The sequence below is a fragment of the Triturus cristatus genome, chromosome 1_1 (genome assembly GCF_964204655.1).
Source record: "Triturus cristatus chromosome 1_1, aTriCri1.1, whole genome shotgun sequence".
NCBI classification, from domain to species: Eukaryota; Metazoa; Chordata; class Amphibia; order Caudata; family Salamandridae; genus Triturus; species Triturus cristatus.
The window spans coordinates 99,751,565-99,873,460 of record NC_140579.1 but is presented as its reverse complement, the minus strand read 5'-3'; the positions used below and the strand labels follow the sequence as shown (position 1 = coordinate 99,873,460).

Sequence of the window (121,896 nt, the reverse complement as noted above, 5' to 3'; positions counted from 1 at the left end):
TCCTCTTCCCGCCCCCGCTGCCTGCTACTATATAACTCCTCACGGCCCCCGCTTCGCGGGTGCCTTTCGCCGAGGGAGTCCTGTGAACTCTTTTTGGAAGCCTGCCTTATTTTATTGAATCCTTTTTTACTGAGAGTGACTCCAGAACCCTTGTGAAAGCTGCTGGCGGCTGGACGCTGAGGACGGGACTGCGAGGACCAGCAGCCCCGTAACCTGAATCAGCTGCATCCTCTTCCCGCCCCCGCTGCCTGCTACTATATAACTCCTCACGGCCCCCGCTTCGCGGGTGCCTTTCGCCGAGGGAGTCCTGTGAACTCTTTTTGGAAGCCTGCCTTATTTTATTGAATCCTTTTTTACTGAGAGTGACTCCAGAACCCTTGTGAAAGCTGCTGGCGGCTGGACGCTGAGGACGGGACTGCGAGGACCAGCAGCCCCGTAACCTGAATCAGCTGCATCCTCTTCCCGCCCCAGACATTTAACTGACTGTTACATCTGCTGCGCGGTCGCGCGCCGGGAGAAGCCCGGGACAAGGGCGGGACCGTTTGTGGCCGTTAGTGGCCGGGTCGGGCCATCCCCATTGGTTGGCTCATCTTGTTGCCTATTGTTTCCCTTGCTCTGCGTGTCCCTAACAGTGGAAATTTGAGTAGGAGAAACCAATCAGGCATAACACACGCAAAAAATCACACTGAGAATGTAAATAAACCATTACCTAGCCTGACCGCTATTGATCGTATGCTACAGAAAACAATAGGGGTGGTTGCTAATGCAATCAAAAATACCGAACGCCGGGGGAGGAGCCTAGCGCTTGATCAAGATGGTCGCGTGAGCTTAGAGCTCCCGAGACCCTCGCGCCCTCCGTCGACTATCCTGTCTCTGATCCTGATTTTATGCACGGCATCGTGTTGCTGAGAAGGCAGGGAGACGATTGATGCCACCCGTGGCCAGATCGCCCACCGGGAACCGGACTTACACCTGGCGGAAGATTGCGGCCTGTCTCCCGGGGAGGCCAGGGGCCAGAGTTGGCAGGAAGCCCGGCTCCTAGTTGATCAACAGCGGCCAGGCGAGGCGTGAATGGTCGGGCGGAGGTCTCTGCCCTTTCACTTTCGGTTTCGTTCCCTTTGTCTGCCCGGACACTGGAGAGCTCTGGGTGGCTTTATTGCCCCGAGGCCGCTCGGCGGGCTATCCTGGCTGCATAAGGCAGTACCGCACACTCCTTCCTCCTCTCTTTGAGAGGGATCGGTCTTAACTGTACTGGACTGCCCGGAGCCCACTATGTCGGGCAAGGCGGAAGGGGACCGGCTGAAGACCAAGTCGACCAGGCGGGGAACGTATACCCAGGCCAACATCATGGACCGCTATGCACTCCAGAAAGCGTCACCGGGTGGATCGAGCCAGGCGCCGGAGGCCCAGAAGGAGGACTTGCCCGTGGCGCCGGAGCTCTCCCTTCAGGATGTTATGAGTGCGCTTGACGGGATGCAGACTTCGATGGGGAGACAGTTCGAGGCCCTGGCACAAAAGGTGGACGCCATCCTGGTTGATGTCAACCTGATCCGCTCGGATCTGGGCAAGACCAACGAGCGTGTTAAGAGCCTGGACCTCAAGACCACGGGCCTCACCGACGATGTCGCGGAGCTTCAGACAGAGGTCCGTAAGCTCAGGACCGAGAGCGACCTCGTCGCCCGCCGGCTGGAGGACTTTGAGAGCCGGGCCAGGCGCAACAACGTGCGCGTCATCGGGGTCCCGGAGTCGTCGGATGAGGCATCGGTGGACCTACTCGTGGAGGATCTGGTCCTTAACCACCTAAAGCCGAGGGGCCTCGGAAAGTTTTTTGCCGTTGAGAGGGCCCATAGGGTGCCGGGTGGGCGACCCAAGGCGGGTGCCCCGCCAAGGCCGATTGTCGCCCGGCTCTTCCACTTCCGAGATCGGGATGCCATCCTGCAGGCATCGAGGGTGGCGGGCCCTGTTCCCTTCCAGAATGCATCGGTTAACTTTTACCCGGACTTCACCCAGCAGGTGCAGCGACAGAGACAGAGTTTCCTGGGGGTGAAGCGGAGGCTTCGGGAACGGGACCTGAAGTACGCCATGCTTTTCCCTGCCAAACTACGTGTGGTGCACGATGACCGGACATTTTTCTTTGACTCTCCTGTTATGGCGGATGAATGGCTGGACGCCTTGCCCCGCCGTGGGACGGGCGCCGACACGGTCGAGCATGGAGATGGTGGCCGGGATGGCCAGGGCTGACAACCTCATGTTGCACTGACTTACGTTGGCCATATTTGGGAACTTGAATTGAGTGCAGTAATTGTGGAGGGTTGCGGGAGGACGAGGGGGAGCTCTTTTCCTCCCCTGGGGTACTTTTTGTAGACTTTGGTTTGTGGGGCGACAGGCACACTGCGAGTTGGGGGGGCTTTGTAAGCTGCTGCAGGGGTGCAGGGTGGGGGGAGTTAACGGGGTTTGGAGTTTGTTGATGTTGGGGGGATTGTTTTTGCAAGGCATGATGTCTATTCTCAGGACTGTTCCATGGTGGCTCTTCGGGTGCGGGGGGGGCCTCTTTCCGTTTGAGGATGGGGGGTAGAGGCTTAAAAGTGATTAGCTGGAATGTTAATGGGTTGGGGGATCGTATCAAGAGGGGAATAGTTCTGCAATTTCTCAAACGCTCGATGCCAGATGTTGTCCTACTGCAAGAGACGCACCTCATAGGCAATATGTGTTATGCCTTGAATAGGAAGGGGTATAAATTTGTTGCACACTCGGGATTCACTTCTGGGTCCAGGGGTGCGGGTGTCCTTGTCAGGGCCTCGTTGCCTTTTGAGGTGGACTCCACCATTGCTGACGATAGGGGGAGGTTTGTGGCGGTAGCGGGGCGGTGGGAAGGAAGAATTTTGGTTTTGGTTTCGGTCTATGTCCCGCCTGCCCTGCAGGCCTCCACATTTGCTGATCTGGGCAGGGCTTTGCTGACTCTCCCGGGGGGTACCCTGGTAGTGGGAGGGGACTTCAACGCTGTAGGCTCCGGGCTGTTAGATAGATACCCACCCAGGGACACAGGGGGGGCTCAGAAATGGCTTCCGGACTTCCTGGATACGTTTGGTCTGGTAGATTGCTGGAGGCTCCGGCACCCCACACAGAGCCAATACACATTTCACTCCGGAGCGCATGGTAGCCTTTCCAGGATTGACTATCTGCTCACTCTAGCCGCTCACGCCCCGTTGGTGTCCGAGGCGAGGCACATGGCACGCGGTATCTCTGACCACTCACCAGTGTGGATCCGGTTGGATCTAGGTCGGGAGGGAGGAGGGAGGGTGGCCCCCATTAACCCATGGTACTTCCGAGACCCCAAAATGCGCAGTGCCCTGGTTAAAAAGGTAGATAGTTACTTCAAAGAAAATTTGGGTACTGTGGACTCGGCGGTGTCGCTGTGGGAAGCTTTTAAGACCGTGCTACGGGGGGAAGCCCTCTCCCTGGTGGTGGCTGCCAAGAGTCGGAAGGACGGAGAGGTACGGCAGGTAGAAGAGGAGATCGCGGCCCTTGAAGGGGCTCTGGAGGAGGGGGTTACAGACTCATCGCTGCATGAGCTTAGCTTGAAACAGACTGAATATAGGGACCTGGTGACGGACGCCGCTAAAACCCTCAGTAGGGAACAGCAGGGCCGCCTGTATGACGTCGGTGATAAGGCAGGGAAACTCCTAGCGTGGCTGGACCGGAAGGAACGGGTTAATAGAGTGGTGCCGGAGTTGAGAGGTGTGAATGGGGAGGTGATTGTGGAACCGGAGGGGATTGTGCAGTGTTTTGCAGAGTACTTTCGAGGGGTTTATTCCTCTGTGTCGGACAGGCCGCCCGAGGACTCGGTTGCCCTCCTCCGTGATATCGAGCTGCCCTGCCTCTCTGACATAGATAGGGACGATTTGGATGGCGATATAACGGTCGACGAGGTGGCGGGGGCTATCCGTGCGTTGCACTCGGGAAAGGCCTCCGGGCCGAACGGACTGCCGATAGATCTATATAAGCTGTTCCCGGATAGAGTTGCCCCCCACCTGCGCACCATGTTTCTGGAGGCGCGGGAGGATGGGTCCCTTCCGTTGGACCAGCGGCTGGCGTCGATCGTGGTTATACATAAGGAGGGTAAGCCCCGGGATAGGTGCGCCTCCTACCGGCCCATCTCCCTCCTCAACGCTGAGCCGAAAATTCTGGCCAAACTCCTGGCTAACCGCCTGATTAGAGTGCTCGGCGATCTGGTCCATCCTGATCAATCCGGCTTTATCCCGCACCGCAACACGGCACTAAACCTCAGACGCCTCCATGGCGTTATCGCCAGGGCGGACACGTTGCAGGAACCGGCGGTTGTGGCGTCCCTTGACGCCACGATGGCCTTTGACACGGTGGAGTGGGCGTACTTATGGGCCGTGCTGGCAAAGTTTGGTTTTGGACCCGGCTTTGTGAGTTGGGTCAGGTTGCTGTACGAGGGGCCGCTTGCGAACGTGGTGGTGAATGGCCGGGCATCTAATTCGTTTCAGCTCGGAAGGGGAACTCGGCAGGGCTGCCCCCTGTCGCCGTTGTTGTTTGCCCTCGCCCTTGAACCATTGGCGGCATGGATACGTTGGCACCCTGAAATACGGGGCCTCAGATGGTCGCCCGATCACGAGGATCGTATCTCGCTCTACGCAGACGACATCCTTTTATACCTTGCCTCACCTAAAAAGTCGCTTATTGTGGTCTGCGATGTGCTTGCATCATTCGGAAGGAATTCGGGGCTCGTCATTAACTGGGGCAAGTCATACCTGTATGTTCTTAGTGGCGAGGTCCCCCCGATCCCTAGCGCGTGCGCGATACAGGTCGCCCAGCAGGGTTTTGTGTACTTGGGGATCTTCATATCCATGGACCCTACAGTGCGCTATGAGAGGAATCTGCTCCCCCCCCTGGCACGCTTGAGGCGCGATGTGGAGGGTTGGCGGCGGCTGCCGCTCTCCCTCGTTGGGCGTGCGGCCCTGTTCAAAATGATGTCGCTCCCCCGCTTCCTCTACGCCCTCCAGAACACCTTGGACTGGGTGCCGGCCAAATATTTTCGGGAGGTCGAAGGCCTCCAAAGGACGTTGCTGTGGGATGGGCGGCCGCGAATAGCCATTGCAAAACTGACGCTCCCATGGTACGATGGGGGCATTGCGCTCCCAGACATCCGACGGTACTACTGGGCCACGCAGCTGAGCGCGATCAACCATGGGTTTTATGGCCCTGCCCTCAGCCCTGGATACGCCATGGACAGGTGGTTGCTACGTGGTGGCAACTACCACAGGGCGTTATATTCGCGGTCCCTGGACTCGTCCCTCACGGGGCCCACGGGCGTGGCGGTGCGGGTGTGGAAGATGGCGACTGCTTCGTTGGGCTGGAAGGACAGGCTCACCCTCGCTACCCCTTTGTTTGAGTCGGAGAGACTGGGGAAGCTCAGGCACACGAAGGGATTCGACAAGTGGGACCTGATAGGTATATCCAAAGTTGGGGACGTGCTACATAAGGGGAGGGTGAAGTCCTTTGAGGAGTTGCAGAGTGAGTACGAGTTGGGGTCCTCCGAATATTTTAGGTACATTCAGCTGCGCCACGCTCTCAGATCAGTCCTCGCGGAGGGCGAGAAGGTGCCAGAGTCCTCTCCCCTTGAGGACCGGGTCCTTGATGGCCACATGCCCGAGAGTACGATCTCTCTTATATATAAGAAATTGATCAATGTCCGAGCGGATCTGCTCTCGGGGCTGAGAGAACAGTGGACTGGGGATGGTCTCGAGTTGGATAATGAGGATTGGCAGTCGGCGGTCTCTTCCCCTAAAGAGGTTGCGATCCCGTCGCGCCTGCGGCTGGTGCAGCTTAAGATCCTGCATCGGGTCTATGTGACGGGGCCGCGGCTGGTCCACATGGGTTTTTCGGAGGACGGTCTGTGCAGGAGGGGATGTGGTTTGCTGGGTACCTTCCTCCATATTATTTGGGAGTGTGGGGTCATTGCGGAATTCTGGAAGAGAGTTCATGCAGTTATGGGGGAGGTGACGGGCATTTTGGTGCAGCCGGAGGCGCGGTGTTGCCTCCTGAACGTCTGGGGACCCACAGACCTTGATGAGGCGCAGACCCAATGGGTGACCCTGGGTAACATGATTGCCAAACGAGACATTGCGCGCTTATGGGGCTCCCCGGGACCTCCTACACTGACCGCGTGGAAAGAGAACATGGACTGGAGCATGTTCAGGGAGAAGACGGTCTACTGCTCCAGAGGTCGCCCCCGGAAATGGCACGCTATCTGGGGGCGGTGGAATCACTACAGGGGGGATATATGTCTTGCCCCTGATCTGGACCTGCCAGAGGAACAGCTTTCCCCCTGACCCTCTTTCCAGCATAGATCGATCTTAGACACCGTTCTGTGCTTCTGCTGTCCCCCTTCTTCCTCCACACATTGTCTTGGAATTCGTAGACGATTGGGGTTCCACCTCCGCTGGGGGGCTTCACCATGGGTTTCTTCATTGTTTCTTGCCTTGCTGGGGTTTGTTGTTAATGTTTTTGTGTTTATTTAAAATTGGACCTTTAGCACTAATCCTTGTATTGTACTGTGGACGCATCACTGTGCCTGATTTTCCATGCTGCCGAACCCCCGGGCTGTCGGCTGAATAGCTGTGTCCTGATCCTTGAAATAAAGGTTTTCAAAAAAAAAAAAAAAAAAAAAAAAAATACCGAACGCCGCCTCTCCTTACCCGCTGGTAGTCATCTTCCCCCACAAGTGACCAATACATCGTTTTTAACTATTAATTCCCAAGATTCGTTCCTGGCTCCGTCTTTCGTAGCTCTACCGGGGCCCCATCTTATCCCTATCACTCAGTCAGCTATATCTATCACGGCTATTGACTCTCCTACCACAAACCCAGACTTACCTAGATTATCTCAGTCCCCTACTATTTTTTCTAATGACCTGCCTCCAGATTTTCCTCCCCACTCAGGGGTTGCTCCCCTAACTCCAACCTCTGATTTACCCATAAACCCTTTTTTGATGTCATCCCCGCCGTTAAGCCCATCACCTCACACTCCGAGGGTAATAACAAGAGGGCAAAAAACCAGGTCTATTTTAAAACATTCTACTAGGGATGGGCTCAACATAAAAAACGCAAAGCTTGCTAAAACATCGAAATGCACCTCTGGCGAAAATAAATACAAAAAGGTCACTACGAAATCCATCGCTACCAGAGGGAAAAAAGCAGTCAAAAATGTATCCACGAGTGTAGCTAAATCGTCTCAGGATAATAACTTGTATGTTAATTCACCTGATCAAATATCTATTCCACCTCCTTCTCTCCCTTCAAACGAGAATCTTTTGGAAAGAATCGAACATCTTATGAAGTCCTTAATGTCTCCACTCTTAGAAAGGGTAAAGTGTTTAGGGGAAAAAATGGACAATATGGAAAAAATAATGAACACTTTTAGTACTAGCCTTGGCCAAGCGGAAGTTAACTTGCATCCTAGAGTCAAACAAAATACTGACCCACATTTAGGGAAAAAAAGATTAACACCAACTCGCCCTAGTACTCCGGTATTGTCCATTCTGCCTACTAACATTCCATCTGCTCCCTTGGGGATGCCCGAATCCAGGGCAACAGGGGAAGCTGCCCCACACAGGGACGCCGAGCCCGCAAGCCGCGTAACAAATACTATTAACATTCCAGGTCTCCCTATGGAACGTTCCACGCAACCAACCCCGATGCAGTCTTTTCCACATATTGATTTACCCCCACAATCAACTCCATATACTGCAGTTTTAGTCGGGGTACCAGAATTAATACAGGGCAAAACAGAAACATTCCCCGAGTTAAGAAACAAAGTTGCCCATTGGCTGAATACGAATAGACCGTTACCCCCCACTATCTCTGGAGAAATCTTGTTCGCAAGAAGGCTAAGTTGGGTGGGCCGTAGGCCAAAGGATATGTCAGGAGACTGCATTGTAATACATTTTAGGGATAGGCGAGTGATTCACCATATCAGTCATTTTTTTCCATTTAGTGCCAACACCAAGATTCAAGTTAGGGATTTGACTTTCTTCTATCCCCAATCTTTTTCCAACTTGTTAGACACACAATCCCGCGACTTATCAGCTGTGGCTAGAAATGAGGTTCCCAGACTACGTTATAATATTCCGACCTTCAACTATTACGATCAGCTTTCTGAATTGGAGAGAGTGGATTGACTTAATCTGGACGGTTTGTCAGCTATGCCCATGTGTAATCCATTTCCCTCCAGTGTAGAGCTGGATCGTATGTCCGTGGGTTCTGAAACGTCTGGCCCCCTCTCGCTACCCACAGTTCAGTGTCTCAACCATGTGGATTCGCTGAGAACGATCCCTGATGGTGCTGTTTATAAAGATGATTCACTGCTTAATATTCTATTTTGGAATGTGGCTGGTCACCGTTCAAAGGTTCTGAATGACACTTGGCTTGCTTTTATTTATGATTTTGATATCCTGTGCTTTCAGGAAACCTGGGCTTCCACTGAAATACATCTCGAGGGTTTTAAAACATACTTTTCCCCAGCTTTACCCTCTCCCTCTGGTAGGGCCAAGGGGGGTCTGACTATTTTTGTTTCTAATACCCTCCGTTTTACATCAATAGTTCCTATAACGTTAAATGTAAATTTCCAAATTCTCCTCCTTCATTGGAATACCTGCAAAGCTTTAGTTATAGTGAATTTTTATAATAATCTTTCTGCTTCTGATTTGGCTAATGTAACTAAGGAATTACACGGCCACTTTCAAGATTTACTCTTAAAAACTAATAAGGAGTTGGTCTCAATTTGGGGTGGGGATTTTAACCAAAATCTATGTAATCATAGCGATAATATAGTGTGCGGCATAGTGGATGAGAATGGTGATCCGTTACCTCACTTTTCACACACTTCAACTGGACATCTCTTGAATGAGATCTTGAACGGATTAGATCTTACACTAGCTAATAATATGTTGAATCCTCCCATACCGGTGCTACCAACTTTTAACGGAAGAGGCAGGCCATCTACCATTGATTTTATATTTCTCTCTATGGCTGCAGGTAAAGATTTATTCACCTGTAAAACACACGATATTGCCATTAGTGATCACTACCCTATCAGTCTCGTTCTAAAAACTCCCAAGATTCGAGAGAGGCTTAATATTGAGGCAACTTTAGCCCAAAACAATTTAATTTTAGATAGACTGAATGGATATTCACTAAGATGGGAAAAGGTTGATCCCATGGTTATTACAATATCATTGGTTAAAAAAAATGGGCCCAGTGATCAATAAATGTCTCGATCCAGGCACTTCTAACGAGGGAATCATGGATAACTTTGCAACATTATTGATTGCAATAAAGGATTCTTTATCTGTAAATCTAAAAAATGGAAAACCTAAGGGATGATTTGACTCTTCCTGTACCAAAGCGCACAAGAATTTAAAAACTGTCCTTCAAAATAAGGTAAGGAACAGCAAGGAAATTGCAGCCTCCAGAATCAAATATAAACAAGCTCTAAGGCGTAGGAAAAATGACCTAAAAAAAGAGCTTTGGGATCAATTACATAAAACATCTATCCTTGGGGACACCGCTGCCTTCTGGAAGGTTGTGAAGTCCCCTTTTTTAACTGATTCTGCGCCAAAGCCAACTGTCGAGGTTGCAATAGACGAACAAACTTGGCTTGGATATTTTGAGCGGATATTCAGCCTCCCCTTAACTGCTGACCCTTTAACATTTTCTAGATCATACACCCCAAATCTCCCTCTCCCAATTAACATTCGATATGAGGAGGTGGAACAAGCCTTAAAAGCTAGTAAAAATGGTAAAGCTCCAGGCCCCGATGGGGTTCCAATTGATTTTTTAAAATTCATGATGGACTTATGGCTTCCAATTTTAACGAGGGTTCTACAAGCTTCTTGTGCATTGGGCCCTATCGATTCTTGGACTAAATCAATTCTTGTCCCCATCTTTAAAAAAGGGGACCGCCACTTGCCATCTTGTTACCGACCGATCTCTTTGTTAGATTCACTTGGGAAAGTGGCCGGTCGAGTTATCCTAGAGCGTCTGCAGCAATGGGCACTGGATAACAAAGTTCTTTCGGATCTTCAGTATGGTTTCCGTGAGGGCCTGGGAACTACAGAGCAAGCCCTTAACCTCTCCTTGATGATAGACAAATATGTTAGTGCCAAAGGAGGGGCCCTCTACTTGGCATACGTGGATCTCTCCGCAGCATTTGACTGTGTCAATCACACTAAACTGTGGATCATCCTTGAGAATATGGGAATAGAGGAGCCCCTAATACTTTTTCTGCGCGGACTGTACTCAGATGCTACAGCCCGCGTGAGATATGGCTTGGGGGGTGAGGTGACAAAACCGTTCAGAGTGGAGCGCGGCGTTAGACAGGGATGCCTCCTGGCCCCATTTTTGTTTAATTTATATACAAATGGCTTGGAGAAAGCCATGTTACTTGGGGCAAAGGACCTCCCCACTATAAACCATCGCTCTATACCGGCTCTACTCTACGCGGATGACGCTGTAGTTCTGGCGCGAACTCCGCTTGAACTGCAGCGTTCCCTCACGAAAAACCACTCATTTATGGAGAACTTGGACCTGAGGATTAATATTAAAAAAACATTTGTAATGTCTCTCGGGTCATTGAAAAAGAACAAAATGACTATTTCTGTAGACCATCAAAAAATAGAGCGCATTAATATGTACCCATATTTGGGTATTGTTTTCAACCAAACATGCTCCTGGAAAAGTGCCATCGAGTCTAGAAAACTCACCTTTGCTAGAACAACAGCCGCTTTGGTTAATTTTGCCAGCAAATTAGGAAGACGACCTACTGTTGAACTCCTGGAAATTTACAAGGCAAAATGCATCGGTAGTGTAATTTATGGGGCCGGTGTGTGGGGCTACGCTAAGATTGAAGAGGTCCAAAGGGTAGAAAACAGACTCCTACGATTCCTCTTGGCAGTCCCGCGGACTACTTCAATCTATGCATGTCATTTAGAAGTAGGATTGCCTTTTGTAGCAGATTTAATAAGGATTCAACCCTTGCTATTATGGCACCGCATTTGGACCTCCAAAGATACTACCTTTACCCAAGGGTTTATAAAAGACTGTATTGCCTTGGACAGAGCACATAAGGTCAGATGGATTTCTTATGTAAAGAGATTCTTAGACGACTTGGGCATGACACAGTACTATCTTTCCCCTTTGAAAATCGCTGAAATCCCAAGGAAACAATTTAAAAAGCTGTGCCTCGCTCAGCTAGAATCTCTGAGGTTAACTAGCAAAGCCCACAAACCCACAGTTCAACATTCCTTATTGACCCCAAACGACTCTTTCAATTCAGCCTTACTTGACATTTAACATTACTGATTATGAGAGATCTCTTTTAACAAGGCTTAGACTGAATGTTTTTCATCATTCGGTTACCTTTCCTATATCTAAATCTTGGGAAAGACATCTTCAATCCTGTCCTTGCGATATGAGTTCCTCTCAATCTACACTGCATACAGTATTGTTCTGTAAATTTTACCACGACTTGAGAAAACAGTGGCGGCTACAGTGCATGTGATCACTTTCACTTTCGCAGCCGCTTTGATGTTGCGGATCCAAGATGGCGGAGTGAGGATCTGAGCCGAAGCAGCACACCAAGAGGCTCGCCCGCCCTCTCTTCCTCTCCTAAACGAAACGACAAAAATGCCAGCGATCCTTTATCGAGTGTGCTTCTACTTGCTCTAGCCTACATCGAAGTTGGAGAAAACAGAAAAACGGGAAAATAAAACCGAAAACTAAACCGCTTACGAATTTGACGAAACTGACAAAATCTCCGGTCATAGCCGTACAGCTACAGGGGCGAGGAACCGAGGCGACTCTTCATGCTGGAACTCCCGGGGACCACTCGACTCGTGCATCGGATCCTGAAAGGGCTGCTACGGAGCTCGGGGATCAACTGGCTCAGTCTGTATCTTCGGACTGCCTTCCGTCCTCTCTCTCTAACCCTCCAGCCGATCAAGATGCCCGCGAAACAATCCCGCGCAACCCGGCACACGAAACACTCGACCGGAGTCCTTCCAGCTGGAGCTAGTGCCGGAGCCGCCCGGGAAACAGGAGGAACAACCTCAGGGCTCTCCCAGACCGCTGTGATTCACTCCGACATCGAGGAGCTGGCTACTAGCGGCTGTTCCACCACGGAGCTCGCAACGACGGAAGGGGCGCTCAAACAGGTACTGAGACCACCGATTTTGCTGGTAGACACGCGCTCTAAGGGGGGCAATAAACTGCATGCCACAAATCTCGCTAAGTCCTCGGATAGAAGCGACGCGGATGTCATGGGCAAAACCAACCAGATATCCCCTTCAATCCCAGAACACACCGTTCAGGGCGCTCTCACTGACTCTGAAGGGGTATCTTCACGCAGCAAACAAATCAGTAGTACCCAGGGGGCCGCGCAATCTAAACACCGATTACCCTCCTTTAGTGACATCTCTCCAGGTCATAACGCGATATCTATCAGCTCCCTGACTAAGTCTTCTGATATACCCACTCCGCTTGCACTTGCTCCTGTGTCTGATGCTGGGGCTACATCAGAACTTGCGACAGCTATGCGCGGCCCGGGCTTAGCCCTGTCTACGGGCTTACTATCTGTTACTGTACCTACCACCACTCCGCTTGGGGGACCACAATCCACCATCGCAAACTTATGCCTTAATAAAAATCCTAGCCTTAACGAAACCATGGTTCCTCCAGACATAATGGCTCAAAGGGAAAACATCGAAACCAATGAACAAGCCCCCCTCGAAGACTCTGTTGTTGAGGTCAGCACAGAGGACGAGGACGAGGACACGTCAGAAGATGATTTAGTGGGAAAACCAACAGATGGGCCCCATGACCCCAAGATAAAACTTCGAGGAGGGAAAGCCCACAAACTTAAAAACAAAGCTCGAGCCAAGAGAGGTCGTAGAACAGTCCTATTGACACGCCCCCTCTTAAATAACACTCTGGATCAAAAAAAGGCTTTCGTGGACAAAAGCCCCCTAAGAAAATGGATTGTAGCAAAGGGCTTAGTCAAGAATCTGTCACAGAGGCTGTCTGGTGCTAGCCTAATGGAAACCTTTGAGTCCTCAGATCTGGCTATCTCACCAGCTATGCCTCCCTCCTCGGACACTCCTTGCTCTGTTGAGACCAATGCTTTACCTGTTTCACCTAAACTGCCATTACCAGCAGGGCCGGCAAGGCAAGTACCCACTACGACCTCCTATGAGTGTTCTCCTAATACTGCTACCTCTGCCCTTTCTCTATCTCATCAAAAAGAACACTCAGGCGCCTCTCCCAAAAGCACGCCTGTTCCAGAGCTAACCTCCACTGATCCTGCCTCAATAGACACTATACTACAGATTCTGAGAGACCAACGCGCCGAAGCTAAAGAACATTATATTCATCTGAGGGAGGATAACAGCAAAATGCATACCTCATTACAAGATCTTGCCTCCAAACTGGGTGGGATTACCCAAGACATCGTGGGATTACAACAACGTGTGGTTGAGATCGAGGCGGTAAATCTCAACACAACTGCAATAACAGAAAGACACGACACTCAACTGCTGACATTACAATCTAAAGTTGAGGATTTGGAGAACCGACAGAGACGATCCAACCTGAGACTTTTTGGGATTCCGGAGGGGTCTGAGGGGGCCGATCCGAGGTCTTATTTAGTGGGGCTGTTTCAAAGGGCCTTTCCAGACTTAGCAGACTGGGACTGGGACTCGCAAATCCAGCGTGCCCATCGTCTTCCCCTAGCTATGAGAAACAGAAAGAGAGAGAATCAGCTCCCACGGCCTCTTATAATTTTTTTTGGCAACTTTCTTTTACGCCAAGCTGTTTGGCAGAGAGCTCGTCCTAACGCCCCAGTAACTGTAGGGGAGATTTCTTTTTTTGTTCGATCAGACCTGTGCAAGGAAACGATGGACAGGCGCTGGTCGCTACGCAAATTGATAGACCCCATTAAATCTGGGGGGGGCCAGGCTTTCCTGCAGGAGCCGGCCCGTCTCAAGGTCATCAAAAATGGTCGCACTCAATTTTTCAGCGACGCCAAAGAAGTGGAAGCATACATTTCTAGTTTCGGCACGATCTAGATCCTACATTGTCTCAGCAAAAATCTTTTTTCTCTTGTCTTTTCCTCTGTAGGACCGGTTTTTTTTCTTTTTTTTTGAAGAGATTCGCTAGGCTCTACGGCGTGTATTGGGGGAGAGGGATTGTGGGGTGGGGGGGGGGCACTCTTGGTTGCCCTGCTTTGTGCGCTGCCCCTTCAGCGGCAGCTGTCACTCAAGGGCGGTTCTTCCCCCTCGGGGGAGAGAATCAGGGTGGGGTGGGCGGTGGGGGGGTTTTGGTGGGTTAAAACTAATAAAAATATGCTTCAGGCTGTTGCGGAAAAATGTTTCGAGGATAAATCAGTGTCGTCCTTTCGGTCATTATATATGACCTCTTATATCAGCAATAACGCATATCTAGCGTCATCCGTTTTCAGACTGGAAAAATCAATCATTTACCTATGTATGAAATAAAGATAATGGCTTGGAATGTAGCAGGGCTCAACAGTAAGAACAAGAGAATGCTAATCTCAGAAGAACTTAAGCTACACAACCCTCATCTTGTCTTACTTTCAGAAACACACATTGCCGGCAAAGATAAAAAGCTACTTAAACAACTGGGCTACCAAATTTTGGTCTGTTCCACCTTTGGGCTCTCTACAAGAGGTGTGGCTATCCTCACAGATAAAAGATTCAAATCTGAAACGCTACAGTCTTTTCACAGCCAAGATGGAAGACTGGCGATGGTCCAACTCCGTTTTGATAATCAAACGTTTGTTCTTTGTGTAGTATATGGCTCTAACACGGATGACCCAAGCACTTTTGATTTACTGAATTTAAAACTCCTGGGCTGGGACGGAGAACCCATTATTATGGGGGATTTTAACTGTATAATGAATTACAAAATAGACACAACTTATTCAGGAGGCTTCCACAGGATGCACAAAACTAGATCATCCATACTCGATATCTGCCGCATCCACAACATCAAGGATGCTTGGCGATATTTCAATCCGGATTTACCAGGATACACTCATTACTCGGCACCACACAGATCTTGCTCTAGGCTGGATATGGCATTAATTAGTGACAATCTGCTACAACAAAGTACGATGATCCTATGCCCTCGAATCTCTTCAGACCACAACGCAATAATCCTAGCAATCACAATATTACACATTAGGGCTCCTCCTAGACCTTTCTCTTTTCCCAGGAACTTACTCTCAGACGCACAATATCTGTCACAGCTTAAATTACATCTGATCGAATTTCTCCGTATCAACATCGAGACTACTTCTTGTTTCATAGTCTGGGATGCATGCAAGGCGTCTATTAGGGGCTTCACACAAGCTCATATAATCAGGAAAAACACTGAACACAGGGAGCACAAGGCACAGACTATCTCTGAAATCGTATCCCAAGAAGCAATCTTGGCTTCTGCACTCCGACTAGATCTGCCTGGGATTACAGAGATTAACCTCAAACTATGCTCACTCAAGAACGAGGCTAAAAAGAAATTTATTCAAAAAAGCAGCGCTAACATGCATAAGTACAAGATCTCACAATATGAAAGCGGAGACAAGATTGGCAAAATTCTCGCTTATAAGGTTGCTGAGGATAGAGCCCACACACGGATCACAAGTATCCGGGGCAACAACGGCAAAATCTTCAATCAACAGAGAGAAATTTTAGAACAATTTGCTGATTACTATAGCACACTATATACCCCAGAAAGCACTCCCAAAGTGGATGCAATCCAGGATTATGTTGATAAATTCCTAACTAACCCAGAGTCTAACACTATGCAAGAATCGATGTCAGACATTATCACAGAAGCTGAATTACATCAGGCAATAGAACTGTTACCAGCAGGGAAGGCAGCAGGGGAGGATACAATCCCTTTGGAGATCTATAAAATCTGCATAGCTGAACTGGGGCCTCTGCTACTGGAGGTTATACAATCAGTTGGGCGCATTGGAAAGGCACCAAAATCATGGAATAGGGCAAAAATAATATTTTTCCCAAAGAAGAATAAACCAAAAGAGGAGAGAGGGTCATACCGACCCATATCTCTGATCAACACCGACGCTAAAATATTCGCTAAAATATTAGCTATAAGACTGTCTCCCTTCCTGCCCTTAATTGTTAACCCCCAACAACATGGGTTCATAATAGGGAGGGACACAACAGCACATGTAAATATGGCTATTACGGCTTTTGACGTAGCAGAGACAGAATCCACCCCACTCGGCATGATCCTATTAGATGCCGAGAAGGCTTTTGACCGAGTGGGCTGGGACTACCTCTGGTGTGTCTTATCTAAGTTGGGCTTCGGGGGGCAATTCCTACGAGCTATACAGGCTCTGTATGACAACCCAACAGCCTATACATCTTATGGGGGTCTGTCATCCAAAGAGTTTTTAATCTTACGAGGCACTCGCCAGGGCTGTCCTCTCTCGCCTCTTCTATTTGCCCTTTCATTGGAACCATTCCTGTACGCTCTCCAGCTACAAACCCAAATCGTTCCTTTCAGGTCTGGCAGCCAAATACTAAAGATAACTGCATATGCCGATGACATCGCGGTATACTCACAGGACATTGTGGCAGCTCTCCAAGGCATAGTTACTGAGGCCGAAAAATTTGGGATTGTTTCCGGCTATAGGCTTAACTTACAGAAGACCCAAATTATATCTAACTACACTCCCGCCGTCCCGGTTCCGGAGATCTGCAAAAATGCTACCTACTTAGGTGTCAAGCTATCGGCTAAAATCCAAGATATTAACAACATTAATTACAATGAACTAGTTAAATCTACCATCTCACTTTTAAAAAAATGGCACAGACTACCACTGAATATCATCGGCAGAATTAACTTAATCAAGATGAAGGTGTTGCCCAAATTCATGTATCTATTTCGCTCAATTCCGTTGGCCCTAAACAACCTGTTTTTTAAACAACTAGACGGAGCATTCAGCAGCTTTATATGGGGCTATAAAAAAGCGAGGAGGTCACTAAATTCTTTGAAAAATCATATAAACACGGGAGGGCTTAATTTCCCTGATTTTAAACTATATTTTTGGTCTGCTTTTGTTTTCCGCCTTCGCTCGCTACTAAACCAAGGCGGAACAACTTTTTTTCACTCTTTTATGTTAAAGCAAGACGCTAACCTATTCTTATTACGAGTGAACGACCCCAACTACTTCAAAAGAGTAAAATTCAAGACCGCAAGAGATACTGCAAAGATATGGGCTAATATTCTCATATTTTGTAAAACTACTTTCTACCACTCAAAACTATCGTTGTGGGGGAACCCGGGTCTTCCGGAAATTTTCAATGAGCATAACACTCAAAGCTGGTCTAGACTGGGCATTAGGTTCTTAGGGGACCTATATGGCACGCAAGGCTTTTTGGATTTTAATACACTTAAATTGCTTTATGGCCTCTCTGAATTTATGAGATATAAGCATAGACAGATACACGACTACCTGGTGAACAAAAAACGAATTTCCAAAACCACAGACTCCGATATCTGGACCCACTTCCACTCCTCAACAATCAAATCAGCAATAAGTGATACTTATAGCTTCTTAATCAACTTCAAACAAAATGATTGCTCTAAATTAGCCGCCAAATGGAGCAGGGTCTTAGACACAAATGTCACTCCGAAAGACATAGAACGTTCCCTATCTAATATTAACAGCAGTGTTCACTCCTCCAGCTTGAGGCTACAGCAATTTAGAACGACTTGCATGCTATATTACACACCAGAAGTCATCTCCAGGTGGTACCCCAACAACGCCACGAATGATCATACTAAATGCCCCAAATGCTCGGCCCACGCAGTTGATTTGGCGCACATGCTGTTCTCCTGTCCCACTCTTAAGGATTACTGGTCAGATATCCGTAAAGTTCTTGCAACTAGATCAATCCAGCTCCCCTCACTCTCTGCCTCCTTCGTCTTATTAGATATCAATCCCACCCCTCTCTCTCAGGATGCTCTGGCTTCAATTCTCATGTCTTGTGCTAAACTAACTCTTGCCAGAGCTTGGATTTGCCCCGATCCACCATCGGTGTGGGACTGGTGGTCACTAGTAATTGAGATCTATTCAATGGAGGCTTCACTAGCTAATCTCAGGGGGACCCGTTCCTTGATGAAATTTGAAAAGATATGGGGTGAATTTATGGAATAATGTTGCTTTTCCTTTTACCAAAATTTTTTCTTTTTCTCTGAGTTTAATTGCGCTTACTTGTCTGGATTTCCTTTTCCTCCCTCTCTGTGAACAAACATATGTATTATTGTACGTCTTTCTCATCAGCCTGTTCAATAAAAAATTTAAAAAAAAAAAAAAAAAAAAAAAAAAAGAGAAAACAGTGGCTAATCCCGATTCTGAAAATTTGGGGTTTACGTAGATGTCGTCCCGCTTTCCTTGTCATGCAACTATTGGACACTGAGCTGTTTGCTAAACAGATAGTTACTTACTTGAAATTGGTAGTGAGACATAGGCAGAATCTGTGACATGTCAATTTTTTTTTTTCTCCTACTAAATTGTATAACAACATTTGTATGTTATTGCATTGGCGAGGCACCTTTTATATATATTCTTTTGTTTTAGTATTTTTGCTTTCTTCATGCTGAAAATTTTGAAGATGTCATTGTCAATTGTTTTTTCATGTACTTTTATGGTTGCCTCTTTGGCTTCCGAATAAAGATTGATTTGATTTTGAGTGGAAGAAGTGTGGAGCACGGAGCAGCGAAAGGAGTTTGAAGCAGAAGCGAGCGAGGTTTATTAAAGGAAGCCGAGACTCCCTCGCACTGACCTTCACCTGCGCCTGGGACTGAGCACAAGCCTGCCGTAAATGAGCTTTTAACTGGCGATTGTCACGGGGCCGCGCTCCCCAGAGCCTTGGATTGGCTTCAATGAGCGTCAACTCCCTGGCCGGCCTCAGAAACCCTAGAGCTCCGGGACCCCCGAGCGTCTCCGTCCATCCATCACTGCCGCTGGTACCCTGCACATCACACCAATGCACTTTAAAGAGAGGCGCATCCGATTTCGTGTGTGTTAGCATAACTGGGCCAATGGAAGCCAACCAAAACTACAACTACCAGGATGCACCTAGTTACGAAAGGAGAGCACGGGACTGGAGCATCAGCCCTACAGGCTGTGTCTCATCCGATCATTGCAGCTGAGGTGGAGACCGTTTTATGTAATTTGCAGCATTGTGAATTGATTGCAAATAGATCACAGGGCCTTTACCTGAGGGCTGTGCTGTGGTGAGGGGCGTCATTCTCAGAGCGACGATCGATTGCTCAGAAGAGCAGCCCTTTCTTTAAGACTCACCCAAAACTAACAGGGCCTGTGTGAGTGCGCTTGTGTCTGTCCATGGAGAATGTTGCCATGCCGGCTTTGGCAGAACGCAGACGTTGTCCGGTATTTGTAAAGCGCCAACAATTACTGGAAGGCGCTCGGGCAGATTAAGCGAGATATCGCCCAGAGTCACACGGTGCTGGGCTGATCTGCCGTCTGCGCCGGGATCGAACCGAGATCCCCCGGTTCCGGGGTCAGTCGCCCTGGCCGCTGCGCCACACCTGGCCAAGGTTGTAGCTTCTTTATGCAGAGACCCCAAGACAACTTCACAAACAGCGGTGAAAGGAGCGCAGGTATGGGAGGACTTTCGAACCTTCAGTGACCCATGTGTGTGGAACTGAAACCAGACCTCGAGCTGCCGAATACAGACCAGGGACCCCCATCGTGCCACTTGTTCCCCATGCACCCCCTCCACCCCTTAGACGCTCACTTCTATCATTACTGAACCCCCTCGTGCAGTAACTCTCCCGGGGGTCCCTGGAGCTCAGCTCGTAGCGCCCTGAAGCCGAGCAGCAGCGCTGGGCAGAGCGGGGTCCAATGTCGAGGGCCTGTGGGTGGGGGTCTCCCCCTCGTATGCCCGGCTGAGAGAAGTCAGGGGGGCCGCTCCCAGGTGAAGCTGTAGCGCCCAGAAGCAGAGCAGCAGCGCTGGGCAGAGCGGGGTCCAATGTCGTGGGACTGTTGGTGGGGGTCTCCCACTCTTGTATGCCCGGCTGAGAGTGAAGCCAGGTGGGCCGCTCCCAGGTGTAGCTGTAGCGCCCAGAAGCGGAGCAGGGTCCCATGTCGGGGGTCCCGGGTCTGTTACACACCGAGCTCCCGCCAGACTCACTCGTCTCTGATTGCAGGATCCGCGGAGGCCCCTCTGTGGCTCTCTTTACCCCTCTATCCCTTCACTGTCCCTCCATCCCTCGCACGTGAAGGGAGCGGTGCCGCGTGGCAGGTCGTGTCCTGTCCTTGCACACTCCACAGAAACATCTAAACACTGGTGTTTAATATTTGAACTGAAAAATGACCCTGCGGCTCCCAAGACTGACTCCAGGCTCACAGACATCCTCTCGTCTCCCCCGCCTCTGCCCCAGCCCTCATTCATGTCTCATTCATTCTGCAATCGGATGCCGCTCTCATCATTGCTGCACATGCAGTCAGTCACACTCCCTCCCTCCTTCACCCAGGCTCAGCTCTGCGCTCAGGAGCTGAAATGCAGCTCCGAGTCAGGTGCAGCGAGGCTTCAAAGGGAGGTTCGCAACCAGGGCGGTGATTGGTGGGAGCAGAGGGAGGTTCCGCCCCTCCTCTATATTATATATGTAGTTTTTGCAGGAGATTAATCTCTATATGAAACTCTGGCTCCCCAGTCACCGCCGAGACTCCGCCCCCTCAGGTGCAGAAGATTAATCTCTATATATGAAACCTTGGCTCCGCCCCTCCTCAGGTGTAGAATATTAATCTCTATATATATGAAACCGCGGCTCCGCCCCCTCCCCTGTCACCGCCCGAGGCTCCGCCCCCCTCCTCAGGTGCAGAAGATTAATCTCTATATATGAAACCTTGGCTCCGCCCCCTCTATCACCACCCGAGGCTCCGCCCCTCCTCAGGTGCAGAAGATTAATCTCTATATATGAAACCGCGGCTCCGCCCCTCCTCAGGTGCAGAATATTAATCTCTATATATGAAACCTTGGCTCCGCCCCCTCTATCACCACCCGAGGCTCCGCCCCTCCTCAGGTGCAGAAGATTAATCTATATATGAAAACCGCGGCTCCGCCTCTTTTTCTGTATTTTTTCAGTAGATGAATCTATATTTCTGCCGTAGATTAATCTTTACATGGAAGCTTGTATAAACCTGGCTGCGGGATGGAGTCGGAGAATCGCCGCGGAACCTGCGCGCACCTGTCAGTCTTCACCGACACCGGGACCGAAGATCACAGCAACGACCCGCCGACTGCGCTCTTAGTCCCCCGGACCCGCCATGGGGCCCCGCTCCGCCCAGCGCTGCCTGCCGCTGCTGCTCTGCTTCTGGGCGCTGCCGGCGGAGCTGCAGCAACACATGGGTGAGTGCCAGGGAGGAAACACCGGGTGACACTAAGGGGGGGCAGGGACCCCAACACTAAAGCGGGGGACCCCCGAGTGAAACTAAAGGGGGGGGCTGGGACCCCCGAGTGAAACGAAAGGGGGGGCACGGACCCCCGGGGGAATGCTAGGGAGGGAACCCTGGGTAATACTAAAGCAGGGGCAGGGACCCCAACACTAAAGCGGGGGATCCCCGGGTGACACTAAAGGGGGGGCGGGGATCCCGGGTGATATTGAAGGGGGGAGGGACCGCCGGGTGAATGTCGGAGCGGGGACCCCCAGTGACATTAAAGGGGGGGGGGGCGGGGACCCCCGGGTGACACTAAAGATTATTATATGGAACATTAGTCTATTAAATCAAGCATAATCTTTTTTTGTATAGTTGGGGTTCCGAGTCACGTATTTAAACGTGAACACATCAAATATGAAGAAAAACACGTTTTGGTGAAATAAAATATTTGTCCACAAACCACACAATTTAAGTAAGGAAGTTGCAATGTTTCCTTGTTTTATGTTCTCAGTTTTTACAAATCAGGCACTCGAGGGCTGTCTATTTGTGTCTCCTTCTTATGTGAGTGAATGCTTTGTTTTTGCCTCTTTGTGCTGTTGTCTGCAGTTTTTATAAACTGCGAACTCGACCTGGAGACACTGAAGCGCTTCACATGAACAGCAGTTACATTTCACCGGCTCACATTCATTGCTTTCAGGCGCTGGAGATTTGCCCAGAATCACAGGATGTTGAGCCAACGCCGAGACTCGAACCGCGCCTGTTCATTTCCAAAGTTGGAAGCTCTGTCCTTTACGCCACCTCCTGGGTAGACTGAGGGCGGCAGGTACATGTTATGGGCTCGAGGTTCCAAAATTTATTTCTTTGGGAAGCAATCTACTGAGATACCATGAACTTTGTCATGACATACTAGGATATCGAGTAATACTATAGAGAGATCCATACATATATGCTTTTGTGCTCGGGTGCAGGGTCACTTTTGTTTTTCATTGCACGTTCTGGGGTTACAGTGAACGCCACTGGAATTATGCAGTTTTATGGCTGTTGTATTTCCTGCAATATTATGAATTTGCTACATTTAGCACAATCTATCACCTGCTGCATAATCTGCAGACTAAAAACCAGTCCTAGCACCTAGGGTTCGACAGATCCCAAACCTGCTGCAGTACATGTGGCAGCGCTTGTGAAGAGCCTTTGGAAAGGTCGCCTGCTCACCTTTCACTTGCTTGTTGCTCTACTTGCGAGTTAAACTTGTATTGATGAGGTGCAATCCCGGCCCAGAAAGTGTAAACAAGTGAGTAAAATAATGAAGTGATACTATCACAAAATGTTGCTGCGTCACACCACGTAATTTGCTTTTTCATGCTGCATAATTCAGTGAACTGTGCTGCATACTTTGTTCCTCTCCTACCGCATCAATTCAGTGTCCCTGGTGAGACTTTCACCACGTCTACTCGCACTGGGACTGATCATAATTCATTTCAATAAAGGGCTACCCCGGGTGATGCGATGTGGGATGATGTATACACGGTGCATTAATGCTAATTAATGAACTTCTCTCACAAATAAACAACCCCAGCCAAGAACCTTAGCTCATCCTTGACTGTAAACTCATTATCACAGCCCAAGTCCACGCCATCCGTGCCTTACGCCTCCACAGACTGAAGGCGCAGAGGAAGATTTCCAAAATGGCTTCCAGTAACAATGCGTGAAATAACCCCTACTCTTGCCACCGGCAACCTAGGCTACAACAACCCCCTCCACACTCGGACAAGTAAGTATCTCCACGGGAGGCTGCAGAGCATCCAGAAAAAGAAGCCAGAGTCACTCCCAACCTCCCAAGACACTCGCGCATCTCACCTCGAGAAGCTACACGAGCCACCCATACCCAAACGAGCACATTTCAAACTCCTCACCCAAACCTTTGAGGCACTCTGGCCCAGCACACCTCGACAATATACTGCGAGCACATTTCAAACTCCGCCCCCAAACCTTTGAGGCACTCTGGCCCAGCACACCTCGACAATATACTCCGAGCACATTTCAAACTCTGCACCCAAACCTTTGAGGCACTCTGGCCCAGCACACCTCGACAATATACCCTGAGCGCATTTCAAACTCTGAGCACATTTCAAACTCTGCACCCAAACCCTTGAGGCACTCTGGCCCAGCACACCTCGACAATATACTCCGAGCACATTTCAAACTCCGCACCCAAACCTTTGAGGCACTCTGGCCCCGCACACCTCGACAATATACTCCGAGCACATTTCAAACTCCGCACCCAAACCTTTGAGGCACTCTGGCCCAGCACACCTCGACAATATACTCCGAGCACATTTCAAACTCCGCACCCAAACCTTTGAGGCACTCTGGCCCAGCACACCTCGACAATATACTCTGAGCGCATTTCAAACTCCGCACCCAAACCTTTGAGGCACTCTGGCCCAGCACACCTCGACAATATACTCTGAGCGCATTTCAAACTCCTCACCCAAACCCATGAGGCACTCTGGCCCAGCACACCTCGACAATATACTCAGAGCACATTTCAAACTCTGAGCACATTTCAAACTCTGCACCCAAACCTTTGAGGCACTCTTGCCCTGCACACCTCGACAATATACTCTGAGCACATTTCAAACTCCGCACCCAAACCTTTGAGGCACTCTGGCCCAGCACACCTCGACAATATACTCCGAGCACATTTCAAACTCTGCACCCAAACCTTTGAGGCACTCTGGCCCAGCACACCTCGACAATATACTCCGAGCACATTTCAAACTCTGCACCCAAACCTTTGAGGCACTCTGACCCAGCACACCTCGACAATATACTCTGAGCGCATTTCAAACTCCGCACCCGAACCTTTGAGGCACTCTGGCCCAGCACACCTCGACAATATACTCCGAGCACATTTCAAACTCCTTACCCAAACCTTTGAGGCACTCTGGCCCAGCACACCTCGACAATATACTCTGAGCGCATTTCAAACTCTGAGCGCATTTCAAACTCCGCACCCAAACCTTTGAGGCACTCTGGCCCAGCACACCTCGACAATATACTCCGAGCACATTTCAAACTCTGCACCCAAACCTTTGAGGCACTCTGACCCAGCACACCTCGACAATATACTCTGAGCACATTTCAAACTCCGCACCCAAACCTTTGAGGCACTCTGGCCCAGCACACCTCGACAATATACTCTGAGCACATTTCAAACTCCTCTTCCAAACCTTTGAGGCACTCTGGCCCAGCACACCTCGACAATATACTGCGAGCACATTTCAAACTCTGCACCCAAACCTTTGAGGCACTCTGGCCCAGCACACCTCGACAATATACTCCGAGCACATTTCAAACTCCTTACCCAAACCTTTGAGGCACTCTGGCCCAGCACACCTCGACAATATACTCCGAGCACATTTCAAACTCCTTACCCAAACCTTTGAGGCACTCTGGCCCAGCACACCTCGACAATATACTCCGAGCACATTTCAAACTCTGCACCCAAACCTTTGAGGCACTCTGGCCCAGCACACCTCGACAATATACTCCGAGCACATTTCAAACTCTGCACCCAAACCTTTGAGGCACTCTGGCCCAGCACACCTCGACAATATACTCCGAGCACATTTCAAACTCTGCACCCAAACCTTTGAGGCACTCTGGCCCAGCACACCTCGACAATATACTGCGAGCGCATTTCAAACTCTGCACCCAAACCTTTGAGGCACTCTGGCCCAGCACACCTCGACAATATACTCTGAGCGCATTTCAAACTCCGCACCCAAACCTTTGAGGCACTCTGGCCCAGCACACCTCGACAATATACTCTGAGCGCATTTCAAACTCCGCACCCAAACCTTTGAGGCACTCTGGCCCAGCACACCTCGACAATATACTCTGAGCGCATTTCAAACTCCGCACCCAAACCTTTGAGGCACTCTGGCCCAGCACACCTCGACAATATACTGCGAGCACATTTCAAACTCCGCCCCCAAACCTTTGAGGCACTCTGGCCCAGCACACCTCGACAATATACTCTGAGCACATTTCAAACTCCGCACCCAAACCTTTGAGGCACTCTGACCCAGCACACCTCGACAATATACTCTGAGCACATTTCAAACTCCGCCCCCAAACCTTTGAGGCACTCTGGCCCAGCACACCTCGACAATATACTCTGAGCACATTTCAAACTCCGCCCCCAAACCTTTGAGGCACTCTGGCCCAGCACACCTCGACAATATACTGCGAGCACATTTCAAACTCCGCACCCAAACCTTTGAGGCACTCTGGCCCAGCACACCTCGACAATATACTCCGAGCACATTTCAAACTCTGCACCCAAACCTTTGAGGCACCCTGGCCCAGCACACCTCGACAATATACTCTGAGCACATTTCAAACTCCTCACCCAAACCCATGAGGCACTCTGGCCCAGCACACCTCGACAATATACTCCGAGCACACTTCAAACTCCGCCCCCAAACCTTTGAGGCACTCTGGCCCAGCACACCTCGACAATATACCCTGAGCACACTTCAAACTCTGCACCCAAACCTTTGAGGCCCTCTGGCCCAGCACACCTCGACAGTATACTCCGAGCACATTTCAAACTCCGCACCCGAACCTTTGAGGCACTCTGGCCCAGCACACCTCGACAATATACCCTGAGCACATTTCAAACTCGGAGCACATTTCAAACTCTGCCCCCAAACCTTTGAGGCCCTCTGGCCCAGCACACCTCGACAATATACTGCGAGCACATTTCAAACTCCGCCCCCAAATCTTTGAGGCCCTCTGGCCCAGCACACCTCGACAATATACTCTGAGCACATTTCAAACTCCGCACCCAAACCTTTGAGGCACTCTGACCCAGCACACCTCGACAATATACTCTGAGCACATTTCAAACTCCGCCCCCAAACCTTTGAGGCACTCTGGCCCAGCACACCTCGACAATATACTCTGAGCACATTTCAAACTCCGCCCCCAAACCTTTGAGGCACTCTGGCCCAGCACACCTCGACAATATACTGCGAGCACATTTCAAACTCCGCACCCAAACCTTTGAGGCACTCTGGCCCAGCACACCTCGACAATATACTCCGAGCACATTTCAAACTCTGCACCCAAACCTTTGAGGCACTCTGGCCCAGCACACCTCGACAATATACTCTGAGCACATTTCAAACTCCGCACCCAAACCTTTGAGGCACTCTGGCCCAGCACACCTCGACAATATACTCTGAGCACATTTCAAACTCCGCCCCCAAACCCATGAGGCACTCTGGCCCAGCACACCTCGACAGTATACTCCGAGCACATTTCAAACTCCGCACCCGAACCTTTGAGGCACTCTGGCCCAGCACACCTCGACAATATACTCTGAGCACATTTCAAACTCTGCACCCAAACCTTTGAGGCACTCTGGCCCAGCACACCTCGACAATATACTGCGAGCACATTTCAAACTCCGCACCCAAACCTTTGAGGCACTCTGGCCCAGCACACCTCGACAATATACTGCGAGCACATTTCAAACTCTGCACCCGAACCTTTGAGGCACTCTGGCCCAGCACACCTCGACAATATACTCTGAGCACATTTCAAACTCTGCACCCAAACCTTTGAGGCACTCTGGCCCAGCACACCTCGACAATATACTGCGAGCACATTTCAAACTCCGCACCCAAACCTTTGAGGCACTCTGGCCCAGCACACCTCGACAATATACTCCGAGCACATTTCAAACTCTGCACCCAAACCTTTGAGGCACTCTGGCCCAGCACACCTCGACAATATACCCTGAGCACACTTCAAACTCTGCACCCAAACCTTTGAGGCCCTCTGGCCCAGCACACCTCGACAGTATACTCCGAGCACATTTCAAACTCCGCACCCGAACCTTTGAGGCACTCTGGCCCAGCACACCTCGACAATATACCCTGAGCACATTTCAAACTCGGAGCACATTTCAAACTCTGCCCCCAAACCTTTGAGGCCCTCTGGCCCAGCACACCTCGACAATATACTGCGAGCACATTTCAAACTCCGCCCCCAAACCTTTGAGGCCCTCTGGCCCAGCACACCTCGACAGTATACTCCGAGCACATTTCAAACTCTGAGCGCATTTCAAACTCCGCCCCCAAACCTTTGAGGCCCTCTGGCCCAGCACACCTCGACAGTATACTCCGAGCGCATTTCAAACTCCGCACCCAAACCTTTGAGGCACCCTGGCCCAGCACTTCTCGACAATATACTCCGAGCACATTTCAAACTCTGCACCCAAACCTTTGAGGCAGTCTGACCCAGCACACCTCGACAATATACTCTGAGCACATTTCAAACTCTGCACCCAAACCTTTGAGGCACTCTGGCCCAGCACACCTCGACAATATACTCTGAGCGCATTTCAAACTCTGCACCCGAACCTTTGAGGCACTCTGGCCCAGCACACCTCGACAATATACTCTGAGCACATTTCAAACTCTGAGCACATTTCAAACTCTGCACCCAAACCCTTGAGGCTCTCTGGCCCAGCACACCTCGACAATATACTACTGATCACTACACAGTATGCTGCCACCACCGCCCTCGTGCTGCTTAAAACCTACAAAGGCTGTAGCCTTCTACCACTATAAGGATAGCTGGGTGCCCCTCCTGGTCCAACACAGACAGCATACCGTGAGACAGACCTGTGTCATGGCGCCCCCGCATGATATGTGTTCACCTATGAGAAAAAAATCAGCATTAGGGTCCAGTGCTTTAAATGGACCGGTACTGAGTACCGGCACTTCTCAGTTTTCTCCCCCTGAGTACCGGAACTTGTTTTTGGGCAAGGAATGTACCGGTATTCCCAGAAGCAGCAGGGCTCATGCCCTGAAGTACGGGTATGTGCAATGCAAAAACTACTGAAAATAACCCTTTCAGATGGGTCGTGTTTATGTGCCGCTCTGGCAGGCAACGGGTAGTGTATTCCTGTGCTGAGGTGCTCCTGCAGTTTTAGGTTCTAATTGGCATCGCAACGAGAATGAGAATGAGGATGTGGCCAGAGCTGCCGACAGTGGAACTAGAGAACCAGGTTCGAATGCCGACGTCGGCTCATCATCCTGTGATTCAGGACAACTCCCTTAACCAGTGGTGCTTAAAAAAAAAAAAGGAAGCTTTAATGCAAATGTACTGATTGTGGAGGTTCAGGTCTACCATGAGGATCTAGTCGTTGAAGGCCATGGCATGCGTGCTGAAAAAATTGGCGATGGTGTCACAGAATTGAGGCCAGGGTCCAGGGGTTCTGTAGACGAGGGTTCCTCTGAGAATGGGGTTGTGGTATGTGTGGATATTCAAGTGCATGAGTTTGGCGGTGCTGAGGGTGTTGTCATTGATGTGTGAGCCCCGGAGGGTGTTGTGGTTGACCATGACGATGGCAAGTCCACCTCCTACTCCGTTGTTGCGGTCCCTGCCAGTGATCTTGTAGCCGTCCAGAATGGCTAGGGCAACGTCTGGCATGGAGGAGGCCTTCAAACATGTCTCCCCCAGGAAGGCAACATCCGTGGAAGATGTATGGATTGTGTCCACGAGTTGGATGGGGTGTGTGGAGAAGTGTGGCTCAGGGGTTAGAGGCGGCAGACCCGGAAGCTGAGATCGGTCCTGGACCAGGGTTCAATTCCCTGCCTCGGCGGGTCTTGGGCTAAAAATTCCACGGACTCGATAATTCTCGCCCCGGTGCCTCCTCGACTCATGAGTTCACACTCTGCGACTCTGGGCAATAGCTTGCTTAATCTCCACAACGGCCCCTCGCGGCGGGATGCCTGACTTTCACCTTGTGGATACCCTGCTATCTCACAGGGGAATACCAGGACGGGTTCCCTAAGCAAGCGCCGGGAAACCCACTGCGGGTAGCTGTGCGCTATATAAGCTCAACTACATTTACATTTGCGTACTGTGTATAGCATATTGTGTATTTGATTGTGTTAGACCGGACATCCTTGGCGTGGGTTTTTCCCCCATCTTTTGCCTCTGCTACCTGGATTTTTGATGCTGTGCTGGATTTCGTTTTGCTGGTTTAGATGCTTTGGACACTCTGCCACTGCTAACCAGTGTGTAAGTGCTCCCTGTGTAAAATATCATATTGATTGGATATACCTGATTGGCATATCTGTATCACCAGGAAGTCCCTAGTAAAGTGCACTGTGTGTGCCAGGGCTGGTGATGACAGATGCTACTAGTGGGTCTGCAGCGCTGATTGCGCCACCCACCGGTGTAGCCCTAAAATGGTGTCTCAGGCCTGCCGCCGCAGGCCTGCCTGCAGTCCCCGGACTGCCATGTCCTCCTGGCCAGTGTCCACACTGACCGGCCTAACCCTTCCCTTTTCGTACACGTCAGTCATCCCTATGGAAGGCCCAAGGTACCCCCCTGGGCAGGGTGCAGTGTATGAAGAAGGTAGAGCATGTACTAGTGCAGGTAACATGTTCTGGTAGTGAACACCGGCCATTTTGTGTGTTCACTACTGCAAGGTTATCTTGTTCCATAGGCTAACATGGGGGAGGCGGGTGCCAATGGCTATCCGCCTATCTTCTCATAGGAACAAGATAAGACATGAGTGTTTGATATCCCTGAGCTCAGCATTTAATAACACATCTTTTAGGAGAGGTTGTTTTTAAATCCTGAGTTGGAGAATAGTACTTTTTAGAGAGTAGCTGTTCTTGTCTGACCCTTCTGTGTGCCTGGGCGTGCTTGTGGATTGACTGTCTGGTTTGAGAGTGACAGGGGCTGGGGATCCCCCGGGAGGTTGGCTGAGTCAGCCCTCTGCTGAATGGCGACATTTGCAAGGAGAGTGGAGGGAGGAGATAGCACCTGGGATTGAATAGGGCTGTGCCTGCCTGCCACTCTGCTGGCTCCACCTCCTGCTGGGCGGCTGACGACTCTGCCCCTCGCTCTGAAAAGAACGTAGAGGCCAGGAAAACAAAGTGCTCCAGCAACACCCAGAACTGGATCAGACCGGGCTCAGGACCCACTTGCACAAAGACTTCAAAGACTTTTAGGGGTATAAGTATACGACCCCTGACAACAGATTTTTAGATTCGACCATCGAGAGGAACCTCTGCTGGAAGACGGACCGCTGAAGAACTAAAGGAAGATTGCCGTGCTGTGTGCTCTAAAGGCTGACCTGTTCTGCTGTACAACTGAAGCTGAGGAGGAGAAGGGGTCTTGCTGTGTGCTGACCCTATCCACTTGACCAAACAAGACTTTGCTGTGTGCTGTGTCTTCAACTGAATCTCCAAGGGCCTGAGAAGAGCTGGCCTCCTGTTTCGCAACCCAGGGATAGAAAGGTTGCCAAGAACTCAAGACTCTGCTGTGTCCCACCTGCGCTGCTGTGTGCCGCAGGGACCGTGGATTGTTCTACCAAGCTTCTCAACATCTGCCTGTGAGGTGGGCTGGCTGCTCTGTCTTGCTGGAGAGTATCGCACTGCCCCGGGCCTGACACCGGTTGCCGCATCAAGAAGATCGACGTGCTCATCGGCACGTGCCTTGCCGCGACCCGGAGGCCTGAAGCAGATCGAGAGTCGTATTTCCCTGCTCTACGAAGGCGCTCTGTGAGTGGCTGACTCCGGTGACGTCGACATCGTCACTGGGGGCTCGTCGAGGGAGTTGTGGAATCCTTGCACCGAACAGCCCGAGGAGCGCTTGTACAACGAGTGCAGCGACACCGCCGGAGCAACGTAGCTGCCTAAAGATCGAGAGCCTACAAACTGATTCATTCTCAGTGAGTATCGAATCACTCAAGAGACTAGAGACTATCATCTTACGATCCCGACCAACCAAGAAAGCGAATATTGTGTAAACCTGTGATGCTTGATTTCAACTGCGGAAACTAGATAAAGATATATTATTTTTGATATAACTCACCTGTGTGGTCTAAGTTTGTGGTGTGCGGAGGGGGGATCATTGTGGTGTCTACGTGCAAATACCTTACACATTGCCTTGGGGATAAGCCTGTCTGCTCGAGCCAAGCTACCTAGAGGGTGAGCAGGGGTTATCTACCGTGTGTGTCCTTGTACCCTGACTAGAAGCAAGGGTCCCTATTTGGTCTAAGGTGAATACCTCTGCCAACTAGAGACCCCCAGATCGAACATTGGTGGTCAGCGGTGCGGATTAGAACCAGTATTTGCACTTGACCTGCAGTGATTCTTCGTACATCACTAATCTAGTAAGCAGTTGCATCGCTCAAAGTTTTTTGCGAAGACTATTCTTGGAGGATCGACGAAGCATCATGTCTCTGAATGGAGTAGGTGAGGAGTCGGAATTGCAATTCGAAGTGGAAAAGTTGCTCACGTACAAGAAGGATCAACTAAAGCAATTCTGCAAGCAGCTTGGATGCCCAGTGAAGGGCGGCACCAACAAGACGGAGCTACAGAAAGCTCTAAGGGCCTGGTGGGAGGCCAAGAATGGCGCAACCGAGGAAAGTACTGAAGGGGATGGCACACCGGAGCACGGATTTGGATCCGATGATCTGCCAGTGAATAGGCCAGCGTCTAGGGCTGGCAGCGGCCATTCCAGTAGGAGCCTCTCTCCAGAGGAGCTGGAGGAAAACCAGAGGGTTAGGGCCCATGAGATTGAACTTTTTAAGCTCGAGCGGAAGAAAGGAAACGGCGCCTTGACAGTGAGAAAGAGGCGGAGGAGAGGAGGAATGCTCTCGCTTTGGAAGAGAAGAAACTACAGTTGGCTCATGAGTTGAGCATGAGGGAGCTGGACATTAAAGCCAAACAAGTGGCGTCCAGTCCGAATGGTGGCAGCGCACAACCAGTACAGGCAGGTAAAGTATACATACCGAAAGATTTGGTGCAGAATTATCAGAGGGGTGAGGATATCTATGCATGGTTTAGATCCTATGAGCTTGCCTTGAAGATGAATGAAGTGCCTGAGAAGAGTTGGGGAGCAGGTTTGTGGAAGCATTTTGAGGCCTCTGGGAGGGATGTCTTAGCACCCTTAGAAGCAGCAGGGACCTTAACCTACCCCACTATGAAGGAGGCCTTATGCCTCAGTTATGGGCTTACACCAGAACAGTACCGCCAGAAGTTTAGGAACTTCAAGAAACTTGATTCGAGCACGTGGGTGGAGTGTGTGAGTATGTACACGCGTGCACTGGAAGGTTGGATAAAGGGCAGCAAAGTTACTGATTATGTGGGGTTGTGTCACTTGATTAGTTGGGAGCACTTGAGTAGTCTATGTGTTCCAGAGCTGCGCCAGCATCTTTTAGACAGCAAGTTAACTGATCCCAGTGAGCTTGCTAAAGAGGCAGACCGCTGGACTAGCACCAGGGTCAACAAAGGGGTGGTAAGTATGCCAGCCAAGGGTGGACAGGGTCCCCAGCAGAAAGGTGGGGAGGACAAGGGTAACAGTAAGGAGTTCTCTAAAGGGCCCCAAAACAGTTCCCAGGAGAAGGAGTCCCAAGCCCCCAAGCCGAAGAGGTCTTGGCCCCCTAAGGGCAACAAACCACCGCCTACTTGCTATGCTTGTAGGGAAGTGGGGCACATCGCCCCTAAATGTCCCAAGAAACCCCCAGCACCAGCTGCTGCTCCAGTCCCAGGGTTAGCTAGTGTAGCTTTGGGAGGGGATTTGATTTCCAGTGGGGAAGAAGGATTAGCTATGATGACCCTTGTCTCTGTAGGAGACCAAGAGATGGTCCAGGATACCTTGATACCCGCTAACACTAAGAAATACGGGCAAAAGGTGACCATCAATGGGAGGGAGATAGAGGCTCTGAGAGACACCGGGGCTAGTGTGACATCTGTCAGGTGTCAGTGGGTGTCTGAAGAGCAAGTCATTCCCAATGTGCTCCGCCCAGTAGTGGCAGCTGACACTTCAGTTCGCCTCTGCAAGATGGCGCGTGTTCCCTTTACATGGGGGGGGGAGTCTCTGGTACCTTGGAAGTCTGTGTCAGTGATGCCTTGCCGGTAGATTGTCTGTTGGGTAACGACCTGGAGAGTTCTCCATGGAAGGACGTAGAGCACAGAACTCACTTGGAGATGTTAGGACTGCCAGCGTGGATCTGTGTATCCACACGTGCCATGGCAGCCAGTAAGGGTGGATTAGTAGAACCGGAGCCTGGAACAATGGCCCAGGAACCTGCCAGGAGAGGAAGGGGCAGAGGGCGCGGGAAACCGGCCCCCACTGTTCCCACGGTCCAGGAGGAAGCAGAACCTGAGGGGGATGCCCTGGAACCTACAGGGGAGCAGGTGGCCGAACTGGGGGAGTTGCCTGAGCTGACCCATTGGCAGCAAGAGGGTGGCCCCTCCAGGGAGGAATTCTGCCAGGCTCAGAAGGAGTGCCCTTCTCTCGTCGGTGTGCGGCAGCAGGCTGCAGACCAGGCAGCAGGCCTAGGGTCCAAGGAACATTTGATTTACTGGGAGGATGACTTACTGTATAGTGAACCTAAGTTCGCTGAGCCCGGGGCAGCCCGTGTGCTGGGGGTACCCGAGCGCTTCAGGAACTTCTTACTGGGTCTGGCTCACGACGTGCCTCTCGCAGGACATCTGGGGCAAGACAAGACCTATCACAGGCTTGTCACCCACTTCTACTGGCCCCAGATGAAGAAGCACGTTGGTACCTTTTGTAAGTCTTGCCAAACCTGTCAAGCCAGTGGTAAGAGCGGAGGGAAGTGCGTGGCGCCCCTCCAGCCGTTTCCTGTAGTGAGCACCCCTTTTGAGCGGGTGGGCATTGATATCGTAGGGCCCCTGGATCCCAAGACCGCCTTAGGCAACAGGTTTATCCTGGTCTTGGTGGATCACGCCACTCGGTACCCGGAAGCAGTCCCTCTCAGGACAATCACAGCACCCGTGGTGGGCCGTGCATTGATGGGGATCTTTTCCCGTGTGGGGTTCCCCCGAGAGGTGGTCTCCGACCAGGGTACCAACTTCATCTCTAGGTATATGAAGTCTCTGTGGGAGGAGTGTGGAGTAACTTATAAGTTCACCACTCCTTACCACCCTCAAGGAAATGGGTTGGTTGAAAGGTTCAACCGCACCCTGAAAGGTATGATTATGGGCCTAGCGGAGCCCATGAGACGGAAGTGGGACGTCTTGTTACCATGCCTGTTGTTTGCCTACAGGGAGGTGCCTCAGAAGTCCTTAGGGTTCAGCCCCTTTGAACTGCTGTATGGCCACCCTGTTAGAGGACCTCTCACACTGGTGAAGAAGGGGTGGGAGAAATCCAGTGGGAAAACCCCCCAGGATGTGTTCAGCTATGTGCTGGCCATCCGCAACCAAACGCAGTGCTTCAGGAAGCTCGCTCAGGAGAACCTAGAAGCCAGCCAGGAGGAGATGAAAAGATGGTACGACCAGAATACCACTCTGGTAGAATTTCATCCGGGGCAGAAAGTGTGGGTAATGGCGCCGGTGGAGCCTTGTGCGCTCCGTGACAAGTGGACCGGGCCATATGAGGTGGTAGAGCGCAAGAGTGAGGTGACCTACCTGATCAACATGAAGACTCCTAGGCAGCCCCTTAGAGTCTTGCATGTGAACCGCCTCAAACCCCACTTCGAGAGGTCTGAAGTGACGATGCTCATGGCTACAGACGACGGTGGGGAGGAGGATAGTGATCCTCTCCCTGACCTCCTGGCAACCAAGGAGCAAGACGGGTCAGTGGATGGTGTGGTCCTCTCGCCCACCCTGACCCCAGAGCAGCAGAGAGACTGTCGCCAGGTGTTGGGTCAGTTTGCCTCCCTGTTCTCCCTGACCCCAGGTTTCACCAATTGGTGCATCCATGATGTGGACACTGGAGATAGCCTGCCTGTGAAACAGAAGTTTTACAGAGTAGCTGACCAGGTCAGGGCCAGCATCAAGGAAGAAGTTTCCAAGATGTTGGCGTTGGGGGTAATTGAGCCCTCTAGCAGCCCCTGGGCTAGCCCAGTGGTCCTCGTTCCCAAGAAATCTGCTACACCCGGTGGCCCGTCAGAACTTCGGTTTTGCGTGGACTACCGCGGGCTCAATGCGGTTACCAAGACTGACGCGCACCCCATCCCCAGAGCTGATGAGCTCGTGGATCGGTTGGGAGCTGCCAGGTACCTCAGCACCTTCGATTTGACTTCGGGGTACTGGCAGATTGCCACTGAAGGGGCAAAGGAGAGGTCGGCATTTTCCACGCCAGAGGGGCACTTCCAGTTTCGCGTCATGCCCTTTGGACTGAAAAATGCCCCTGCCACCTTCCAGAGACTGGTCAACCGGGTACTGACCGGGCTGGAGCAATTCAGCGCCGCGTACCTGGATGACATTGCTGTGTTCAGCTCCACTTGGGAGGAACACTTGCAACACCTCTGTGAAGTGTTGAGGGCGCTGCAGAAGGCAGGCCTCACTATCAAGGCCAGTAAGTGCCAGATAGGGCAGGGATCAGTGGTGTATTTGGGACACCAGGTGGGGAGCGGCCAGGTGGCGCCCCTACAGGCGAAGATCGATACCATTCTGGCTTGGGAACCCCCCAAGACGCAGACAGAGGTGAGAGCCTTTCTAGGACTCACCGGGTATTACAGACGGTTCATCAAGGGATACGGCACCATTGTTGCCCCCTTGACAGAACTAACCTCTAGAAATCAGCCCAGGAAAGTGAATTGGACCGAGGCCTGTCAAACTGCTTTTGATGCCCTGAAAACTGCAATGTGCACAGCACCGGTGCTTAAGGCGCCTGACTTTTCGAGTGAGTTCGTAGTGCAAACAGACGCTTCAGAGCAAGGTGTGGGAGCAGTACTCTCACAAATGGACGACGAGGGCAGGGACCAACCCGTAGCTTTCATTAGTAGGAGGCTACTTCCCAGGGAACCGAGGTGGAGCGCTATTGAAAGGGAAGCATTTGCTGTGGTCTGGGCCCTGAAGAAGCTGAGGCCCTACCTGTTTGGGACTCACTTCCGTGTTCAGACCGACCACAGGCCCCTCAGATGGTTAATGCAGATGAGGGGTGAGAATCCAAAACTGTTGAGGTGGTCCATCTCCCTACAGGGAATGGACTTTACGGTGGAACACCGTCCCGGTACAGAGCACGCCAATGCTGATGGTCTGTCCAGGTTTTTCCGCCTTAGCGATGAGAACTCCCAAGAGGGTGGGTAGTTCTCCCCACTTTCAGCTGGAGGGGACACGTGTTAGACCCGACATCCTTGGCGTGGGTTTTTCCCCTATCTTTTGCCTCTGCTACATGGATTTTTGATGCTGTGTTGGATTTCGTTTTGCTGGTTTAGATGCTTTGGACACTCTGCCACTGCTAATCAGTGCCAGAGTGTAAGTGCTCCCTGTGTAAAATATCATATTGATTGGATATACCTGTTGGCATATCTGTATCACCATGAAGTCCCTAGTAAAGTGCACTGTGTGTGCCAGGGCTGGTGATGACAGATGCTACTAGTGGGTCTGCAGCGCTGATTGCGCCACCCACCGGTGTAGCCCTAAAATGGTGTCTCAGGCCTGCCACCGCAGGCCTGCCTGCAGTCCCCGGACTGCCATGTCCTCCTGGCCAGTGTCCACACTGACCGGGCCTAACCCTTCCCTTTTTATACACGTCAGTCATCCCTATGGAAGGCCCAAGGTACCCCCCTGGGCAGGGTGCAGTGTATGTAGAAGGTAGAGCATGTACTAGTGCAGGTAACATGTTCTGGTAGTGAACACCGGCCATTTTGTGTGTTCACTACTGCAAGGTTATCTTGTTCCATAGGCTAACATGGGGGAGGCGGGTGCCAATGGCTATCCGCCTATCTTCTCATACGAACAAGATAAGACATGAGTGTTTGATATCCCTGAGCTCAGCATTTAATAACATCTTTTAGGAGAGATTGTTTTTAAATCCTGAGTTGGAGAACTCTACTTTTTAGAGAGTAGCTGTTCTCTTGTCTGACCCTTCTGTGTGCCTGGGCGCGCTTGTGGATTGACATTTCAATTTGCAATACAATGGAGTTTAGAAGTGGTTGGTTCCCTTAGCGAGTGGTGGGATCTCTTCAGGACAGGAGATTCTCCACATCCTACGAGTCCCGGCCTGAGACGGTATCTGACGGGCCATTTTTCTACTCATTGTGTCTCACCGCAATTCTGGTAAGCCTCAGCCCGACTCACTACTACTTGCAACTTGCGCTCACGCACTCCCCTACCTCCTTTTTACTCTCCGGTTCTCCTGCAGGCTCAATTTTCCCGCCTCCACGTAATTCTGAACATTCTACGATTTCCGGACTTCAACACTAACATTCGTAATTGTTGTATTAGACGCTTTTGCGCATCACACACCACCCATTGTGGATCATCCTCTTCCCGCACCGGGCACTGTAAGTCTCTTCCACTTTGATAATTTAATTCTCTGCACCACCCTTGTGGCAGTCCTCTCTCCTCGTATATTACTAATTGCTCCAATTTTAATCCACTCTCCCTTCGCCTTCTTTTATTCTTTCTAACCTCCCTTCCTAACTTTGCATATTGTTATTCTTCTCCCCCTCCCCACTAGGCTACCTCCGAGGCAAATAATTGTCATTCTCCTGTCCTGAAGAGATCCCACCACTCGCTAAGGGATCGAAACGTCGTCGACAACCATTTCTAAACTCCATTGTATTGCAAATTGAAATGTCGGAGTATGAAATGTCTTACTGACTTTTTGTTAACAACTACCTTCGAGCACCAAAAAGTCACCTTTTAAATCACTTGCCTGGGTACCGGAAATCGGCTGATTTCCTATTACCCTGCCACCAACTCACTCACTGTTTTACTTTTTTCTCACTATTTACTGTAATTTACTAGTTCTCTGCATTGTCTTCAAACCTAAAACCCAATTTTTCATTGTACTAATTGTGGCACCTTAATTTACTCTAATTGAATGGGACCACTGTTCCTTTATAATAATGTTTACACCCTTGGTCCCTTCTGACTCCTAGGGTCTCCTTGTTCCTTATAATAGTACATATATGGTTAACATGGAAACCAGTATCAGTGAAATATGTAGGGAGAATGTGATCTATTTCATTGTTTTATAATAATAATACAAATATGATGTGCTTTGTTTGATTGTTAAAGAAGGGAATCTTCAAGACGCATGCCGACAATATTCTGAACACATTTGAACTTCTGAAGCAGTTTCTGGAGAAAGAAAAGGAAAAACTTATTAGCAAACTGGAAGAGAAAGACAAGGAAAAGATGATGAAGATTCGAGAGAAACTGAGTGAACTGGAGAAGCAGCAATCCACTCACCAGGACCTGATCGAAGAGATACAGGGAAAGTGTCAGCAGCAGGATGTGGAGCTCCTGAAGGTGAGAGTTAAATGTCTAAGGAACTAAAAGAGTAGAGTTCCCTTGAGGAAGTAAGTGTGAGCAGTGGGATCTAAAGCTACTACAGGAGAGAGATAACTATCTGTAGAACACTGAGAGCAGAAGTGTCAGCTGCAACATGAGGAACTAGTAGAACAGTTTTTTAGGTCGAGCTAGACAGTGCAGGCACTGTCTCTTCGAGACCTGCTGTAATCAGTATGTGTACATCCAGTTCCTCCCATTTTTGCAAGTGCTTTACATTTGTCTATGTCAGTGTCCTTTAAAAATCCTTGCTTGCTAGTGGTCAGTCTTGCCTCCTTTCTCTCTTCTGTTCCTCCCACAGAGCAGGGGCCTAGCACTGTCTCATTCCGCTATGGTTCTTAATCTGTTCAATGTGGGACTCTTTCTTTCTTGGTTTCCTGCTCTGTTACTGTTTGTATGTGTTCAGCTTCAGCGCCCTAGCTGCTTACATTGAACTATTCTTCCTCCCATCGCCTCCATGCCACCGTTGTTACTGCTGCCTCTCCTGCCAGGCTTCCCACTCTGTTGCTTGTTCAAGTGGCACTCAAGATGTACTTCTCCATGTCATTCCTGCTTCGTATATACAGTAGAGGTTGAAACCAGCGCCCGTTACCATCCCCTTCCCTACTTGCATATTCAATTTGCACAAATGCACTGCGAAATGTAAGTTTTACAAATACAATCAGATACTCCAACTCTTTACACTCAACGACCTGTTTGTGCCCAAGTATCTGCTTATTTATACAAACATTTAGAATAAACATGCATCATGTTTTCATTTTTTCTACTGCACAAATTCACTGAATGTTCCCAGATAAGACCCATATGCAGTTCAGGAGAGCGATAGCAAACTTTGCAGCCATGCCTCTCCTTTCACAAGACAGCTATGAACTATTCAGCCCCTTTCGGCACCCCTCCCTCCTGCTGGTAATGTGTCTCTCCACCCACAAGAAACAAATTAGCCAATCAATGTGTCTACACATTTCTCCCAACAGAAACCTACCACCCTAAAGCAAGTCACAAATATAGCGGTATTCCCTTCCTCGCACATACCTATGCAGACTGCACTTTAAAGACATGGTTGTAGCCGGTCTGACACAAATCGCTTTTGAAACGCTGCGTATAAGAAAGAATATAGATAAAGTACATTTTGTTAATGTAAAACATACTTGTTTAACGTAACTGCAGGTTACATTATGCAAGGTTTTATTTTTGTTAAGGAACGGACTGATTCAGCTATTTGCCCGCTATGCTGGGAAGCGTAAATACACATAAACTAAGCCACACACGAGGCTCTTGTCTTTTCTTGGTCCTGCTTCTCAGATTCTTTCGGACACATCCCTTTACGGCCTCGTACCGGTAGGTTGCTATTCATTTTGTCATACAGGGAGTGTCTCGGGATACCCCGCTGTCATATGTGCTTTCTGGAGGAGTGGGATAGCCCTGCTGATTTTACATCCCCTAAAGATCCCCTTCTTATCTTGCAAGTTAAGCTGAGAGTGGGACTGCAGGCCCATGTGAAGTGTTTTATAAAAACAAGCAAACCGATCTCTTTCCACTTGGGAAAGGGCTTGGGTGGCCTGAGCTTTCTCTTAGGAGAGCCAGGCCCACCTGCCCCACACCCCTTAGAACCGGGGCTGCTTGTGTATCCTGAGAGCTCTATTCATTTAGTGGGGTTACCTGAACAAAAGGTGCCCTGGGCACGGTTTACAGCTAGGTTCTTTTACACAAGGACATTGCATAAACATGTGCAAAGCACTTTGAAGTAAAATCGTCCAAGCGGTCACTTAGATTACTTTGATTAAAAAAGGCTCCTTCTACATGAAGACACTATTCAGAAGTACTTACTTCACAATTGCATAGAAAACTGCCGTCACGAGCCACCATCTCCGTGTACAAAAGCTCCGAAGACGAAGAAGAAACTCCTCACATCAAAGGTACTTTATTTGTTCAATAGTCATTCCAAATCTAACTGTGTCTCGGCACTTAACGTCATATTGGTAGCAAGTCATGCCTGGAAAACAAGAGATCCATGAACACGACTCTCAGGAAAGTCCTAGAGATCTGTGAGTATAACAAGTCCTCCCCCTGCCATTCTGCTGCTCCCTCAGCAGACTAGAGTCTGTAGATCGAGCCTGGCCACCTTCGCTAGTCAAGGGCTGCTCCAGCTGCATCGACTACTCCCTGTTTTCCAACCAGGGCACACGTCCTAAACAAGCATTTGCAATGGAATAGGTCTCGCATTTACGTGAGTTGGAGCTATGGGCATTGTAAATGACAATGCCTTTTATTTATGCGTTGGGACTTGGGAAGCTGTTTTCCTGCCTGTTGGGGACAGTCCGTGGCACCACCAGGGTCTAGTGTGGCTCTGCGAGGATGGTCGTTGCAGCTCTGCAGGAAGGTGAGAGTGAGGATGTTACACCCTGGGACGAAATTAAGGTGGGAATTTCGTCCCAGGGTGTAACATCCTCACTCTCACCTTCCTGCAGAGCTGCAACGACCATCCTCGCAGAGCCACACTAGACCCTGGTGGGACTTCAAGTCCCAGGGTGCCCTGCGACCTAATTCAGCTGCCACAGGTGAGGAGCTCTACAAGCGCTCAAAAGCGCTGCTATCTTTCCCGCGGCGCAGGATTTAGGAAGCTGTTTTCCTGCCTGTTGGGGACAGTCCGTGGCACCAGCAACACCCTGGTGGGAATTTCGTCCCAGGGTGTAACATCCTGACTCACCTCCTTGCAGTGCCGCAATAGACCCTGGTGGGACTTCAAGTCCCAGGGTGCCCTGCGACCTAAGACTTCCTTTGTTGCATTGAGGCCTTCCAGCTTGCCCACCACTAAATATCCTGCAGTCGCTGTTAATTGGTCATCCTGCAGTGGACTCTAAAGATCTGTGCTCAAGGAGGAACATACGCTTCAGGAGTATACGTGTTTTGAATGTGGCTTCTCACCAATAAGCCACACTCAATCCCTGCACTCCCACCTGGGAGGCAAATACTTTTGAGCAGGTCTTACCACTCCTGGCACAGCAAGACTTCAACACAAAACAAACAGCACCTTTTGAAAAGGGGTTTTATTTAACAAAATGCAAAGACTTTATCACTTTTAGAATAAGGCTTGGGGTTTATTACATAATACTCTCTAAACAAAGGCTATCTCAGATACCAAATGCATAAGATTCAAATATATGTAGCAAACTTATAATCTAAAGGCACAAACTATAATACTGATTAATAAACAAGCAATAACTGATATAAGATACACTGGAGGTCATACAAGAGATCAGAAAGATATATATATATATATATATATATATATATATATATATATATATATATATACTTACACACACAGTAGAGGATCACTCTGATGTGCACCTCCCACACCACAAAGAAAACACCTCAAACGATCACAGACACTGGCTCACATCACAATGGCAATTACAACAAAACTCAATACATCACCTGGTGCATACACTGCCCACTTCTGTCTGGGGGAATTACAGCCGGGGATCAGAGCTCAGCAAGCCAGGGTTCAATCCGAGATAGACACGTCTGCCCTCGCCTGGAATCCAAACTCCCAGTTTCTCAGCCTGCAACCCTCAGCTTTAAACACACTAGAAGATTCGTGAAAGACCTCCTCCCACCGCCAGAGGAATTTTACCAGAACTGGCCAAGTTCCAAGCAAGCATCCTCATGGCAGTAAGGAGCTCTCAAGTCTCTTCCTCCATTCGCACTTATTGCAGCCTCTGTCTTGACGAAGCTCTCACAAGGCCTTCCACAGTACACTAAACAAAAAAAATCACTCAGGAAAACACCAAGACCTTGAATGTGAATAACCCAAACAACTTGCAAGCACTGCTGTGCATGCAGCAGCAAGGTAGAGTCAGACATGAGGCCCTGTCAAAGGCAATAGTCAGCACCTATAATTCTCATCCACACAACTTACAAGCACCACTGTGCACACAGAAAAGTTTGATGCAAGGTAAAGTCAGAAGGAAGGATGACATGAGGCCATGTCAAAGAAAGACAGCAAGATTACAGGATGGAAGAGAAGCGAGTATATGCAGGACCATCCTACATTAAGGCTAGGGTAAAATAACACCCTAAAGTCAGTTAAAAGGGTGGTGGTCGGAGGGTGCCAGACTACAAGAGTGGCACTTTCACTACAATACGGCTGAGCGGTACCCGATATTTCACCGCAGGACCACTTTGACAAGCACCCCTCAACGGCAAGTAGACTGGGTCCTTCTTGGCGCCCTCCTTACCATCACAAACTCTAATTGTTGTATGCCTATGGTTGCTTGACCCCACCTACTGTGATCCCAAGGGGTGTGACTAATGGTTACCTCTACCTACGAGCCTAACAAATTCTTTTGGGTCCTTTACTTACTATATTGTCTATAGGCGTGTGTGTTTGTTTATTGCCCATTGGACTGTTTGACTTGCATAAAGGGCATGCATATTTGGGATTCCTCCTAAGATGAACAATGTGGAAACGTACTTGTGTTACTAAAAAGTCCGAGGCCCAAATAAACCCTTCCTCCCCGCCCCACCTAAACTCAATTGACAGAATGCTACAAAGGGCTATAGGCGCTATCACAACAGAAATAGAACTCACTGAAAGGCATCTGTCAATAACTCCAGATCTTTCCTTTCCACTAGTAGTTTTGCCTACTCCTAATATTATTCCCGCAGTGCCTGGAAATGCTCCCCCTCCCCCCCCACAACAAGTAAATGTTTAGACAATTGTAACTAGAAAGGGGAAAGTGGGCGCAGGCATTCGCAAGAATGGGAAACGTAAGCAAGCAGGTGGGGGGGCACCTAAGAGCAAGAAAGCGAAAGGGGGGCACGAGACCAGTGCAGAACACACACCCAAGCCAAATCCAATAACAGAATCCACTGTTAATACCGGTAAAGATTTAAAGTATCCATCCTGGGCTCAGACCCTACTGGCAGGCCTGCGTGCCCAATTCAGAGCTATTCTAAAGGAAGAAGTTGCCCCTTTAGTTGATCAAATAAATAACCCGACAACCATGGGGGATCCAAGGCAAATGCAAGTCAGTGCCAATACAATACAATCTGTAGTGAGGGGGCGTAATTCCAGTTGCCCGATAGATCCTACCAGCCAGGCTCCCCTAAACAATCAAGTGACACCTAGAACTCAAGACCCCATTATCCAGTCGATAATTAGCCAAGTGCCCCGGCGTACAAAGGGGGCAAGTACGGACACTGAACCCAACTATGAGGAAACCTCACTGTGAGGCTGGAAATAATGCTATAACACATACCATGCGGAGTACCCATCAAAGCACCAACAGTGTACCAGGGCCTAGCACAAGTAGAGAAGAGTCGGGGAGGGAAGAGTGTCCAGTGGGTAGGTTGGAAGCAGTCACCCAGCCAATCATAAACCTTCCACCAGCCTCATCCCCCCTATGTGATCATTTTGGCAGGGGTACCATTACTTAATAATACCCAGAGGGAGTCACAACTAGACGTGAGGAATAAAAGTTTGTTTTGGCTAGCAAGGCATAGGTAGTTCCCCTATGAAAGGGCTGGGGAAATTCTAATGGTCCAGAGAGTTGCTTGGGTGGGATCCAGCAAAAAAACAATCCAAGGGGACTGTGTGGTCATTAACTTTCAAAATCCCCAGACTGTACGCAGGCTACTAAGTCAGAAATTTAGCCCCATAGAGCCCCACACAGAGGTGAGAGCCCTCCCGCTTGACCATTTCTATTCCCATTGCTATAACTCCGGTAGGGCAGATGTAATCTCAGATTATGCCAGCCAGCCTATTGACCACCAGAACCCTGGCTGCAGGCACCCTCCCACCAGACCTCTATTCTATAATCTGCCTGTAACCAACAGATTTGGGGCACTGGAAGAAGTGGACTGACAACCAGGGATAGTGGGACTGGGCCATGGAAAGGGCATTCTGATGGCCCCGAGAGGACGAGTAGAGCCTGGACATGGGGATCTAAGACAGCCCTCCCACCTAGAGGTAGGGCCAGAAACGCAGGCTCGGGCTGTAGCCACTTTGCAGGGGACCAAGGGCCCTGTGGGCCCACGAGATTTCCGCGGACCCATATCTCTCAATCCTTCTGCCTCTCCCAATATTACTACACTTGGGGCAAACCCACCCACTGTAACCGCCCACCGCCCTGATGCCCTCAGAGAAATCCTATATACAGCAAGTAGCAAGTTGAAGATCCTGCCTTGGAACGTTGCTGGCCTCAAAAGTAAAGCTGCCTTGCCCTGACTGGGGGATTTTGTGGACCAGTATGACATCTGCATGTTCTAAGAAACGTGGGCAAGGGACGACTGCACAAGGGTGGGATTTGCATCTTTTAATATACCAGCTGCTATAAGAGAGAGGGTCAGACCGTCTGGGGGTTTATCCATTTGGGTCGGCTCACATGTGGGCTGTATAGCTAGTCCCTTGTACACTTCGTTCAGTGATATCCAATGTGTAATGCTTAGCTTTCCAACTAAGCTGAAGCTTGCCCTCATGAATGTCTATTCCCGACCTGTAAGTTTGAGTAAGGAATCGGCAACCCTTGATGTACTAAACTCCTTTATTCCTACCGTCCCCCCGCAACATGAGGTTGATCGTTGGGGGTGATTTTAACTGCCAATTTGAGCCCCTCCCTAGCATTCTCGATCCAATCTCCAATGAAGAGGACTCCCAGTGGTCTATTCCTAACCTGTAAATCCAGCGGATCAAGGCCTGGTCCCCCCTGGCACTCCAAATCAACGCCAATCTGCTAACTCACTCCCTGAGAGCGTGCAATGGCCGCACAATCTCTGATATGCCAGGGAAATTAACATTTAATAGAATTGGCCACGCTTCTCTCCATATCCTAGTGGAGACTAGATCATGGCCTAGGGTCCTTGACTTTGCCGTTCTACCGCGGCACGATAGTGACCATAACGCCTTGGCACTGGTTTTGAAGGTGCTGGACTCTGGTATTGCCCCAGCTAGTAGTCCCCCCCCCCCCCTATAGTATAGGTCAACATTTACTAATAACCTAAGAATAAAGTGGGGGGTAATAAAGCAATCACCTGATAAGTTGAGTGCACTCTATGAAGTTGTAGTACCAGTCCTGCAGGAACTTAGCAGCGTTTCTGCTGAAGGGGACAAGTTAGCCCCTATCAATCAAGTCAGAGAACTCCATGTAAGCTTGGCAACCAAATTGGCTGATATATTCTACCCGAAAATGCGCCCCAAAAAAAGAAAATCGGCAACTCATTGATGGTTTAACAATAATTGCTGAAAGGCAAAACGGCCCTGATAGCAGCCATCAAAGCAAAAAACTAGCTATTAACAAAATGTAAGAGGGCTTTATATAAAGAGGCTGTCTGCCAAGCAAAGCAGTCCTGGGCAGCGAACAAATGGGAGGACATAAAAACCGCCCTATTAAATCGGGATATGAAGGAATTCTGGGCCATAGTTAGAACAGGTAGCAGGAAAGGTAACCCAGCCATAGAGCCGAATATACCATCAGAAAAGTGGGCTGACCATTTTCAGGCGCTATACACAATGAAGCTAGATCCTGGCTCCCACAATGGCAGTCACGCTGACACCCAAAGGGTCTCGTGTGTAGACACCGGCCTGGCAGTTGAGGTAATTACTTCCTCACCTAGGGATACTGATGGAGTGGTTGTTGGGATCACCCTTCTCGAGGTCTCAAATGCAATCAAGAAACTTCCCGCAGGCAAAGCACCGGGATTAGACCAGCTACAAGGGGATCTTTTTCGAGAAGAACCAAGAATTTGGGGTCCCTATCTGTGGTTACTATTTAATGCTATAATGAACGGCATGCCGATCCCAGATACCTGGGCCGGGGCAGAAATTGTCCCAGTCTTTAAAAAGGGTTCTCCACTACTCCTTGCCAACTATAGACGGATCCGTTTGATCGATGTCACACAAAATCTGTTTGCACGGGTACTTTTAGACCGTATCCGGGGGTGGTGGATGCAAGATAATTATATTTTAAGCCCCTACCAAGCCGGATTCAGGAAGAACACTTCCACCGTTGACCAAATATACAGACTCCAACTTATATTTTGGAAAACGGTGACAATGGAGGGTGGCAGCCTCTATGTAATCTTCGTGGACCTGAAAACGGCTTTTGAGTTGGTGCCCAGAGACAAACTATGGGGGGTACTAACAGATTTGGGAATTCCTTCCTACCTCCTAAGCATGCTTATTAGTGCTGCATGATGCCAACTATGCCCAAGTAAGATGTGGGAAAGGGGGAGAATTAACCCCACAACTCCCAGTTGACAGAGGAGTGAGGAAGGGCTGTGTGCTCGCACCAACCCTGTTCTGCCTCTTTGTCAACGCACTTATTGCCCGACTTACTGAGGTTAAGGACAACGATGCCCCAAAGTTAGCAAACTCAAAGGTTCCAGCACAGATGTTCGCGGATGACATCCTCTTGATGTCTAAGTCGCCGATGGGAATACAGAGGATACTGGACAGTTTTGTCATCTTTTGTAATAACAGGGGGCTGGAGATAAATACCCAGAAGACCAAGTTTATGGTCTTCAACCCAGCCAAGAAAACACGCCCTAATCCCCATTTAGATGGCACTGTCCTGGAAAGGGTTCCTGTATTTGACTACTTGGGTGTCACCCTTACTGAAAATATGGACTGGGGGCCACAAATTGTCAGAGCTAAACTTAAGCTAGCACAGACTACTGGTGGGATTGCTAAATTACTGAGGGATTCCTCCTATAAACCTACTGGGCCTATCATTGACATTTACAAGGCACAAACTAGGGATGCTACAATGTATGGGGCTGAACTCTGGGGACATTGTTCTTGCAGTTATCAAAGCAAAGTCGAGAACAGCTTTTTAAGACAGATTTTGGGTCTCCCTTCCAGCACCCCGTTAACCCCCCTGCGGCTAGATTTAGGTATAAGGCAGATTGGAGATGAGATTGCCCTAAGACCCCCAATTTTCTGGCGTAGGTTGTGGGTGACCCCGGAACTGGCAGAATATCAGACAGAAACTAAGGAGTTACTGGGTCTTCCAGGGGTAGAACAAATTGCTTGGTTCGCACACAGGGAAGAGTGCAGTAGGATAGGCAAACCAACCCTCTGGAGTAACCCTGAAGAAACATGTTCTGCAGTCTCACGTGCTGAACTGGTGAGAATGTATCGAACATATACATTGGAAGCCATGCATGGGAATCCGGATCTAGGCGCTCTGACAGCTGAATTCCTTACTGTGAAAGAGGAGTATAAATGAGAACCCTTCCTGGATGATATTCTACCTTACCCAGCAAGAAAACTATATCTTCAGTTTAGATTTAGTACCCTTCCTCTGCGGGCCTTCACATGCGAATGGTCTGGAACTGCCCAACGTGGGTGCCCAGCCTGTAACCATCAGGAGGAGTCAGAGCTGCATGTTTTATTTTTCTGTCCAGGCTACAAATCTGCAAGACAGTGTTGGCTTATACAGTTGTGCAGGAACATGGGGTTTGTGCACTGCCAGGAGGCACTTAGAATTCTGAAGTATGATACCTCCAAGCCCATTGTCTTTGCTGTTTCTCGTTTATTAAATTCAATGTGGCGCAGGCTTTGGGCTTTCCTAGAAAGAAAAAAAAAAGATAATAACCACACCAGTTGCTAATGCAAAGCCTGTTTTTACTGCTCATACCAAGGAGAGAGAAAAATGGGTTTTATTTTTTTTATTGTTCCAGACTTTTACCCATGAAGATGACTATTTTTAACTGAGATACTATACGTGTAATTCCTTGTATGTATCCTTTTATTTGCACTGATTCTATCAGACTCGCTGTGCACTGTTTGCTCTCTGCAATCGACCTGTTCTCTATTGGAGCCATGTTGTGCTTTTCTTTTCTCGTTAGTAATGCACTTGCACTTTTCTGAGCTTACCAGCTTTGCCTATAGGCCAGTGCAGCTAAATTTCTTTTGCACGCAAAGATGTTGCACATTGACTTTTAAATGTTCGTTGGATGTGGTTTTAATCTTATATTGTCATGATTTTGATTGTACTGCATACATACTTTTATGGTCTTAACAACCAAAATAAAGGTTTTTGAACTGAAACTGAACTAAATTAAAGGTATTGTCATTTACAATGCCACTAGCTTAAACGTGCGTAAATGCGAGACCTATTGCATTGCAAATGCTTGTTATTTATGGATTTTTCTTGTTATACACCGCTAAACTCAGCTCGAGAGCCATGATAAAGTGCTTTTGGCCGGAGAGAGTGTCACTGGGGCAGGGAGGTTGTTATTCACCAGTTATGGCCAATTATCAGACGTGGAAGATGAGCAGATTTAAGTTCAGTCGCTGGAATGAAAACCAACAACCTGTTTAAAAAGAAGGGCTTTCAGTCTCCTTCTGAAGTCCTACTTCTGCAAGATGGGTAAGAAGAGAGTGTGCCATAGTGATAAAAGGGGGGGGGGGCTGTACTTTTCTGCATTTTGTATTGCACCTGAATGCCATACTTTTATCAAACTAAACTGAATGTGTCACCTTTTACCAAATTTACACGCACATATCCATTCATTAAATATTTAGTTTTAAAACATTACTTTTCATTGATAAGGATGGTTCAGAGACTTTAAAAATGTCTAAATTATGCAGGAATGAACACTGGAACATTTATAAGACCCTGCTGCCACCGGAGCATCACTTTTTGATGCTCCGGTGGCGCAAAATGCAGAGCCATATTTACAAGGCCATACAAAACCACCATGCGTGGCTTTTAATGGCCATGTAAATATGGCCCCCTTTCATGCATTACTCTGCGTGAAAAGGCATTGCATGAGTGTTACAGTTGGTGTTCCCACACAACACTCATGGATTCTGAAGCATTGCCAGATTTACAAGGTTTCTTAAACCTGGAAATACATCAGATTCTAGCACCTCCCCAAGGGAGGCGTTAAAGTGGCACAACAAGGAGAAATACCTTTATTTCTCCTCGTGTTTTGCTGTTTCTGAGTGTGCTGCATTGTGCAGCACACATAAAAGGAGGAAAACACCATCAATTATTTTCCCATTGTTAGCTGATCCCGTAGCTGTGGGGGTTGGGCATCGAGCATTTGTCAGCCTATACATTCCAGCAAAGATTCTCACCCAATAGCACTTTTTTATGCTTAAAAAATCAATGAAATGCCTTTTCATTCCTGGCAACACCTTCCACATCAAGTATGTGAACCCTAATGTTTTGAACCTTACAGCTGCTTCAGAAGGTCCAGGATGTAGGCTCCCTCATGCTGTCCAAATAGAAATCATCTGATCATGATTTTAAGTCCATATTTCCTCCCTGTCCATTAGTCAATGACCAATCTCTATGCTATGTCCTTTGGGCTTTCTAAGCTATTAGAACAAATGTTTGAGTAAATACCGCCACCACAACACAATAAGCTTGGCTCCATTCCTACTTTTATTCCAAGATCCCAAAACTGGATCTCCAATTTCTGAATTGGGTGTGGTCCTTTTTCTGCTAGCCAAGTCATGGATTCTCCTGCTAAACACCCTTAGAAGGGAATCTGAACTTCTTACATTTAAGAAAATGTAAGATATTTTGGTTAAATGGCAAGTGATTGTCCCAGAGCACACAGCAGTCACCTCAGTACTGCTATAGGTCTAAAGAAGCATGAAGCCTGCGGCTCTTCGGGCACTTTAGAATTGCTGTCTAATCTGTTACAATAAAAGATACCACATGCCACCAAAAGAGGTTACTGAGCGCTGCCGGTCTCAATGGTACAAGAACTCAGATACTCCATTACAAGCAGTAATGTCTGCTGATCTGGAGAACAGGCTGTCAAGTGGAAGCTTGGTCCACATCCACCGGAGGATTGTTGTCCATCAGAACCATAGTTGCCTCGGTCACTGCTCATCTGAGCTCGAGGGTCGCGAGGATTTTGGAGCCCCTATGGCAGCACAGATGGACGACGAATGCAAATGTTGTTCTTTGCAGAGGTAGGAGGGTCCTTTGAGACCAGAAAAATACACTAGATTGTTCCACAAAATGGGGAGAAGGTGCCCTCCGTATTTCTCAATGATCAAAATCATTTCACTGACAACTGCTTGACTGTAATCCACTCCACCGCCCGTGTACCAGCTTTGTATGAAGATAGCACTATTTCTTAAAACCTCTATTATCCATTTTTAATGAAGTTACATTATTTTATCAGTATCTGTATTGAGCTCTTCTACCATTAGCATTGTACATAAGCTCTTTCAGAGTCTGTGCTCCTTTTTGGAATTTTCATTGACCAATTGTGTTTAGTTAGTAAATATTGCTTTGCTCAAAGTATTGTTGCTAAATAGGTTGTGATTCTTAGCATATTTAAAGGTCAGGAATTGCTTTTCGGGAGCACTAGATGTATGGAGCTGATATGATCTTCATATTTTCCATGTAGGTATCCCCTTTTGTGTTTTTATAGATTACTTTATTCAAGTGCATGGATTGGAACTGCACAGGCACAAATGCACTGTTCAATGTTTGTTTCGGTATAATCTGATCTCTTAGTATTCTATTTATTTTCACTGGAACATACATAGGTGAAAAAGGAGTGGGTCTCCTATATTGACTGTTTATTTTAATAATACTCGTCACAGTTTAAGTGGCGTATGTAAGCAGTATTATTTCACTATTAGAGGAGAGTGGAATCTTTGCTTGCAGGATAGTATAAGGTTAGGGTCGCGCAGACGAAAGCTGTAAACAACTTTACCAGTGCTTCGTTTGAGCCGGTACCCTATGGTGGCACTGTTTGTATAATTTAAAGATGAGCAGAACAGTAATTGTTATCAATTCAGTATTGTTAGACCGGTCAGCCTTAGGGTGGCCTTCCTCCCACCTTTTTGCTTTGGATCTCCACGTTTTTGCTGTATCTTTTTGTTGGCCTTAGGACTCTGAGCACTTTACCACTGCTAAACAGTGCTAAAGTGCATGTGCTTCTTCCCTAAACATGCTCGTGATTGGTGTATGTGTAATCATTATCATCAAATAACTTTGTTCGGTTCAAATGGACCATAAAAGTATAACATACAAACAAAATTAATAAAATGTACATGTCAAGTTAAAATTCAAGGTTCTAAAAGGAAAGCACCAATTTCATTTACATTTCGTACCGTTTCCTTATTAAAAATGCAATTCTTATAAAATGTAATACTGCAGTACAGATAGCTTCAGTAGACAAGGAGCGTAAGAGGTTAAAACCCTCCTGATGGTTACAGGGGCGAGTTTCTCTTAAAACTGGAACAAGGAATCGTGCCCTTGGCTCCTTGTAAAGTGTACAAAATAGAATAAAGTGCAAGGTGCTTTGTTGTGCTGAATTATTGCAAGGGCAAGGGGTAGGGTTATTGCACCATCCAGCCTGTTTGGGAAAGGCCACTAAAAAGTGCAATGTGCAAAGCCGAAACCTAGTCAAAAGGAATTGGAACTGTACATTCGTGGTAAAAGACAAATAAAATAGTTGATATAAAGGGGACCGCTCGAAATGAGGTTGCAGCCCTGATTGCCGCCGCCGATTGTCCAACTCAACAAAATATGCATCTTTTATAATCAATTTCATGTTTAATTCAATGCTGGCAGGATTATCATAATAATGCCCTAGGCCTATTTTCCTTTCACATAGTGGAGCCATGGAATAGCCTCTGCATTATCAAGAGTCATACAATCTTTGATAATTTTCCTTGTGAGCTTTACGTCTTCCGATAGCCAGACTTTAGTATCAGTAGGGCGATGTTAATTCGATCCGCAATAAAATCCATCTCTACCTCAGAGTGGCAAAACGCTGTGGAGGCACTTTTTGGGATTGTGGAAATGTGGATTTTCCTGATCAGTTATGTCCCCTATCTTGGACCCCAACGGTTCTATATGCATGTTACAAGTACATGTATGTTCCCTCCAGTTCCAGTTTCGAAGACGCAAACACATGTGCGTCCACCGTCAACATGTCCTCTGTCAGATCCGCCATGAAAAGGCTGGATATTCGATTCCTAAGTATGAAAGGCCACCGACTTTATATGGCTCAGTTACTCCATTTTTACAGTTCAGGCGAAGTAGGCCCGATTCTGTCCTCAAAGCTTTTCCCCGCTCTCTGTCTCTGACAAGTGTCAGCTTGAGCCCGCATCTGTATCCATGAACTTTGTCCTATTTCCTGTGCAGCTAACGGTGCCTGCCTCAGCCAGTTTCGCCTGCCTGCCAAGAAGCTGTATTTCACCTTCGAATTATCTACTTTGCTCTTCAGCCGATGCATTCCTGTCTAGTGATTTAGGTAAACATTTCCTTTAGCTCTCGAGCAAAAGGGCCTTGCCTCCCTGTCCTCATGCAAGTAATTCATAGCCCAGTTGCCATGGAAAGTTTTCTGCCTCTCGCATCTCATATAGACACCTAGGCGCTTGTGCACGCACACACACAGTCAGTATTGAATAGATTCTGTCCGAGAGTCCTTCCTTGTGGATAACATAGTTCTTTAAACATAGGATGTTGGATATGATTTGGGATTAGGTTGACTTGACCCCCCAGACTTTTCGTCTCCACATGTAGAGCTAAATGTCAAGTCCCCTTCACCCCCTAGTTACACGTCAATTACACGTCATGCTGCTGCGCGCGCACCTATGCCAAATATTATCTTATAGATCCACCTATGTACGATAACCTTAGCCAATCATGTTTCTTTTTACTCCTTATTACGCCTAGTTTCGATTACGTATTTACTATGTCACTTTTCTTATCAATTGTTACGCCTTCTACATTTGTTTCATTGTAATGTATGTCCTATAAAAGTAATGTTCTGTCAATAAAGAATCGTACTTCACTTCCTGAACCTTATTGGTGACGGAACCTGAAGGCCGCCACTCGAGTCGGCCATTTTATTGAATAAAGCCCATTCAGAAACCTCTTATACCACGGATTCTGCCTCTTATTATTCTGAGCTATTTTGTTTAAAGATCCCGTATGAAATTCAGTCCGGTAAAGAATTTATTTACCACATAATGGCGCCCGAATAGGGACACTTTCTCATCTCACGCGCCGGCGGTGCGTTGCAGGCCCGGTTTCCTGCCACAGCTGGACGGACCATAACGCGTACCAGCAGGATTTCCTGTAGCTCCCTCCGGTCAAGCGGGGGCGACTGAGGCTGCGATCAACCCAGACGAGGCGGTGAGAAGCGCGAAGTATCCCGACCAGAGCCTAGCTGAGAGAGCAAGATCCGAGGTATACAGAGGCCCACCAGGTTTCCGAAGTCCCGATGTCCAGAGGGTCCGATGTCCACGGTCGAGTCCAGTCCATTCTCCGAGGCTTTTCGTTTTGAGCTACTCGGTGAGTACCATCGCCGGGGAGGCGTGTTGACGTGCACATAGGTTGTGCCGGTCAAGACGGATTTGGGTACACAAATCCGGTCTGCACTGTTTAGCAGTGTATATGTACTGTTTAGCAGTATATCAAGTATTCCGAGGTATCTAGTTATTGTCAAGAATTCTGCTTGGTGATTAGTTATGCAGACTGTCATCATTGTTGGTCATTTATAAGGGTCAAAAACGTTTAATGTTTAATGTTTTAGAATGTCCTGCATATCGTGGTATGAATGATTGTTCATTGTTGTGCTTTTTGTATTAAGTATGTTCAAGATTAAGTATCAGATCAGCTGTGTTCAAGATTAAGTACCAAATCAGTTGTCAATATGCCGCTCTTTTCGAAGTTAAGACAGATCACTACTAGAAAAGGGGTGCTTGAAGAAGCTGTTCCTATTCCTCCTAGGGACACTCCAGGGCACTTCATGTATCACAAGCATGGCTTAGACGCCATATTATTCCTTGATTTATGGGTGGACTACACCAGAGAATTACCAGAAAATCAGAGATGGCCCGTAGCTGGGACCTGGGATGCAGAATGTATCATGAAAGTAGAAGAAGAGTTGTGGAAGAGGAAAGCTAGACAGTCACAGAAAGACGCTGTTGAATTATGGCGTAAAGAATCGCACAGGCGCACCGAAAAAGCGCTAAGACAGGAAGAGAGAAGTAAAGCAAGTGCAAATAAGGTTCGAGAGAATCAGTTGATTGAAGAAGGTACACGAGTACAAGCAGAACAAACCGAGAGACAAAGAAATGCCCTTATAAAAGGAATGTATCCCCTTCTGGCCGAAGGATTGCCTAAAGCTACTGCGACCATACCAAAAGACTTGCCACCTCCATTGTTTCCGATAAAGGTACATCCTAAGGGACATCCCAGAACCGCAGAAGATATTTTTCTTTCTTCATATCTAGATGACGCAGTTCCCGAATATGCTAACCCCGCACCACATAGACCGTCTGCTGGGGGGGTTCAACGTCAAGATCAGGTATCTGTCATTGTGCCACAGCAAGCTCCGGCACAAGTCCCGATACAGGCCCTGGCAAGTACATCTGCTTCCGCGTCTGTCCCCGCAACCGACTCTACAGCCGTGTCTACACCTGTAGTGGCTGTAGCACGTTCAACGAATCCTTTCACGTCTGGTACCTCGGAGGGGGCTACTGGAGGTGCTACTAGCCTCCATTTCACGCCACCCCGAGTGAGTAAATTTTCTTTCCAAGAATCAGTACACCCACGTACGCCCAAACTTATAAATAGCCGTATGCTTAAGGATCTTATGATAGATTGTAGATATGATCCAGTGCCCGGTAAAGAGGACGAAATGGTTCTAGCATCATTACGTGTTAGACGAGCTGCAGTGTTTCTAGGAAAGTTACCAGGAATGGCTATGCATCTAGATAGCATATATCATTTTGTCCAAACAGGGAAAGATCCTGAATGCATTAATAGAGCTATGGAATATCAGAAAGTGGAGATACAGGGAGAATTGTTACGTTTTCTTGTAAATTGTGTGATCAGAAATCAAGACCGACCGGGGGTAGATCCGGAAATAATGCAAACTCTTATTAAGTGGAGCCAGAATGTATCAGAGGGAAAACATGATAAACAAGGAAGTATAAAGTCGGTGGCCTTTGGCCGAAAAATTAGAAAAGAAGTAGAACGCATACATGAAGAACGATTGGAAACAGACGAGTTCGAGCAAGATGAAGCGTCCGAATCAGGAGATTCAGTGAGACAGTCAGACACCATAGCCTATGTAGGTAGAGGAAGGTCCTGTACTAATACCAGATGTGTTTCTGATCCGGTACATTCTGTATGTCCAAACAATAGCAGAACCTATCCGACACCTATAATAAATATGAAGTCTCCCGAAAATTTGTTTCAAGCTGCAGATAAAATACTCCGGGAACGAAGGGGTTAACACCTCCTCGATTCTATGGACGAACAAGAATTAGCTAGGTCAGCTGTTCATTGGATGGACAGTCCCGGAAAATATGGTGATGTGAAAGTCGCACACGCGTTTTTAAGCCTCAGTCCAGATGAACAACGTTTAGCTGGGATCTATATGATTCAGCAACTTCTTATATTATATAAGAGCCAACATGCTGATCCTGGTCCCTTACCTGATATATTAACCGAACTACTTGCGAATAGATGGAGAGGTTCTAGTAACAAGTTAATTAAGGAAATACTAATGTCACGCAAACAGTACGTTCTTTTTGTAAGCCCAGATCCTTTCTCGATCCCCAACCAAGAAGGAACACCGTACTACATGGATAGACAAAATCCCTTACGAGAAGTGCACCCAATAAAAGGCGAAGACAATGAGTTTCATCGTGTATTTGTTTACACACCCATAACAAAAATCGAATTGTTAGAAATGAAGAAAGTAGTACCCAGTCATGACAAAGACCCAGCGGGTTTCCACCGAGAAATTAAAGATATGCTATTGATGGGAGAGTACACCTTTCCTGATATTATGATGATATTAAAGGTGCTCTTGCCTGCTGGCATTTATGAAAAGCTGAAAGAAAAAGAGTGGGAAGTGGGAGACCAAAAGATAGACTGGACAGCATTAGAAACAGAAGAAAAGGCCCGAACTGCAGGTTCAGGACTCGGGGATAAAGTTAAACTGTTACCAGGTTTACTAGTACAGGTACTGCCACGTTTATTAACTACGAAAAAGGAAGATTGGGGTGCAATCACAGCCTGTAAACAAAAGCAAGATGAAGACACAAGTGATTATTATGCTCGATTTGAAAAATGTTTTGGTATAAACAGTGGTATAAAACCAAGTAGTGACTCATATCCACATTTATTTGTGACAAAATTGGTGGAAAATGCATTGCCTCCAGTGAAGAATAGAATATTGAAATTCGAGAGTACTTGGCAAAGTAACACTCCGTCACAAATGCTACAAATGTTACAGTATCATCACAATAGAATTAGGGATGAACAAGAACATGAGCATAGACGCATGAAGGATACTAAAATGAAAATGCTAGTTTCCCAGACAGTACCAGCGGATGGTCACAAAAAGGGTGTGACACATTCTGGAGATTCTGCAGTTCCTGTAAAAGGAACCTGCAATTACTGTAAACAACTAGGCCATTATGTACACGATTGTCAAGTCCTGAAACGTAATATAGCCACAGGCATTGCAAAAGAGAGACCACGATTAGTTAGACAGGATCAGAATGAACAAGGAGCTATGCAGCATGGACAGTCCATGCCAGTTCAGCAACAGTCCATGCCAGCTCAGCAACAGTCTATGCCAGCCTCACAGCAGCCCATACAGTTTGTGCCAGCTGCACCACCGTTGCCTACTGCTGCCACACAAATAACTTCACGACAATTGTACCAGACCGCACAGTATGAATACCCTGAGTACCAACGTTACGCATGAACCAGCCTAGAGAGGGAAGTCGACTTACCCCTTATTGAGATTCCAGTAGATCAAGAAGGACCTTATGTACATAGTGAATTATTAGGTCAAGACAGAAAATTTTTACTCGATACAGGGGCAAGTCGAACAACCATAAAACGTAGTGAAGTTCCAGGGGCACCCCTCTCAGGCTCTCAAAATGTTTCCCTTGGTTTTTCAGGAAAGCCTATTGTTAATGAAGTATCACAGCCACTTCCGCTTACGATTGGTCCCTTGACACGAACTACTGATTTATTGCTTACTAAATCATGCCCAGAAAACTTGTTAGGAATAAAGACATTGAAAGCCCTAGGGGCTATTATCTGTTGTTCTCCGGAAGGAGTAAGATTGTTTTTACGTGATTTTAAAGGTCATTATGTATCCAGAGACATGGATCCCCGACTACAGACTCTACCAGCGCATCTATGGGCACAAGGCCCTACTGATGTTGGTTGCATGAACATTACACCATATCGAGTCACACTAAAGGCAGGAGTGGTACTACCACGAATGCGACAATACAAGTTGCCACAAGATGCTGTAGCGGCTTTACTGAAAATCATTGATGAGCTTGTTGCTCAAGGAGTGGTTGTAGAAACCGACTCCAATGTATGTAATTCACCGATCATTCCGATTCTTAAACGAACTGATCCAATGGCTCCGCCAGTATATCGATTGGTTATTGATCTGCGCGAATTAAACAAGTGCATTGTGCCACAATTTCCTGTGGTCCCCGATATTTCATCATTGCTGACAGCTATTGATTCTCAAGCTACATTCTTTACTGTAATTGATCTCAAAAATGCCTTTTTCAGCGTCCCAATAGATCCGGAAAGCCAATATTTGTTCGGATTTAGTTTAAATGGACGAAGCTTTAAATTCACTCGCGCTCCTCAAGGATTTACAGAAAGTCCCAGCATCTATAGCCAAGCACTGAAACGAGAACTTGACAGCATACACATGCCAGTTAACACTGCACTGCTTCAATACGTCGATGATCTGCTGATCACCGCACGAAGCGAACCCGAATGTGAAATAGCATCCCTGGCAGTTTTACATTTTCTAGCTGACAAGGGGCACAAGGTGTCTCCTTCTAAGCTGCAATTCTGTGTCCAGCGAGTTATTTATCTTGGTCACTCGCTGTCCAAGGAGGGAAGGCAGCTTACACCTGACCGCATTCAGTTAATTGCAAATATGCCGATACCCAAGACACAAAAGGAAGTGCGGGCTTTCATAGGCCTCACTTCGTACTGTAGGCAGTGGATTCCTCAATATGCATTTCTAGCGAAACCACTCATTCAGTTGACAACACAGGAGGCAGCCACATCGACTGTCCTCCCTTGGACTCAGGAACACACACTAGCTTTTGAGAGCTTAAAGAAAGCTCTATGTCAAGCACCTGTTTTAGCGACACCATGTTACAGCAAACATTTTACACTCTTTGTTACAGAACGTGCAGGTACTGCCTTGTCAGTACTCACTCAGGAACAAGCAGGATCATGTAAGCCATGTGCTTATTTCTCCAGTACATTAGACCCCGTAGCTCAGGCTTTGCCTGCGTGTCTGAAATCAGTAGCAGCAACAGCTTTAGCAATCAGACAAAGCGATGCCATAGTGTTAGGACATCCATTGACAGTACAAGTACCACATGCAGTAGAGGTTCTTGTAAATCGAACGCAAACACAGCACTTGACCATAGCAAGACTTACTGGTTATGAACTGACATTGTTTCAGCCACATATAGAAATCAGACGTTGTAATACATTGAATCCTGCCACACTTTTACCCGTAATTGGAACAGACCCACTAGCTCATGATTGTGTTGAAGTTATTGAGATAAAGACTAAACCCAGACAAGACTTAACAGACGTTCCATTGTTAGATCCAGACCTGACGTTGTATGTAGATGGTTCGTGTATGAGAACAAGTACAGGAAATTTAGTGGCCGCGTACGCAGTCACCACAGACACTGAAGTTATTGAAACAAACTGTATAGATACTTTGTCAGCCCAAGCAGCAGAGCTTATTGCACTAACACAAGCCTGTATTCAAGCCACAGACAAGAAAGTCAACATATATACTGATTCACGTTATGCATTCGGAGTCGTACATGACTTCGGGGTGCTTTGGCGAGAGAGGGGTTATTTAACTTCTCATGGAACCCATATTCAACACGGGTCCCTCATTCATGCTTTGTTAGACGCAATTCATTTACCGACTGCTATATCAATTATGAAATGTAAAGCACACACGAAGGTTACTGATATCATTTCTCGAGGTAATGATTTAGCTGACAGAACAGCTAAACAGACTGCTCAGACTCATACATCCGACATGACAAAGCCAATAGTTCAGACACCAACACAGTGTATGACGATTAAGGATCCCACACTTGACGTAATTGACATACAGACACATGCCACAGCAGAAGAAATAAAGAAGTGGACTGAACTAGGAGGGATCCAGACAGATCAAGGATGGATGACGAAGGAGAAATCTGTGTGGTTTCTTCCTGATTCCATGGTCCAAGCAGTTATAGCTACAATTCACAGTCCAGCACATTTAGGAGAGAAGGCTATGTTAGACAGCATTCAGCACATTTGGTTCAACAAACATTTACGAGCAGCAGCTAAACAAAAAGTTCGTACCTGTATGATATGTTGTCAGTTTAATCCAGGAAAGAGTGTTCCCGTAGAGCAGGGTGGATTTCAGCCTCCTGACCATCCTTTTGAAGTCCTCCAGATGGATTATATTCAGATGGAACGATGTCGAGGATTCAAATATGTTCTCGTAGTTGTCTGTGCTCTCTCCCGTTGGACAGAGGCGTACCCTGTATCAGATTACACTGCCCCGACTACTGCCAAGCAGCTAGTTCGAGAATTCTTCCCACGGTACGGTTTACCACGTGTTGTATATTCAGATAACGGTCAGCCTTTCTCATCCGAATTAATGAAACATGTTTCACTCTTGCTAGGATATCAGTGGAAATTCCATTGTGTCCGACACCCCGAGGCAGCAGGTCTCGTGGAACGACATAATCAACTTTTGAAAATCAGATTGTCTAAAATATGTCAGGAAAAAGGTGTGGACTGGATAGTAGCCTTACCAGTTGCACTATTCTACATGAGAATGGTAGCACACTCTCGAACAGGGCTATCCCCTTATGAGGTGATCTTTGGCAGACCACCGAATATGTGGGGGACGCCTATACCCCGTAAAATAACTGATGTTGACTGTAATATGCTGACAGATTACCTGGCTTCCTTGATGTCTGCACTACAATCTTGTCGTTCACAGGTAGTCGCAGCTTTTCCTGACAACACTGAGGTGAAACCTCATGACGTAGTTCCCGGTGATTTCGTCCTCGTCAGAAATTTTGATCGGAAGACTCAACTGGAGCCCAGGTGGAAGCTTCCTAAATTGGTCCTGCTGACGACAAGGACAGCTGTGAAGATCGAAGGGAGAAAGGGCTGGGTTCATTCCAGCCATATTAAGAAATTTCATGGACTTCCTCCTGACTTAAACAGTCCTCCCCGTGTGTCTTCCCCCATTGACTCAAAGCTACCTTTGGCCGAGGCCAGTAGCACCGAACTCTATAAACTGAAACTCAGGTCCAGACCCAAACCGTCGGACGATTTGATTGTTTAAGTCCTCTCCAAGGTGAAGCGGTTGAATCTGTCCCGACATGTATCCCTTAGGTCTGAATCATGTACAGTCTAGAACCATAATGAAACGACATGCATACTGTAAATTACTGCGTAGCCACTGTATTGTGACTTTATTAATTTTGTTTTTCTTGAGTTTTATAATAGTTACTGCAAGTATATTGTTGCATATGTATTATCCTGTTTCAAAACGTGCTTTCAATATAACTGATGAACATTCTTTTAGTGACCTACCCCCACATGAGTTGTCGTATAGACTTGCGCTGCGTAACAACACTTTCATTAGTATGTTACATCATTCCCATCAGACTAGTAATGCCACTAATTGTTGGGTGTGTGGCCGACTCCCTTCCTATCAGAACAACAAAGGAGTTCTGCCTTTCTTTCCACACCCGTTCACATATAATGGCACCTGTGGAGCATGGTTTAGTTTATTGAATTCCATAGATTCAGACACAGCAGTTTATCAACACCATTGGATATGGGGGAATCTGAATGTAGTGTTATACAAAGTTTGTCACCCTGATAAGGAGGGTCACCCCAGTAGAACAGGAACTGATCTAGAAAATGAAGTGTATAAATTAGGTAATTTTACACCTAATCTCATGATTCTGAATGTCGAATCCGAAGTTGAGCTAATTTTGCCCACCATGTCAGTATTCCCAGTTAAGGGTGAATTCTGTGTAAGAAAAGTTGGTTCCATACATATGGGCCATAGCAAATGCGTTACTACAGTAGACTATAGTGATCAAGGTAAATCTTCATTTAGAGCTTCTCGCCATTCCTACTTTATATGTGATCAGACGGCATATATGCGTCTACCTCTAGATTGGGATGGTACCTGTTATATTGCATTCCTTCTGCCACCTGTTTTCTTAGCTCCTCCTGATTATTATCGAAATGTTCATTTAGTACACAATAGAGAGCGAAGAGATCTCCCAGTTGTCGATTATACTGAGACAGCATGGGACAAGTATGTAGATTTCAATAAAGGTATTTTTCCATATATAGGTACAATTTCAAATAGTAAGCTGATACGTAGACTAACCAGGACTCTTGAAGCTGTAGTGAATGAGACTATAGCCGCCCTAGGCAATCTGACAGAGGAACAATCAGTGATGAGGATTGTTGTCCTTCAGAATCGTCTTGTCCTTGACGTCATCCTGGCCGATAGGGGCGGAGCTTGTAGGGTCATCGGATCCAGCTGCTGCGTATTCATACCAGAAAATTCGCCATCTGTATATAAAGCTATAACCCGCCTTCATAAGATTGTGAGCCAGATACACGAGAATCCAGGCACTTGGACTTGGTCCGGGTGGCTTTGGAGTGTGATATCAGCCTGGGGATGGAGAGTTCTATCTTTCCTAGGTATTGGCCTTCTTATACTATTCAGTTGCTGCTTATGCCTGCAATGTGGACCAGCGATTTGTGGTTTGTGTGCCACATCGTGTATTCCACATCAAGGTTTTCGTTCAAAATCCCGGAAGAAGAAAGAAGAAGAAATGATGCTCCATGAGCAAATCGATGGATTAATGAAGATTGATGTTTCTTGACGGGCAAGTAGGGGACAAGGAGGGAATGTGGAAATGTGGATTTTCCTGATCAGTTATGTCCCCTATCTTGGACCCCAACGGTTCTATATGCATGTTACAAGTACATGTATGTTCCCTCCAGTTCCAGTTTCGAAGACGCAAACACATGTGCGTCCACCGTCAACATGTCCTCTGTCAGATCCGCCATGAAAAGGCTGGATATTCGATTCCTAAGTATGAAAGGCCACCGACTTTATATGGCTCAGTTACTCCATTTTTACAGTTCAGGCGAAGTAGGCCCGATTCTGTCCTCAAAGCTTTTCCCCGCTCTCTGTCTCTGACAAGTGTCAGCTTGAGCCCGCATCTGTATCCATGAACTTTGTCCTATTTCCTGTGCAGCTAACGGTGCCTGCCTCAGCCAGTTTCGCCTGCCTGCCAAGAAGCTGTATTTCACCTTCGAATTATCTACTTTGCTCTTCAGCCGATGCATTCCTGTCTAGTGATTTAGGTAAACATTTCCTTTAGCTCTCGAGCAAAAGGGCCTTGCCTCCCTGTCCTCATGCAAGTAATTCATAGCCCAGTTGCCATGGAAAGTTTTCTGCCTCTCGCATCTCATATAGACACCTAGGCGCTTGTGCACGCACACACACAGTCAGTATAGAATAGATTCTGTCCGAGAGTCCTTCCTTGTGGATAACATAGTTCTTTAAACATAGGATGTTGGATATGATTTGGGATTAGGTTGACTTGACCCCCCAGACTTTTCGTCTCCACATGTAGAGCTAAATGTCAAGTCCCCTTCACCCCCTAGTTACACGTCAATTACACGTCATGCTGCTGCGCGCGCACCTATGCCAAATATTATCTTATAGATCCACCTATGTACGATAACCTTAGCCAATCATGTTTCTTTTTACTCCTTATTACGCCTAGTTTCGATTACGTATTTACTATGTCACTTTTCTTATCAATTGTTACGCCTTCTACATTCGTTTCATTGTAATGTATGTCCTATAAAAGTAATGTTCTGTCAATAAAGAATCGTACTTCACTTCCTGAACCTTATTGGTGACGGAACCTGAAGGCCGCCACTCGAGTCGGCCATTTTATTGAATAAAGCCCATTCAGAAACCTCTTATACCACGGATTCTGCCTCTTATTATTCTGAGCTATTTTGTTTAAAGATCCCGTATGAAATTCAGTCCGGTAAAGAATTTATTTACCACAGGATCATCAACCATCTTTTTATAAACTTGTTTTCTAGCGTTTGTAATTCTGTGCTTTTGTGATATCCCCATACTCCTGCCTCATAGGTAGCGACAGACAAGCAGTTTGATTTGTATAAAGTAATTAATTCCGCTACCGGCTTGTGGCCCAACTTACATGCGAAGCGGAAAAGACCTTCCACAGCACGGCTAGTGTTCTGCAACCTAGATGTAATAAGATGGTCCCAGTTCAGCTTATTTTTAAAAACAATCCCCAAGTAAGTAAAATTGGAGACCTTGTCAATTATCTTGCCCTTTACAGTAAATTTTCTTGATTTAGTTTGACTTGGGCCACAGACCATAATGTAGGGTTTAGTAAAATTAACTTTTAGGTCCAAAGCTAATATAACATCAGTAAAAACGTTCAGGGACTTCTGTAAACTATTTGCAGTTAGAGACATTAAAACCGGGTCGTCCGCATATGACAGCAAAGGGACCGGTTTGCCTCCAATTCTGGGGACGTCTAATTCCTGATCTATTAGGGCTGATTCTAGACCATTTGTGTACAAGAGGAAGAGAAAGGGGGCCAAAATGCATCCCAGACGAACTCCCTCTGTAGAAACAATGGGCCCGGTCCTCTCTCCCCAGGGCCAAATTGTATGGATACCATAGTGGACGCGTGCAACCTATGCAGGAGAGTGATGAGTGGTTCCTCAAAACCCACTTCCCCTATCATAGACCACAGTTTCCCCCTATTGACCGTGTCAGAAGCACTGGACAAGTCCATGAAGGCAAGGTGGATTGACCCCTTCCTTGCCTTCATATACTTGCCCGTGATCAATGCCAAATTGAGGCACTGTTCATTTGTCCCCATGCCTCTTCTAAAACCATATTGAGTTTGGTACATTAGCCCAGATGAATCTGCCCAGGTCTCAAGGCGCACTAAAATGACCCTCTTCAGCACCTTAATGGTGGCGTCAATTAAAGAAATGGGCCTATAACAGGCCGGGTCTTCCTTGTTTCCCTTTTTGTACACAGGTACCACTATGGAGAGAAAGGGAAATCAGTTGCACTCTCCCACTACCGAACATTTCAATCACACAGGCAACTGATTAAACAATGTTTTGACATTGCGGTCACCAGCGGCAGACGTAGCAGCAGGACTGAGGTGCCTGCTCTTTGATGTGTGACTACAAGACGGCACCATCCCGCACAGACCGCATGGCCCTTGAAGAAACACCCTAGAGGAAAACCCTCTGGAAAAAGAAAACAAGATGGAAAGACAGGGGAGAGCATTAGGCCTCACACGTTTGCATGGAGTGCGTGCAATAAGACAGGGCTCATGGCGCGGGCCAAAACATGTTGGCAGTAAAACAAGGGTACAATTGAACAATTGTTTTTCAATAGAACCCTCAATATTCATGGTTATATATATTTATACCCCAGGTACCTACTCTATAAAACTTTGGGTATACCGCAAGGAACTTTTAACATATCACTTTTCTGGGTCCCTGCATATCCAGTTTTGCTTTATCTAAGCACTCCTATTTCCCGCTAGGGTTAATTCCACCCTGGTAGTATCATCTTACCAGGGTGTGGTTAAGCGCCAATGATAAAGCATGTCACGATAAGTGAGTGAGGCGTCTACTCTAAAATCTTTGGATACTCCATCAGAAGCAAGCCGAGAGTACACTTGACATCCTGTTATGAAGAGGGAACTGGATAAAGTTCCAAGAAACCCTTGTTTAATCAGTTGCCTGTGTGACTGAAACGCGATTGGTGTATACCTGATTGACCTATTTAATTTACATGTAAGTCCCTTGTAAAGTGGTACCCCACATACCCAGGGCCAGTTAGTTAAATACTACTAGTAGGCTTGCAGCACTAATTGTGCCACGCACACAAATAGCCTTTCAAACCTGTTTCAGGCCTGACATTGCAGGACCTGTATGTGCAGTTTACTGCTACTTTGACATGGCATTTAAAATCTAATTGTCAAGCCTTAAACTCCCCTTTTATTACATATAAGTCATCCCTAAGGTAGGCCCTAGGTAGCCCTAAGGGCAGGGTGCTATGTAAGTAAAAGGTAGGCCATGCACCTTTATGTTTTGCATGCCCTGTAAGTGACAAACCGCCTATTTCGTTTTTCACTACTGTGAGGCCTACCCCTCTCATAGGGTTGCATTGGATATTCCTTAATAATCCTTTAAGATGTAATTCATGATCAGAGAATAGTAGCTTTTTGATGTTGCATAAGTTGTAAATGGTATTGATGCATCGTACTTACTGGTGAGGCTGGATTTGTGCATTCCCTCCAGTTAGCCACAACACAGGACATTCAACAGCATCTTCATTCATCTGCATACTGATGGGTCATCTTGGGCAGGAGGAAGGCGAGAAGATAACACTGCCTTCCCTCAAAGGGCTGATTCACCCCCACCTCCCCCCATAGCCATGATGGCAGACAGGACTGGACTGAAAGGAGACGTCTGCACTTCAGAGTTGTTTTGAAGTCACCCCCACATTAAAGGTACTGGGTCTCTGACCATCTAATCAGACACTTTTTGGACATGTAACCAGTCAGCGCTGGCTCTATATCTGCCCATTGTCAGAAGGTATTGATTTGCTGCCAGGAGGGCCTGCCATTCTACTAACTGCTCTACTGTGTTGACCAGCTACTTGTTGAGCTGCAGGCAGGACTGCCACTTTGCGGCCTGCCTTGCTGTGCTGGCCTGCGGCCTGTTACTCTTGCACTGTGTGGAACTAAGAGTGTTATCCAAGGGCATGTTGACTTTCCCCCTGTTCCTAGAAGTCTCGGGGCCATAAAAGACTTCCATTGCATCTTCTGGGCTGCCGTGTCTGCCTTTCCAATGAAGACTACTGTGTTTGCTGCAGTATTTTACACCCGCACGTGACTGTGATGTATGCTGACTGTGAACGATGTATCTCAATGGGGATTGCTGTGCTTGCCACTGTAGTTTACACCTGCACATGTCTACATTTTGTGCCGACTGAGAATGTTGTATCTCAATGAGGATTACCCTGGGTGCTGCTGTATTCAACATCCGCACATGTCTGCGCTGTGTACCGACTGAGCCCGCCGAGCCTGCCCCGCCTGAGGGAGGTCACTGCAGCTGCTGACTTCACCACAGATGGTTCCTGTGGATAAATAGAACTAATATTTGAAATACTTATGCACATTCGCAATGAAAAAGGGAGGACCATCTAATGTCAGAGGGCAAGAAAACCCTCTACATAGTTTGCTCTGTATAACATATTTTATGAAAAAATCAAAACATGGTACCAACACCCAGGAGAGAGGCAGACTCAGAGAAAATACTACCAATGGGGCCAACAACCATACTAACTACAAACAGTAACCATTCTAACACTATCCCTATTTTTAACCTGTCTCAGCATGTGCTGTCATCAGCAGAAATTTAGCTGCTAAGCAAGGGTCTGTCCTTCGTCATTACTGAGCGAACGGACTTTTTCGCACTAAAAACGGAGATCTTTCAATTTTTTTGAAAGATAAGGTTGAAAATATTTTTTAGAGACCAGGAACCACTCACACAAGACTCTTGTACGGGACTAAGACCACCCTCAACTTTCTATCCCACAAATGGTATGATGCCGCCAGAAATGCTGGTCTTTGAGAAATTGATCATACAAGGCATCGACAACATGAAAGCCAGCCAATCCTTTATCCCATACAACATCACATACCCTGAACGCCAAGCGTTACTAGCACTTAAAAATGATGATTCTGTAATATTGAAAACAGCTGACAAGGGAGGAGGCATTGTGGTACAAGATCGAATAAACTATGAGGCAGAAATACACAAGCAGATCAATGAAGAAAAACATTATAAGAAGCTAAGGACCAACCCTCTCACTGAAATTCGAATTGAGATCCTGAAGGTCACAACGGAAGCTAGAGATGAGGGTTATATTTCCAAGAAGGAATTTGAATTCCTTAATGCAGATAACCCTAGGACCCCAGTACTTTACACCACACCCAAAATACACAAAAGTACCACAAACCTACACACGATATCTCATGAGGAAAATGTCAAAGCTGGTATGTTGTCTTCTGATATGGCTGAAGTCTCTGGGTCACGGAGCTTCGCATGACGTGTCTTTGACGAATAAAATTTGTTTACAAAAAAAAAAAGTACCACAAACCCTCCAGGGCGCCCCATATTGTCAGGATGTGGCTCAATTCTGGAACCTATAGGGTCATACATAGACCATTTCATAAAAGACTTTGTCCCCCTTCAAGACACATATGTGAAAGATACTATGTTTATGATTAATTTGGTGGATTGCATGCCCTTCAATCTAGGCACTGACCTATTAGCCACCCTTGATATAAGCTCTCTTTACACCAATATACCGCAGGCTGACAGCATAGAAGTCATAGCCAACCTTCTGGAGACAAGACCAAGACCTACTCAGGTACCCACTAGCTTCATCATCACACTATTACGCATTGCCCTGCAAAGTAACTATTTCATTTCCGGGGGGCACTATTACCAACAGTGCTCTGGTACGAGCATGGGAGCAATTTTTGCTCCAAACTTAGCGAATATCTATATGGACTACGTGGAGCACAAGTTTGTCCTTGACGTCAATAACCAGTACTGCCCTAACATCCAATGTTGGAAGCGGTACATTGACGACATCTTTGTTATTTGGACAGGCACAGACACAGACTTTAACAACTTTGTCAAACATTTAAACACTGTCCAGACACATCTCACATTTACGTCCACCACACATGAAGCCAAGATAGCATTTTTGGATCTCAATATCAGTCATCAAAATGGGGCATTATACACCTCGCTCCACAGAAAAATTACAGAAAGGAATACATTGCTATCCTATCGCCGCCACCATCCACGGGCTCTCAGACGGCCTGCCATTTGGGCAGTTCCTCAGGATACGCCGTAACTGCACACACAAAGCTGACTATATGAGGGAAGCAGAAATACTCAAAGCCAAGCTAATCAAAAGAGGGTACCCTAACAGACTAGTTAGAAGGTCGCTAAAACGTGCCTGGCATTGTCCAAGAGAGTTACTGAAAACTAAAGAGAAACAAGGTTTGGATAAAATAGTTTGCGTCACCACCTTTGGCACTCACACCAACCAAGTTCGTAACCTTATCACAAAAAATTGGAACCTAATCCAAAACATAGACCAAACACTTGAGACACCACTATTTGCATACAAAAGAGGAAAGAACATAAAAGACCATCTTGTGAGATCTGCAACAGACATAAAAGGGACCCTACCTAATACACTTATCAACGCATGGGGTCTGCCCAAAATAAAGGGACATCATAAATGTGGCAATTGTGTCTCATGTGATTTCAAATTCAATACCACCACATTTGAGCATGGCAACCTCAAACACAATCTAGAAACCTTCTCTAATTGCAACACACGGAACGTAATCTACTGTATCTGGTGCCCGTGCAATCTTCCATACATTGGTCAGACACAACAACCAGTAAAAGCTAGGATCAGCCAGCATCGCAGTCGCATTCGCAGATCCGTACCCAATGCTCCCTTAGTATCACACTATAATGAGAAAAACCACACAGCAGATGATGGCAAGTGATTGACATTGCAACCCTACCAGAAAGAGGAGGCGATATCACGAACATACTCCAACGCATCGAATGCCGTCGGATAGACAGAGTCAACTCCATAGAAGAAGGCCTTAACTCTCTTGAGGAATGGAGAGGCTATGTAACAACACTACAGTAACAAATACCCTTAAAATGAATCATTGCCATCAGTGTACACTTTCAGCCGGAGACCCCTTCCGCTTGCAAAGTATATGTGCCACACACTATTATTGAACAATACTGTCAATACATCTATACAGTATGTCTAGCGCAGCCCAAATACAGTTCATTGTGCTCACGTTTTGGGAATATTTTAATTATGTTAAAAACTAGCTTAAATGTCTAACAGACTCTGCCTCAATAGAATGTATACTATATGCTGTATCTAACTTGGTAGAATGTAATAATTGTAGATGCAAATATCAGGCTAGTGCCGTTTTTTTACACATTAATGTTCAATATGATGTTTCAAAAATTGTTAAACCAGTAACAGAACAGCACGCACAAATCACCAGGTAGAGCAACTATCACCAGACCCCATCCCAGACAGTATCTCTTCTGTTTCCAAACCGAGCAACAGATGGATCGGTGACACGGTTTTCCATTGGGAAGCCTGCCGGTTTCCAGATCAGAAAGGCGGGAAAGCCGAGATAAAACAGAGCGTCCCGCAGGCGCTCGGTGTTATTGCACCCGGAGCCTACTTGGGAGGCCTCACTGCAGCTGCTGCTTAAGAAATTGATTTATCCAGACAAGAACTACAAGTAAGTCCTGAGCCCCGTACTCTCAGCTCCTCGCCCCCACCTATTCCATTCAGAACCCATCCCTAAAGCATAACTCTCCCTATGCCTTATTCCACAGTACCCTACAGTGCACAGTCACTGTAATCAGCACCACGCTGCCAAACAGAGCGCTATGGCTGTAGCGAACTTAAAGAAGAGCTTACTGGCTATCTAACATCCTGAAGTGCCGGCCTCACCTCACTTTGAGGTAAATGTAATTTCTTCCACCATGACATGTTATAACCAGCTATCTCTATGTCCTTACTATACTGTAGTAACTGACATGCATTCTCTTGTCTTTTCACTGAAGAACCCGGCCGGGTCCTCACGTGAGTTTTTTTACCTTCACCTTTCACTTCACTGTCACAGAGGCAGCACTATCTTCATCCAGGTAATTCCATATAGATGCCTTCTCATTAGTTTTCCTGCATCTGTGCCGATATATGGGCCTTATGCTTTCCTTATTTTGTTTTAGATGTCCCTACATCGTTAGTCCTGAGGAGACCCCCATTGATAGAAGGGTCGAAACGCCGTCGACAAGTAAAAAAGAACAGACCATTACCCAGCCCGTATCATTGTGTACTGAAGCTGTAAAAAATACTGTACAAGAATGGTCTTTTCTTACAACTGATGGAAACTGTGTACATAATTCACTTTGTATATTCACTTATTGGTTCCATTTCTTCACTTGGGGACACCATGCACAAACAGTACTACTTTTGACTGAAAGAAGTGTACCTATTTATTTATTTATTGATTTTTTCATAAAATGTTATACAGAGCAAACTGTGTAGAGGGTTTTCTTGCCCTCTGACATTAGATGGTCCTCCCTTTTTCATTGCGAATGTGCATAAGTATTTCAAATATTAGTTCTATTTATCCACAGGAACCATTGTTTTCTTATATACAAATATTACCCTGGTTCCGTCGTGAGTAGGGTTCCCCTGTTACTTCTTTAGACTTCACCACAGAGGCGCAGCTCGCAGGCAGCCCAATATGGCTCACGCCCCTCCCTTACATTTCAGAAAGGAGAGGCTGATGGCAGCACAAAAGGTTCTGTGAATTACGGACTGCTGGGCTTACTTTGGAACCCCGGTCTCGAATGGCTGGCCACAAGCTTATCCCTCACTAAGTGTTAAGGCACTACTTGATTATTGTTTCACTGCTTAGATCCTTACTCCCTATCAAGACTGTAACCATCAGAAGAGGAGCACAAGGGCTCTTCCAATGATGTGATTATCTGCTAGTTTTACATATGCATCGCTTCAAAAGTATGCATGTGACTTTGGTGGTTTTGGTCTTAATTGGTTCAGAATATACTAATCTAGTTTTCTGTGGAGTCTTTTTGTGGTGTATTTAGTGTGTTACTGAGTGTGCGTGTGTGTTGCACAAATACCTTGTGCATTGCCTCGCTTGATATGCCTGCCTACTCGGCACCAAGCTGCCAGAGGGTGAGCATTGGATATCCTAATGCTGACTAGAGTGGTGGGTTCTGCATGGCTTGGCTTAGCCAACCAGACACCCCATTTCTAACAAGGATACATTAAAAAATGACTCGTACCTGCTGCCCAAGCAATCTCTATGGCTTTGGAGGCCTGGAGTAGTCTGAATGGTCACACTTGTGGCAGTATGATGGTTGATACTTGTGTTGGTGCTGCCATTGGCAACGCTGACAGTGGCAATGGGTGGAGGTAGCTGCTGGCCTCCTGACTGGAGCTCTGGCACTTATTGTACAAAGTAAGCACTAGCCATTTGCTGTCTGAAGGCTAAAGGAAAGCACATAGAGCCTCCAAAAGGCCTAACCGGCTGCCCTGGAACAGCATTGCTGGTGAGCGCAGAGGAATAACTCACAGCTGTCTTCCTATGAAACAGCACTTCTGCTGTTCCATTCAGCTATGCGGGTGAGAACAAGGCCATGTCAGAAACTCTTATTGGCTCCCTTCCTTCTGGTGGTAATATTAACTTAGTTAGAGAAAGGAAGGGAGGGGTAGAAAAGTTACTGGTATTATGTTGCAATATGTCATACTGCTTTGTTTGCAAATATTGTAACTAACTTTTGTCTTTGTAGTAAACACTAGTCATATTATATGCACACCTTTTATTAAAATCATCAAAGTATATTCCTGTTGTAAATTCTTGAGTGTGTCTATTCATGGTGAAAGGTGGTTTGAAGCCAATAAATAACAGCGACTTCTGTGAGTCACTCGAGACTTATTGTTGCTAAATATATACCTTCCTCATGTGATGTTCAATGGGTTATGTGGGTTACAGTCCACTGGGTTCTCTGTCTCATGTTGGTATGTTGACTACATTTGTGCTTTAGAGGGTTTAAAGAGTCCATAACTTGTGCAAGATTCTGGAGAAGTTCCAGAAAGATTTAGGATTTCAGATCCATGTTCCAAACGATTTAGACATTTTTTGATTTTGCTGGGTTTTACTGAGGTGGTTTATCCATCGCAGTTATACAACCAGGTACGGTATTACGGAAGGTGCCCAGATATAAAAGAGCATGCTAGGGTACGCTTCATCAATATATGGATTCTTGACTCTGATGTCTCATTCCTGAGCAATTAGAAGCACTGGTTATCATTTAGACTCCACGAAATAGCTGAAGGAAGCTGGTTTTTGCTTCCCTTGTAAGCTTAGCAGCGAGATGTCATAATTCAGTATGTAATGTGCTTCATTAGTTATTAATTACCTGGCATAACAAACACCTTCAGTGTTGAACCCCAGACTGCAGAGTGGCTCAATATGGACCAATGTATAATTCAGAAAAATCGCCAACGTCAGATGCACCTTAGTGTCTGATGCTAAAGAAATCCATGAGTAAAATCATGTGTTATAAATATTTATCTATTTACTTTCTCTCTAGGATGTGCAGATCATCTTGAGCAGGTATGTTCTTTTCCCATGGACAACCAAGTCTCAATTTTGTCAATTACATGAATTCTTATTTTCACTTGGATTATGGTACAAGTTTTTTATAACTCATAACATTCCCTAAAAGTAGTATTTTCGTGGTATTGCTACATTACAATAGTGTTAACTTGTGTATGAATTTTAAATGGCAGGTTAAGTAGTCTTGTTTTAAGAAGGTCGCTGAACTAAGCATGATTTGAGCAACAATAATGATTTGCTTACAGTGTGCTTCAAAGATAAGGTGTCTGGTGAATCACGTAGCAGCCTGACATTCACAAACCACAATATCAAACACCTGTGACCAGGTTAGTCATATGTGAAAGCAGTAAGGGTGTCCACTTATCCTGTAAATGATGCATGATGTTACATGTTGTACACTTTTCCACAGGGTGCCAGTGTAACTGAGTGTTGGTAAACTGAGTCCCCACAGTGTGGTTGAAGTGAGGACATGGGCAGCAGCATTTTGTAGCGGCTCAGTTTCTTCTTCAAGTGCCAGGAAGCCCCTGTAGATGCCTCTGGTTAATCCTATCTAGACCAAAATGACAAGAGAGAGAACATGTTGTAAATACTCCAAGTGTAGGAAAAGTAGTCTTAGTGCTTTATGATGATTAACCCAGCCTTTTTCTGAAATGGGGTAAGCAGCAAAGTCCGCCAAGATTGCTTTCTGCCATCACTGATCCCAGTGAAGAAATGCTGGAATGTATCCACTATGGAGACCTTACATTTAAAAGGATTTCACTTCCACAACCACCTGTCCAGGACTGAGGCAGCCTCCAAATTTATACCTGTTGTTGGCAAGTGTCTCAACTTTATTCCATTCCAAATAGCTAATGAGTTCTTGTGCAGATCCCTGCCCCATCTTGACTGCTGGGAGCCTTCTTAGTCTTACATTTTTATAACATGAAGACTGTATGTAGATCCTAATTCCTGAGAGATCCTCCACTCCTCTATCTAAACCCGTAGCACAGATTCGTATTCTACCATCGTTGGAGATCTCTCATGCCTCTCATGAATCGTTGCCTGGAGAAGGACATAGGTTTGGGTTCTAAGAGATCCTTATTAATGGCAATCCCTCTCTGGATAGTAATTTTCACTGTACATCTTTCCTTTGCCGCTCTGGTCTCTTTCAGGATGGGGAACAAGCTCAATGCTGGCAGTATTAGACCTGCGTCTGTATAAGCGATGGGATCCTGGTGGTCAGTCAATATGAAATGAGCATTCCCCAGTGCAACTACTGCATGAGGATCTAATATGGACACACAATGTTGTGACACCTGGCCTGGTTTCTCTTACTAGTGTCTCCTGCTTGATTCTCACCTGTATAAAGTCTTTTATTTCTCAATTATCTACAGGCGATGTTTCCTGTAGTATGTGCCTTGCAGTCATTCATCACTGAATGATTCTCAATCAATCAATCAATCAAGGAATTTGTATCGCGCACTACTCACCCGGAAGGGTCTCAAGGCGCTTGGGGGAGGGGGTCTGCTACTGCTCGAACAGCCAGGTCTTGAGCTGTTTCCTGAAGGCGAGGTGGTCCTGGGTCAGCCGCAGGTGGACGGGCAGGGAGTTCCATGTCTTAGCCGCCAGGTAGGAGAAGGATCTTCCTCCGGCGGTGGCTCTCTGGATGCGAGGGACGACGGCGAGGGCGAGGTTCGCGGATCGTAGCTGTCGGGTGGGCGTGTAGAAGGTCAGGCGGTCGTTGAGGTACCTTGGGCCCAGGTCGTGGAGGGATTTGTGTGCGTGGGTGAGGAGTCTGAACATGATCCTCTTGTTGACAGGGAGCCAGTGCAGGTCTCTCAGGTGGCTCGAGATGGGCTGCGTCGGGGGGCGTCCAGGATGAGACGGGCGGAGGCGTTCTGGACACGCTGAAGTCTTTTCTGAAGCTTGGCTGTTGTGCCGGCGTAGAGGGTGTTTCCGTAGTCTAGTCTGCTGGTGACGAGGGCCTGGGTGACAGTCTTCCTGGTCTCGGTCGGGATCCATCTGAAGATCTTGCGGAGCATGTGGAGGTTGTGGAAGCAAGATGAGGAGACTGCGTTGACTTGTCTGGTCATCGATAGGGAGGAGTCCAGGATGACGCCCAAGTTGCGTGCGTGGTCCGTTGGCTTGGGTGCGGTGCCCAGGGCCGGGGGCCACCAGGAGTCGTCCCATGCGGAGGGCGACGGTCCCAGGATGAGGACTTCTGTCTTGTCCGTGTTCAACTTCAGGCGGCTGATGTTCATCCATTCGGCGACATCTTTCATCCCTTCGTGTAGGTCGGCTTTGGCGGTGTCAGGGTCTCTGGTGAGGGAGAGAATCAGCTGGGTGTCATCGGCATAGGAAATGATGTTGAGGTTGTGTTGGCGTGCGATGGCAGCGAGGGGTTTCATGTAGATGTTGAAGAGAGTGGGGCTGAGCGATGATCCTTGCGGGACGCCGCATATGACTTTGGTGGCCTCAGAGCGGAACGGAGGGAGGCGTACTCTCTGTGTTCTGCCGGAGAGGTACGAGATGATCCATTCCAGAGCAATCCCCTGGATGCCGGTGTCGTTGAGGCGTTGGACTAGGGTGCGGTGGCAGACACTAACACTGTCGAAACAGAGGTAGGGTACTTCCTTTACCATTACACCCCTGGTAAGGTAGCTTATCCACAGCTTCTAAAGTGCTCCATATTTCCACAGGTGGTGAACTTCATCAGACAGGGACATCCCATGAGAACCCCGATGGGCTTTTAGACTGTTTTGCAAGTAGATGGACAGAACTCTCCTGGCTCTTGTCTTCTGATTTGGGAAGAGTAAAAAGAATGAAGGTCTTTGCACTGTGTAGATAGCTGTGCCATCTGCCTGACATTTGGTTAGTATTTTCATCTTGAGAAAAATCCATGTATGTATGACAACTGGATATGTTCAACGTATTATATTGCTTCAGTCTCAGAATACCAGGTTGTGGTGGGCAGGAGTGCACCAGAGATGTATCCAATTTACAGCCTTGTGTTTCCTTACAAGGCTATGGGGAGAATGAATGATTAGTATTGTCTGGATGTCACACCCTAGAATGCACATATAGGTGCATTTAGATCCTGCAGTGTCCTACATCCTAGATAAAAGTATACTTTGAGAGTGAGTCATGTGGAGGTTAGGGTCACTTACAATATTGTTCCTAATCAACAGGTGTGATAAAGTGAAGACTCAGAATCCTCAGCAGGAGCAGACTTCTCACAGCATTGTCCAATATGCCTCATCGCAGGATAAGCGGCTGAAATTAATAGGTAAATAAATGTCTAACATCGAGACAAGTCATATCTAAGTGGGAATTATTTAAATTGCAGGATTGGGTGCATGGCTAGGGCTGATTTGTGCACTGGAAGCCAGTAGAGCTCCCTGGAATGCAGTGCGAGATATGTGGGGCTTGGAAGGTTTAGTGTGATTATGGCTGCAGACTTCTGGATAATTTGGATTTATCTGGTGAGTTGTTTGCTGATCCAGGCATGGCGGGCATTCCTGTAGGCCAGCTTTCTTGTGACTAGGGCGTAAGTGATTGATTTTCAGGAGCTGGCAGCCTGCCATTTGAAGACTTTCATAAGCCTCTTCAGGGTGTGGAAGCAGGAGGCGGTGATCACATTGATTTGGGTGGTCATATTGAGGGCGTTGTCGATGACAATGCTGAGGTTCTTAATGCGGGGGTGGAAGTGGATCCCAATTCAGCTGACCACCTGGTAGACTACCAAGATGATGAGTTATTTCTGAAGATCACAACTTCTGTCTTGGCGGTGTTGGGTTTGAGACAGTTGTTTTTCATCCAGTCTGCAATCTTGATCATGCAGGCGGCAAACTTGATCTGAGTGTTGTTCGACAGGGAGAGTATGTTGAGTGTTGTAAGCCTAGGAGAGAACGTTGATGGCACGGGAACAGATGATGCTTGTGAGTGTGGTCATGTAAGTGTTGAAGAGAGTCGGGCTGAATGAGGAACCTTGTACTATTCTACAGAGAAGGTTGTGGGTATCTGATGAGTAAGGGGGTAGGATACTGTATCGAAAGCTGTGTCTTCTCTGTCCTGGATCGTGCGCAAGCCTCTTTAGTGGCAAGGAGATCTGTTTCTATGCTGTGGTTTGACCTGAAGTCAGTGACTTGAGGAGTTGGTGGTCATTGAGTTGGTTGGTGGGACATTTGTTGCAGATTTTCTCCAGGATTTTGGCTGAGTACGATAACATGGAAATGGGCCTGTAATTAACTAGTGTTGTGGGAGTCATTCTGTATCAGGGTGAGAGTTGTTTGTGATGGGATGTAGTCCTTGAGTGAAGGTGTGGTTGAGGCAAGGGTCCAATAGGGTTCTAAAGCAGATGGACTGCATGGCTGTTTTGTCCATGTTGATGACAGGCCATGTGGCCATCGTGGTGTTCTTCAGCATGATCGGGAGATGTGATGCGATAGGTCGGTTAGAGGTCGAAGTTGTTGTACATGCTGGTTATCTTGCAGCAGAAAAATTGTGAGAGCCTGTTGCATTGGTCCTGTAAGGGGGTTGCTGTTAGAGGTGGCTGCTGGTGAGGTGGAATATTTCACAATAGCGAAGATTGCTGCTGTTGGAGCTGGCGTTGATGCAGTTTTCAAAGCACTACAAATTTGGTCGCCCATATCTACTGGCAGTAGCTTCTCAGGGTAGATTTGAGGGTGATTGAGTCCACATTGCCTTGGCTCAATCTCCACCTGCAGTCAAGTTGTTTGCAGTGGTGCTTTATCATCCTTAATCCTTCTGTGTACCAACTAGCTTGTGGTCTGGATCCTTGTGACTTTGCTGAGCTTGAGGGGAGCTACGGTGTCAGTGCAGGTGGTAATCCATTTGTTGAAGGTAGTGATGGCACTAGGTAGGCTGTTGTGTTCAGTCTGAAGCTCTTGGAGTTTGGTCATCCAGTCTTCCTCTGTAATGCTGTTTCAGTCTCTATGTGCTGGCCTTGTTGTAGTGGCTCTGTGATGGTGTGAGCCAGGAGTGGTGAATTTAATGAGAGCGTGGTGAGTTCAGGTTATAGCCATTAGCTTATCAACAGAAATGTTGTTGAATGTGGTGAATATCGGGGCCAGAAGGTTTCCAGTGGAGTGTGTGGGTCCTTTTACTCACTGGGTGAGTCCAAGGTTTCCTAGATCATCGGGTAAGGCATTAGCATTTGGGTCAGCGAGGGATTCCAGGTAAAAGTTCAGGTCTCCAAGAAGGAGGACGTTGCTATCGTCGGGGATGAGTGATCCGACAAAGTCTGTGATGGTGTTTGCAAAGTTGGTGCGGAGATATGGTGGTCTTAAGATGAGGGTGCCACTCATGGTAAAGTTGTCTGTTATGTGGAGTTTGAAGGACAGGTGTTACATGCTGTTGAAAAGGAGATGGCGCAACAGAAGGGATCCCTGCTGATTATTATGACAATTTTACAGCCTAGGCAGCCCCCATGACCCATCCTCCTCGTGTTGCTGATGGAATTGATGCATTGTGAGTAATCAGTTTTTCCCCACACCGTACTTTAGGAGGCTGAAGATTATATAATTCTGACTATATTAAAATTCGTTTGAAACTGATTTTTATATGAATATGAAGTCTTATGACTTTTGCAAACATCGTTTTTGTTAACTGTTTTGTATCCACACATTTTAAATGGCATCAAATCCTACTTTTTAGTAATGCAATAGTTTATGAAGTGAACTACTTCTAACCAATTCTCAAACCAGAAATTACAGACAAATGTAAAATAGCATGGTTGAAAGTTGTGTGAAGAATCAGGGAGACTCTACGCAATAAGAAATATAATAAAATATAACTATTTAACATATTGATATGAACTCGTACTACAACAATGGTAATGTCTCATTATTTTATGTGTTTTCAGATTACAATTAATGGATGGATACTTATGTCTTAAATCTTTTAAATTCTTTCAAAATTGTCCACTAATTTCCTTTCTAAACGGATGTAGAATATTTCATCATTTGACAGAAAGGATATCAATTTGGTCCTTCCAGTATGTGACAGTGTTAATTCCAGCTACAATCATTATGGGAAATTGCCTACTTATGTTGGCTAACTTTTTTATAATAGTATTGTTAAATTTAAAAAAACAAGTCCCATTTCCATGAAAGAGTTAAGTTAAATTAAGTTCCATTTTACACCACATACATTTTCAAAAAGTATTTAGTTTAAGGTATGCAAAACCCATGGCTTATAATGTTTTGAAATCACCGTCACATTCTGGTTGGAATGTGGTATACCATGAATAAACCTGTTGTAATGCACAAAGCCAAATAGAGGACAACATGTAACTGTTTTGAAATGTTAATTCCTTTTCCTACTTATAGGAAGTGAACTCATCTTACACATCACAATTTCCTATCAAAAAAGCTTCATTATATATTTTTTCAACATTCATAATGCTTGTCAAATTATCTTCTTACCTGAGATGATATGGAGCAGCAGCAGTAGATGATTTTTGCTAATTGTTTGCTAATTCTCAATGGTTTTTGTGATGGGTATAGAAACAATGCTCTATGCATGAATTTCTGTGAGCTTCACATACTGTTATAAAGGTCATTGGTTGAAACCAAGCTCATTTTCTTGAGCAATGTTTTCAAGATGACATCGGTCATGATATGATGACGTTACTTGCTACCTAAGTTAATCCATCAATGACGGTTTAGGGACAAACAAGCAATTTTCTGAGTATGCCAAAAGGAAACCTGATGGGTCAGATTAACAGACTGCCTGTTGTAGAATTTTTGCAGTAGTAAAATATTATGACAAACTCACTGCAAAATGCTATTCATAAACTGCACTTCAATAGTACTACTACAAAATAGTAGTAAATCCAGCACTACACATGGCCAACTACTGGTAGTACAACATCCCCATATAAACAATAATGGTGGTAGGAACATTAAATAAAATCCAATAGGAAATAATGTTAAATTATATTATTTTAAAATAGTTTAAAATATCAATAAATTTAATATTAATAAAAATTTAAAAGTAGCACTTATTTTTTAATTTAAACATTAATATAATGTGTTAAAATATAATTAAATTCTTTGTAATTAATTCTGTGCATCTCTTTTAATAATTATAGCATAATAAAAAATGTATTTTTTCTTTTGGTGGGAATTTATTATTTGTGAATGGGTTACTACCTCCTTTGAGGAGTCTGTGAAATAATAATGTTTTATGACCGCATTTCGGTAGCAAAACATTAATACATACCACTACGATTCAGAATTTGGAAGAGATGCTCTAACAAGTTACCAAATTGCAATTTGGCGTTTGTACAGTTAAAAAGCCTGCTTGCGAATTCGTCTGCTTGTAACTTCAAAAAATACTTTCTACATATGGCCCATGATGGTCAGCTGACTCTAGCAGGCCACCATTCCTGTGACTCTAATCAATGATAGAGGGTCTCAATTTGCGACATACCTTATATATTTTAATGAAGTGGGTCGAATTGCTACCCAGTGTAAATTGGTATTTTGTGAACCAACCTATTAATACATAGGTTGTTTCACAAAATACCAATGCATTTTGGTGAAGTTGATGTGCAAATTGCACCCACTTCTACTGAATCGATCTTAGTCGATTCCTAATAATCGTTATTTAAATCAGTTTACAATTTCTTGATAGGAATCTGAGTACATCAGGCCCTCTCATTCCTCTCTTCATCCTTTGCCTAGTGACGTCCCTCACCAATCCTCCTTTAGTCCAAAGTTTGTTTGAGAATTCCTCTGAGTTCTTAATCCTATGTTTTGGATGGTCATGAATGCGCAACCCACTAAACCTTAAGTCGTTCAATGAAAATATCAATTAGGCCCAGTCTCACTTCCACACTTCTATGGTGCCACCGGATGAGTACTAATTTGTTGAAGCTCCGCAGTGAGAAGATTGAGATTGTGATTTGTGTGAACCTTGATGTGGTGGCCCTCCGTGTTAGCTTCTGCCTGGAGTCATTTATGACTGTTAACTTATTAAGAAGCAGGTCAGTGAGGTCACTTCATATTTCCTTATTCATCTTTTTCTATACAAAACGTCCCCCTTCTTACTTCATAACTGCAGCCAATGCACAGTTCCACTGCTTATTCCCTCACACCTGGACTGTTGTAATTTATTAAATCTTGGTCTCCCGGCTTATCCTAAGCAGCGTCTGTAACTGATTCAAAATACATACAGCAGAAGGTCTCTTTCTTGGCTTTTTTACTCGTTCTTCTATTTCTCACTATCTGAACAATGCATTGGTTGCCTATGGACAAGTGCATCTAATTAACATCAGCACCGTCCCCACTTTACCGATCCTTTTTCCAGTACTTCTAGCCTATGTCAACATCCTAAAATCTTCTTTGATTGCATTGGTTGTCGCTCTTTCTCAGACCTTGCTGTTAAACACTGGAGTTCCTTGCCTGTCAAACTTCATTCTGTGACTGACCAAATGACTTTGCAAAGGCAACTGAAGAATCTCCTCGTCCCCCAACTCTTATCTCTCATTTGTTCTCTTCAGATATCCTTTCAGAATCAAGACAACTCTTATGGGTATGGGAGAGATTGTACATATTATAACATAACATCTTTTAATCAATCAATCAATCAGTCGGTATTTGTAGAGCAGAGCTTCCCACCCGTGAGGTTGTCCAGATGCTGGTTTGCTGGGCCTAGTCAAAGAGACAAGTCTTGAGTCTGTTCCTGATGTCCATTAGTAAGTGTGGTGTTCAGATGTGGAGGTTGTTCCAGGTCTTGTGCTGACAATATTGCATATCAACCTCCAACTTGTTACTGCGTGACTGTCTTTGATAAATCTTCCTGGGTCTCATTTGATCATTGGAGATGTATTTTACTAAGTGCAGACATAGAATCTTTGCATACAGACAGGATCCCCACTTCAGTCTTTGAAATGAAGTATTGCATACTGTAAGCTATATCGAACATTGCAACTAAGATAATAACCATTCAAGAGTACAAGTTGCGTCTGTGTGGGTTGGAGAGAGTAAAGTGAGAAAGATTGACGGGCTGTTAAAGCACTAGGGATACAGGTAAGAATTGACTAAAATTGTTTGGCATCTAAGACAAGTTTTCTTTTTTTATTACAGGAAGCATTCCTGTAGAACAGGGTAAGGTAATTTAATATAATATATTTTTGTTTTTAACTCTTTTCTTATTGTTTTATTGTTTAAATTTCATTTCCTTACTTTCAGAGTGAAGATACATGAAATCCTACGCAAGTGAGTAAACCTGATTCCCATTGATAGAACGGCACACCCTCTTTCTAGGCCTCCTGTAAGTGGTTAAGACTATGAATTTGGGTTATACTGTGCCACTTGTGGGATTATATTCACCGGGGTCACACAGGACGTGCAGTGATATCTTGGTGTCAAACTGAACCACATGCCAAAGCTAAGACACCCTGAGGTTCTACTGAGCAGACCGAGTCTACAGAGCCTTTACAGAGACTAGGACTTTGACAACATTGGGATATCCTGAATCATGGGCGAGGTTAGGGTCATAATGTCACAAGGAGGGACTAAGACAACAGGGGGGTCATGGAAGGTCATGGGATGAGCTATACCAAAGGCCGTACCAAACTACAGGAAAGACTTTGATACCCTGGAGCTGCATTGAACCACAGAGCATGGAATGAGGTTAACAGGTGCTTGAGAACATGGGCTAACACTAAGACATGGGAAGGGCTCTGATAAACCGGAGTCCCAGTGCAGTGGCATTACTCACCTGTCGTTGCAAAGCATGTGTCAAGGAATTGGTTTTGGGTTTCTAGTATATCATCCTTTATTTTAAAAAAAAGAAAATACAATCAACATTTTAGCCTTCCAGTCGATATACATGAAATAATGGGCAGGGATTGTTTAAAATCAGGTAAAATTACAATTTCATAACATGTATTGAACTTTATCAGTGTTGCATATCCATATCTCATTGAACAAGAATAGCTGTGTTTCCATGGTTCTAAAGGTTCTGTGTCAAGCAGTACAATATGTTACTGCTTTCGTGACTGTTACCGCATGCACTTCTGACATCAAGCCGAGGACTCCAGGCATGAAATGTCTTCTGGGACCATGTTATGTATTAGGGCGCACTTTGCCTGTTTTCTCCTGTTGCACCTTAAAATATTTGCTCCGGGCGCAAACAGAGTAAGTGCGCTCTATTACATAGAATACTTTGCCCCTAGGGCAGCCACAAACTCGTGCTGCACTGGGGGCAGCTCATTCATGTGAATCACAGAGCGGCTTTGAAGCAGCCACTCCTTGTTTCACTGTGCAGGCTGCAACCTGCCTGCACTTTGAAGAGGGATTAGAGATCCCTTTGCAGGCGGGTGTAGTCAGTGACTGCTTGATCCTGCAAGGGGATGGCTAGGGGGTCAATAGGACCCCCTTTACCCACTGTAGAGGGCTGGTCTCAGGGGGTACACTGTCAGTGCGCCTCCTAACAGCTTCTTTGCTTCTGTGCCTGTGTCTGTAATATGCCCCCTTGCAAATGAGGGAACACCCCGTGCAGATAGCATGGGTGCTTTAAGTGCAGCAGGGCTATTGGTATTACAGAAGGGCCGCACAAGTGTCTAGGGCCACTTCTGTAATACTAAGGTGCCCCGGGGGCTTGCAAAGTGGGCACAAACACCCAATGTGCCCCTGGGGCACTCTCTGTAATATGCCCCCTGGTCTTTTTTAAGATGAGCTCTTTTACATGGCAATAATTGGCTATCCATCCACAGTCGACATAATGGCAATTGAATGATCAGGGTTTTCTGTCTAGAACAGGTCTCCAAAATCATTTTTGTGAGTGTTAACTTCTACTGCCTTGCTAGATTGTTTACCTGACAATTCCAGCACCTTAAACTTACCTGGAGAGGCAAGCCTTTTAGGTGGTTCTCACTGACTAATGATATGCACTGAAAACTTGATTAAACACCACCATTTCCCATTTGACACCTCAGTGAGTTGAAAAACTGTCCAGTGTTCAATTGTATGCATGGCCACCATCTATTCTGCTGCCTTACTGTATTCAGCTGCCTGTAATTTCTGCTTCTGAACTTCATCCTCAGTCTTGCACTGGAAGTCAAAAACTATTTTCACTTTTGGACTCACAAGCAGATTTCTTAGTAGTTTTTTGCCTGCATATTTAATAGTAACTCCTGCAGGATTTCACATGGTATGATAATCTTATGCATCTCTGAGTCCTGATGTTCATACATTTCATGATATGACCTACCTAAACCCTTGATTACTGATCATACCCCACCTTATTTCAGCATCCCTGTGATTCTGGGAACTAGCCGAATCCCCTCCTCTCCCATCTCCCCTAGACCCCCAACTCAACTTACCACCATACACTCTTGTTCTCCCACCAAAGGCAACACTAAGTCCCTCTCCTGCATGCTTGTAAACTGCCGCTCAGCTGTCTGACATGCGACTGAATTATCGGAAACCATCCTCAGTGAAACTATCGACATTGCCTTCCTTACAGAAATAAGGCTTAATGACCACTCGACGGCCATCCTAGACGAACTCACCCCCCTGGTTACTCTATCCTTAGGAAAGACATACCTGACAGAATAGGGGGTGGTTTAGCTATAATCCACAAAAACGAACTGCAACTCACTCGTGTTAAGAACACAGACCACTTAACCTTCGAATACCTTTGCGTCAAACTCACTGTACTGGGTTCTTCCCCAATTCGTCTACATAACATCTACCATCCTCCAGGTGATCCTCTTCCCTTCGCTGAGGAACTTTCAGATCTTTTTACACAATCCTCACTGTCCAACTCGAAAAATCTCTTTTTAGGAGATTTTAACATCCACTGGAACAATGTTGTTGATCCCAAGGTCAGCCACCTCATTAATCTTCCAGAGATTAATGACCTTATTCAACATTGTCACACTCCCACCCATACCAAAGGGGCCACTCTCGATGCCATCATTTCCAACATTGACTTGGCCTCCCTTTCCACCATTCTCCCCATCGACTGGTCTGACCATCACCTCATTCTGTTCAAGATCGAATCCACTCCCCTGCTCCCCCCCCCATTAAAAATTGTAAACCTATGAAATGGTCCAGACACATTAATCAAATCCCTCCTGGTGTACTTGAGTTTAAACTCCAAGCGCAACTTTTTCTCAACCCTCTCTCCCAAGATGCCAATGAGCTCACCAAGCTTTTCAACAAGACCATCAATGATGTTGTAGGCCTTTTAGCCCCTCCCAAACTAAAAAAGCAAAGAAACATTCCATTCCAATCGTGGTTCAACTCGGATCTCAACAATGAAAGATGCTCACTCAGACTGATGAAAAAACATGGAGACAACACCCCTCCCCATCTAGCCCTCCTCCGAGCCGCTAGATCGACTTATAAGAAACACATTTTCAATGAAAATACTACCTTTCTCAGAACACAACTCTATCATGCCAAAAACAGACCCTGAGAACTGTTTAACATAGTTTGAAATCAAACCTCTTCAGCCAACTTCTTCTCGGCCAAAATAGCCAAAATTGATCAGTTCTTCCATCATACTCGGGTCTCATCCAATCCCCCAGCAGCCGCTGACATTACCTTAGACGCTCCTCCCTTGTTAACTCTACCTCCGGACTCTTCTGCTCACCTTCATGTTACCGCCCCTCCTGAATCTAGCTCCCCTTCTTACAACTGAAAAACAATGCATCCTGGCTTAATTTCCAGCCTGTGTCTGAGCTCGAAGTCTTCAATATCATTGCCAAACTTAAGCCGTCCTCACACACCAAAGACCCTCTCCCCTCTAACCTTGTCCAAGATCTAAATCACATTATTGCCCCTAACTGGACTACTATCATCACCTCCCTTTCCACAGGTTCTGTCCCTGACTCCCTTCAACTCTGTTAAATCACCCCTATTGCTAAAAACCTCACTGCAGACCCTAATGACCCGAACAATCTCCGCCCCAATCTCTAACCACCCACTTCTCTCCAAAGCCCTTGAAAAATGTGCTTTGCTCCAATTGGATAAACACATTAACAATTTCTATTTAATTGACTCCTTGCAATCCGGCTTCAGAAAAGGCTGCAGCACTGAAACCGCCATGCTAAATATAATTGATGACATCCACTGTTCCCTTGACAATGGGTAGTCCTGCCTTCTTCTCCTCAACCTCTCTGCTGCCTTTGATACTGTCAACCACAATTCCCTACTAAGAACGCTCAAGATTCGCTTTGGCCTTAACAGTCTTGTCTTCAAATGGTTCGCCTCGTATCTCCAACACAGAACACAACAAATGAAAAACGAATGCCTCTCAAACCCTACACCTGTCTCCCGAGGTGTCCCTCAAGGCTTTATTCTCTCCCCCTCTCTCTTTAACCTCTTTATGGAACCCTTTACCCTCATTTTGAAAAAAGCTGGAATCAATTATCACCTCTATGCTGATGACACCCAACTTTACTATAAGATTAGGTCCCAGACTTCATCTTAACAATACACTGAGCAGGATCCAATCCTGGTTATACTCCAATCATCTCAAACTTAACCCAAAAAAAACTGAAGTCATCCTCTTCTCTCCAAAAAACAGGCTCCCCATCCAATCCTGGTTCTCTGACCATAATGCCCTCAACTGTTCGCTCTCCATATCCAACTCCGTGAAAACACTTGGTATCACCGTTGACAAAAATCTAACTCTTAGCGACCACATAAAAACCTCAGCTAAAGGTGCTTTCTTCACTCTTGTCATCTGAAGAAAATCAAACCCTTCATTCCACCTGAAGATTTCCAATGGATTGTCCAATCATTAGTACTCTCAAAAATTGACTATGGTAACGCTATCCGCACAGGAACCCCTAAAGTACATCTAGCCCCCTCAGATCTGTGCTCCACCTAGAGGCTAAGATAATCACTGACTACAAACGTATCTCCCCAGCCCTCAAGAATCTTAACTTGCTCCCTATTGAAGGTAGATCCTACTACAAGACCGCATGCATTACTCCGCTGTACCTCGCAAACAAACTCAAAATAGCGAGCTGCTCCAGACCACTGAGAAGCAGTAATCCTCTCCTCCTCGTCCCTCCCTTGTCAAAAAGGAAAACCACACAATCACGCTCCTTCTCCGGAAATGCACCTAACATCTGGAATGCTCTCTCAAAGAATCTGCGATGTGACCCCTCCTACCTCCGCATTAAAAAAAGGCCTCAAACATCACCTTCTCAGCAAGTTTTGGGGTCCATAATCCTAGCCTCTGACCCTCCACCCGGCTTCCCCTGTCTTGATTCTCCTTTACCTTTACCATCCCTCACCTCTCCCCACTCCCTCTTTTATTTCTCACCCTGTTTCACTCTCTCTACACCCCCATTTTCTTCCCTTTTCTTCCCTCTCCTCCATCTACTACCCCCTCCCCTCCAAAAAATCTCTGTTCTACTTTACCTCCTCCTCCTCCTCCCCAATTTGGTTCTTCCCACATTTTCTTATCTAATTATACCTCATCCGAGCTCAGCCAGAATCTTTTTTCTCTTACCCTCACTCTCTAAGTAACTTTACCTGTGCTTCCTGTTACGGTTTAAAATAGCCCTCCGTGAGCGCCTTATCTGAAAGAAACACGTTAGTTAGATTCCTCACCTTAGAATATCCCCAGGCTGGATCCGGAAAGATTTTTGTAGCAATACCCCTTGAGCGTCGCTAGGCGTCTTCTGCGGCTCTGCGTCCGTCGTTGGCGCCGTGCGCCGGAATGACGTCGTCGGAGTACTTGGACGCCGCCCTCGCGTGCTGAGTCAGTTCTTCTTTTTTCCGCGCCAGTAAGCGCCGATCCGGGAAGAGCTTACCACTAGTCATTTTTTGACTAACTTTTTCGACTCTTTTTGCTCATCGACTCGACTCTTGTGACGGTAGCATGCCTGGTTTCAAGGCCTGTGACGCCTGTCATCGCTTGATGTCAGTGACGGATCACCATCGCCGGTGCCTGTACTGTTTGGGGGCCCACCACGACGCGGAGTCGTGCCTGGATTGCCAGGCCTTGACGTCGAAGGCTAGGCGGGAGCGGTCCCGTAAGCTTCTCGAGCTTCGGCACTCGGCTCCGCGCTGCTCCCGGTCCAGGAGGAGGTCCAAGGACCGGTCGCAGAGCCGCAGCCATCGTCCTCGCTCATCTGGGTCTTCGGGTAAGTCCAAGCACTCAAACATTCTAAGAAGTCCAAGAGGCGGCATCGCTCTTCGGACTCCCCTCGCGCGACCCGGCCGAGGGTCCGAGTGGTTCCAGCCCCGCGGTTCCGTCGGAGCCGCAGGAGTCGCGTCCGCCCTCATACCCGCCGGTCCCTGGGACTGACGCAACTCCGGCGGAGGTGTAGTTTGGGTTGGCGTGTGGGCTCTGAGCAAGGGTGTTAAGCTGTTCATTGTTAACTTTGTTCTGGCTGCAGCATGTGATGTGATGAATGTGGTGTGGTGTGGTGATTTTTCTTGAAGATGTTGTAGATGCACCAATGGCCAGTCCAGTTTGGTGGGTGGCTGAAAGTGACCTGGGAGGTAGCCGAGCATCTGGGGTCAAGCGTGCGTCTGGCGGAGTGGGTGGGCGTTTTGACGAGCTGACGGAGTCCGAGGTTGACTACCAGGGTGGCGGAGTTGTTGTGTTTGTGGTTCTTGAGGTGGAGGTTCAGGTCTACCAGGAGGATGTAGTCGTTGGAGGCCATGACATGCGTGCTGAACAAATTGGCCATGGTGTCACAGAATTGAGGCCAGGGTCCAGGGGTTCTGTAGACGAGGGTTCCTCTGAGAATGGGGTTGCGGTATGTGTGGATCTTCAAGTGCATGAGTTTGGCGGTGCTGAGGGTGTGGTCATTGATGTGTGAGCCCCAGAGGGTGTTGTGGTGGACCATGACGATGGCAAGTCCACCTCCTACTCCGTTGTTGCGGTCCCTGCCAGTGATCTTGTAGCCGTCCAGAATGGCTAGGGCAACGTCGGGCATGGAGGAGGCCTGTCTCCCCCAGGAAGGCAACATCCGTGGAAGATGTATGGATTGTGTCCACAAGTTGGATGAGGTGTTTGCGTACTGTGTATAGCATATTGTGTATTTGATTGCGGTTATCCTTGTGCTGGGTCAATGAAAAGGTCAATTAGTAATGTATGGAAACGTCCTGTGGATATGCCTTGCGATCTGCACATCAATATGTCTGTGAGTCATGTAGTTGGCATTCAATCTGTCGCTCATCACATTTCTCATGTGGTTCCATTGTGCTAGAAGACCCACCCACCTTGGATAGGTATACAATATTCCTACAACGGAGTATAGATGACACTATGTACCATATGCATAGAATAAGAGCAAAGCTATGTGTCAAGTATGCATGTCTCCCATAATATAGTGAAAAGGCTTATACAATCCAATCAGTTTCCAGGATGATGTCAATATATGTGTACCACTGCGGGTGTAGTGTCCATGCATAGACTTTTCCTACATGTAACACAACAGATGGCAGCCCATGCGCGGTTCGTCCTCATGGAATTCCACACGGATTATTTCTAGACTATGGTGGCGTTTAGAATTTCGATGTCCAGAGCCATTTGTTTGTGGGACAGGAATCAGCCTCCTATTTGATTATTTGGCTGACAGCCTCATCTCATGTCTAGACGTATCACAGACCCACTTTCACAATTAAAGTTGGTACAGGACTTACAATGGGTGTCCCACAGATGATGGGATGTGTATGGAACAATCAATGAGATGGCCGATAGCCATGATGACCCTGGGCAGCATTGTTGCGTTTGCAATTCATGCATGGACTGCAGGTGAGCATTTCTGAAGTCCAGACACTTCAACAGCTAGGCATGGGTCCTTCTGATGTGATCCTTGGAACTGTACTACTTGATCGTCCCTTTTTCCCCATGGGACAGATAAGGGATGATGTTGATATTGCTGTGACGTGCTTTAGTGCACACGGTAGGTGACACTACGAAAGTATGTCAACACACAAGTGTGGCACATCCTGTCTTCAAATTTTAGATTCACATTCATGACAACATAAGACTTATGTCATGATGCTGTGACGCATCCTTGATCCTATGTCATGATGACTGAGTAGCTGCAAGCTATGGTAGATCTGTTTCTGTGTGTTGGAGATTAGACAATACACACTAAAACTATTGTCTACATTTAAGTGCTCGTTGCATGTATGCTGTGAAAACCAAGCTGACGTTAATTTCACCCTGCTAGTACTACGTGGCATGCTGCATGCCATCCAATTTTAGTATTGTAATCAATTATGAGTCTCCTTGGTGTGTAGATGGCAAGCACATCTCTGTGTTCCAAATGGAAATTGCCACTACAGTGGATTCCTCTGTTGGAGTGTGAAATGAACGGGCTAGTGGTAAATATGCAAGAGAAGAAGTTCTTCTTCCATGACCAACTGTGACACTGTCAGAACCTAGCATCCATTGCAGATTAATGTCCACATGACTTCATGACTGATACAAGGCTAGCCAGATGTCATTTTTGTGAGGAAATGATCAAATGTCATGATGCCTGTTGACTGGTTCTTACATTCATATGGCTCATCATTAATTAGTTACTATGTCAAGTGTGGCAATGATTAACATGCAACCATGACATTCAGTTGACTGCACAGTATGTGCCGAGCTAAATCAGTACTTCTGTATTGGTGTGTGTGGGCAACAAATGTAAAAGATAATTTGCCCAAATGTTGTTTACATTACACATGACGGCATGCATTTCCTATGAATGTATGTCCGGCATGTTCTGGTGAACTGACACATGTCCACCTTTTCATACAGATAACATGAATGCAGGAGAAGAGTGGGCTTTCCGCATAAGGACGGTCCGATACCAACACATTCTCTCTGTGGCCAAGGGCTTCCGCTGGACCTCCCGCCATTATGACAAGGAGCGGGCTGCAAACACATGGGTCACCAACCCCGCCGCAAGGGATGGCATGCAGCCACAGCAGCATCCTCCGACTCCCGTGGCCCCAGCAACAACATCTGCCTCAGTTGGCCCCACACCAGCAGCCTCTGGACCATCAGGCGGACAGGCCATAGATGGCCAGGGAATGGAGACACTGATGTCCAGACTGGATTCAATGGACAATAAAATAGATACTTTGGCAAAGAAATTGGACATGGTCCAGCAGAGACTGGAACATATAATTAGCCTCATATAGGGGCAAATGTAAATATTGTTGACACATTGTGCTTGTACATATTTTAAGTTTTAATAATCCTTTTGTTACTGATTGTAGATTTGTTTTTATATGTAGGCATAGTTAGATTAGATAGGTTTTTTAGATGTAGATTTAGTTGTAAGATTTTTCTTCATAGGGTTTTTTTATAACTTTTTTAGAACTTTTAGGGGTGGGGGTAATGTTATGTGTGTTACTAGTTTATTTAAAAAAAAATAATTAAAAAAAAATATGTTTTTGTATGGTATTATAGTTAATAAATGTGTAGGTTAAGTATGCGTATGTCTATTGTGCATTGATGTGTTAAGGGGGGTGGAGGATGATGTTTACTTGTCTGCGTGATCATAGTTTAGCTTAGGTTAATTAAGTTAGGTAGTGTAAGATTAGTTAGTTTTTGGCTTTCATATTAGTTAAGATATGATAGTGTGTTACTTAATGTAATTTTTAGTCACCCTTTTCTTCTTTTATTAAACCTTTCTTTACATACATTGGACTATATTCTATGATATTCCGCATTTCATATGTTGTATGTGTGAGTTGGTGGGCACATGGACTGTGACCACCGGTTCCTGTTTGAGTGCATCATATTAGCACATTCAGGTAGGTTTGTGCTACATGTCTGACTAGATGTACATGTTCATGCAACACCTGTGCTTTGATTTTGTTGGTAGCCAATAGTGGTCTGACACATAAATACGTTTTGGATTCTAATCATGAGTTTTGTGCCAACCTCTGCATGTGAATCTAGCAATATTCAGTCTCTGCTGGGTACGATGTTGACATATGTATGTAAAATACAGCTTTTCTCTTACACAGATGTACAGAATGTACGCACCACACATCTGATCCCTCCGTGTTGTAATAGCTACACCATGTTCATGTACAAGTGGTCATTGTGTTACAAGTGGCTAGTTCATATGACTGTACAACACAGTGTCTGTATATAGACTTACTTACAATTTATGGATGGTGTATGAAGTAACCATGTTAAAAATTCTGGCCATTTTGTTGGGGCATGACGACAATATTTTTAGACACAACGTCATCAATGGTGATGTCTCTAAATCATCTTTTGCAGACAGGAAGTGAGTTTTTGTGACACTGGCAGAGCTTTTCTCAGCCCCATTTTGACAGAGATTCAACCATCCACTGTGTGGAGACTTTGTTAAGTTTTGTACTGTGTATACGTCTTATGTTGCGCACAGCTTCCCCAGCAAAGGTCCCTCCCAGCACTTGTAGCAAACACAACAGGTGGCCGGTGACAGTAGGAGTCCGGAATTTAAGTGAAGAGGTGAATCTTGATAACCTCACAACAGCCCAGAGAATACTCCATGATGCAAATGTGTGTAGTGAATTAGTTCAAGACTTGAGCTGCTATTGTGAAGGAGTTGCACACGACAGCTCACACCCTCCTTACCCGTGCGACAACCACTAGCTGTTGACCTATTGCTCTGATTTTGCGAGTGGTGGTGTATTGTGACAGCATGTAGGGCAAGATGGCAGGAGGGAATGATTCAAATATGTTATACGCAATTCGGAGAGGCTTGTACTCACTACTCTGACTACCGCAAGCCAATGATGCCAACAACTGGGGCTGTTGTTGGAGCTGGTTCTATGGGGACCAATTAGAGTCCTGGCAGCTGTGTTTGTGACCCTCGCCAGTCTCACAATCTCAGAATTGTTTGTCCCCAGCTACAGAAAGGTGCAGTAATATTTTTTGGGGGAAAATAGATTCCTGGACAATAACCTGAGTGATGTATGGCTTGACAACAATAACCAACAACAGCAGTGTGAACCCCCGTAATATACCAAGACACGTTCCAGCCCCTTTGGTGGTCTAGGCCTGGAGGATGCCAGCAGAGTCTCCACAGACACACAGGTCTGTCAGCACCTGATTATGTGTGAGTGCACATACAAATTTAGAAGGCCACCAGCTTTCACTCCACAGCTTATGATCTTTACTCACCAGCAACACCTCTGACTTGCTGGCATGGAGCTAGAGGCACTTGGCAGTCATCCACCCAGCAACATCTGCTAATTTAATCCCGAAATTGGGAACATCCGGCACACAGTTATTGCAAAGTGTAACTTGCAAGTGCATATCATCGGCATGCGCCACTACTGTGAACTCTCACCACATGGACAGCCCAGGTGATGGTTGGAGATATGGCTCGAGATGTGTTGGGGTCAGAGCTGAGCCCTGTGGCGCACCCTCTTCATTAGTGTGAGGCATGAAGATGATAGGGGGATTCATTACATGGGAGCTCCTCTCCAAAGGTGAACCAGTCCATTGCAATGGCCACTTTGGCTGCCTACTCCAACCTTAGCAGTGAGATCTGTTTGAACACCCTATGGGAAGCTGCACAAAGATCACATGGGACCAGTGCCAAAATACGTACCTCATCCAAACCTGCAGTTTACACTCCATACTTTTTTAGATAAGCTGTATTTGTGAAAGTTGTGTCCCATGTGGGTTACTGTTGGTGTTCACAACTCTAAACAGTGTAAGGAGACGGCATTCAAGCGTTCCAAGGAATCCTATTCCTGCTAATGCATCCGCATGCTACGCCTCACTAGGTGTGGCAGATAGTGCCACATTGATGACCATGCTTTGACTTTATCCACGTTCTAGTGATGTAGAGGTTTTGCTGCAGTGTACAGCATGCATTCATTTCAGATATAAGCCTTCAGGGATAATTTGTGTGTAGAGGTGCACATTCATTCCCAAAAAATTACCCCCCATGACACAGGCATGCTGCTTGGGTGCATACACCGGAACATGGCAGAGGTCTCAGCACCAGCACAGGGGAGAGCACAGGAATGCAGATTTTACTTTGAATGTGTGTGGCATTTCTGTGTTAGGGAGGGGCTTGTGGTGATGCGCTGCAGCACATTGATGAGTGACATTCACTAATTGCTACATGTGACAGCATGTTTTTCACATCTAATTCTTCATACTTACAAACGTTTAGCTTGTACTTACGCACTATTCCACGTGTGTCTGGATTAGCAATCATACATTGTACACACTGGTAATGTTGAGTGGTACAAACCGGACACAAGGGCACATTGTCCTTGACAATCAAGTGTAGAAACATCAGTCATTGACATGTTTGAGAGTGTTGTGAACAAGATATTTTATTTTTAACGTAGGTTTTTTTTTCATACATTGTTATATTCACGATGTATCTTACTTCATATTTTGAACAACTAAAACATGTTGGGTGCCACAGTTTTACTATTTGTCTGGAGACTCTTGTGTGGCGGACATTGTTTTCATAGCAGTGAATGGTTGTACGTCACAGTTGTCGGATGACAACCACCAGTCATTTATTTGGATGTCTTCCTCTGTACATGTGTAGCAAATTCGTCCTCGGAGTCTTCAGAGTGTGGGTTGGTTTCTGGGTTATGTGCAGGGCATGTCGTCCCACTGCTACCACCAGCTGTGGCAGTGGATGTGTGTGGGAACACATGTTCAGGTGACATAAAGTTCACCATTAGAGCATTCAGCATCAGTTGCTGATTTTTAATCACAGTCAGCAACTCACTCTGAAATGCTGTGAGTGTTGACATGTATTGTTCCCGACGTTGGTGCATCTCTCTCATTTGGTTATCAATACTTTGGAGGTGCTGGGCTATATCCCTTGTGGCACTTTGTGTTGGCATTTGCACATACCTCTGACTCATAATGTTCAAAATGTTTGCCAGCGATTGTGCAATCCCCGGTGTTTGGTTTGAGCTGGCTTGCTCAGGGCTGATGTTTACCAACTCTGGATTTAGGCCTTGAAGGATTGCTTGCAGTGTGCCACCCATGCTCAACACAGCAACGTGTACCTCATTGAGGAGCTCCCGCTATAGAGAAACAGCAGTTCTTTGAAATTCACGCTGGGTGTTCTCCAACTCTGTGCTCATGTTTGTGGGTGCAGAATCTGGTGGGGCTGGGGCTGGTGTTTGCGCTTGATCAGCAATCCCACGGTTGTCAGGCTCTGGAGGTGGTGTAGGTGACCGGAGAGTTGCAATAAGCTCCTCAAGTGTGCCATTGTCTATGGAGGGAGGGTTGTCTTTGATGTCGTCCAACAGATTGCTGTCATCCACCTGTTGCGATGTGGAAGCAGCATTATGTGTAAAAGTAAGATGCAAATCTGTTAGTGGTGTTTGCATGTTCAATTGTATAGATGTTTGTGAGAGGCATCACATGTGTCTTTTCCAAGGTGATCTTTGTGGCACACTCTAGCGATCTATGTCCTTGGGCACACAGATACTTTATACTCAGAGCCACTTGAATGGACTAAGCACCACTTATTATTACATTAGTCTTGCTGTTAATCGGTATGCATGGATGCTGACCTGTGTACTTACACCGCAATGGTAAGTTTGCTATTAGTGGTAGCTGACATTTCAGGGAAACACTGCAAGTGTCCATTCGTGTGTGATTCAAGTGTGTTGTCCTCCTTTCAAAAACAAACTAATGAGATGTGTCCCTGCACATTTCTGTAACATTACGGACCATGGGTGCCATCTACGACACACACTAGTTAGCATGAGTTGTGTTTGTGTCAGCCTATCACCCACTAAGGACACACTGTTCCTCCAGCTCTCACAATACAGTGTGACGTGGCAAGATTTGCTGTTGTCCTCACTAAAGACTGCCAGGAATACTGCTACGATATCATTACTAATCACACCATTGGCAAGCAATGTGTGAACTAGTAAAAAGATTATAGCCAAATGAGAAATATATTCAGCGAGAAGTATTCTTGCATCAACTGTGTGTAACTTAGCCTATGAGTCAACCTACAATGTGGGATATTAAGCTAACATTGGTTATAATGCTACATGTATTAGCCTGGGCCCAGTACCTCACAGGGCATCAAATCTCCAAGGAGCCCTGTGAGACGGTGGCCTGATATATGCTGTCCACTAGTTTAACTGTGCACCTTGTACCAGTCCGAAAGACACCTGATGATAGTATGAAGACACCCTTTATTGAAAGCTATCCTAGTGGAAGGTATGGAGAGTAGAGTTAATGGGAATGTTAGAAGGACTGTGAAGCAGGATTTATTTACCAGTGTATGATGTCTGGAATGATCACATGGAAGGAATAACGCACCAGGTATATCTTTCAGATATATGTCTTTAGGTTAACGCACACCCCTCTAGTCTGTTTATGGGCCTAGAGTTGAAACTACTTAAGTTAAAGGATAACAAATATCAGTGATAGCACTAACACACGTTTGGGCCCTAGGGGAGTTCCAAAACATATACCAATAGATTGATATTTCAAACACAACTGCACTAGACACAAGGCCTAGAGCCTGTATAATCTCTGTGACCCCAAGGGACCACCCAACGTAGTGACATATGGGACACATGGGGACTGTATGCAGTGTGAGACCACAACCACAGGTTCACATAATCTGCAATGTGCAATGTCGTGTTTGTAAATTTGAAGATTAGGGGAGCTTCTAATCAAGTCCGGAACAATGCCTTTTTGAGTTCAGATATTCTGGGGCTAGCACACACATGGGCACCAGGGTACTTGAGTTTGGCCACCCAGGGAATCAGGGTGCACAGGTGTCTTTTGGTGTTGGCTTGTTTCATCCATTTCATTGTGAGCCAGCAAAGTACTTCATCTGCCGTGAAGAGGAGATGTGTCTTGCAAGATCCAGACCTGGTTCTATGATGTAAGGAACCAGAAAGAGTAGACAGAGTGTTGGGTCACTTTCCCGTGACCTAGTACAAGATGGAACACTGACCACATATGTGGTGTGCTTCATGTGAGTTGATGTGTGTCTTGACTCTTCATCCGCGATGTCCTTGAGGCGTTGTAGAAGTCCACGAGCGCAATTCGAGCTGTCCCACGAAGTCTGTTGGTTGCTGCATTTTTGGTGGCGAGAAAGGACTCAACAAGCCTTGGCAACGGCAAGTCAATGGAATTTAGAGGAGGGACTGCAGTGCAGACCTGCAAGATCTGAGGGACTCACCCAGCAAGGGTAAGTCAGGGCACATCTGGAGCAACCAGGAAAGCCCAAGTAGAAGAGGATTTGCCTTTGTGGGCACCTGCTAGCCAACAGGCTAGTGTTTGCGAAGGAGCATCAAGCATGCGCACTTTAAGCTGGCACACGGGTCCCTCGTGGAGTGGAGGCCAGCAATTTGTGGTGCAGGTGGTGCTCAAGGCTGGGGCTACTGGGAGCCCAAAGCACATCTTCGAGGAGGATCAGGAAGTTGCTGTTGCTGCAAAAGGTAACTGGGTCCAGGGGGTCACAGTTTCACATCACCCACGGGCCTCAGCTTTGCTGTGGACTCAGGGTAGCCTTGGGGAAGTCTGGTAATCCACCGCTGGTGATGCACAGACTTTGGCATCTGGCAGGAGCTTCAGCAAAGCAGACCGTTCATTAGCTTTTTGGGTGCCTGACAAGCTGGGGAATCACTCCTTGACCCCAAGGGGTATTTCTTCTGTATTCTAGTTGTGATAGAAATTCCAAGGTACAGAGATATATAGAACCTATTTTCATCAAGGGTAATCTCAAGTCCTAGGGACAAGATTCCTATACTTATATTGGTTTTAGGGGATGGACTTACTGTAATGACCCACCTATGTGTGATCTTTGAGTGAGGGGTGGTTACACCCATTTCCTTTGTCCTGTTTCATGCAAGTGCTGGGGCAGGTAAACCCTGCACACTTTCAAAAGTGGCCTATGTACATGGTCAGCAAACGTGCACCCAGACCAGGACTTCAATGCACCAGAGAGTGGTCCCGCTCAGAAACAATACACACCTGCCTGTCTGGGGAGGTGGACACACCTCCCCTCAAAATGAAAGCTATTGTCCAGACATCCCCTGCAGGACTTTTGGTCAGCAGGAGTAGGCCAGACCCGTGTCTGTGTCTGGGAATCCTTTTTTATGATGCCAGGGCTCAGGGAGGTCCTACCAGGTTTAGGCAGTGTGAACATGTATCTCCCTCTCGAATGGTGGAATGCTACCCCCGCCTACAGTACTTGCGGGGAGTAGAATTCCAACACGGTTGACAACACCCACCATGTTTTGAGGCAGACATTCCAAAGTTAGCATTTCCCACAAGGTAATAATGCACTTAAGTGTATATGGTATCGCTGTATGACATAACAGCCGTACTGATGTATTTCCAAAAGCTGCATAGGGGCTCAGCTCCTGCTTGGGCACCCTTTCACATAACACCAAGCACTCTACCTTCAGGATTGTCAAGTACTGCCATAGGCGTATAGGTTTATATGCGTCTGTCAAATTGTAGTTATATATAGGTAGCCTATACCACAGTAAGGTTGCAAGCACACCCTTAGCCAGGCTGCAGTAGCCTACATGTGTGGCCATTTGGGGATGCTTCCCAGGGGTGGTATAATACATGCTTCAGACCTTGGTAGGCCTCTGAGGTACCTATGCCCCAGGTACATAGTATTCCATATAGTGGGGGCGAGAGGAAGCAGCTAGGCATTGGTCCTGATTATCAGGGACACAGCCAGACTAAGGCTTGGGAAACGGTGTAACACCAGCAAAAAGTTGGGGTACCCATGTGAAGCAGATCCTACTCTCCCACACCCCGCCAAATGCCATGCAAATCCAGGAAGCTAGGAAAATGCTTAAGTCTGAGGATACACCACGGAGTACATGCAGTTGGATGGGCACAACCAGTGTGCATCACATCTAATTGGGCAATCCTACTACATAATGGCATACAAACCCATGTAGGCAACAATGGGTTCATGGCTCATGGTGCCATTGCTGGCCTGCTATTAGTGAGTCAACCTGGGATACGGAGGTGCTGTCTATTTGCTGGGCTCTGTTGTTGGTAATCGAGGCATTGGTGATCACCTGTACCTGTTGTTGGAGCCAGCATGGAGGCATGCTGAAGACTTGTGTGTGAAGACACCCTGTACCCCCATGTATTTGTATTTGTGAATGTTACCTGTTCTCAGGGGTAACTACCGATGGTGTGACACATTGCATACCATGCCCCAACAGTGCACTGAGCTACACAAGGTATATTGCCAATGGTGCACCCTAGGCCACAGGATGGGTCAATGTCCGGACGCTGTGGAGGGTATTGACCCTGAGCTGAATCTAACGTATGAAGCATTGGCACTCATTTTACACACATGAGGGATGCCTGTGGCATCCCCGTCATTGTGTCCTTGGCCAGCTGTCTTTGCAGGGAATGCTCGACCCAGGCCTGGGTAAATCCACTTAGCAGAGGATCCTGCTGGCTGATTCACCGACATTATCAATGTGCATCAGGTATCACCACTGTGTGGATGTCCAAGTGAGTGCAGGGTGTGATGTGTAGTGTAGGATGGCCATGATATGGTAGTGCGCAGGGGTAATGCCTGTGGGTGCAGGACACCCAATGGGGGAATATCCTTTATGGATCTTGAGATTTTGGTCCATGAATTTGAGAGGTGCTAAACAGTGAAGCTAATACCATGATGGTCAAATATCTATGTACTGTTGCTACATTTCCTTTCTGTGTGTGAGGGAGATTGGGTCTGCTCGAATCAGTGTTAGGCCCATGACTCAGTAGTATGCCTAATGAGGTGCACGATGTGTGGTCATTTGTCCTCTCAGTCTGGCACAAACATTCATGTGCACTTCCATGTTCACAATGCAGACAGCATTACAGCGTGCATTAAGTACATGGCAACCCATCAGAACGCACTGTTCCTGCGCGCATGGACAATCACACGACCACATTTCAGCACTGTGATTGACTTAGGTGAGGGAGCATGGCTGGTTCCTGTCCCTTGAGGCAGACTCATAGGCCCAGGTGCACAGATTACACATGCCCAGGCCTTGTTACACATTTTCATTTGTAATGTGATGTAAGGCCCACACTTACAACCACCCCCACATCCATGCCCCCTCCAGTGTATTTTGAACATTATTTCTCCAGCCAGTTGTCCAGTGCCCCCTACATAATTTCTCACTGCCAGATGCTGTGCAGCCCTGTGCATCATGCAGACCTGTTGTGAACTAACACAAGATGTCTTTTGTTCCATGGCATACTATTCACTTTCTTACAGTTATGATGCATACCAATGGGTCTCATGTTACAAGAGTGTGGTGAGAGCTGGCTAGGATAGCCTTGTGAATTACAGTAGCTACTGAAGTGATTGCAACCCTCAAAGGGACACTTGTTACACATAACGCAAGATAACTGAGATCCATCTCAGACCCACCCCACTAACAGTAGTTAGCACATTTGGTGCATACGATACACTATTGTTATGGATTTCCCCGACAGACACAATTTTATCATGAATTGCCCCCATATGTCACCCAGTTGTATATTTTTGACCACAAATAAAGCAATTTTTAAAATTAATTTCTTGCCCCCAAGTGGCACCCTATGTTCATTTTCTGTCCACCATAGCCCCCTATTTTAAAATAGACCCCACACTCGACACACAGATAGCAATGTTTGACCCCAGTAAACACACAATTTAAATTTTTACTGGCCAGTAGATGCATCCTGTTTTGCTTTTGACCACACAGAGAAGAGACTGTTGTCCCTTTTTTCTCTCAACAATAATACCGATTTCGAAAATTCTTTCTCAAGAATACTATGCTTACATTGCTATGTCAGGAAGCAAATATTTACCTAGGCTTTGATGGATAAAACTCCATTTGTTGCATCACAATGCACTGATTTAACATGTCATGTGAAGGCAACTGCAGGCCTGTGGTTACTTGGACTTGACATTCAAATGTGATGACTGTGTTGTAATGTACATCTAGCATGAGGGAGGGAAGCTATGGCTAAAATCATATGCAGTCATTTGCCCCAGGACCACACACACCAGCTTGGACGATTCCTCGTCTACACCCCTCGGCTGAAACACAGGCACCCACCTCAACATCCACCCTGTACGCAACCACACCTGCCATCTTGCATTACAGTATGCTTATCTTGCCCCCTGCACAAGTGTAATCTCAGGACAGACCTTGTTACACATCAGGACACCAGTGCCTTGTGCCACCCAGCAAAACAACACTACACACAACCAGATCACATACATCCTCCCAAAACTGCTGAAAGTACACATGCCCACTACAGAGATGTCACCCAACCTTGCTGTTGACTCTTCATATGTCACCAACCTTCATTGTGGACCTGTAATCACCATCAACATCATTGACAGCTACTTCATTCCCCCCAAGGTCCACCACGTCCATCAAGGATGAGGCATTGCCATATCCTACAAGGAAGGTGAACGCTAACAATGGACATACACTTAAATGACCCAGCATTAACCATGGTACAAATCAAATTACCACGGCCAGACCCGGCAAGGCAACATCCACATTGCCCCCTTCATTTGCAGGCCACCCGGGACATGTACACCCTTTCAACTATGCCATTGTAGACGTCATTGCACACCGGGCTCACCCCCCCCCCCTTTCCTTCTTCAGGGACTCTGGTTCCACATGCACAACACCCGTGACCAGGACACCATTGGCTACTTGGTGAAATATCTGGCATCAGACTGAGAGGGCTATTGGCAACACCAAGCCACATTGCTGGAGACGCTGACAGGCACATCTCCTACACAGTAGACCGATTAAACTTCAGCCACACCACCATATTGACGTGGACCAACCCTCATTGTGTGTGTCACTTGTTCACCATGCCCACCATACAGCACCACCATCATTGATACACATCCCAAAGGTGTTATGGACATCTAATCGGTTATCATGGAGTCCCTGGGCCACAGCACTACGCCTACACTTACACTGTATGACCCCGCTGCACACGTCCTCCACCCACTGTTTGAAACCTGCCCATACCTCCTGGCACACCTCAAGGCCATACTGGAAAGATGTAGCACCTGTTTGCACCTTATTGGCTACATTACGCAAGTATGCATATGCATGACCTTGTGCACATCTTTTATGGACTCCTTGCACTGCGAGATCTTCACTTTGGATATTCTGAAAGGTGAGGTACCAGTGGTGCAAGTCCCTACATGAATGATGTCCAGTATGTCTGCTCAATCAGAAATGTACATGGTGGTGCTTTTCTGACATTTAAAATGCGTGATTGACATGTGTCGGACTTACATTGTGGAGTTTTGTAATTGTGGAGTAATGTGTGGTCAACAATATGCACACGTCAGACTACGGCAGGATGAAATTTACAGCTGCTATGCCCAGCATAACCCCTTCATGACATTTGTGCATTTTTTTGTTACTTACCAGTTGTCTGCTTGTTCTGTGTCTCTTGCGGCACTGTCCTGTCCAGAGATTCCGCTCACTATCTCCTCTGGGATGACTCGTGCCACCTGCTCCTCCAAGTCATCAAGTGCCTCCTGATGTGCTGGGCTGCCTCCTCCGGTTTTTCTTTGGTGCGCCGCTTGTAGTCGTGCCACCTTTTTTTTGCAGTCCAGCACGGTCCGCTTCGCCTGGCCCACACAGTTGATTTTTGTGACTGTTCGCTGCCAGATTGCCTCTTTTTTTTAAATGGGCAGCTTGGAGTTGACAAACAGCTGGTGCTGGTGGTTGGTGACCTCCGTCACCAGGATTTCGTTCTCCTCGTGGCTGAAGTTAGACTTCCGCTTGCGTTTGGCCACTGGTTCAGCCTGGCCATCAGGACTTCTGCTGCCGGGGTTTGCCTGTGGGTCCTGCGTGCTGGTGTCACCTTCTGCTTCCATTTTTGGTTCCTCTGTTCTCAGTGATGTGTTTCTGCCTATTAGCGTCGCTTTCCGGGTCGATTTTTGTCGTTTCACACAGTGTGCGTTCACGCAGTCTCTTCGGAATGGCGTTGCGTGTCGTAAATCAGCCTTACGTGACTTTTCACGTAGTTGCGTCAGATTGACTTGCGGCACTTTTGCGGCACCTACGTAATTTTTTCTGACGCAGGTTGCCGCGTTACGCCACGCTCCGACGCCTTGTTGATATGGCGCATCTCGTGTGACTTGCGTAGTCGCAGTGTCTATGCAAGTTTTCTGACGCAACGCTGCGGTGCGGCAGCGATGCGTCACTTTTCATAAATCTGCCCCCTAGTATTTAGGGGGCACCCTGAACCTTGCTTCCTCAGATCCAGCCTACCTACAAGAAGAAAAGAAGGAAGAAGAGCTGTGCAGGGCCGTGCAGAGCTAACAAGAGGATGACGCCCACTGACTTGGCCCCAGCCCTACAGGCCTGTCTCCCCTCAAACCTGCTCCTGCGAAATCCCGGCGTGTCCAGCAGCCAGCAACCTCACAAACCCCGGAGGACCTGCCTGCCTACACTACCCAAACTGTTTCTCCTGTGAACACCAGACGTGCCAGCCAGAGAACGCAAATCCAGCCCACTCGGCACCCGCCGAACCCGGCCCGAGTGGAAAAGTGGTCCCCACGGCGGTCCTGACCCGAGATCCAGCTACCCCTGACCTGCCTCAATCCAGAGGACTCCCCCCTACAGCGACTAGAGCTGGTAAGATAATCTGACGTCCAAAGGCACCCCTGCACCCAACGCCCCACGGCCTTGTGTGCCCAAACCAACGGTGCCTAACCAACCTTCAACATCCCAACTTACTGCTCGAAGTGGTGGTCGCTCTGTAGTGTAGTTCCTATTTCCCTAATAGGCTCTGCGCATTGAAATAATATACCCTATAGATTTGGCATAGGACTGAGGTCAGTATGCCCCTATCGAGTATATTAAACTTAATTAATCTGTACCAGCTAACTCAGAGGCCACAAGAAACTCATTGAAACAAGAAGGGAGTAGTTTCTGGCAACCGCATAAACATGACAACTTTGTTTCCCTTTAGAATCGGAACACTCTCAGAATCGTGGAAACCATAGATAAGTTTCACTCAGCTAATCGTGCATGCTTAGTTTCGTCCGAGCTACACAGAAAGAATGGACGGGCGTTTCAATAAAAGGATTTATTGAACAGTCTTGTTTCTCATGTAAGAGGTATGAGCTGCTACAATCATAAGACAGTACGCGAGATATATTATCTACAGCGTAAGCAGTAGAAAGAAATAATAACATGGGTTAAAAATGTGAATACTCTTAAGATGCTTCTCTAACTAGTTCTACCCCAGTGTACCTAACCTAAGTGTAGTACAATGTAAGAAGTAGGTGCTGTATTCTATAGGATGTTATTCTATAGTTTAGTATAGTATGCCAAGAGTCCCTCTAGGTTCTAGTCAGCTCCATAACTTGAGAATGAGAGAGGTGGGAATCTCTTTCTGGGTCTCTAACTCTAACACCCCGCAAAGGGAGTCAGAACACTGAAAGCTGGATTCTCTGCAAGCAGGGATGACAGCGTCTCTTGTCAGTGCGTCAGGCCGGGACACAGGCTCCTCTTAAGTCGAGGTCTCCTCCTACTTGCTTGGGTACGGGAAGGTATATTTATACCTGGTAGGTGCCTTGGAATGTTAGTATTGACGTAAAGTTGGGCAGAGGAAGACGTCAGGAATGAACCCTTCAGGAACAGCAGTTCATGCATAATAAATGAGTTCTTGGAGAAATCAATAATCCTGTGCTAGGGGAACTCCCAAGAGCTTAAGGGTCTGGTTTCTAAGAACTCGTTTTGACGTTTGGGTGGGCGGATGTAGGTGACCATGCCTGTATTTGGATAGCATGGCTAATGCCTAAATAAGGACTGGGATCTTATGCCTATATAAGGACAATGCGAATTGTGCCTATATTAGGACATGTATTGGGAAAGCCTAAATATGGACACCTAAAGCGGAATACAACACCCACTCCACTTTCGAATGAACGATAATACTAACTGCTAAACATTAAATGCTTAACATTAAAACAGAGTACCACATGTTGCTAAAACACTTGTAAAAGCATAGTAAAAGCTAAACATGTAATGCAAAGGTACTGTACATTTTAAAGTAATTTTTCATTCTTAAGCATATATTGAAAATAAATGCAACATGAATGAATAAAATAGAATAAACAGAAATATCTACATATGACGAAATGGTTGATAAGTTTTAAAAAATGAAAGCCATTTCATAACATGATATTAAATTAAATTGTGGTAAATAAGATGACAATGTGTCCCTGGAAGTATTCAAAGAAGTCTGTTCTATATGAATAGTTTAGGACGAGTTCCAAGTTTTGTTCTGTTTTGAAAATATGGAGGCTAAATTCATTGCCTCCCATAACGTAGTAGTAGGAATAAAAACAGGATTCCTGTAACGAGTGCTAGAATTAATGGCACACCACCAAACTGTGAATGCACAAAGTTTGGAATCATTCCAAGGACTGCCTGAAAAGGTGTTAACAGTCCTGAACAGATGGTCTTAAATACATGTACAATCCTGCTCGTATCAGATATGTTTAAGATACGTCCCATCATTTTTACGAAATGTATAGGGCAGTTTGTACGAATTAGAGCCTGTATCTCAGCCGAAGTCCTTGCAATTTGTAGATCATAGGTTTCTTTGGCCGAGGTCAAAAGGCACGGTCTGTTGTAAAAGCATGGCTTTCAGTCTACTTAAAGTATCAAAACTTTTAAAAGAAACATTCAATGAAGGCCATAGAGGTGACTCCCTGACTGTGTCTATTTGGGGGAACAATACTTGCATACAACAAGTAACCCTGGAGCTAACCGTTACCAGATATGGGATTCCTGGCAACATGTCACAGCAACTCTGATCATTCAACATGAGGTAACTCCCATTAGAAAGTTGGCCAAACGTTTGATTAATCACAGCAGCTGGTGTACCCTGCAGGTGGCAGGACAAGTTTGCCACAGAACCATTACAAGCCCCGTGTAAAGAAATGTCCTGACATATGAGAGATCCGCTCAGTGCATTTTTACAGTCTGTACCACTTATAAACACTTCACAATCTCCACTCCAACATCTGTATTCATAAGGTAAAACCCAGGATGTCTTAATGTATTCTTCGCCCAATCTTACATATGTGCCTGCTTGCATTTGTTTGAGGCAATACTGAAAATGAAAGGTAATGACAGGCAGAGTTATTTTGCCATGGATAAGCCATTCTGTAGCTGGTTTTTCTGCTACCGTAAATGGTAATTTTACCAGTCTTTCAATACTCAGAACTGTATACTTTGCTCCCCTTTGTGCCAGTTCGACCTGTTTATCCGTGAGATTGTGTTCTGAAAACAGAGACGACGTGTTGCTAAAACAACAAGGCACATAGCCTGCACGCAAGGATTGCAGCGTCCAGCCTAATAACTTAATAGAACGTAACTGAGATTGGCCTTGTTGTAACATGGCTAAATCTTGTTCCAGTATGTCAATAGCAGGGGATACAATGTTGTCCAGTGAATAAATTCTAGGTGACAAAGTTGTTAACCCATTGTCGACCACAGTGAGAGATTTCTCTAAGTTAATACGATCAAGCTCCCGCATTCTTTCTGCAGCCTCTGCCTGTGAAACCTTCCATATTTCATTATAAGCAGCATAAATGCTGGCATATATGAAAAGTTTTTGACACGGTTTTCTTGGTCCTAGCAAGAAATCCCTATGGCCTGCGTCTTCTTTAAGTAAAGATAAGTGTTGTTTCACATGCACGAGTGTAGATTTTTGTAGCCAGTCGAGGCACAATTTTCCTACACTGTATGTTGTTACTACCTCCGGATGCTGTCGTTGAACATAACGTGGGTCTGGCCTAAGGATAGTAAAGCCCTGTATTCTATTCAGGAATCTTTCTTGACAGATGTTTGTGTCTGTGGGCCAGAGCAACCATTTTTCCCAATCAGGATCTGATCTGTTGTTATGTAGTATTATGTCTACTGTGACCGCTCCCTGTGTAGTGCTATTACTTGCAGGTGTTGGTACAGAAGGTGTGTTCATGTCTTTGATCATGGCTAATCCAAGGCAAGACGTTTGTTGCACAGTGTCATTCAAAAACATTATTTGCTGCGGGATGATACAGGCTCTAAACAAAGCTTCTATCCCCTGCACTTGCCAATCTTTAGAACCCCAGACAGATTTTGTGTCGATTGTGTCTTTCCAAAAGTCAAATCCTTGTCTAGACAGTTGGGCAATAAAGGCTGCAGAATAAATCTGTCTTGTATTAGTTAACATATTTTTCTGTCCTCTTGTGTTCACATTCTTATAGAAAAATGTTTCTGGATCAGATATATTGTACCCTGAAAAATATTAAACTTGCAAACGTTTTTGAAGTACCCTTTGGTGGTGTAGGACAATGTTCCCATTGGTTAAACATAAACACATTTCTAGGAGTTGCAGATTTATGCAAGAAATGATGACCATAGTGGTTGTAACAATAAAGCTTTTCGTAGTCTGATGAAACCTCTAAGTTTTCATTGTTGGGGAACACAGCAGACCTTTCTAGATCAGACATCAGAATAGGTACTGGAGGTAATAAAGTCGCTTAATGTAATTTAAAATAAATGAGGAATCTTTAAAAGTTCAGTCGGGCCGAATATGTCATAATCGGTTTTGTCCCAAACTATACCATCCTGTATAGGAACGGCTGTGATGTTCACGGCTGACAAGTCTCCTGCTTCACAATGAGAAGACTTGTGTGGCTTTAAAAGTAAGTTCACATTTTTACTTTCAGTGTCCATATGAATGTATCTGCCATTCAGAAGCACGCTAAGAGTCATTATCAATGCTAGCCAAAGCAGAAAGAAAAATATTCCAGAAATAATCCATAGTTCAACTCCTGGTGAAACCATATAATTCTCTTTCACAAATTGACAAAATTCTTGTACTTGTTGTTTGAATGTTTTTAGGGCGTCGTTTCAGGCTCACTTGGATCCTCAGAAAACATATCAAAGTTAATGAAGTAGCCAGAAGCAGTTCAGTCAATTGTTGGAATTGCATCAGGATTAGTCGAAATCGCTGGAACCAGTTGATCACGTGTTACGTTGGTGTAGACAGGTTATCTGGACGAACTGTTACTTGAGTTTCAAGAGGGTTGAGTTCCATAGCATTGTTGCTTAGTCCTGCATCTCTTACTGCTGAATTCTCGATGGTTATGAATCTTTCAGTCTGAACCTCTTGGATAGTAGCGAGAGGAGTGGGTCTGCTACTAGGTCAGAGTCCACGAGGCCTACTATTTAGTATTGGCCACTTGTGTGGTTTGATGAGGTCGATTGACAAAAATCTTTTCTCCTTTTTTCCAGCAAGGGGCGGCAGAAGTACTGTTCTTGTTCCGTGGATGGCTAGGACAGGTACTGGTTGTCTGTAAGAAGGTCCAAATTCCTTCTTGTCTGCAATCTTTTCTCTGACTAGATCCCCAACTTCCAGACAGGCCTTGGTGGGACTGACGGTTTTTTCGATCTTAGTTCATTTAGATCCTATAAAACAGCCAAACGATCTTTGATATCAAAGGGTTTATTTTCCACCACTGTGCCTTTACATTCAAGATCAGAAACCCACATTCTTGTCCCAAATAGGACCTCATATGGAGTGACCCCCCCTAGAGAACTTCTTGGCAAATTATTTAATGAGCTTTGGACCCATAAAGATGGTTGACCCACCCATCACCCGAACCTAATACTCTAGCTGTTATAGACTGCTTTATGTCGCAGTTTTTCCTTTCCACAACAGAATTTCCCTCAGGATGAAACGGAGAGGAGTACCGCAATGCTATGCCCAAACTGACCATGGCTTCTTTGTAAGCCCGAGAGCTAAACGCAGGGCCCTGGTCAGAATGTAGTGTGCCAATTGCGTATGTGGCGATAAAGACTCGCAAATCTTTTATACCAGTTCGAGCGTCAGCCGAGCGCTGAGGCCACATCCATAGGAACCTTGAGCACAAATGTACTGTGACAATTATATATTTATAGTTACCATCCCTTTGCAAGGGACCACAGTGGTCCAGGTAAACACAAGCTAATGGTTTATCTGAAATCAACAGGGGTGCCTGCACAGGAAGTTTCACTGTGGAGACTTTCATCTGTTGGCATATTTCACATTCCAAAACATAGTTCTTCGTCTGTTTCCTAATGCCAGACCACCAATATCTTTGTTTAAGTAAAGATACTGTTGCAGAAACACCTGCATGGGCAGAGGCTATCTCTTCATGTGCTGCTAGGATCAGTCATAATCTACGTTCCATGTTTGGAATCACCCTATCCCCAATCCAGGGATTCGAGTAAAAGGAACGTTGTTCGCATCAATTACATAAGAGTACTTGAGTGGAAATTTCTTTGGTAACGCTGCTCCACTGCCTTTGATTGAAGCATTGACAGCCAACAATATCTCACTGTCTATTCTCGTTTATGAACGAGTGATCGCAGCTATGGAAGCCGTTTGTACAGCCCCCTTTGCGGCTTTATCAGCCAATGAATTCCCTGCAACGTGAACGCCATCACGTTGATGACTCAGCGTGTGTATCACGTGAGCTTTTGGTAGTTCGTTTCTTAACTGAACTACTAGTTCCCAAAGCATTTTATGCTTTATTGTGCCACCTTTTGCATCTTTGAATCCGTTTTGAAGCCACTTCTGTATATAATCATTATATGGCTGAACACAGTAAAGGGAATCGCAAACTATAAGTGTCGGGAATTCGCGATCTGTATTTTCAAGTACCAATTTGAATGCTTTTAGTTCAGCTCGCTGAGCTGTACAATCTCCTAGAGATTGAGTTTGTGACCATTGGTCGGAAGTTACAATCGGGCTGCGAACTTTAACGATTGCGCACGCTGCACTGTTAGCTTGCTTACTCCCTGTAGCGGGTTGTGCTGATCCGTCAGTATAAATTATAAATTCGTACTGATCGAGAGGCAGAATTTCAGTGGGCATGACATTCATGTTCATATTACAGGAACGCTTGTGTTTTTAAATCGGGATTAAAAACATATTCAACATCTCTTGCAGCAAGGGAATTAACCCTTTGTATCCATATAGGATGTAAAGCTTTTGCATTTGGAATGCTCGCTTTTGTAACCGCCTCTAAGGCTGGTACTGGAGTCAAGACAATAATGCGTTTCCCTTGAGCTAGAGCTCTTTCTTTTGCTACAGTGGTTTGAACTGCTGCCAGTATCTATTCTGTTGAAGTGGCGCGCATTTCTGCTTATATATACAAATGTGATTTGTATGCTATTGGTACTTTTTCACCCTCATTAAATGTTAAATTGGTGAATCTACATTGACCTGAAATTATTCGGATCACTAAATTGCGTTTATTTACGCATGTTTGTAAGTGATTTGTTGCTAACATGTTAGCTTGGAGTGAACGCAGGATTTTGTGTGTTCTTGTGTTCAATGTTTTGTTGAAAAATCAGGTTTGATTAATTCGTAGAGAGGTTTAACCCTTTCTGCGTAATTTAGAATGTAAGTTCTTCCAATATTTAGGAAACCCAAGATGAATTGTAAATTTTTCAGCGTTTTTGGAGGGTGGAGCAGCGCGCACTTTTCTAAAAAGTTAGCTGACAGGCTCTTGCCTTCACTTGAAAGCTCATATTCTAGGAAGAGGACATTGAGATGGGCAATTCTGGATTTTTTAAAGTTGAATTTATAGCCCTCAAAGGCGAAGCCCAGTATAATGGTATTCACCCTGTTCAAAGTGCATATCTAGGTCATCGTCTGTCAGATAGATGTCATCGACATATGACAATGCCTCATTATCATAAATTTGTAGTAACTCTGTTACCCTTGCTTAGAATAACCCCGGGCTGTTTTTGAACCCTTGTGGGAGTCGACAATATTGACCCTAGGTCCCCATTATTGAGAAAGCTGTTATGTACCTGCTTTCAGGTGCTATGTTTTGACAAAAGAAACCATTTGAAATGTCCAATGTGGTTTAATATTTTTTACGCACAATGTTATTCATTAATGCTGTACTATGTGCATTTTGCACTGCAAATGTTTTGGAACAAGTGTTCAAGTGTCTGTAATCCAAAACTAGATAAAATGTATTGTCTGGTTTGGATGCAGGAAACAAAGGATTGTTCATTGACGAGGTGCATGTTTCAATCACCCCTTGGTATTCAAGTTGAACCAAGATCTCCCTGACCTGTTTTTTAGCTTCTTGCTTTACTGGGTACTGCCTTTGTGCAGTAGGTTGATTTTTTTAGCTGTATTTTGTGGTGAGGTCTAATCCCATCCTACATGATTTGTGTATAATGCTGGGGCCTGGACAACTGCCCATTTCCTGGCATAAGTATATTTTAGGTGAATTGGAATATGGTTGGAGAAGGCTGGCATAATTATGTCCTCGCCATGTGGGCACTCCCTGACAAAGTTTGCTGGCCAGTCCTTTTCTGCTAGAAGTATATCATAACCCCTTGAAAGATTCTCCCAAAAGAGTGTTTTCACTTTTTTTGGTATGTCGCCATCCATTTGGAGTGTTATTCCATATAACTTTTGTGGAGTACTAACCCTGGTGTCTACAGTCTCTACTGTGATGTACTCATTCAAGTCCACTATCTCCAGATGTTCCTTCAGGTTCTGGCAAGCTATTGTTACTTCTGCTGCACTGTCCAGCATTGTCCAAGCCCATTCTCCGTTCTTGAGCTGTGTTCTCAGTATTCTCGGCATGTCTGATCTTCAGACCTGCTACCTTCTTTTTTGTGAATTGCGGTTTTGTTTTCTTTTTCTGAACGTGTTTATCGTTTTTGGACTTCACGCGTTCTTCTTTGTGATCTGACCATCCTCTTCTTTCTGATGTCTGTGACGATATGTGAAAGGTACGAGGGGAACGTGTGTCAGTATCTTGATACCTGTCAGGTTTTCTTAAATTATCCCTATTCCTGAGGTTATACCTCCTTTCAGAGAGTGCCCGAAACCCACCAACGGACACTACCGACACCGACTCCGCCGCCCTCAACCTCAGGCAATGGATCGATGACTGCGCCAACGCTCGCCCCGATCAAGAAACCCTCGAACAGACGCAATAACAGAAAAGCCATCTGGTTCACTGTCGACCTCCAGGCATCCAAGCAGGCCTGCCGTAGGCTCGAGAAGAAGAGACACTACAAACAGACAACGGACAGCAACACAGCCTACAAGAGCGTCATCCGCAGACACCACCAACTCATCCGTACCGCCAAAAGGACCTCCTTCAAAGAGCACATTGACAACAACGCACACAACAGCAAAGAGCTCTTAAACATCGTGAAGGAACTCTCCAACCCCAGCTCCAACTCCAACGACATCCCGCCATCACCTCTGCAACTCCCTAGCCACCTTCTTCCACTGCAAGATCGCAGACATCCACGACAGCTTCAGCAACCAGGACCCCATGACAGACAGACACCTCAGACTCACCGCCCCCCCAGCCACATTGACATCGACCCCCTGCTTTCCTGGACCCACGTCAACAACGAAGACACCATCAAAATCATGAACACCATCCACTCCGGTTCACCATCCAACCACTGTCCGCACCACATATTCAACAAAGCAAGCTCCACCATCGCACCCCATCTCCGCAAAATCATCAACAGCTCCTTCGAGACCGCCACCTTCCCAGAGAGCTGGAAGCACGCCGAGATCAACGCCCTACTCAAGAAACCCAAAACTGACCCCAAGGATCTCAAGAACTTCCGGCCCATCTCCCTCCTCCCGTTCCCGGCAAAAGTCATCGAGAAGAGCGTCAACAGGCAACTGACCTCCTTCCTCGAAAAGAACAACATCCTGGACCCGTCCCAATACAGATTCCGCAGCAACCACAGCACGGAAACAGTCCTCATCGCCGCAACCGACGGCATCAGGACCATGATGGACAACGGAGAAACTGCGGTCCTCATCCTCCTGGACCTCTCGTCCACCTTCGACACTGTCTGCCACCACACCGTCCGCACACGCCTCCACAACGCAGGGATCCGCGACAAAGCACTAGACTGAACCACCTCCTTCCTCACCAGTAGAATCCAGAGTGTCCGCCTCCCCATTCCGCTGTAAAGACACCAAGATCATCTGCGGCATATCCCACGGACCATCCCTCAGCCTGACACTCTTCAACATCTACATGGCACTGCTCGCCAACATCGCCAGATCACACGACCTCAACATCGTCTCATAAGCCGACGACACCCAGCTGATCCTCTCCCTCGCCAAGGCCCTCACCACCGCCAAATCCAACCTCCACGAAGGAATGAAGGCCATCGCCAAATGGATGATGATCAGCCATCTAAAACTGAACTCTGACAAGACAGAAGTCCTCATCATCGGACCCACCCCCTATATCTGGAACGACTCATGGTGGCTGACCGCACTAGGAGCCGCACCGATTCCCACTAACCACGCACGCATCCTGGGAGTCTTCCTGGACTCCGCATTGTCAATGACCCAGCAAGTGAACGCCATCTCCTCCTCCTGCTTCAACACCCTCCGCATGCTCTGCAAGATCTGCAGATGGATCCCCGCCGGTACAAGAAGGACAGTCACCCAGGCCCTCATCACCAGCAGACTAGAACGCCTCTGCATGCCTCATCCTCAACATCCCCCGCCACAGCAACATCACAGCCCACCTGAAAGACCTACACGGGCTCCCCGTCAACAAGAGGATCACCTTCCATCTCCTCACCCACGCTCACAAAGCTCTCCACAACACTGGACCAGCGTACCTCAATGAACGACTCACCTTCTTCACCCAAACCGCCATCTTTGCTCCGCTGACCTCGCCACCGTCCCCCCGCATCCGTTGAGCGACCGCCCGCGGCAGATCGTTCTCACACCTCGCTGCAAAAACCTGGAACACCCTCCCCATCCGCCTACAACAGACCCAGGACCTGCTGGCCTTCAGGAGACTCCTCAAGACCTGGCTGTTTGAGCAGTAACAGCCCCCCGCCACCGCCCCCCCCCAGTGCCTTGAGACCCTCACGGGTCAGTTGTGCGCTCTACAAATGTATGGATTGATTGATTTGATTTTGAGAAGACCTTCCTCGGGATTGACAATGTGTCTCATTTGAATTTTGTTTTAGTTTCCCACTTCTTTTTAGAAGATGTAGGAGTTTGTTTAATAGAGTCCTTCTCAGGACCTTCGGATAGTTTTGGCTTCAAAGGTTTTCCACCCAAACTGTCTCTGCCTAATTCTGCATAAGATTTTTCTATTATTCTGGGTAGTTCATTTTGATGTTCTGTTACATCAAATTCCCTTAAGCGTTGGCGGATCGCCACTGATGCGGCCTCCTCTTTAATATTAGATAATATTATTGTTGAGATCTGGTTGAAGTTTTTCAGTAATTTCATACCTAAATTCAGAGCAGGCTCTGGCCCGTATTCGTTTTGAATTTGTTTCAGGACATCTGGTATTACTGCAATTAACAGAACACCATGTGTTTTATTATAGATTGCAGAAAAGATTGTTCCCCAAGTGGTGCAGTCTTCCAGTTGTGGTGTGATCCCCATTGGCAAATAGATTGTTAGGATTCTGTGTTTCTCATAAGGGCTAGTATTTGGAAATACTGCTTCGATTTGTGTAATTTTTTGAGCTATCCAGAATGGAATTTGTTCACGTTTTGTGGGCATTTTACCCATGACCGCGTGTAAAGTATATGGAGTAATTTTTAGTGTATACCCCTGTTGAGGCGTTTGATTTGGAATGGTCACTGGTGGTTGGACTGTGAAAGTCTGCATGACATATTGGAGTAATTGTCTGTACATTTTTAATAACTCTTGTAGTTGAGTAAGTAATTTTTCGTCTGACATCTCTTCGATGTCAGGATGAGGTGTGTAGCCGGCTAAAATCGGCCTTGTTGCTCCTGGTCTACCTAGTGGACCGAGCCTGGTAATGTTTTTGTGATGTTTTAGGGTGCCTTTAAAAAAGAGATTATGCTCCTGGTATGTGAGTGGAATTTCAATATCCTTGAAAGGAATATATTCCTCAGGTGGTTCATCTTCTTTAAAGAAGTGAAATACTTTTGTTACTGGATTTGATTCTGGGAATATAATCCATGGAAAGAACACCTCTGTCTGAAAGGATTTGTGTGCCTCTATCATGAAAAACTGGTGCTAGGCTGTGTTTTATACGTTTTAGAGTGATGGCTCTCCTTAAGTTTGGAGGGATGTCTATAACACCCTCATCTGTTTCATTTAAACCTGTAAAATTAAAAGCTGTTACGACTGAATCAGCCGCAGGTACATCCCCGTCCAGGGACATTGTTTTTTGAAAAATGTAGAAAAAGTTTCAAGGAAACAAAGATAAGGTGCACAATATTTTGGACCACTGTATCCTTCAATGTTAAACAAACCATACAGCTAATATATAGGATTTTTGTCCTATTCAGCTTTGGCGGATACTTAACCATACCCACTCCAGACGTCTTATGGAGTATGTGAGTAGAGGTCTCTGAGAAAAGCAAATCTGAGATACTCGGTATCAAGCGTTAAATTAGTGTCTTACCAAACGTTGGGCGCCATGTAGTGTAGTTCCTATTTCCCTAATAGGCTCTGCACATTGGAATATTATATCCTATAGGTTTGGCATAGGACTGAGGTCAGTATGCCCCGTTCGAGTATATTAAACTTAATTATATTGTACCAGCTAATTCAGAGGCCACTAGAAACTCCTTGTAAACAAGAAGGGAGTAGTTTCTGGCATAAACATGACAACTTTGTTTCCCTTTAGAATCGGAATACTCTCAGAATTGAGGAAACAGATAACAGGTAACAATTTCACTCAGCTAGTCGTGCATGCTTAGTTTCTTCAGAGATACACAGAAAGAATAGATGGGTGTTTAATAAAAGGATTTATTGAACAGACTTGTTTCTCGTGTAAGAGATATGAGCTGTTACAATCGTAGGACAGTATGCTAGATATATTATGTACAGCATAAGCAAGAGAAAGAAATAATACTGCACTAGCATTATCTTTTAGCTATGACGCATATATTCATATACATAAATAACATAAGCTAACATTGCGAGTACTCATAAGATGCTTCTCTAACTATTTCTACCCCAGTGTACATAACCTAAGTATAGTGCAAGGGAAGGAGTAGGTGATGTATGTTAGGCTATAGTATGCTAAGTCTGGTATGCCAAGAGTCCCTCTAGGTTCTAGTCTGCTCCATACCTTGAGAATGAGAGAGGTGGGAATCTCTTTCCGGGTCTCGAACTCTAACACCCCGCGAAGGGAGTCAGAAAACTGGAAGCTGGATTCCCGGCGAGCAGGGATGACAGCGTCTCTTGTCAGTGAATCAGGCCGGGACACGGGCTCCTCTAAAGTCGAGGTCTCCTCCTCCTTGCTTGGGCAAGGGAAGGTATATTTATACCTGGTAGGTGCCTTGGAATGTTAGCGTTGACATAAAGTCGGGAGGAGGAAGACGTCAGGAATGAACCCTTATGGAATAGCGGTTCATAGATAATAAATGAGTTCTTGGAGAAATCAATAATCCTGTTCTAGGGGAACTCTCAAGAGCTTAAGGGTCTGGTTTCTAAGAACTCGTTGTGACGTTGGGGTGGACGGATGTAGGTGACCATGCCTGTATTTGGATAGCATGACTAATGCCTAAATAAGGACTGGGATCTTATGCCTATATAAGGACAATGCAAATTGTGCCTATATAAGGACATGGATTGGGAAAGCCTATATACGGACACCTAAAGCGGAATACAACTGTTCTACACACAATAACCAGTGTCAGTCAGTGAAACGTGTAATGTGATCATCACACCTATGGTTCTATACACAATAACCAGCGTCAGTCAGTGAAACGTGTAATGTGATCATCACACCTATGGTTCTACATACAATAACCAGTGTCAGTCAGTGAAACGTGTAATGTGAGCATCACTCCTATGGTTCTACACACAATAACCGATATCAGTCTGTAAAACTTGTAATGTGAGCATCATACCTATGGATTTACACACAATACCAGTGTCAGTCCGTGAACCGTGTAATGAGATCATCACTCCTATGGTTCTACACACAATAACCAGTGTCAGTCAGTGAAACGTGTAATGTGATTATCACTCCTATGGTTCTACACACAATAACCAGTGTCAGTCAGTGAAACGTGTAATGTGTTCATCACTCCTATGGTTCTACACACAATCATCAGTGTCAGTCAGTGAAACGTGTAATGTGTTAATCACTCCTACGGTTCTACACACAATCATCAGTGTCAGTCGGTAAACTGTGTAATGTGAGCATCACTCCTATGGTTCTACACACAATAACCGATATCAGTCTGTAAAACTTGTAATGTGAGCATCATACCTATGGATTTACACACAATACCAGTGTCAGTCCGTGAACCGTGTAATGAGATCATCACTCCTATGGTTTTACACACAATAACCAGTGTCAGTCAGTGAAACGTGTAATGAGATCATCACTCCTATGGTTCTACACACAATAACGAGTGTCAGTCAGTGAAACGAGTGTCAGTCAGTGAAACGTGTAATGTGTTCATCACTCCTATGGTTCTACACACAATCATCAGTGTCAGTGAAAAGTGTAATGTGTTCATCACCCCTATGGTTCTACACACAATAACCAGTGTCAGTCAGTGAAACGTGTAATGTGATTATCACTCCTATGGTTCTACACACAATAACCAGTGTCAGTCAGTGAAACGTGTAATGTGATTATCACTCCTATGGTTCTACACACAATAACCAGTGTCAGTCAGTGAAACGTGTAATGTGTTCATCACTCCTATGGTTCTACACACAATCATCAGTGTCAGTCAGTGAAACGTGTAATGTGTTAATCACTCCTACGGTTCTACACACAATCATCAGTGTCAGTCGTTAAACTGTGTAATGTGAGCATCACTCCTATGGTTCTACACACAATAACCGATATCAGTCTGTAAAACTTGTAATGTGAGCATCATACCTATGGATTTACACACAATACCAGTGTCAGTCCGTGAACCGTGTAATGAGATCATCACTCCTATGGTTTTACACACAATAACCAGTGTCAGTCAGTGAAACGTGTAATGAGATCATCACTCCTATGGTTCTACACACAATAACGAGTGTCAGTCAGTGAAACGAGTGTCAGTCAGTGAAACGTGTAATGTGTTCATCACTCCTATGGTTCTACACACAATCATCAGTGTCAGTGAAAAGTGTAATGTGTTCATCACCCCTATGGTTCTACACACAATAATGAGTGTCAGTCGGTAAAATGTGTAATATGAGCATCACCCTTATGACAATAACAAGTGTCAGTCGGTATAACGTGTAATGTGAGCATCACTCCTATGGTTCTACACACAATAACTGATGTCAGTCGGTAAAACTTGTAATGTGAGCATTATCCCTATGGTTTTACACACAATAACCAGTGTCAGTTGGTAAAACGTGTAATGTAAGAATCACCCCTTTGGTTCTACACACAATAACCAGTGTCAGTCAGTGAAACGTGTAATGAGATCATTACGCCTATGGTTCTACACACAATACCAGTGTTAGTCAGTGAAACGTGTAATGTGATCATCACTCCTATGGTTCTACACACAATAATGAGTGTCAGTCAGTAAAACATGTTATGTGTTCATCCCTCCTATGGTTCTACACACAATAATCAGTGTCAGTCAGTGAAACGTGTAATGTGTTCATCACCCCTATGGTTCTACACATGATAGTGAGTGTCAGCCAGTAAAACGTGTAATGTGAGCATCACTCCTATGGTTCTACACACAATAACCAGTGTCAGTCGATAAAACGTGTAATGTGAACATCATCCCTATGGTTCTACACACAATAACTAGTGTCAGTCAGTGAAATGTCTAATGTGAGCACCACTCCTATGGTTTTGCATACAATAACGAATGTCAGTCAGTGACACGTGTAATGTGTTCATCACCTCATGGTTATACACACAATAACGTGTGTCAGTGAATGGTGTAACGTGAGCATCAACCCTATGGTTCTACGCACAATACCAAATATCAGTCGGTAAAACGTGTAATGTGAGCATCACTCCTATGGTTGTACAAACGATACCGAGTGCCAGTCGATAAAACGTGTAATGTGATCATAGATATTACAATACAAAGTACAAAAACCTCTCATAAAACAAAACTGAACAACTGTCAGAAGATTCATAATGATTTTATAAGTTTGAAATTTGGGTGCAATGTTTGTTCAATGGTAATTATATTTTTCCCAAAAATCCAATTTGACACTCTCCTATCAAGGTTCTCCATACAGAGTATGCCACAAACGGTTCATTTAGCTTGTTTGGGTATTGAGCCATTCAAGGCTGGCTGGATATAGTTAACCCCTTCACAATAGAAAAGGGACTTATCCACCATTTAAATACATTTGTATAAAGAGGATTGCTTTTAAAAACATAATATAGCATAATCTGAGTATTTCACTATTAACTTATTCACACACTTTGTCTTTTATAGGTCAAATATGATTCATAATTTGACATGTATTAACCTGCGACAGTGCCACACATGGATAATTCCCAAATAATGCATTACCAGCTGACAGTTCTAAGCTCTAGAATTTCATGACCGGCCCCACACAACCCACATGCAACCTTCACACTTAGGGTCTCCTGCACACTAAATGAAAATGTAGCGTTTTGTAAATGAATTGCATGGTGAGTGGAACACAGCAAGTGTGTGAAGGTCTCTGCCAATAGGGTTGACACCCCAAGTGATCACAATGGACACTATCTACACATCTTAGCTATCAACGGTGAATCTCCTTATATTGCATATTTTGGTCTCGCCGTCATACGGTTTGTGCCGAGGAATTTATACCAGGTTTTCATCCAATTTACCATGAAAAAGGATTTTCAAAGCGATGGCATTGCCTGCTATGACAAGTACTAAAACACCCTAATGGTATATTTAAGGATTATACATTTGGTAGGTTTAAAAAACAGGAATGCACCCTTCCCGGGGACCCCATGTTTACTGGCAAAGACTGAAATGATCCCACCTTCCAAGCCAAACATAACCACAAACAATTCCCAACATCCAGCTAATATAAAGAAAGGCAGGATGCTTTTCACTAGATGATAAAGCTTCATACAAAAGGGTCTATCAATGGACTGAAAAGTAATCTGCAGGTCCAAAAAAGCCATGGAATAATTGTATGCTTAATAACTGTAGGCTGTCAAAACAAAGTGCAGTCTCTAAGCACCAATACAATCTTTGCTGAAGGTCACTGCAAATATTTGAATAACTTTAAGAAAGGAAAGAGAGTTACGAAGGTAGGGATTATAAAAAAGACTGTCTTTAGTTACCTGCAAAGCAGTGGCCCTCATCTCTACGCAAGAAGAAAAACACGGGAATAAAATTCTCAGAAAATATTATAAAAATGAACAGCTAATACCTGCAAAGCTGTGGATCCATCTCCACTCTGGATGAAAAAAGAGGAAAGACACTCAAAAAATGTTACAAAATTGTACTGACAATACAGGAATGAAAATCTACAAATGACTCAACAGTAAAAATGTAGACATAATGGTAAATTGAATTCAATGGAACTGGCAAATGTTTATCTGGTTTTAAACGATGTACCTATTTTTTTAGCTCATCGTAACTAGATAAAAATAGTCGGGTACTGATTCACAAAGGGCCTCTGCACCCGTGGCGGATGTTCAGCAAAGATTGTATTTGTGCTTAGAGACTGCACTTTGTTTTGACAGCCTACAGTTATTAAGCATACAATTATTCCATTGATTTTAATGCTGCCCCCTATTTACAAGGGTGGTGTAAATAGGAGGCAGCAGCAAAATTAAGATGTGCACATAAACAACCATTAAGAAAAGGATGATTTGCAACTTGTATGTGTGCAGCACACATAAAAGTTTCAAATCGCCATTTGTGATTGTTTATGTGCAGGAAAGGACACCATCCTGCACATAAACAATCATTCCCTCAATGCAGGCACTTTTCCTCTATGGTGCAAGGGTGCATGAGCTGGCGCTATGCAGCTTAATTTAGCGCCAACGCTAGGGAAAACGCAGGGATGTGCAAGAATGGCGGATCGTGGCGTTAGCATTTTGTGCTCAGTGCCACCCTCTGCCATTCATGCTGAATTAGCGCAGAGGATTAAGATGCTGTTATATCTTGGTACAGTGTGTTTCTTCCTATTTACTTCTCCATCAGTGGAACACTGGGTGATGATGTCATGTGGAATGTTGATCTGTGAAACACACAGTTGGAGATGGGCTGAGCGCCTGGCCGGCTGCTCCTGGTGGGGCTCTTTAAGGGCTCTTCTCTGGCTCTACACTGGCTTAACTCTGGCTCTACACTGGCTGTACTACTGATCCTGTAACTAACCTGAATAAGTCAGTGTGGACTTGATTACTACAGATGCCTACTGTAAAGAACATGTCCTTGTGTGTTCAGAGTTTTTCAGGCAACAATAAAAATGTAAAAATAACTTTGGCGATTAACGTTCCTGTTGTAGAGAGATAAAAGTTTTATTTAGTGGCTGATTCCACTCATGCAGAAGTAGCGCAGAGGATTAAGATGCCTGCTGCAAAGAACATGTCCTTGTGTGTTTATACGTTTTCATGCGACAATCAAAATGTAAAGGTAACTTTGGCGATTAAAGTTCCTGTTGGAGAGAGATGGAAGT

At 46.1% G+C, this 121,896-nt stretch overlaps 1 long non-coding RNA gene across 1 annotated transcript; it reads left to right on the top strand.

Annotated features, from left to right (window-relative positions):
• Positions 1-21,373: 21,373 nt before the first annotated feature.
• Positions 21,374-91,936, top strand: LOC146869623 (uncharacterized). Its single transcript, XR_014962406.1, has 7 exons — positions 21,374-21,508; positions 38,577-38,810; positions 73,277-73,299; positions 76,470-76,567; positions 82,395-82,415; positions 82,500-82,581; positions 91,048-91,936. It is a non-coding gene; the product is annotated as an uncharacterized LOC146869623 (long non-coding RNA).
• The last annotated feature ends 29,960 nt before the right edge of the window (positions 91,937-121,896 follow it).